At 55.3% G+C, this 135,489-nt stretch overlaps 8 protein-coding genes, 2 long non-coding RNA genes and 1 pseudogene across 30 annotated transcripts in view; 5 read left to right on the forward strand and 6 right to left on the reverse strand.

Moving 5' to 3' along the window:
* Positions 1-10,885: 10,885 nt before the first annotated feature.
* On the forward strand, positions 10,886-75,340 carry GAPDHS (glyceraldehyde-3-phosphate dehydrogenase, spermatogenic). 3 transcript variants are annotated; one of them, XM_008249497.4, is made up of 11 exons: positions 10,886-11,066; positions 67,882-68,050; positions 69,337-69,433; positions 69,593-69,699; positions 72,667-72,757; positions 72,836-72,954; positions 73,158-73,239; positions 73,505-73,656; positions 73,773-73,935; positions 74,930-75,027; positions 75,123-75,340. In XM_008249497.4, the coding sequence occupies exons 1-11, from the start codon at positions 10,937-10,939 to the stop codon at positions 75,193-75,195; spliced, it is 1,281 nt and encodes a 426-aa protein (XP_008247719.1). In that variant the 5' UTR covers positions 10,886-10,936; the 3' UTR covers positions 75,196-75,340. The 3 variants fall into 3 exon arrangements, with proteins under 3 accessions (XP_008247719.1, XP_002722284.1, XP_051692077.1); XM_002722238.4 differs by lacking the exon at positions 10,886-11,066 and adding an exon at positions 66,163-66,325; XM_051836117.2 differs by lacking the exon at positions 10,886-11,066 and adding an exon at positions 66,706-66,728.
* Positions 15,544-26,273, forward strand: LOC138846730 (E2F-associated phosphoprotein pseudogene; annotated as a pseudogene).
* Positions 27,581-30,516, reverse strand: KRTDAP (keratinocyte differentiation associated protein). Of its 2 annotated transcripts, XM_008249521.4 has the most exons (6): positions 30,361-30,516; positions 29,062-29,100; positions 28,924-28,965; positions 28,724-28,768; positions 28,027-28,074; positions 27,581-27,746 (listed from the first exon to the last, which is right to left on the reverse strand). In XM_008249521.4, the coding sequence occupies exons 1-6, from the start codon at positions 30,445-30,447 to the stop codon at positions 27,708-27,710; spliced, it is 300 nt and encodes a 99-aa protein (XP_008247743.1). In that variant the 5' UTR covers positions 30,448-30,516; the 3' UTR covers positions 27,581-27,707. The 2 variants fall into 2 exon arrangements, with proteins under 2 accessions (XP_008247743.1, XP_008247744.1); XM_008249522.4 differs by lacking the exon at positions 28,924-28,965.
* DMKN (dermokine) lies at positions 36,069-50,082 on the reverse strand. 3 transcript variants are annotated; one of them, XM_051836113.2, is made up of 20 exons: positions 49,494-50,082; positions 48,782-48,961; positions 48,578-48,634; positions 48,295-48,345; positions 47,832-48,173; positions 47,487-47,540; positions 47,042-47,104; positions 46,796-46,846; positions 45,201-45,251; positions 44,012-44,074; positions 43,817-43,864; positions 43,318-43,365; positions 41,305-41,361; positions 40,944-40,991; positions 38,976-39,023; positions 38,798-38,848; positions 38,417-38,488; positions 36,946-36,969; positions 36,814-36,861; positions 36,069-36,362 (listed from the first exon to the last, which is right to left on the reverse strand). In XM_051836113.2, the coding sequence occupies exons 1-19, from the start codon at positions 49,878-49,880 to the stop codon at positions 36,814-36,816; spliced, it is 1,743 nt and encodes a 580-aa protein (XP_051692073.2). In that variant the 5' UTR covers positions 49,881-50,082; the 3' UTR covers positions 36,069-36,362. The 3 variants fall into 3 exon arrangements, with proteins under 3 accessions (XP_051692073.2, XP_051692076.1, XP_051692075.2); XM_051836115.2 differs by lacking the exons at positions 36,069-36,362; positions 36,814-36,861; positions 36,946-36,969; ... (3 more) ...; positions 40,944-40,991; positions 41,305-41,361 and adding an exon at positions 41,742-41,877; XM_051836116.2 differs by lacking the exons at positions 40,944-40,991; positions 41,305-41,361; positions 43,318-43,365; ... (9 more) ...; positions 48,782-48,961; positions 49,494-50,082 and adding an exon at positions 40,628-40,786.
* SBSN (suprabasin) lies at positions 47,045-62,044 on the reverse strand. Of its 9 annotated transcripts, none has more exons than XM_070062448.1 (5): positions 61,416-62,044; positions 59,683-61,361; positions 58,429-58,491; positions 58,286-58,330; positions 47,045-47,270 (listed from the first exon to the last, which is right to left on the reverse strand). In XM_070062448.1, exons 1-5 carry the CDS (start codon positions 61,957-61,959, stop codon positions 47,202-47,204), a joined length of 2,400 nt encoding a protein of 799 aa, XP_069918549.1. In that variant the 5' UTR covers positions 61,960-62,044; the 3' UTR covers positions 47,045-47,201. The 9 variants fall into 9 exon arrangements, with proteins under 9 accessions (XP_069918549.1, XP_069918551.1, XP_069918550.1 ...); XM_070062450.1 differs by having other exon boundaries at positions 59,683-59,928; positions 61,681-62,024; XM_070062449.1 differs by having other exon boundaries at positions 59,683-59,928; positions 61,594-62,022.
* Positions 69,880-73,616, reverse strand: LOC127488178 (uncharacterized). Its single transcript, XR_007915629.2, has 2 exons — positions 73,483-73,616; positions 69,880-70,268 (listed from the first exon to the last, which is right to left on the reverse strand). It is a non-coding gene; the product is annotated as an uncharacterized lncRNA (long non-coding RNA).
* A 199-nt stretch (positions 75,341-75,539) lies between the features above and the next one.
* On the forward strand, positions 75,540-77,333 carry TMEM147 (transmembrane protein 147). Of its 2 annotated transcripts, XM_002722220.5 has the most exons (7): positions 75,540-75,764; positions 75,835-75,904; positions 76,354-76,413; positions 76,499-76,635; positions 76,739-76,823; positions 76,907-77,028; positions 77,117-77,333. In XM_002722220.5, exons 1-7 carry the CDS (start codon positions 75,688-75,690, stop codon positions 77,238-77,240), a joined length of 675 nt encoding a protein of 224 aa, XP_002722266.1. In that variant the 5' UTR covers positions 75,540-75,687; the 3' UTR covers positions 77,241-77,333. The 2 variants fall into 2 exon arrangements, with proteins under 2 accessions (XP_002722266.1, XP_008247745.1); XM_008249523.4 differs by lacking the exon at positions 75,835-75,904 and having other exon boundaries at positions 75,560-75,764.
* Positions 77,334-79,878: 2,545 nt separating this feature from the next.
* ATP4A (ATPase H+/K+ transporting subunit alpha) lies at positions 79,879-90,551 on the reverse strand (the record flags this gene model as incomplete). Its single annotated transcript, NM_001101701.1, is given in 22 exon segments — positions 79,879-80,174; positions 80,355-80,446; positions 80,536-80,637; positions 80,939-81,072; positions 82,376-82,521; positions 82,694-82,817; positions 83,688-83,842; positions 83,930-84,098; positions 84,175-84,325; positions 84,418-84,554; positions 85,547-85,722; positions 86,225-86,417; positions 86,618-86,752; positions 86,837-86,946; positions 87,107-87,305; positions 87,515-87,783; positions 87,997-88,249; positions 88,439-88,552; positions 89,510-89,713; positions 89,975-90,034; positions 90,271-90,414; positions 90,507-90,551. Coding segments are annotated over 22 exon segments (3,108 nt in total). The 3' UTR covers positions 79,879-80,145.
* Positions 90,552-101,925: 11,374 nt separating this feature from the next.
* The window catches only part of LOC138846491 (transmembrane protein PMIS2-like), a 48,639-nt gene continuing 15,075 nt past the window's right edge, over positions 101,926-135,489 (reverse strand). The window contains exons 2-6 of one of the 4 annotated variants that reach the window (XR_011384010.1): positions 132,765-132,828; positions 113,873-119,120; positions 113,037-113,176; positions 102,524-102,731; positions 101,926-102,161 (exon numbers count right to left, since the gene is read on the reverse strand). Coding sequence is in view for 2 of the 4 variants with exons in the window: in XM_070062455.1 (XP_069918556.1) it covers positions 102,015-102,161; positions 102,524-102,673 (297 nt within the window). In the remaining 2 variants the exon portion in view is untranslated. The other 3 variants (XR_011384011.1, XM_070062455.1, XM_070062454.1) reach the window with 3 other exon arrangements.
* PMIS2 (PMIS2 transmembrane protein) lies at positions 113,996-115,025 on the forward strand. The gene is made up of 2 exons (XM_008249524.4): positions 113,996-114,401; positions 114,566-115,025. Exons 1-2 carry the CDS (start codon positions 114,102-114,104, stop codon positions 114,692-114,694), a joined length of 429 nt encoding a protein of 142 aa, XP_008247746.1. The 5' UTR covers positions 113,996-114,101; the 3' UTR covers positions 114,695-115,025.
* On the forward strand, positions 131,267-132,763 carry LOC103345426 (uncharacterized). 4 transcript variants are annotated; one of them, XR_515329.3, is made up of 3 exons: positions 131,267-131,417; positions 132,258-132,377; positions 132,567-132,763. It is a non-coding gene; the product is annotated as an uncharacterized lncRNA (long non-coding RNA). The 4 variants fall into 4 exon arrangements; XR_007915630.2 differs by lacking the exon at positions 131,267-131,417 and adding an exon at positions 131,505-131,655; XR_515330.3 differs by lacking the exon at positions 131,267-131,417 and adding an exon at positions 131,661-131,754.

Here is a 135,489-nt window from a genome sequence, read left to right on the forward strand (position 1 = left end):
CCCGTGGGCGGCGGGAACCCAGCTGCTTGAGCCATCGCTGCTGCCTCCCAGGCCCTGCCGGGACAGGAAGCCGGAGTCAGGAGCCAGAGCCAAGCCTCTAACCCAGGCACTCGGGTGTCCTCACCAGCATCTTCACCAAGAGGCCAAATGTCCCAACCCCAAAGTGGCCGCTTCTCAATGAGTGGCCCGCGATGGCCGGTCTAGGGTGGTGTTTGCACTGTGAGTAGAATGACAAGAAGGGCTCACGAGAGCCAGGAACTGGGGGAAGAACGCTCCAAACAAAGGGCTCAAGGCCCAGGCCCCAATGTGCTGAACTTGTGCCAGAAAAAGGAAGGCCAGGGCGGCTGGCACTTGGTGCCGGCCGGAAGAGCTGACAAGTGTCAGATCGGAGAGGGTGCCTAAGGCAATGCAAGACATGTCTTCTCCCCACTTCACAGCAAGAATGGCTGGGGCGCCAAGGTGCGAAAGTGGCACGCCCAGGTCCCCATCAGACCATCCTCTGGCCCCTGGCTCAGGACCCTTCTCTCTCCAAACGAGATGCAGGCAGGCTTCCTTTCTGTCTGCAATCGGCTGCCTCATTGAGGAAGAGGAAGGAGGGCCAGTGGTGCAGTGCAGGCAGCTGCAGCAGCCAGAAAGCTGGGGAGGGAAGTGGAGCCTGAAAACAGAGGAAACCCCCGGCTCCAGGAGGAACCGTGGCTGGGAGAGGCAGGGCTGCCTGGGTCCTGAGAGAAGGCCAGGAGGCTGAGGGGCAGCCACGAGCCACCCCATGCCTCCTAGGGACCCCCCGGCCCCCACAGAAATGGAGGTGTGCAGACAGAAGCGTGGGGCTTGGGGAGAGGTGAGAAAATCTCCGGTCCAGGGTGTCTCAACCCCGGCTGCATTTCAGAGTCACCTGGGACACACACTGGGCTGTTTGCTTTTTCTAACGCTCTCCGGGTGCCTGCGGAGCAAGGCGAGCTTGGGGAACCAGCCCGTCTCCTCCTGCTCCTCCACTGCAGGAGCCCGGGGGGGGGTCTCCAGGGAGGCAGCAGTGTGTCCTGGGCTCCCGTCCTGGATTCTTTGGGCTTTCGAGTCTCATTAAAAAGTGGGGGGTGGGGCGAAGGGAAGTTGTAGCACCCACATCCTCACGGTGTTATGAGGAGTACACGGGCTTAATGGTGTACCCACCGAGACTTCAGACAGCATCTGGCCCCCTGGAGATGCGAGTCAACTTTATACACGGCAGTCTCCTAAAAACTAACTCCATTCTTGTGCTTAAAGGCCTCCAGACACTCCTAATAGCCTAGGCACACACAGCAAGCCCTCCCCAGAGCTGGCAAGGCCCTGCGTGACCGGGCACTGGTCCCTTGGCCCCAGCTCATCTCCTACGGCTTCCACACTCTACTCCTCCTCAGTGCGTTCTACCCTTTGGCTACTGATGGCTCGCTGGGCTGCTTCCTGCCTCAGAGCCTTCCCACCTGCCATTCCCTAGTTCCAGTTCCCTCCTTCCGCAGATCCTCCCACGGCTGCCTCTGGCCACCCAAATTTCATTTGCTCCAAGGACTTTCCCCTCAACTGACTTTGCTGCATTTATCACCGGCTGACGTCATCTATTTTTTGCTCACTTACTGTTTTTATCAAAGTTACAGGAGTCCGGAGTTTCATGAGCGAGATGGTGTGCTGTGAAAATGAGCACCCATCTCTTCTCCACTACATGCTTTTCCTATGACTTTAAGGAATCTGCTAATTTTGCTAGACTTCTTTCTTGGCCCGTATCAGCTTTGATCTACTAACTCTGCCTAGGGCAGAAGAAGATGCTGAACTTGGTTGGAGCTCTCTTTCCTTTCCCGATACACGTACATGCACCTGTCCCACCTTGCATCTTCCTGGTTTGCTTACCCTGTAATTATGTTAGAACAATATTCAATGCCAACATTATCATGACTACATAAATGCTATTCATTCCAAGGTTGTTTTGGGAAAAACCCAGGTGCATAAGAGCCAGTCATCAAAGGCGGAAAATGCAGAGAGACCAGAAAAGAAAAGAAAGCCAAGATTAGTCAGATCGCAATTTATTAGGGGGACTTACAGACAGATGAGAGGTCTCCAGCAGCCGCCAGACGCGCTGTCTCAGGCTGTGAGGCAGGAGAAAGCCGATTTTGTAGCCCTAGGTGGCCAGGAACTCATCAGAATGCACCTGGCCTTTCTCAGGAACTATGCATTCAGAAGAGAGTTCCCGATATCAGATAAGAGACATCTGGGCATCAGATAAGCGCAGAGCAAGCAGGTTATCTCAGCACCTTTGTTTACCCGGTCACAGGGCTTGGGATGACCTCAGGGTCAGCTACAAGGCTGGATGGCAGCTGGGTCCAAAATGGCTGAGCTCATGACAAGCCGAATCCCTGTGACGACAAACCAGGAAGACTTTTTCTGCCTTGCACAACTTTCTCCCTCATCCCCTGGAGTTCATAACTGCCTTATTTTCTTCGTTGGCTGAGTTTTCTACTCACACACCTTTCATTCAATCCCAGACGCTCCTCTAGCAGCTTCCAGAGAAAGCCAATAGTTTGAACCCACCTGTGCATCCGAAAATGTCTATATCCTTTTGTTAGGTAGGAAGTCAGGAATTAGCCTATGTGTGTGACAAGGGCCTAAAGAAATTGACGTCTACAGCAGCCCAGCATCCGCATCTCAAAGTCACCCCATAACCTTCCAGGTACAGCCCAGTATCTGCACTTCAAAGTCCTGCCCGGACCCTGATGACCTTCCAGGGGGTCCTGCCCCTTCTACCTGGCCCGCTAAACATCCTTCCTCTAAGGCGGGTACCCTAGAGGGAAGCCCCTCGGTGGACTACGCCAGCCAAGCTTCCCCTGTCTGGCAACTTCAACGGGAAACTCGGAATTTTTCCTACTTACACCCAACAAGTCCTTTGTTCAGGAGGCAAAGAAAGAGAGGGGGAGAGAAAAGTCGGGAAGGCAAGACCCATCCCCTTAAGAACCCCAGCCTAAATGTGAACTGGGCGCTCTCGCTCAGGTTCTGTCTGGAGAGGCGCCTGTCTGTTCTTACAGATGTTCCTACCCTAGAAAACTTTGCTACTTTCTTTCCACTGCTCTCTGTCTCACACCTGAATTCTTTCCTGTGGGAAGACAAGGACCTTTAGCTTCTTCTCCAGTGACTCTTCCAACGACGAACGTCAACATCGGACCAAGTGCAGAAGCCTAGAATGACATTCATTGCCCGTCAAAATGAACCTAGGAGTTACAACACCAGCTGAGATGCCCGTATGCTGTATCACAATGCCTAGGGTTGATACCTGGCTCCAGTTCCTGCAGCCAGCTTCCTGCTCCTGCAGGCTCTGTGAGGCAGCCATGATGGTTCCCTAGCTGAGTCCCTGCCACCCACAGAGGAGAATCCGTGTAAGAATCGAGTTCCCAGCTCCTGGCTTTGGCTTCAGCCCAGCCCTGCCCACTGCAGGCATTTGAGGGAGTGAACCAGCAGATGGGAATTCTCTTTCTGTTTCTCTCTCTCTCTCTCTCTCTCTCTCTCACTCCTCCTCCCTCTCGACCTATCATATAAACAAATAAAAAGTTTTTTGAAAGTTCTATTTAGAGTTTTACATTTAGAAAGTTTTGCTGTGAAAATGAGCACTCTTCCTCCTCCCCCTCCCCCAGGGTCTCCCTGGAGACAAGAGCTAGAATTCGTGTGCCGCTCCAGTCCAGGGGAACACTCCTAAGACATTCTGCTGCCCATTTTTTGCACGTGACCTTTCTCTGTCTGGAAGCCTTTCTAAGATCCTAAGATGTCACCCGCTGTGCGAGGCACTTGGCGGACTCTGTCAGTGGGCAGAACAACGCCCTTTAGTTCGGGGGTTTCCCCTGAAGCTCTTTGTGATGGTTGTCTGCCTTTATTTTCTCTCCTCTCTGTGTCTGGAGCTCCCATTATTTGGGGAATATTGGACCTAACACACTGGAAAGAAAAAAAAAAGAATGGAAGAGGCAAACATGGCAAAGTAAGCGTTGAATTTGGGTGATGGTCAGACTAGGTTCTATGGTGCTAGGAGTCTCCCCACTTTTGATCATGTTTAGAATTGTCACATGAAACTGTAGGTATTGGCAGGACTCAAGTGCTCAAGTGCTCCAGGGCTGTTGGATTGAGGCCCTCAGTTCCTTGCTGGCAGTGACCCAAAGATCTCCTTCTGTTCCTGGCCACGTGGGCCTTTCTGTAGGGCACTTTACAACTTAGCAGGTGGCTGCCAAGAAAAACAGCAAGAGAGGGCAGGACGGAAGGCAGGCTTTTTTTTTTTTTTTTTTTTTTTTTTTTTTACAGGCAGAGCGGACAGTGAGAGAGAGAGACAGAAAGAAAGGTCTTGCTTTGCCGTTGGTTCACCCTCCAATGGCCACTGTGGCCAGCGCACTGCAGCCGGTGCACCGTACTTTTCCAAAGCCAGGAGCCAGGTGTTTCTCCTGGTCTCCCATGCGGGTGCAGAGCCCAAGGACGTGGGCCATCCTCCACTGCACTCCCGGGCCACAGCAGAGACCTGGCCTGGAAGAGGGGCAACCGGGACAGAATCCGGTGCCCTGACCAGGACTAGAACCCGGTGTGCCGGCGCCGCAGGCGGAGGATTAGCCTATTGAGCTGTGGCGCCGGCCTAGGCAGGCTTTTCATAAACTGAACCTTCCATCATTTTGGCTCGGCCCATTCTCGAAGGTAGCAAGGATCTCATAAGGGCGTGTGTACCAGGAGGCAGGGTTGTGGGGCCGTCTCGGAGGCGGCCTTCCATGGGTATACACCGTGAGCAGAAGCTGGGGGCACCTGAGCAAGGCCTCACGGCATGGAGATTCAGCCAGACCCTTTAGCCGGGGAAACCTCCAGTGTCCGTATTTAGGGTTTTTCTTCTCGGGGTGATCAGATTTCCCGGAAAAGAAGCTTCCAGTGTCCTGCCTGCAGGGTGAACATTGGACTGCCAAATGGAGAAGCCGCTCAGCGGCCAGACGTCCGGCGTGCCCGCGGCCCCCGGCTTACATCACGCCGCTCTTCCTGCCAAGTGTGTCTGGTGTCCCACAGCCCACAGAGCTCTGTGTTCTTCTCTCCAGAGAATATAGCCGCGGTGTTTTTCTGGGTGAGGAGCAGTTGCCCAGCACCAGGGGACTGGGGAAGAGATCTGGGGACTCTTTTTAAATAAACTTGCAGCCCATCTTCCTTGTGCAAACTCGCCCTTCGCCCCCGTTTCCGGAAGTACCTGCCGCCACCCGTTCCCGAGCCTTAGGTGGATCCTGCAGCAGAAACGCGGCTGATTCTTGGCTTTTCCCATTACCAGCTTGGGGTTCGCCTCTTAGAGGTCTGCAGTTCCCAGTTACACCCCCCCCCCCCCGTCCACCTGCTTTCCGGCGTCCGAGAGCTTTTGCATCCTCTTACGCTCTCCCTGTTTCATGGGCGCCCCTGCGTAAACTAGCTCATCACTGTCATTACCGGGCCATTTCAGGAGGCAGTCAAAGCAAATCTGTGTGTTCAATCCACTGTTCTTAGCCTCAAGCGTGGCCTCTATTGCTATTATTTATTCGCTTATCTTCTTGTTGTCCGTCGTCCCTCCGAATGCAAGTTCCAAGATCACTTCTGTGTTTTGTTCCCCTTTGCATCCCCTGCCGCCAGAACCATGCCTGACACGGGATAGGCATTCTACAAATGAACACAACAATTCGCTGGAGAAGGAAACTTGCTACTCACTCCCAACAAGCTGGGGGCAGGCCCAGGTCTCCCGGCTTTGCCTGCAGTGCCTTCCCCACCACGGCATGGGTGGGGTGAGGGTGTGCTGCGCCCACTAATGCTACCTAACAGGTTGTAAAGTCTTCTCTGTGTTACAAGGTGGCTTTAGAACTCTTATCTCAGTTGATCCTGACAACAGCCCTTGGGACACACAGGAAAAGGATGATTATGGCCCTAATAAAGTGATGGCCCTTGCCAAGAAGGCTCCTGTGTCAAAGAAGTCCCCACACTCATTCCTGACCTTTCACCCCCCACCTGCTGTCACGCAGCCAGGCCCTCCCATCACTTGCTCTGCTGAGGATTCCTTTAAAGGTTTTCAGCACACAAGGAAGTCGACTTCAAGAACCCAGGATCAGGGCTGATACTGTGGTGTAGCGGGTAAAGCTGCTGCCTGTGGCCATGGCATCACACATAGGTGCCAGTTCAAGACCCAGCTTGCTTCATTTCTGATCCAGCTCCCTGCTAATGCACCTGGAAGAGCAGTGGAGGATGACCAAAGTGATTGGGCGCCTGCACCCACATCGGAGACCGGGAAGAAGCTCCTGGCTCCTGGCTTCAGATCAGCCCAGCTCCGGTCATTGCAGCCATTTGGGGAGTGAACCAACAGATGGAAGATTCTCTCTCTCTCTCTCTCACTTTGATTTCAAATAAAATAAAAATATATTTTAAAAAAAGGATTAATTCTCACATAAGGAGAGAAACAGGTACAAACAGGAGCAAGCCATTCAAAGACCTTTGAGAAAAGAAGACCTCTGAGCTCTGTGACACAGTTGAGCAGAAAGAGTGGAAGTGGGACTCCGCAGATCAGCAGAGTGTGCAGAAGAGATTGGTCCTTGGCCGGTGCCGTGGCTCACTAGGCTAATCCTCCGCCTGCGGCGCTGGCACCCCAGGTTCTAGTCCCGGTCAGGGCGCCAGATTCTGTCCCAGTTGCTCCTCTTCCAGTCCAGCTCTCTGCTGTGGCCCGGGAGGACAGTGGAGGATGGCCAAGTGCTTGGGCCCTGCACTCTATGGGAGACCAGGAGAAACACCTGGCTCCTGGCTTCGGATCAGCGCGGTGTGCCGGCGGCAGCGGCCATTGGAGGGTGAACCAATGGCAAAAAGGAAGACCTTTCTCTCTGTCTCTCTCTCACTGTCTAACTCTGCCTGTCAAAAAAAAAAAAAAAAAAACCAGAAGAAGAAGAAGAAGAGATTGGTCCTGGGAGTAGGAGGAAGGGATTTAACTTAGACCCTGGGAAGAGAGGGGATAAGGGCCCAGAACCAAGGAACAGTATGTGTATGGTGGGGAAAGAGGAAGAATGAAAATAACCATTCACCATAGCCTGCAGACTCCCTTAAAAATCAGCTCTATGATAAGTCATAAAGCTAGTGATACAATATTTGAGACAGCAGGTTCTGTAAAACAATGACATCAATTCGGAATCTCTGCCTTAGGTCTCCCCACGAAAAGTAGGTTACATGGACACCCCCCCCCCAAGGAAACCAAGATGCAACCTCAGAAACCACACTGGGTCCCAAGGGCCGGAGTCCCACAGGTAGGAGGCTGCAAACAACCCCCACGTTATCCTGTGTACTGGCTTGGGTTCTGTCTGCCACCTCCTGGGCAGATAAAGCTATTACCTATCTCTAAAGCCAGGGAGGTCCAGGCACCACACAGGCTGTGGCCTCTGTTACAGCCAGCCCCAGGGAACCACTCGGAAGCAGAAATTTAGATGAGGAGCGGGTGGAGGGTCCACTTCTTCAACACCGCGTCTAAGCAAGGTGAGTTTTAGTATGGAAAGAGATCCCAGACATCTCACTAAGCCACAAAAGTACTTGCATAGCAGCATAAAGAAGACAGTATTTTACATCACAGTCAAAGGCTTAATGCTCCACTAATTAAACCGTTCGACAGGGGCTGGCACTGTGGCATAATGGATAAAGCCACCACCCGCAGTCTGGTATCCCACATAGGCACCTGTTGGAGTCCCAGCTGCTCCTCTTACGATCTAGCTCTCTGCTATGGCCTGGGAAAGCAGCAGAAGGTGGTCCAAGTCCTTGGGCCCCTGCACCCATGTAGGAGACCCAGAAGAAGCTCCTGGGCCATTTGGGGAGTGAACCAGAGGATGGAAGACCTCTCTCTCCCTCTGCCCCTCTGTACCTCTTTGAAAGAGAGAGAGAGAGAGAGAGAGAGAGAGAGAGAGAGAGAAGAAAAGGAAATTGAGGGAGTATTTGATGATCACTTAGGGTGTTGGGTAATTTGCCCAGTACTCGTATTAGCAGGAGTAGGACTAGAACCTGGATCCATAGGGCTCTGGAGTCAGAATTCTCAGCCTTCTCAAGGACAGCAGGAATGTGAGCACACACATACACACACACACACACACACGTGGGCTGTGTGGGCTATGCAAGTGTCAACCATGGTTACTTAGGGAATTAAGAGGAGGGAAGGCAGGTTAACTGTCCTTTGCCACTTTATGTCATTGTATATGGCTTACATTTTTCCAGTGAACATATATGATATCATACTGTAATATATAAAGGCATGTTATAAGTTGATTTTGCTCCGCTAAACATATATATAGAAGAAAAACAGAAATTACTCTAGCATTCAGAGTCCTGTGCTTGCGGAGCAAATACCGTGTCCACACCGATTGCTAGGTACTTCACACCCAAGACTGTACCGAATCCTCACCACTGTGTGAAGACAGCTGGTGGCATTATGAACTCCCTCTACAGAGGTGGAATCAGAGACTCAGAGATGTGAATTGACCTCTCCAAGATCATAAAATTCAAGTGACTCCACTCAGATTTGACTAGGTTCCGAGCCCATGCTTTTACCGACAGTGGGCAGAATTGATTATGGTAACAGTAGCAGCCCAAGCACTGCCCATGTGTCAGACCTGTGATTTTTGTGCTTATTATCATCAAATCTCCATGGTAATCCCCATTTTACAGATCAAAAAACTGAGGTTCAGCTGAAAGAGGAAGCCATTTGTTTGCCGTGGTCACCCAGCCGGACCGGGACTAGAACCCAAGTCACCATGCACAGCACTTGTATCCAGCCAGTTGCTCAGACCAAAAACTCAGTAGTCCTTGACTCATTCCTCTCTTTGACTAAGTCTAATCCTTTGGCTTCAGTCGGCTAAGGTTTCCAAAATACGTGTTGGCTTTTTGCTATCTGGCTACTGAAGTCCCAGCGGATGCCACTGTCATCGCCCTACTGGGCCCCTATGAAGGACCCTTCCTTGATCTCCCACCCCCATCCCTGCTTTTGTCCCTACCCCATCCACGTATTACACTGCAGAGTGATCGCTTTCAAATCTCTCTCTTTTTAAAAAATATTCATTTATTCATTTGAAAGGCAGAGTTACAGAGAGGCAGAGGTAGAAAGAGAGAGAGAGGTCTTCCACCTGCTGGTTCACTCCCCAAATGGCTGCAATGGCCAGAGCTGCACTGATCCGAAGCCAAGAGCCAGGAGCTTCTTCCGGGTCTCCCACGTGGGTGCAGCGGCCCAAGCACTTGGGCCATCTTCTACTGTTTTCCCAGGCCATAGCAGAGAGCTGGATCAGAAGTGGAGCAGCCAGGACTTGAACCAGTGCCATATGGGATGCCAGCACTGCAGGCGGAGGTTTTACCAGCTACACCACAGCACCAGCCCTAAATCTCTTGCTAAATATTCTCTTATGCAGCTTCTCTCAAGGTCTTGAGAGAGAATTAAGCCTTGCAGACTATGGTTTGAATGAGTATTTTTTCACTTTTCCAAAAGATAATACTAGCTAATACCATTCATTATTTAATACAATAAGTGATAACCTAATTTCTTTCATGCAATGCATGTTTTAGGGTCTTGGGTGGAGACAGCTTCAAAACCAGTGACCCTGGCCTATGGAGCCTCCTGGGACTGCTGTTCACACCTCCAGCTCAGGGGCTCATTTCTTAAGCATGTCTCCTTTTCTGCAAGGATAGACGCCTATTCCTGCCTCGGGGCTCTTGTGGCCTGTGTTCCCTTGGCTTGGAACCTCTGCTGCAGGCTGTCGGGCGCCAGCTCCTTTCGTAGGTGATTCCCTGACACCTTCACTAAAGAGGCGCTGCCAATCCCTGATTGCACTGCCTGTTTCGTTTCTCCTACAGCGTCTACTTATCGTCACCTGAAAACGCCTTCTTTCCATGTTCACTGACCTGCTGTGTGCTCCCCACTTACAGCCGAATTCCAAAGGGCAGAAAGATTTTTTTAAAATATTTATTTATTATTTGAAAGGCACAGCTACAAAGAAGAGAGAGAAAGACAATCTTTCATCTGCTGGCTCACTCCACACTGGGCAGCAACGGCTAGAGTTGGGCTGATGATCTGGAGCCACGAGCGTCTTCCGGGTCTCCCACGTGAGTACGGGGGCGTAAGTACTTGGGCCATCCTCTGCTGCTTTCCCAGGCACAGTAGCAGGGAGATGGATGGGAAGTGGAGCAGCCAGGACTCAAACCAGGGCCCATAGAGGATGTCGGCGCCACATGTGGCAGCTTTACCCTCTACACCACAGCACCAGCCCCAGGTGGAAGGACTTTTATAGGGAAGCACTCTGTTAGATATGTTTAAAGAACTCAGACATTTCTTATGTGCCAGTCATGGGGGAAAGAGCTTTGCAATGTACCCTTTTATCAACCCCAGTGCTATCTGACGGAAATGTAACGTAAGCCATTTTTAGTTGTTAGTTCTCCGATAGCCACGTTAAAAGAGGTGAAAAAGAGATGAAAAAATAGGAATAATTTATTTAGCACAATCTGTTCCAAGTATTATCTCAACACGTAATTGTCTGGTCAAGAGCTATTTTACATCGTGTGTGTGTGTGTGTGTGTGTGCGCGCGCGCGCACGCGTGTGCATGTCTGGGTTCTGAGTTTAGGTGCCGCCTCATGTCTGGGGATTTGCACATTTGCACACTTTGTGTCTCAACTCTCCCGCCTTTTCTGAACCCGTTTCGGTGTGCATGCGCCCCTCAGGGGCCTGTGAGAAAGGGCTGAGGCCCTCAAGAGAGGCCTCCAGCCACCTTCCAGTGCAGGTGCTCAACAAAACAGGTGTCACAAAGACCCGGGTGTGACAAACAACCCGCGGTCCAGAGGGAAGCCCCAGGCCAACCCAGGGCGCATGCGCAAGGCGACCCCTAACGGAAAGACCGGAAGTCCCGGAGCCGCCGCTGGGAGCCGCTGCGACCCGGTGAGGAAATGGCGATGGTCCAAGATGATGAAGCCCAGGGTCCCGCCCAGGCCGTGGAGCCAGGGGAGCTGGAGCAGTTAGTGTTGGAGGTGGAGGCCATGCTGGAGCTGAAAATTGACTTTCCCACGGACGAGCATGGTAAGAAATGTGTTTGGGGCTGGGTCTTTGGCGGGCGTGGGTTGGACTGTGCTGCTCTGAGAGGCCATGAGCTCTTGGGAGGCGCCCTCCGTGAGCGCCGAGAGATGCATGGATGCCCACGCAGAATGTGGTGCCGAACACCGAGCCGTGTTGCCAGTGTTCACATCGAATCAGCTACTCAGAAACGTGCCCAGGCCGATCGGTGGTGCGGGCGATTTGATCCTGAAGACATACTGAGACGGGTTTTCAGCTCTGAGACTCCCTGAGGCGCGCAAAGTGAGCCCTCCTCGGCCACCCCTGGGGAGGGGGAGCCCCGGATGTCCTGTTGCGGGGTGTAAGGAGGTCTGTGCTGGGGAGGGTCCTCCATCACTGGTCACCCGTGCTGGAGGGACGGCCACGCCCTGGCCCTGCCGCTGCCTGGGACTTGGCTCTGGGGAGGAGGCCTGGCCCAGCGAGGGAGGGGTTCGGGCTCTGGGGAAAGGTAAAGCAGTGTGAGGTGGGAAGGGCGTTAGGGTGGGTAGTCAGGTGGGGGAGGTCAGGCTGAGGAGGTGTCTCGCACCCCAGGCTGGAAGGAAGTGACGGAGCGAGCCAAGGAAGCCCTGAGCTGAGGGCTCTCAGGGAGGCTGGGGGAGGGCAGCGACGTGGGCAGGCAGACGTGAGGTCCCTGGCCAAGTCCATGAGTTTGACTCTGGAAGTCCTGGGGCATCATGGGAGGGCTGATTTAACCTGAATGGGACTTTCAGAGATCCTGGAAAGTGACTGCGAGTCCCAAGGGGGAAGGGGAGTCTGACAGGAGGACAGACGTGGAAGCAGCCACTTGTCATAGGGGTGCTGAGGGACCTTATCTCAGGCCACCAGCCTTGGAGGGGAGCTCAGGTTCACCGTGGGGAGCGCGCGGGGTCTGTTGGTGGGGGAGGCTTGAGGGCGTTTTGTTTGTTTGGATTCGTTGTGGGGTTAGGTGTGGAGCACCCAGGAATGTTGGTGTAGGTTTATCTGTTGGGTGTCAGGACATGCAGTGGGAGGCCTTAATGGGAGACTAGTCATCAAGAGTGACGGGCTGTGATCACTTCTCAGAAGCGACCAAGGACCCTCCCAGTAACCAGGCTCTCCGGGGTCTGGGTTGAGGCAGCGTGATGAGCACGTGTCAGCCACCAGAATTCCAGGCTTGGCCTTGGCAGTTGAATGGCTTTGGGCAATTTGAATTTAAGGGGTTTTTATTGTCATTGCTTTAAAATATTATATATATATAATACATGTATATTATATATATAATGTTTCAGATAAAAATATAAGAAACCATATTAGCAAAAGTCTTCCGCACACACTGGCCTGCTTTAATCCAGCTGGATGTTTTGGTCTGTTTGCGTCTGATTTGTTTTAAGAAATCAAATATGGCAGACGGGGCTGCAACCCTGCTTGTGTCTTTCTTGATCCTGTTTTCTCCCCTCCTCCGAAGTGGCATAATCCTCAGGAGAGCAGAGATCTTTCCCATCCGTGGTTTTATGTTTTCCCCACGAACACACAGTATCACTTTGCATGTTTTTAAGCTTTGTGACCGTCGATTTGCAACTGGGTGTTTTTCACTTAGCGTTATGTTTTTGGGACGCCGCCAAAGAACACATATAGTGCTCTCATTTTTACTACGGGGTACCCTGCATCCCAAAGTACGGATAGTCCCTATTTTATTTACCCATCCTTTTATTGATGGATGTTTAGGTGGTTTCCAACTTGCAGCTACTGCGAGCATTGTTTCTTTGGAAATCCTTACACCTGCCTGTTCGCATCTGCACAGTGTAGACGCTCAGTACCTGGGAGTTCTGTATGTCCTGTGGGGACAGGAAGTTAAAATGTGTACCTAAAAATTCTGTGGCATTGAAGGCCAACAGAACCTGGCCCTGCCCCTTCCTCTCTGGGTGCCCTTGGGAAAGTCACCGCGCCTTTCTAGCCCTGTTAAAGAAAAGGAACTGAGTGCAGTTGTGAATGTTAGTTCTCGAAGCATGACTCTCCCTGGGTTGTGATTGGACTGGACTGAGCCGAGAACATGACACCTGCTGTGTGCTAGTGTGAATAAAACCAGGCTAGCGCTTATTAAGGGTTTCGGAAATATTGGTCTAATTCCCATCTAAGGAGGGATGAAACCAAGCCCCTAACAGAGTGGCCGCCCAAAGATCACTTAGCTAGCGAAGTGGTAGGGACAGAGTTTGAAACCAGTTCTATCTGGTTGTAAAACTGTGTCCTAATAATTAAGTTAGCTGCCTTTAATGCCTTCGGCAGTTGCACACCATCCCCAGCAGTGGTTTCCAGACTTTTCTAAGGAACGGAAGCATTTTTTTCAAACAAAGTCTTAAATGAAATGCTAGACCACAAGGCAAATGGAAGCAGACCTAGTCCGGTTGCAGAGCAGGCAACGTCACAGGCGCAGTGTTCACCCTGGCTCTGCTAGGTACTCGCTGTGGGAGCTTGGGCAGATTACGTCATCTCTCTGGATTTGAGTTTCTTCATTTGTACGATGGGGGTAGTGCTGCCAGCCCAACAGGGTGGTTATTTGGATCAACTGAGATAATGTACGTGCAGTACTTGGCATAAAGCCTGCCATGTGGTAAGAGCGGCGTTTGCGGCAATTTGGCTGGGATTGTTACCACCTTCAGGACTCTTCACTGACCGCAGGATTGAGTGACAATTTCTCAGCCTCACATTCACGGCCTGCCATCATCTCGCCCAACCTGCGTTTCCAGCCTTCACCACCTACGCCGTGGCCACGTTGAATTACAGCATTCCCAATCCAGTAGCACCCTGCACTGCCAGTTCTGTTCGTGCTCTCCCTCCCACCTCTCCCTGCTACAAAAGTCTGCTTTAAATGTTTTTAAAGATGTATTTATTTTATCTGAAAGGCAGAGTTAGAGAGAGAGGCAGAGACAGAGTGACAGAGAGATTGTCCATCCACTGGTTCACTCCCCAAATGGCCACAACGGCCGGAGCTGGGCCAGTCGGAAGCCAGGAGCCAGGAGCTTCTTCTGAGTCTCCCACGTGGGTGCAGGGGCCCAAGCACGTGGGCCATCTTCTACTGCTTTCCCAGGCGCATCAGCAAGGAGCTGGATCAGAAGTGGAGCAGCCAGGACTCAAACTGGAGCCCATATGGGATGCTGACACCATAGGCAGAGGCTTTACCTTCTGTGCCACAGTGCTGGCCTCAATTCTGCTTTAAATTTATTTTAAAAATCTTTTAAAAAACCTTTATTAGAGAAACCTTTAAAATATACAAAAGTAAAAAGCTAGTATAATGAACCCTCATGTCTCAATTAGCTTTAGTAACTACCCAACTCACCTCCTATCCTGCTCATTCTACTAGGTTATTTTGAAGCAAAATCCAGTTTACATTTCATCTGTAAATTCATCAGTGTGCATCTCTAAGGTAGACTCTTATTTATTTTAATTTTGATGTAGTTATTTGAGAGACAGAGAGAACTCCCATCCATTGCTTCACTCTCCAAATGCCCACAACATCTGGGGCTGAAGCCAGGAGCTAACAGGAGCAGGTGCTACAATCCCTCTTTTCCCCAAGGGTGGCAGGAATCCAGCCATCACTGCTGCCTCCCAGGGTCTGCTTGGCGAGAAGCTGGAGTCGGGAGCCAGAGCCGGGATCAAACCCAGGTACTCTGATGTGGCATGCATGCATCTTAATCACTCAAAACAACCTTTCCGAGAAATTTTATTTTATTTTATTTTCCAAGAAATTTTTGAAATATAACCACAACAACAACTAAAAGACTTTAATAATTTCTTAATATCTGTCAGTGTTCAAATTTCCTTCATCATCCCACAAATCTTTTTCTTTCCCAGTTGCTTTGTTCAAATAAACATGCAGACAGGCTAGATATAGATACAGATATAGCTACACGCAGACACAGATGGCATTTAAGTGATATGCCCCTTCAATTGGTTTTTATCTGTAAGTTTCTTGTCCATTTCTCTTTTTCTCTTCCTGAGAATCTTTCTGATGAAGAAACGTGGTTGTCAGATCTCGATCTCTAGAATTTCTCACAGGAAACGCTGAGCGGGTTTCGTCGCGGCTTCCCTATGGAGTCTTGCAGTACCCTTTGTGCCTTTTTGTCCTGCAGATTGGTAGTTCCATCGAGGTTCCGAAGGCATCCTCAGCCTCTGCTTTGACTCTGGGCAGGTGGTACTCTGCTTTCTGTGCGTCCCATCTGCAGAGGTGTGGCTCCTCTTCTCTCTCCCAGTGTCGCACAGGCCACCCGTGGGTTTGTGAGTTGTCAGCCATGAAGCAGAGATCTTGGCATTCAAATTAAGCAGAGGGTGGCCTTTGGACACTTCTTGGCCCACCTGCAGAGCCATGACTCTTACGGCAGCGTTTGGACCGGATCCTGCAGCTGATGACTCCATCTCTCCCTGGAACCCAAATTAAATACAACTTTTAACGACGTTGGTGCTTTAGACATTTTAGAACTTTGAGGTGGACATGACTCAAGGTAAATACTTTTGAGCTGCTTGGGGCGTTAGCCAGTGAGACTTTTTTTTTTTTTTTTTTTTTTTTTTGACAGGCAGAGTGGACAGTGAGAGAGAGAGACAGAGAGAAAGGTCTTCCTTTGCCGTTGGTTCACCCTCCAATGGCCGCCGCGGCCAGCGCGCTGCAGCCGGCACACAGCACTGATCCGATGGCAGGAGCCAGGAGCCAGGTGCTTTTCCTGGTCTCCCGTGGGGTACAGGGCCCAAGCACTTGGTCCATCCTCCACTGCACTCCCTGGCCACAGCAGAGAGCTGGCCTGGAAGAGGGGCAACCGGGACAGAATCCAGCCCCCCGACCGGGACTAGAACCTGGTGTGCCGGCGCCGCTAGGTGGAGGATTAGCCTAGTGAGCCACGGCGCCGGCAGCCAGTGAGACTTTTCTATCTAAAAGCAGGGCCTGAGTTCCTCCTGTGAAGTTGCCCCCACCATCACCGGTTATACCAAGGAAAAGAGACAGCTTGTCACTGGAGGCTCAAGCCTGCATGGAAGACATCTTACTAACGGACCTTTAGCTCCTATTAGCGATCCTTAAGAATGTTCATTTTCTCTGTATCTTTACCTTCCCTAGGAGTCTCAACCCCTTTTCCTTTGTCTTGTCACTTTTCTCTAATTAATTTGCCCTTTTAATTAATTCCCCCAATTACTTGCTCCAGCTCACTTGCTTCTTTGGGTTTTCACCTGTTTTCTGTGAAGCCCTTGTGTGTGTGTGTGTGTGTGTGTGTGTGTGTGTGAAACCTTTCTTCCTGTTCATCTGTCTTTTGTCAGTTTAATTTGCTACAGGCACTGAACCTGTTAGAAGTGAACCAATGGTATATTTTCATAAGAACTTAGCTTAGCCTAAGTACAGCCATGATGCCGGGGCCCAGTCCCCAGCTGCAAAGGGGGCTAAGTAAAAAAAAAAAAAAAAAAAAAAAAAAAGAGAGAGAGAGAGAGAGAGAAGAGAGAGAGAGAGAACTGATGAGCTTGCTTAGCAGAAATGAGTGGAATAGGTTCTTGCCTTCTCACAAGAAAGAATTCGGACATGAGACAGGAGTAGCAGGGTTTGATGGGGTAGGCTAGGGCATCCATCAGAACAGACGGGCACTTCTCTGGACAGGATCTGAGAGTGAGTGCCTAGTTTACTTTTAGACTGGGGTTTCTAAGGATAAGGGGTCCAATTCTGCCTGCCATTTCTCCTTCCCTCTCCTCTCTCTTTCTGGACAAAGGATTTTGCTGAGTGTGGATTAGGTACAATTCCTCCTGAGGTTTTACTACCTTGTGTTATCAGACTGAGCAGCCCATCCGGCTCTGTGCAGAAGCGGTCCCTTGGAGGAAGGCTGGGCGCACCTGCAGAGCTATTGGAGCAAGGCCAGGACTTTGCAGTGTAAACTGCTGGGCTGCTCACAAGGTGCCCATCCAAGGCCGCTGTTTCCCTCAGGCCCTCACCCACCCTAACTTGTATAAAAAAAGCCATTTCTTTACACTGAAGTAAAATTCATACAGGAAAGATAGGATAAATGCTTAATTCCCTTTAGCAGTTTCCAAAATTAGTTGCTTACCAGCTGTCTCCAAAGAAAATCAGTGAATTTTTATTTTTCAGTCCCTTTATGGATGCCCAGCTCAGAAGTTACTTCTACTACCCAGATTCAAAAATAATTCTCTTCTGTTGGATTTAAATAAATCTCTTTTTTTTTCTAATAATACATTTTAAAGATTTATTTATTTATTTGAAAGATAGAGTTACAGAGAGGCAGAGGCAGAAAGAGTGAGAAATCTTCCATCTGCTGGTTCACTTCCCAGATGGCCACAACAGCTAGAGCTGGGCTGATCTGAAGCTAGGAGCCTCTTCCAGGTCCCCCATGGGTGTTCAGGGGCCTAAGGACACGAGCCATCCTCTACTACTCTCCCAGGCTGTAACAGAGAGCTGGATCGGAATTGGAGCAGCTGGGACTCGAACCAGCGCCCATATGGGAGGCTGGCACCACAGGCAGTGACTTTACCCACTATTCCACAGTGCTGGCCCCATCTCTTTTTTCTAAATTTGAGAGGCAGAGAGACAGGCAAAGAGAGCTCCCATCTGCTGGTTCACTCCCCAAATGCCTACAATAGCTAACACCAAGGCTGCAGCCAGGAGCCAGGAACTCAATCCAGGTCTCCCAACATCATTGGCAGAAACCAACTACTTAAGCCATCACCTGCTTCTTCCCAGGGTGCACATTAGCAGGAAGCTGGAATCGGAAGTAGACTTAGAACTCAAACCCAGGGGCCAGTGCTGTGGCGTCGAAGGTTAAGCGTCTGCCTGCAGTGCCAGCATCCCTTATAGACACCTATTCAAGTCCCAGCTGCTGTTCCACTTCCAATCCAGCTCCCTACTAATGTGCCTGGGAAAGCCCTAAGCGTTTGGGCCCCTGCACCCCTGTGGGAGACCTGCCTGGCTTCGGCCTGGCCCAGCCCTTGCCATTGAGGCCTTCTGGGGAATGAACTAGCAGATGGAATCTCTCTCTCTCTCTCTCTCTCTCTGTGTGTGTGTGTGTGTGTCCTTTCTATATTTCTCTGCCTTTCAAATAAATCTTAAAAACAAAAACAAAAACAAAACCTCAAGCCCAGGCACTCCAGCATGGAAACAGGTGTCCCAGTCAGTGGCTGGCTGTTAGGGCAAATGCTGCCCTTATACACGTCTTCTTCATGCCTTCTCCTCATGTGCCTCCTCTATCTTCAGCTGCATCATGCGCTCCTAGAAGGCATTCTGCTAAGCACTCAACATAACACCTAAGGCAGTGCTCCTCAAACTGCAGTGTGCCTAAGAATCATCTGGAAGGTCTTGTTGTAATATGCGTTCTGGCTCATTATCTGCGAGATGGGCTGAGACTTTTCTTTCTTTATTTCTCTCTCTTTCTCTTTCTTTCTGATTTGTTGGTTCACTTCCCAAAGTCCCGTGGATAGCCAGGGCTGGGCCAGGCCAAAGCTGGGACCTGGGAATTCAGTCCAGGTCTCCCCTGTGAGTGGCAGGGACCCAGCCACTTGAACCATCACCTGCTGCCAGCCAGGGTGCACGTGAGCAGGAAGCTGGAGTTGTGAGCGCAGCTGGCACCCAAATCCAAGTATTTGGATGTAGAGTCGTAGGTTTCCAAGCAATGTCCTAACCCCTAGGCCAGACACTGGGCCGCAGTCTGCATTTCTGACAAGCCCAAGTGATGCTAGTGGTCCCAGCCTATGAATGAGTCTTTGAATAGCAAGAGGGTATGGTAAATCCAAGAAAACTACTTCATTCATTCAGTAAGGAATACCACCTCCTTTAAAATGCAAAGAATCTTTTGGGTGTGTTTGCTCTCTCTCTCTCTCTCTCTGATTTCAAATAAAATAAATATATATTTTAAAAAAAGGATTAATTCTCACATAAGGAGAGAAACAGGTACAAACAGGAGCAAGCCATCCAAAGACCTTTGAGAAAAGAAGACCTCTGAGCTCTCTGACACAGTTGGAGCAGAAAGGTGGAAGTGGGACTCCGCAGATCAGCAGAGCATGCAGAAGAGATTGGTCCTTGGCCGGCGCCGCGGCTCACTAGGCTAATCCTCTGCCTGCAGCGCTGGCACCCCCGGTTCTAGTCCCAGTCGGGGCGCCAGATTCTGTCCCGGTTGCTCCTCTTCCAGGCCAGCTCTCTGCTGTGGCCCAGGAGTGCAGTGGAGGATGGCCCAAGTGCTTGGGCCCTGCACCCCATGGGAGACCAGGAGAAGCACCTGGCTCCTGCCTTCGGATCAGCGTGGTGTGTCAGCCGTGGTGGCCATTGGAGGGTGAACCAACGGCAAAGGAAGACCTTTCTCTCTGTCTCTCTCTCTCACTGTCCACTCTGCCTGTCCAAAAAAAAAAAAAAAAATCAAAAACAAACAAACAAAAATCTTTCAGCCACATTCAAGCAAAAGAAAAAGCTTTTAGAAGTGGGGGGGGGGGGGGGGCAGCACTGTGGCGTGGCGGATAAAGCCACTTCCTGCAGTGCCAGCATCGCATATGGGCACTAGTTAAGAGTCCCAGCTGCTCCACTTCCGATCCAGCTCTCTGCTATTGCCTGGGAAAGCAGTAGAAGATGGCCCACATCCCTGGGCCCCTGCACCTACATGGGAGACCTGGAAGAATCTCCTGGCTCCTGGCTTTGGATCAGCGCAGCTCCGGCCTTTGAGGACAATTGGGGAGTGAACCAGCAGATGGAAGACCTCTCTCTCTCTCTCTCTCTCTCTCTGCCTCTCCTTCTCTCTCTGTATAACTCTGACTTTCAAATAAATCTTAAAAAAGAAAAAAAGGAGTAGTTCAGGCAAGAGGCTGCTTGGTGTGTGGCCTCTGTGGGCCCATCCAGGCCACCCTGAACCGGCTGTCGGATGGCTACAGCCCTCACGCCGTGGACGAGCACAGCAACAAGGAGCCGGCTCTGCACACTTCTGAAGGTGGAGTGGATGTGCTTTTACAGAACTCCAGACCAAAACCGAACATTCGTCGGGCTGCCTTACTGGGGAAAGTGAGTCATCTAGTGGAGATGATTTGAAAAAGAAATGGAAACTGAATTACATTCTACCATAAAAACAAGGGAGGACAGGTTATCTTCTCTGGGACAGGATCTGCCTCGGGAAATGGGAACGTTGGAATGGTTCTAACAAAGTATTATTATGACATCTCTTTTGATTCTGATCCTGAGGATGAAGACAAAGCAGCACAGGTGACGAGGAAGAAAAACAAGAAACGACACAGGATTCCAACAAATGATGAATTACTGTGTGATCCTGAAAAAGATAAGAGAGACCAGGCCTGGGCTGATGCACAGAGAAGGGGTGATCGCGGGTTTGGACTCCAGAGACCAGGCCAACAGCAACAGCCGGTTGCAAATAGTGGTGCTGTTCTGAGTTGCCCTGCCTGCATGACTGTGCTGTACCTTGATTGCCAGAGGCGTGACTCTTACAAAACTCAGTGCAGAGCAATGTTTGTGATGAGCTGTTCTGTCAACAAAGAGGAGGTTCTAAAATACAAAGCCCCAGAGAACAGGAAGACCAAGCGGGGCGTGAGAGGATGAGGTCTAACCATGCAGATGCTGGGAGAAGGCTGTGACCCAGTCATATGCGCCAAGTGTTCCGCTGAAGCGGCAGTCTACGACAAGGACAGTCTCATTTTTCCAACGTCCTAGCAAGCCCTTCCTAAATGGCGCAACTGGCATTTAACTGCCCGATGCTGTAGATGAGGCAAATGTGGACAATTCTTTTCCTCCTGCCTGTTCCTTATTGTAACAGTAACCCTGAGTTGTTCCTTGAGGAAGCAGTGTTTTATCTTCATGGCTGAGGGTAGTTAGCAACCTTCGTCTCTCCTCCCTCTCCTTTGTTGTCCTTTAACTCCCCCCAGTTCCAATGGGACTGAACATTTGGAAGCCACGAAGCTTTTTACTTAGGAAAGCTCTTTAGCATTTAAAAAGAAGAAGGAGCGGTTCTTCAGCCAGCTTCACCTGGATCCCTGTCCTGTAGCTGTAAGTCTTCATCTCAAAGTGCCCGGCAAGAGTTATTTGCAGCGAACTGTACTTCCGTAGAATTCTGACAGACACTAGGCAGAAAACTCAAAAAGCAAGTGTCCATCAAAACCAACAGCAGAGAACATCAAATCCAGCAAGCCTGAAAACCACCAACAGTTACACTGAAAGCAGGTGTATGTTAGTTTCTTGATTGATTGTTTACGTGAAGTACGGTAACAAAACTTCCTTTACTTCTTAATAATCTCAAGTTCAGAAAACTCTCAAAGTGAAAATGCCAATCCAAGGCAGACTTAGGTGTTTTTCCCGCTCAGAGTTCTGGAAGTTCTGGTCTGTCCACTACTCCTTAAACTGTCAGAAACCTGTATTCAAGAACATTCGTTGGGGTCTTCTCCGTGAATCTGACTGCAGATGTTTTTAGAGAGGAATCAAAACTATGGGTGACAAGACTTCAGACAGCCATGGTTCACAAGGACAGCAGAGAACACAAGAGATTACTTAGCAAAGACTGACGGGAGAGATGAAGCTGAAAGTACCGTAGCTACGAGTTCCATTCAACAGCCAGGCCTCCTGTTCTGGAAGTTTATACTGGAAACAGACGACATTACAGAGGGAAACTAGATGCTGCTGCTTTTTCAGGATCTGAGGACCAAACCGATCCTGGTTCTTTAGGCTGCATCCCAGGGATGAATCGTGTCAGATGGAAAGCAGCTGCCCCGTTCAGGGGCGGTACAGCCGGACAAGAGGGTGAAAAGCAGGTGCCTGCTTCAGTGCAGGGGCGAGGGCTGGGGTAGGGGTGAGGGTCAACAGCACTTCTTTGGCTAGAAGAATGTCCATTGCTTCCTGCTCAGGAAGGAGGGCCTCTGACGGGAGGGTAGCCAATCCAGGCCCAAAAGGTAAGAGCAAAAAGTTTCACTCACCCTTGAGGCATCGAGTCCTCCAGCCCAGGATTGTTCCAAATGGGGAACAAATAGGGGCAGAGAGCAGTAAGCTTTTTTTTTTTTTTAATTTATTTATTTATTTGAAAGGTTAGAGGCAGAGAGAGAGAGAGAGAGAGAGAGAGAGGTCTTCCATCCACTGCTTCACTCCCCAGATGGCCACAACAGCCGGAGCTGCGCCAATCCAAAGCCAGGAGCCAGGAGCTTTTTCTAGGTCTCCCACATGAGTGCAGGGGCCCAAGGGCTTGGGCCATCTTCTACTGCTTTCCCAGGCCATAGCAGAGAGCTGTATTGGAAGTGGAGCAGCCAGGACTCGAACTGGGGCCCATATGGGATACCGGTGTTGCAGGCGGCAGCCTTACCCGCTACACCACAGTGCTGGCCCCAGTAAGCTTTCAACCCTTGTGAAAGACAAAGGGAGGGCCGGCGCCGAGGCTCAGTAGGCTAATCCTCCACCTGCAGCGCCGGCACACCAGGTTCTAGTCCCGGTCGGGGCGCCGGATTCTGTCCCGGTTGCTCCTCTTCCAGGCCAGCTCTCTGCTGTGGCCAGGGAGTGTAGTGGAGGATGGCCCAAGTCCTTGTGCCCTGCACCCCATGGGAGACCAGGATAAGTACCTGGCTCCTGCTATCAGATTAGTGCGGTGTGCCAGCCACAGCGCGCCGGCCATTGGAGGGTGAACCAACGGCAAAGGAAGACCTTTCTCTCTGTCTCTCTCTCTCACTGTCCACTCTGCCTGTCAAAAAAAAAAAAAAAAAAAGACAAAGGGAGCCCATTAAGATGGACCAGAGAGAAGGTACTGGGCAGAGAGGGCAGTGGGTACTGAGCATCTGCCAACAAGGGCCTTCAAATCCCCTGGCCAGGCACTACCAGGTGCCCTTGCGTAGGCAGCCTGTTCCCGAGGACCAGAGATCAGGGAGGAAGAAGAGCTGAGAGTGACCAGAGGGCCCACAGCCTGTGTGGATTCACCCCATGGCCTGTTACACCACACATGGGAGCTTGGCTGCCAGGGATCAGAGGAGAAGTCAGCGTGTGGACCACCACAGTGTCACAGGAGGTGACCAACTGGAGCTAGCGTTCTTGGTGGTGAGAGAATTCACCAGAGCAGTCAGGTAGAGTGAGCAGAGTTAGATTTACTGCGCACGTGCACGGGAGCTAGCGGAGAGCCAGAGGCTGAGTGCTGCCGCACACTGCACTCCCAACGACAGCTTCTTTTTTTTTTTTTTTAAAGCTTTTATTTAATGAATGCAGATTTCATAGGTACAACTTTAGGAATATAGTAGTTCTTCTCCCATACCCACCCTCCCTCCCCGACTCCCATCCCACTTCCTACTCCCTCTCCCATCCCATTCTAAAGATTGATTTTTAATTAACTTTTGCACTTAGACTGAGCTTTCCTATGGCCAGCAGGTTTTCCCAATTAGATAACTTGCCTTTCTGGACAGAGGTAGGGAGTTTGCACCGTTGTTAGAGACCTTCTCGGCCTGCCAAGTGCCCAGAGTGGCCCTCCACAATGTGTACCATGTCTTTTGTCAACCACTTGGTAACATCATTCTCTGCCACTTTCTTTTCTTTTATTATATTTCAGAGATTGTCCCACATAGCTCCTGATCCTGTGCAGAGAGGTGTAGTACAACACTGGCCACGTTTATTGTTGATGCAGGAAGCACCCACTAAAGTGTGACTCTGGCTTGGGTCCTTTCTCACCCTACATAGCGCACTCCCAGGACAACAGCTTTTCCTGCCTGGCATGTCTGTGAATCCTCTGAATGGCCTGACCCAGACTGGTGCGTTTTGTCCATTTTGCTTGTTCTGGCGTGCGTCTGGCACTCACTCACATACCGCGTTTATTTCAGATTCCAATTCCCTTAGACTCTGTTTCCTCACTGTATTCTGTCAGCACTAAAACTTAGACTTTCTCTTGTTTTGATAGTGCATTGTTGTGAAATACGTCACACAGCAGTGTGTGTAAATTGGATAGTTGACCCTCAATATCCATGGAGGCTTGGTTTCCAGGCCCTGCCACTGCCCCACGGCTACCAAAATCTGCAGCTGTTCAAGTCCCTTATATACAAGGGCAGAGTGCTTTCCTGTAATTTATGCACATCCTCTCGTACTCGTTAACTCATCCCTAGATTGCCTATAATGCTTAATACAGTGTAAATGATACGTAAATTCTTGATGTTTAGGAAAAATATCTGTTCAGTACAGACCCAATTTTGTTTCCAAATATTTTTTAAAGATTTATGTATTTATTTTAAAGTCAGAGTTACACAGAGAGAGGAGAGGCAGAAAGAGAGAGAGAGAGTGGTCTTCCATCCACTGGTTTACTCCCCAATTGGCTGCAATGGCCGGAGCTGCTCCAATTCGGAGCCAGGAGCTTCTTCCAGGTCTTCTATCCAGGTGCAGGGGCCCAAGGGCTTGGGCCATCTTCTACTGCTTTCCCAGGCCATAGCAGAGAACTGGATCGGAAGTGGAGCAGCTGGGTCTCGAACTGGCGCCCATATGGGATGCTAGCGCTTCAGGCCAGGGCATTAATCACTATACCACAGCGCCGGCCCCTCCAAATATTTTTGAGCTGTGGTGCATTTAATCCATGGGTGCAGAGCCCACATATAGAAGACCAACTGTATTAAGGACATGGAACATTCCATGTAGATGCCTCTGTCACTCCCCTCACCCCTCATGCACCCCTCTCCCATCACAGGGGCTCTCTCCCCCTAAGAGGTATCTACTGGCCTGGATTTTGGATTACCCGTTTTCTAGTTTTTCCTTCTTTCAGTTATTCTCAAGCTCTAGTGCATCACACTCACCTAGGGGGCTTGTTGAAACACAGATTGCTTGGGTAGGCATTTAGTCCAGCAATTAAGACAGCCACTTCCAGTATCGCTGGGCCTGGATTTGAGTCCGTATTCCAGCTTCATGCTAATGCAGACCCTGGGAGGCAGAAGGGGATGGCCCAAGTAGTTGGGAGACCTGGATTGAGTTCTTGGCTCCTGGCTTTGTACTAGCCTAATCCTAGCCATTTGCAGCCATTTCGAACATTTAAGGAGTGAATCAGCAGATGTGAGCACCCTCTTTCTCGCTCTATCTGCCCCCCTGCCTCTCTAATTAGACAACAAACAAACAAAAACCACAGATTGCTGGGTCCCAACCCCAGTTTCTGATTTAGTATATCTGGGATAGGGCCTAAGAATTTGCATTTCTTGTGAGTTCCAGGTGGTCCTTGCAGGACACACTTGGGGATGATTGCTGTATCTCACTCTTCAGTCTTCCCCTAAGCCCACTCAGTCAGGAAACACCTTCAGGACCTCACCCCCTTCTTCATCTCCTCCATTTACTCTCACCCAGTTTGTGAGTGCTCTGCCCTCGATGGATATTTTAATTGATCGTGGCATCATTTTTTTCTTCTCTGTTGATAATCCCATTCAGAATTTCTCTCTCCATGTGTGCTTCATTGTTAGTTAACCAGAAGGAAGAGTGTAAACAACATTAATATGGCTTATTCATCCAGTCTGTAAGCTCCTTAAAAGCAGGGGCCAATTTCACCTCCCTTGTAATGCACTTCCTCAGTTAAGCTTCAGGCCACAGTTTGCAAACTCAGTTGCTTATAATGGCCAAAAGGTAACACAGGGGTCAGTGTTGTGGTGCAGCAGGCTAAGCTGCCACTTGGGACACCAGCATCCCTCATCAGAGTACCTGGGATCTAGTCTTGCCTCTGCTTCCTGTTCAGCTTCCTGCTGATGTGCCTGGGAGGCAGAAGATGATGGACCAAGTCTTTGGGCCCCTGACACCCGTGTGGGAGACCAGGATGGAGCTCTGGGCTTTTGGATTTGGCCTGGCCCAGCCCCAACTATGGTGGTCATCTGGGGAGTGAACCAGAAGATTTCTCTGTGTGTGTGTGTGTGTCTCAACCTTTGAAGAAATAAAACTTTTCTTTAAAAAAAAAAAAAGAAAAGAAAGATTTAGGGGCCAGAGTTGTGGCATGGCGGGTTAAGCCACTGCCTGCAGTTCCAGCATCCTATTGGGCGCCGGTTCAAAACCTGGCTGCCCCACTTCCTATCCAGTTCTCTGCTATGGCCTAGGAAAGCAGTAGAAGATGGGCCAAGTCCTTGGACCCCTGCACTCGCGTGGGAGACCCAGAGGAAGCTCCTGGCTCCTGGCTTCGGTTCAGCGCAGCTCTGACCATTGTGGCCATCTGGGAGTGAACCAGTGGATGGAAGACCTCTCTCTCTCTCTCTCTCTCTCTGCCTCTCCTTCTACCTCTGTCTAACTCTGACTTTCAAATAAATGAATAAATCTTTAAAAAATTTTAAAGAATTTAAAAAAAAAAGATTTATTTATTTGAAAGGCAGAGGCAGAAGAGAGAGGTCTTCCATCTGCTGGTTCACTCCCCAAATGGCCACAAAGGCCAGAGCTGGGCCTATCTGGAACAGAAGCCAGGAGCCAGGAGGTTCGTCTCGGTCTCCACTTGGGTACAGGGGCCCAAGAACTTGGGCCTTCTTCTACTACTTTCCCAGGCCACAGCAGAGAGCTGGACCGGAAGTGGAGCAGCCGGGACACGAACTGGTGTCTATATGGGATGCTGGCACTGCAGGCGGCAGCCCCCAGAAGTAAAACTTTCCAAAAAGCAATATAAATTCGTGACACTGTTTATACTTAGTTACATTAGAAGCCATGACCTGTGTAAAGAGCACAGCTGCTGCTTGTCTTTAAGCCAATCAAGGATTCATTGTTCTTAAATTTTCTCGTTTTTTAAGAGAAATCAGAAATAATCATAACTAATCAGTACTTCAAGTAGACAACAGGCCACACAGAATCCATCTGCAGGAATCAGAACTGGATTCATTCCGTGTTTGAGCATCTTTGCAGTTAAAGGACGGGTAGATGGATGGATGACCAGTGTGTGCGTGAGTGAATGAATGAGTGGACCTGGGTCGCCGTGGCAGCGCTGTGGTCAGAACTGGGGTAGTGGAAAGAACAAGCAATTGTTGAGTGGCTTCTGTGTGCCTGGCCCTGTGCAAGTGGCTTTTCCTAATTACCTCATTTGATCTTCATAACAACACCACAAGGTAGTTATTATCATTCTCGTTTATTTCCACACTCAATTCACAGATAAAGAAGCAGAGGCTTAGGAAGGTCAAGGGTCACACTACCAAGTTTCTTTATTATAACCTACCTAATTAAAAGTAAAAGCAAGCATTTCCGATGGACTCACATGATTCAATCTGTATTTGAACCTGGACAGCTCTTTTGTATGAAATTGTCACCAAAAAGGAATCAAGCTTGCAAAAGTCAAGTTGGGGGGGGGTTCCAGTAGGTCAGTGAGAGGGTGAGCTTTCTTGGGCATCTTGCTAAGCAATGTATAGCTTTGCTCTCTGCAAGAAGTCAGCCAACACTGAAGAGCCAAGACACAGGGCTCTCTCACCACCGTGGTGTGCCCTTGCTATGTCTCCCCATCCCCCTGCTTACTCCCCTCCCGGAATTCAAGACTTCTACCTGTCAGCTTGAGAGCTCCCGCCATCGTAATTCCTCTGTACAGACCAGTGGGATAAGGACAGACAGATACAGGAGCTATTTGGATGGAACACATTTTATTGGAGTTGCTGAGCCAGGCGAGAGTTTTCATCGGGTGGGAATCAGATCCCGTGAGCGCCCCCCTTCCAGTGGGGTTCAACAGTCCTAGGTCTTGGAGGGAATGGTTACTGAGCGTCAGGAGTTGCGCTCCTCAGTCCTTTCAGCTGGAGGGAGAGGGGGTGTGGTCAGGTTGGGGACCTCCGGGGCTGGAAGCCCAGTGTAGGGGTGGGGCACTGACAGAAAGGAGTTGCTGCTAGTCCGGGTTCCTGTTCTCTAAACACAGTAGTGAGATTTCCCTTGGCGGTGGAGAGAGCCACGAGGTCACATAGGAAGTAAATGTGGCCTCCTCCCATCCCCCTCCACCGTCCCCACTCTTCCTCCCAGGTCCTTAGCTTCTGCCCTCATGCCCGGCCCCTTACGCTGGTAATGCCCACCCCTTCTTACCTTAGGGAAGGCATCCCAGTTGAGGAATGGAAGTTTCTTTTTGATAGACTAAGAGGAAAAGAGAGATGGGAGAGTGCTGCGCGGCTGGTCGGGTGAGCACTGGGGGCTGAGCACCTGCTGACCCAGCTCCGTGCCAGCGGCCCGTGTTCGAGCCAATGTTCCCTGGGGCCTCCGTCTGCGTCTGCCTTGCCCTTGCTGCTCTGTGGGTGGGGCTTCACCTGGTCTTTACAGGTCCCCTTTGAGGAAGGTACTGTCATCCCCACATCACAGAGGAGGAAACTGTCCGCGGGGCCCCGGGCCATTTGGCTGAGGTCCCGTAGAAAGTGCAGGTGCGGAGTCTGAGGTGTAAGCTCCAGCTGCAGCTCTGCCGCTGCCTTGGGCTTCTAAGTCTGGGTGGGCCTCAGTGCTTTCGTAGGATGAGGGCATTCCAATAAAATCTTGTCCAAGTTCTTTCTGGGAAGGTCTTTTGGCCTTGCTTCCCTGCTAACAACTAAAGAAAACAGTGTAGCCAGGATAGCCTGGGAGGGCGGGGGACGCTTTCTCTCTTTTCTCTGGTTGATGACACACGGAGCAGCGTCCAGGCGGGGCGGTACTCCCTCCTGGAGCACAAGGACAGCCGCAAAGTGTCAAGGCTGGCACCTGCTACCACCCGCCTTGAGGGACCACAGACCCCGAAGAGAAGGCGCCCAGCTCCTACCTCGAAGAGGGCATGCCAGTTCAGGAATTCCTCAGGCTTTAAAGCCTGTGGGGAAAGAGAAACCGGAAGCCAGTCAGTGGGGGAAGGCCCTGGCGCAGCCCCCGCCCCCTGGGAAAGGTGGAGGCCCGTGGCGTGGCAGCTCCGCAAGCGCTCTCCCCAGGTGCCTGTCCGAGGGGCCAGCACCGAAGAAGTGTACTTACAGATTTCAACTTGTCGATGTTCAGGAACTGATTGTTAAAGGCCTAGGCACAAAAGCAGGGTGTTAAGACAGTTGCGGAGGAGCAGAGAGAGCGCGACCAAACTCAGGGCTAGAACAAGTGAGAAAGCCGAGTGCTTACCTCAGATCCCGCCGCATAATTCTCAATGCTGGTTTCTTCCTGCCAGGAGAGGGAGAAAAGGAGGCCAGTGATCCCACGGTGGCAAGTCCCTCTACTCCATCCCTCTGCCGGCTCTGCCTTCCTCTGCCAGCCACTCCCCCGGGATACAACCCACTGTGCACGCGGGGCCTCCGTGGCAGCCCCCTCTCTTCTAGTAATGCACACGGTTGGCAGGTGCATAGAGTCAGGAGGGGGGCTGGAGGGTGGCCATCCAGTCCCACGTGTGAGGTGGAGAAGTTTGACCCCCAGCCGGCATCCATGTAGGCGGAAGGTGGAAAGGGTGGACAAGAGAGGACCCCCCCCCACCAAGAGCATCTAGCTGTCTCGTTCTGCAGTTGACTTCATTCTAAGAGTGATTGACTTAGAGTAGTCAAAGATACCCGTGCTTAGCCCTTCAGGCTGGGCGGGGAGATCAGGCCGCCCGGGTGGCCGCCTGCCTTTCACTGAGTGAGGCTGGTCTGCTCTGGAAGTTCAGCCACCAACTGTAGCGGCGCCCTGTCAGCTACCTTGTTCCTCCCTGCCACAGCCCCGGCGAGGTCCAGATGTTTAGCCCTCAGAGTGCTTTGGCTTATTTGTTGTTTAATTTAAGGTAAACGTGTTTAATTAGGAAGAAGTCATAAAGAAATCCAGATTTCCAGTTTCTCCTGGAAAAAGGTAACACTTTGGCCGCAGCCACATTGGGCACATTGTCCCACTGACTCTAGCAGCAGTGGGGTGGGGTAAAGACGGCCCCTTCAGCTAAGCAGGTGTGCCCTCCTCACCTGAAGCCCTGGCGGCAGCGCCCGCCCCCGCCCGTCCCTGACACTGCTTGCTTGGGTCCTCAGCAGTTGAGTCTGTGACCCTCATCTTAGCCACACAGAGTAGGCACCCTGCCCCTACTCTGGGACAAGACGGTTTCCTCTCTGGCTAGGGACTAGATGGTAAACATTCTTGCTGTGCCCCAGGCTCCTGGAAGCTGTTCACAGGGATGCAGAAGGAGCCAGGGTTAGGCTGACCCCAGATGACCCCCCCCCAGCCCCTGCGTGCTGGCAGGAGGCAGTAAGGCAGCCGCTACCCCCACGCTTCACCGTCACTTCCAGAAAAGCGTCTCTGCCCCTAGTGTCTGCCCAGGGCTGCCCTGTCCCCTCCCCCACTCCTGTCTTCTCAGAGCCCCAGCTTCTCATTCAGTCCCTGCCACGTCCACAGATAAAAGCCGCTGATCCAGTAACGGAGAGAAGGGAAAGAAACCGGGAGGGAGCTGGACACCAGAGATGTGCTCACCTCAGAACTCCCCAGGGAAGCCCCCTGGGCAGAGTGGAGCGCCAGGAGGGAGAGAAGAGCCACAGCAGGAAGAACTGGGATCTTCATGGTGTCAAGTTTGGGGTGCTCTGAGGCGGGGCCTTACCACTCGCCCTTTATAGTCCCAAGCAGAAATGGGGTCCCCACCCCACTGACTCACCCCCAGATCCTGTCGCCCACCCCTGGGGCTCTAGAAGGGAGAGGCATGGACTGTTCCCCATCTACCTCGGATTTCTCAACCCACATTCTGCCCCAGGCACTTGGAGGGCACGACTGCCGTGCGTTTGTTCATGCAAATGGGTGGGGGATGGAGACAGGTTGGACCTGTCCCTCCCGGGGTGGCAGTGGCACCCAAGCAACCTCTCCTTTTGTCTTTGCCTCTTTTCCTCTTATGCCTCATTCCTGCCTTCAGGAGTCAGACCCCTCCCCGCATCCTAACAAACTGTCTAAACTCTTTAGACTGGCATCGATGGCCTTCCCTGCTGCGGACTGACCCTGCCTTTCCAACTTTGCCGCTTTCTGCTTGCTTTGTCCGTACTTCACCTTCGGGCCTACATGGACCCTTTACCAAATATAACCTTTTTTTCTTCCTCCAGGCATCTGGCCATGCTGCTGCTTATTCCTAAAACACCCTTCTCTCATCTCCAGTTCCCAGAACCCAACATCTGTCTTGGGATTGCCCCCACCATCTCCCATCCTCACCTATCCCACCCCCAGCTGCACCACACACACACCCATCTATCCTTTCTCAGAATTGTCATGTCAAGTCATTTGTATCTGGCATTGTGCCTGAATTAATTTGTTTCTCACTTGGAATATCGAATGTCTTGAGCTCAAGTGCTGTGTCTTAATCAGAATACAGGTGGAGTTGGCATGTGTTAGGTGGGATGTGCTAGAATTGGTACGTTGGCCTCCTTCTACCAAGTGGGGCCCTTCCTCCTGCGGGGGCTGGCCCCTCCTATTAGCTGTGTCCCCATCTTTAACTCATGGGTCTTCTTCCAAGAGATGACTATCTTGAGTTAAGAGAAGGAAAAGAGAAAAAAGCAAAAACAAAAAAAGCAGGGCAGGACCAGGGCTTAGAGCTAGCCACCGGGAGGAGATGGCGTGCCCACTCCACTTCACTGAGCCTGTCCCACTTCTCTTCCCACCCCTAGCTTGGGAGTTGGAGCGCCTCAGAGTGACAGAATGTCCTGGTGAAGCAACCTTCCCACAGTGAGGTGCGGGTGGCCCGACCAGTTCCTGGTGTAATAGGGAGATGCTGGCTCATAGCAGGTTCTGCCAGGGCAAAGCATGACCTTATCTAAAGGTGGGCCTCTCTACCCCCACCTGAGGCAGTGCACCTGGACAGCAGGCCGGGGTGGGAGCACTGGATGAGCAGTCTAAGAGGAACCCCAGAAACTGGGCACTTCAGTTCAGTCCCTGCTGTCCCCACCCCCACCCCAGGCCACACTTCCTGCCCCTCTTTAGCCTCAGGAATCCTCCCTGTCTGTAATGGCGTCTGCCCCTTTGCAGAGCTACTGAGGGGACGGTGCTCCAGGAACACAAAGCACGGTTGGCCGACCATATGTCGGTTGGTGCCTCCGCAGGGGGCTGGAGCGCCTCCCAGAAGGCTTTCTGGAGCACACAAATCTGTGTGTGATGCATTTTCACTAATGAATGAGCAGTGACTGAAGCTCATTACCCGTGATTCTGTCAGGGTTGACCGAGGAGTGGAGGGAGTGAAGGACGAGACAAAGGAGAACTGTTGTGTGACCAGTTCCATCCAGACACGCAGAGGGAGGGACCCGCTTTCCATTTCTGGTTTGGATAATCTGAGCATCAGATGTCCCAAACCCCAGCATCTCTTTGGCTCCAAAGCCTGCTCTGTGATGGGTCTTTTACAACATCTTGGCCTCCGTATTTTTCTTTCCAGCCGGTGGTGCTGACAATAATGGTAATCAATTTATTGAAGGCTTACCATGCAGCATACCTTGAGCCAAGTGTCCTAAATGCATAATCTCACTGAAATAGCACGGTGATTCCGTGAGTGGGTACTATAATTATCCACATACTACAGGCAGGGGGCTGTGGCATAAAGAGGGTAAATCACTTACCCAAGGTCCCTCAGCCAGTGGGTGGCAGGGACAACAGTAGAACCCCAGGATTCCAGACCTTGAACCTGTTTTGTCCCTTGTCTGCGCTGTGGAGCAATAGCCTACACAGGGCCTTTGCCAGCCCATGCAGCGCCTTGTGGGAATTATGCCGTGACCTGACAGCAGGGGCAGACTCCCCCCACCCCAGCCTCCGTGTCAGGTGTCCTATTGCAGTGTGCAGCCTACCCGCGCATAGAGGGCAGCTGCGGGTGTACGTGCACTAATTTAAATGAATTAAACTCTACCCTCTTGGCGAAACAAAAACAGAGAACACAGAGCTGCATGGCCCTGGATGAATGTGTGCCCTAGAATGAGCCCACAGTTGCCTCAGTTTCCAGATGCCTCTTAGACTCGTCATGCCAAGCGTGTGGCTAATGTGTGTGCTGAAGCATTCTAGTTCTGGTTCTGGTGTCACAGTTCTAGGGGTTAAAGGTGGGTGCTTTTTGTTTGATCCCTCTAAATACAAGCCAGCCGCTTCATGGACACAAGCAGAGAAATTCTGATGCTGTGCAGGGGAGGGAACTGACTGTGTCGCACTTGTCATTCAGTTCCATTCGGCGCCGTCCCAATAGGTTCTCAGGGATCGTTTCGTCTTTCCGTGACTTTTGCTGTCAGTGCCAACTGTAGAAGCTGATGTGTGTCTCCACACTCCTCCCCATCCGCAGACCGCCTTGGAGGCTTGTGCTTCCTGATCGTCCAGAGTCCCCTGTCGGGGCAGGTGGGAAAAGGAAGAGGTGGAGGGGCTCTCACGGGAGACAGCGTCAGGCTCTCAGTGGCAGCAGGGGAGTCCACCCAGAATTCAGCTTTGCTTTGCCGACATCACACAGGGTCAGTGGAGGCAGGTGGAGGCAGAGACTGGCTGCATGATACCCAAGTCCAGGAAGTTGAGTTCTAGCTCCCGCACTGAGATTACAGGGAACTCCTGTTTTCCCACAGGCCTGCCCCCACGCCACCCCAAATCTGCCAGAACTTGAGCGTGGGTAAGGCCCAACCCTGATTGCTACATTGCAGTCACACCTAGGGGCTGGGCGCCAGCCTCATGGGTTATGAGAAGGAATGAGGGCTTGAAAGGAAGAACAGTGGGTCCTCAGGGCCTTGGTGAACCCCTAGGTGAGAATCCCAGGATACTGGAGAGAAAAGGGGCTGCGGCGTGTGGTGCTAGGGGGAAGTACTCAGGGTATCCCTGTCCCATCCCTTCCTCCCTCTGCCAATGTCATTGTCACACCCAAGAAAGCCACATCGCCCAGCAGGTCTGGTTTCTTGGCTGCCCACCTGGTGGTCACTTTGCTTAAACTTCTCCCAGGAAGACGTCCTCAGTGAATTCCAGCCGTCCTGCCACTCACTAATGTGTAAATATTTATGGAGCAGTCACTTTGGCCCCTGGTGCTGGGAACTCAAGACAGACGAAGTGTCTGCCCTATGGAGCTTAGGTTCCAGTGGGAGAGGCCGATCCTGATCTAATGAGACGTAAATAAGCAAACAAGGTAGCTTCAGAGAATGACAGGCACTGTGATGGTGATTAGACAGGTTCCTTGGTCAAGGAGACCAGGATGGACAGGAGAATTTGGATCTGAAAGGACTTGAAGCTCCGGCCTCCTGAAGACCCCGGCGTCCAGGACCAGGACGGTGTCACCTGAGTGCCTTCCCAGCAGGTCCTCGATGACGTTGGCAAGGGCGGTCAGGGTCAGATCACACAGAACCACAGGGCCGAGCTGGCATTATATTCGAGGGCCAGTGAGAAGCTCGTGGACGGATCTGAGCAGAGACCCGGCCCTGGCCGTCATAGGGGAATTGATTGATTATAAGGACACAAAATGGAAGTTGGGACTCTAAGAGGCTACTGAAGAAGCCGACAGGGGAAAGAGGTGACCTGCCCTTTAGCCTTTGTCTTTAACCTGCTTCAGGTGCTCCTTAGCAGTCAGAGAGCTGCCTCAGCCGTTTGGAGCAGGGGCGCCCAGAGTCCGCGTGTTAGCCACCTCTGCTGCTCCCTGCCTGCCCCCAGGCCTGGCTTGGGAAAACCTGTTTTCCCAGCTGCTTCCACACACACACACACACCACATACACACACACATCACATACACCACACACACATACACACACCCTGGCACTCCTCCTCACTGTCAGTCAGCACACACACACACACACATACACACACCCTGGCACTCCTCCTCACTGTCAGTCAGCACACACACACACACACACACCCCGGCCCTCCTCCTCACTGTCAGTCAGCACACACACACACACACACACACACACCCCGGCCCTCCTCCTCACTGTCAGTCAGCACACACACACACACACACACACACACACCCCGGCCCTCCTCCTCACTGTCAGCACACACACACACACACACACACATACACACACCCCGGCCCTCCTCCTCACTGTCAGTCAGCACACACACACACACACACACACACCCCGGCCCTCCTCCTCGCTGTCAGTCAGCACACACACACACACACACACCCCGGCCCTCCTCGGGAGCTCACTGTCAGTCAGCAGCAAGCATCCTCATCCCCGGGACAGCCCCACGCTCTCCTCCCTGTGGATGCAAGGAGCTACTGCAAGGCCCTCTCCAGCTGAACCCCAGATGGATACAAACCAGGAGCCACAACTCGAAGGCTAAAGTGAGAGGGGAGGCAGAGCAAAGGGGTGCCCTGAGCTTCCTGCCAGTGTTGTGGGTGTGGTCCGTTTGGTTTCCAGGACTTCTGGCTGGCTTCTTTAATTGATCTGTCAGCCTGGGGATAAATCAGGGACTGAGGCAGACAGGGGCCAGGCCCTCAGGGAGCCTGCGTTCTGGGAAGGCGTTGGCAGGCTGTCCAGGTGCTTCCTGTCCTCGTTCTTCCCCAGCCCGGGAGGGGGCCAGCAAGGGCAGTGGTGGGGCGCGTTGTACCATCTAGAAGGGACTAACTGCAAACCCTGGGGCCCGTCCCCAGGGCTCCTCAGCTGTGACAGGCCTGGGCTCGGCCTGCCCCTGCGTCTTTCGTGGCTATATCGTAACGCAGATGCTCCCTGCTTCGCTCCCTCTGCATCCAGGAAACACGGAGCCGCTGCGAATGGTGCAGGACTGGGTTCAGTCCAGCCACCTCCCAGCCCCACGTGCTGCACACATCGGCCCAGCCACACTCCTCACCCAACTTTAGTGGATTCACAGGGCGGGGGCACCCTCTCTGCCAGCCCCTTGCTCCTGTTCCTGCCCTCTCCCTGACCCCCTGGGGCCAGTCCCCTCGCTGTAACAACCTCTTCACTCTCTTTACTCTTCCTGGTGTGAAAAATTCTGTTGTTTCTGCAGGCTACCAAAGCACCTATGATTGCTTAGAGTGCACGAAGCCAAGATAGGCTCCGCAAAGAGTATAGTTCACAGTGGGGAAACCGAGGCACGGCGTGGTCAGCTCTTGCTTGTTGTCAGGACTGAAGACCTCTCTCAGCGCCCCTTGTTTGACACCCACTCTGGGGAGGAGGCGAGCTGTCTGCTTCTAAATCCTTCTCCCAGCCTCCCTGATCCAGGCCAGCAGACGCAGTATGAAAGAACACACTTTGAGGAAGCCGTAGGGAGGCAGGAATTGTGTTTTTATTTCTACAGAGAACTCAAAAGTGGGAAATTCCTCCTGCAAATTGTCACAGTGACTTCAGGTGAAGTCGGTGAAGAAAGCGCTTGGTTTATCGGAGGCTGTGGGCGTGGGGACACCACAGTGGAGCGGGAATACTGAGGAGCAGTGAACCAGGTCCCCAACCCAGAGCCCAGAGCAGGGCCGGCGTGGGCCGCAGAGCTGCTGGGAGGAGCTCGGCAGGCTCCTCGCTGGCGATGTTTGCCAGGGCCTCCGCGTGGACTGGAGGAATCCTCTAGAAGAAGGAGACAGTTGGTAGAAGGTGGCCACTCGCGAGTCTGCTGAGCCCGGACACCCTCACATCCAGCTCCAGGCTCCGGCAGCCCCTTTGCTTTCCTACCTGTCCCACTGCGCTCCCTCACTTTTGTCCTACCTAAAACAGACTCTGGAGTTCTGCCAAGTTCTGTTCCGTCTTCGGCTCACGCCTTCCTGCCTCTGAACCCTTTCCCGTGAACGAGCGCCTCTCTGCCTCTGCCTGGACCTGAGCTCCTCCCCCCACGCCCACTGCTCAGCCCCTTGCCCGTAGGTGCTTCCCAAGTGTCGTTCTCTGAGTCGTCCCACAATGGGGTCTCCTCCTTCTCAGTCCCTTTGGGCCTCCACTCCGAGCAAACCGGACTTTGCGTGGCTGAGGGCTGAGGAAATGCCAGGATCCAGCTCTGCCCCCAACAGGTGACTCTGACACTCACCTACCAAAACTTCACCCACTGCAGCAGGCCAGGTTGCACCCGGGAGGCCTGCAGGATGAGGACAAGGTCAGGAGGGCATCACATTATCCCCCTCCGGCCTCTCCACCACAGTCTCTCAGCCCTTGTACTCACTGAGGAAGAAGGTGTGACTCCTCCCTGGAAAGAGAAGATCAGAGGTCATGATGTGCGCTTTGCTGAGGCCCCGGGGCTCTCACAGGGCCTGGGGGCAGGGGCACTCAGACCGGATTCCCCCCCGCGGTCCTTCAGCCTGCCTGTGGACAGTCGGCCAGGGGAACTGCTTTCCAGCAGATGAGTCACCCTAAGTCCATTCTACCCCGATGACTTGGAGCATGGTCCCTGCACACACTGGCCAGGGCGGCTGGGAAGACAGAGATCCCGTCTGCCTGCCTGGCCAGAAGCTGGCCACAGATGCTTGGCAAGGCGGCCACCACGGGGAGGATCCACGGCATCTCCCCTCCTTTCCGTCAGCAGGTGGCTCTTGATCTCTTTCTAGAAGGACCTCTCCCTCAGGAACTTTATCGTTCTGGGAGACGGAAGGAAATACCTGGCTGGTTTGTCTTTGCCAATCTAATTAGTATTTAGCATACTCACTTGCTATTATTATAAGATTGCTTTAAGATTTGTTTATTTGAAAGGCAGAGTTCGAGAGAGATGGGGGGGAGAGAGAGAGCAGCTTCATATGCTGCTTCACTTCCCAAATGGCCACAACGGCTGGGGCTGGGCCAAGCCAAAGCCCAGAGCCTGGAGCTCCATCCAGGTCTCCCTTGTGGGTAGCAGAGGCCCAAGCACTTAAGCCAGGCACATTAGTGGGGAGCTGGATTGGAAGCAGAGCAGCTGGGACTTGAACCAGTGCTCCTGTGGGATGCCAGCATCTCAGGCAGGGGTTTAACACGCTGTGCCACAGTGCCGGCCCCTGGGCTAGCTGCTTCTAAGAGCGAATCTGCTTGCCTCTCCCCCCAGTACAATTGGCCGAGAACAAGCACCTCCCAGTAAAGCTGTCTTTTCCACGCATCACATGATTTCCTCATTGAGAGGACTCTGGTTTCCAGTTCTCTCCATTGCATTTGACAAAGCTGCCGCTGACTTTGAACTTTCTGCAGGTGGGTGGGTGTGAGGAGCGTCAAACTCTTCCGCCCTCCACTTGCGGACTGCCCTCCATCTCCCTGATGGAGGGCGAGGGTGGGGGGCATGGTCATTGGTGAGGACACCATTGGAGGTGCCGCATCCCATATCAGATGCCTGGGTTTCAATCCTGCCTCTACTTCCAGCTTCAGCTTCCTGCCAGCACACCCTGGAAGCTCTCAGGACTTGTATCCCTGCTACCCATGTGGGAGACCGAGTTCCTGGTTCCTGGCTCCTGGCTTCAGCTTGGCCCAGCCTCAGACATTGTAGGCATTTGGGAGAGTGAACCAGTGGATAGGACATCTCTGTCTCTCTGTCTCTGTCTCTCTCCATTTCTGTCTGATTTTTACATTTTTTTTTATTTAAAAAGCATCGGAGGCCTGGGTTTCCAAGGAAACAGGACGCAGGCCTAGCTAATCAATGAGACCCCAGGGGAAACCAGGGCAGGTGCCAGTCTCACCTTCCCAGGAGTCTTGACTGTGTACTGTATGCCATAGGCGGTAGGATGTGCCTGCTGGTTGTAACTGTAGTTCTGAGAGACAAAGAGGGAAGAGAGGGATGAAGGCGTATTGCTCCGGGATAAACACCCCACGCCTATGCCCTGCGCGACGTCTTAAAGCTTGCCCCCCCCTCCCCGCCCGTCACATGATTTCCTTGACCAACTCTCCTCCAGCCAGCCGGAGCCCACCCGCTCACCTCCCTCAACTGTGCAGCCCAAATGGCCTGCCTCCTGCTCCCCCCAGGACCTCCCCTAACTCAAGTGTTAACTCAGGAGGTGACGATAGGAGACCCAGGAAAGTCGGGAAGTCTCAACCCCGTGGTCGGGTGCTGGATCTCTTGCCTTGGAAGTTACAGCCGGCCGCTCTTGCCGTCCTGCGCCAGGCTGAGGAAACTGTGGAATGGGAGCGTGAAAGAGGATTTCAGCCGGGCCAGCCCCAGGCAGTGGAGGCTCCTCCCCCGTCCCCCCACCCCCACACCCACTGCCTCGGCCCCGGGGCTGGGAGGGCGCCGAGACTCACCTGGTCAGCACCGCCTGCCCGCTTTTGCAGTGATGAGGCATCCGCACCCTGAGTGGCAGAGAGGAGCCATGGCCAGTGTTGCTGTGGTGCTTCAGGCCAGGCCAGATTCCCCCTCCCCCAAGCTCCAGCTCCCACTGCCCAGGCTCTGCCCTCCTCTGGGAGCCCCAGGGTCACCCTCCCCACCCCGCCCTTCTCGGCGGTACGTGATGAGTGCTGTGAGCCTGCAGGAGGGTGATGGCCCAGATAGATGGAGGACACCCATTTCCACACTCAGCGTCGGCAGAGAACCGGATTTGGCAACAGTCCCCCCCTACCCCACCCCCCCGCCACTGTGCACCTACAGCACTGGCCTGAGAGCACTCTGGAACAGCACGGGTTCAACCCACACTGGCCCCCTGGGGCCGAGCCGGGCACCTGCTGTGCCTACACTAAAGCCCACTGCTCCGTGCAGAGGCCCTTCCATGCCTGTGCACAGAGAGGCTACTTTCTACAGACGCTGAGCCGTCAGCATAGCTCTGGGCGGGAGCAGGGAAAGAAAGCAGACTCGCCATGAGGGCACTCCACAGATGCCCTTGGCGGCAAGGGGGAAATCCCAAGGATTAGGAAAGCAGTCCGGTTCCTGCCATTGTCGCTCCTCTGTCGGGACGGCCTACACACATGCACACACACACGCACATACGCACACACACAGGATGGCCTACATACACACACACACACACAGTCTGAAAGGTAAGCCCTACCTCTGACTTAACTCTGCTTGATCCACACTCCACCTGAGCCTTAATCTCACCTGTACCTTAATCTCCCTAACACTGAGGTCACAGACCGTCTGTCCACAGGCCTCCACACATTTTTCACTTGTGCTGCCTTTTTTTTTTTTTTTTTTTTTTTTTTTTTGACAGGCAGAGTTAGTGAGAGAGACAGAGAAAAAGGTCTTCCTTTGCCGTTGGTTCACCCCCAAATGGTCGCTATGGCCGGTGCGCTGCACCAACCTGAAGCCAGGAGCAGGTGTTTCTCCTGGTCTCCCATGGGGTGCAGGGCCCAAGCACTTGGGCCATCCTCCACTGCACTCCCGGGCCATAGCAGAGAGCTGGACTGGAAGAGGGGCAACCGGGACAGATTCCGGCGCCCCGACCGGGACTAGAACCCGGGGTGCCGGCGCCGCAGGCGGAGGATTAGCCTAGTGAGCTGCGGTGCCGGCCATTGCGCTGCATTTTTAAATTAGATTAATTGTGAGTAGTTCAAAATCAGTCTCCCAGCTTTCCGTGAAAGCTCACATAGCAGCGCAGGTCAGGTCCTACAGGTGTGCGTGGACATCAGCTGGATGGAGGGCCTTGACACCTCCCCTTGCGTGGCACCCCCTGTTCAGCCTCAGGTTCTTCAGCTAGTGCCCAAGGATTCTGTTGCCCAAAGGCCACTCCAGTCCAGGCGTGGTCTCGTACAGGACCCAGAGGCCCTGCCTTTCCTTCCCGGGCCCCAGACAGTCAAACCCCCAGCACCTGCTTGCGCTCGCCCGTGACCCAGCCCCTCCCGTGTCACGTCAGCTTTCCTCCCCACTGCCCCTTCCCAGCGCCTGAGAGCCGACCTTAGCCCCACGTCCCCTCCCCCTCCGCGCCTCTTGGCCCCCCACCTGCTCATCCTGCAGTACCCACCCAGCTGTGGCTCCCCCAGAGCCAGGCCAAACCCAGCAGGAACAGCAGCAGAGCGGAGACCGTGGCCGGCTTCATGCTTCAGGGACTGGGGAGGCCCCGAGCCTCGGGACCTGGGCTTTTATCCCAGGGTGGACCTCCCACCCTACTCTCAGTGACTCACAGCCTCTCGCTGCCACCCCACCCCCACTCAGGGTTGCATAAAGATGGGAAGGCACCTCCCTCCGCAGGGAGGGGAAGAAACTGGGGCAAAATCAGCAAGCCACGAGCCCAGGGCCTTGAACCCCAACTTCCCAGAGCTGAGCTGCCTCGCCCTTACCTCAATAATTTCTTTCCAGTTGAGGAAAGGGGTGTTGCGTTTGAAATCCTGAAGGGAGAGGGAAACAGGAGTGGGCCCGGGAAGACACAACCCGCAGGGTGCCAAGTGGCGGGGTGCTGGGAAGGTTTCCAGATCCCGGGTCCCGTGGAGGGCTGGCGCTGGGACTGGGTGTGGTTTGGGGTTCAGTGAAGATAAGCACATGGGAGGTTGAGGGCAGCAGAATTTGCGATGGAATTGGTGATAAGATCTGGGGGAGATTACCCAGCGCAAAAATGCAAAGAGGGAGTTTGTGATGGGGAGGCTGGAGCCCAGCATGGCTGCCCTGAGGGAGGCCCGGACCAGGAAGCAAGGATTTGCCTACCTCCCAGAGTCGTCGGAAGTAGAGGAGGGCTCGGGTGCTGGGGGCCGGGAGTTGGCCCTGTGGATGAAAGGTGGGGAGCAGTTAGCAGGGAGCCAGCCTCTGGCTCCTGCTACTGTCTCTCAGCCTGCAGGATCCCGTGGTGACTCAGGGTGGGGAGGAAGGGGGTGCTGAGAGTCTTTAGGGAACTGCAGAGAGAGGCTGGGTCTCCGAGCCTCTACCCAGCTGCCCTGCCCCCAGCAGTGCGAGCACGGAGTTTTCTCTCCCGGCTCCCCCTGCCTCTGTAGCGAAATCTCACCACCAGGACCTGGCCCCAGAGCGCCCCACCTTTTCCACCTGCTGGGCCACCTCCAGCCTGTCTCCCAAGCTATGGGACCGAAGCCACCCCGCCCCAGCCCCCAGAACAACAGTGAGACGTAAGAAAGGAGCAGAGACGGGAGTCGGGGGCAGCTGCGGTTTATTTCAAGGGCAAGGGTGGAGGTTAATGATGAGAGGCGCTCAAAGAGGGGCTGAGGGCCTCCCTCCGTCTGGTGGTTCCTTGTCTGGAGGTCATGGGATGCGAAAGCTCCTCTGGTCCTGGGCAAAGGAACAGGTTCAAAGAGGGAGCTGGAGGAATAGCAATTCAGGGAAGCGGCGGGCCAAGACCAGGGCAGCGTGGATCCCTGCTCCAGAAAGCAGCAGGAGCCTTCTCTCCCCCACTGTCATCCAGGCAGATCCTGATGTCCCAGCCTCGGCATGAGCGCCCCTGTGTCACTCGGAGCGCTAAGTGGCGTCCCCTCCCCGCTCCTCACTCACCGGGAGTCTTCAGCTCTTGCCCCCACGGCGAGGGGAAACCTGCCCTCCAGGGAGCTGGCCCTGTGACTCCTGCCTGCCTCCCTCCCTTTACTGTCCCTCTGGTGAGCAAGAACGCTCTGGGACCCCAGGGGCCACAGGAGGGAGGCATGCCCCCACAGAAACTGTCCTGGGTAAAACAGTCCTGTCCCTGCTCAAACCGGGAAGCCGCGGCCGCCGGGGCCTTCTGCACTCCTCTCTCTCCCGAGAGGTCAGCCTGGTTCTCCTCCAGGTTGGGCCTCCTGCCCTGTGGAGCACAGGATTTCCCAGGGCAGGGCTCCAGTCTTCATTGCCCTACAGGAAGGCTCGGGCCCTCACCTGCTCACGGGGGCCAGTCGGTGGCTAAACCGCCTGTGACGGGCAGGGGTGGCTTGGCCACTGTAGGGCACGCGCCCATGGCCAGAGCAGCTGCCACTGGGCTTGGGCCTGTCACGCCCCGTGGAAAGGGGGGCCTGCGGTTGCCAGATTTCTCAAGAGAAGTCGGAAATCCGGGTTATTGTGTGAAGTCTCTCAAGTTTTTAACTTTGGCAACTAATTAATACTCTTTTAAAAAGATAGAGAAAAGCTCAGACAGCACAGGGTGGGCCCCCAGGGAGAACTTCTGGCGTGGGCCGCTGGGCCGCTCCCCTGCCCTCTCCGTGCCGTGCAGCCCAGCCCCTGCCCTGCAGATGCAGCCTCACTCTGGTGTCAGTCAGCCTGGCCAGGGCTCCCCTGCAGAGGAGGGCGGGGTTCTGGCCTCTGTCTTCTAAGATCACCAGTGCCCACTAGCACCAGGCACCTGGCAAATGTGTGCTTCCTTCTCCTGTCTCTGGGCCCCTCTGTCTTGGTGTCGCCTTTAACCCCCCAATTCATGCGGTCTTACCCAGGGGCTTAGGCCTACGTACTGTCCCCTCAACATTCCAAGTCAGGGGGAACAGAAGTCTAGAACCCATCAGGTCCCCATGTTGAGACATCAGAGACCCATCCCCTCCCTCCATGCACCCCCACTCCCAACCGTTTCCAGTGTTTCTGCTGTCACCCACCTCCCTCCACCTCTGTTTTCTGTTTTGTTTTGTTTTTAGCGCTGCCCTAAGCACTGTCTCGGGGCCCTCGTCATGGGTTCCTCGGTTCCACAAGCAGAGGTCAGCTTCCTTCCCCCACAGCCCGTTCCCACAAAGCTCTGCTTGCACGGCCTTCCAGCCTTACCTTGTTTATGGCGTCCCAGTTAATGAAGCCCAGCTTGGATTTAAAATTCTGCAGAGGCATAACAAAAGGAAAAGAAAGTGGGTCATAATGTAGTCGGCCCAGGTCTTGGGCCAGGAGCAGTCCAGGGCTGCTGCTGACCGCTGGTGCAGAGAGAACTTCCCGGGGAGCAGGCGTTTGGCCTGGCACATACCACACCTGCCTCCCGGGTGTGCGTGCCAGCCCCAGCGTCCTGCCAGTGCACACTGTGGATGCTTCAAGTTCATTGATTCCTGTCACTCAGGAGACCTGAGCTGCAGTTTGTAGCTTTGGCCCTGGTTGTTGCAGGCATTGAGGGAATAAAGTAGTGGCCTCTCTCTCTCTCTCTCTGCCTTTAATGCCTCTCAAATAAATAAATTTTTAAACTAAAAATAACTTGAAGAAAGAGGACTCTAGCCTGGGGCCATGGGGCAGGGGTTGGTTTTCCAAAGAGGATTGAGCCGCGCCGTCTCCCGGAACTCACCTTCCAGAACGTGTCAAAGTTGAAGAGCTCAGGCGCCGTCTGCGAGTTCTGAGGACCCAGTGAGACAGGGAGTGAGACTGTGACCTCACTCCGTGAGCCAGCGGCAGGCGCAGGAGGCACAGGGTCGGGAGAGGAGGTGAGGGGGGTCCCACCCCAGGGTCCCAGCCCAAGGTGGAATCACACCGCACCACTCACCACGCCACTGAGTCCGTTGACAACGTCACCTTTGCCGCTGCTGTCCCCATCAGAGCCTTGCCCCTGGGGGAGGCAGAGGGGGGCAGATGTTCAAGGCTTCCGCATCCCATCAGCCTGCCCCGGCCCGCGCACCTCCGCCTTTGCTCCTGTACTCTGAAAGGCCACCTGCCCGTCTGCTCACCGCACTGAGACTCCAACCTCTGAGAGCCTTCCTAGGAGGGAACTTGCTGCAGGTGGCCCTACCCAACCCCTGAATCATATTCCTCTTCTCTCCTCCATCTTCTCCTGTCCCCCCAAACGTCCCTGGTAGTGAGAGTACTGCCAGGCACTGCGCTGTGCCCTGCCTCAGAGTGGAACTGGGTGGTAGCCAGCGGCTGGCCTCAGGGCCTGTCTCCAGTGTCTGACCCTGCGCCTCCTCGGTCTGGCTGTGACACACAAAGCTCTAGGGCAGCTGTGGGAGGTGAGCAAGTCACAGCACACTCCTGCTTTCCCTGGGAAGCCAGGCGCAGGGAGGGCCACTGTCTTGCCCAAGACGCACAGCCGACAAGTCACTCAGAGTCGCCTCACTCAGTCCAGCGACTTCCCGCCTCTCAACACTGCCTTCCTGTAAACACGATTTCAGGGTCCGGCATTGTGGTGCGGCGGGTTAAGCCACTGTTTGCAATGCCGGCAGCCCATACTGGAGCATTTGTTCAAATGCCAGCAGTTTCACTTCTAATGCTTCTGCGGAAGACGGGACGAGTGCTTGGGCCCTGCCACCCACGTGGGCGACCCAGCTGGAGTTCCAGGCTCCTGGCTTCGGCCAGGCCCAGCCCCAGCTGTTGCAGACATTTGAGGAGTGAGCCAGCAGATGGTAGCTCTCTGTCTCTCCCTCTCTCTCTGTAACTCTGCCTTTCACATAAATAAAATCTTTTTTAAAAATACAGGTTTTTAAAACATCCCCTAACCCATTGTTGTGTGATTTTTGTCTGGTTTTCCCCTCACAGCGGAAGGGAGGGAATGAATGAATGAATGAATGAATGAATTGAGGAGGCGTGGAGGTCCCGGATCCCCATCTGGTTCCCAGCGATCCCAGGGCAGACTCAGAGCGCCTGGGAAGAAGCCGCGTTTTTTGCTGCTTTTCAAGGCCCTGAGCTTTCTGTGCCCGCACTGCAGACTCGTGATGCCAGCCCTGCCTCCGCCAGCTCACCTGATGGCTGCTCTGGGAGCCCCCAAGGAGGTGACTGCTCTCTCTGCTTTCCTGGGGAGACAGGGGTGAGGAAGAGTCAGCAGGGAGGAGAGGGCGGGATAGCAGGGTGCAGGTGCGGGGCTCGGAACGAGGAGACGGAGCCCCAGGCAGCACCGAGGGTGTCCCGGGACCTCAGCACGAGGTCCTGTCCGGCAGGGCTTGTCTCGGCCTCCTGGGGACCAGGCACTGCTCACCAACGGCGTCTGTGGACGGCAGCGCCGTCTGCCCATCTGCTGCCCAAACTCCAACAGGACAGGAGGGCCTCTGTCGTCAGAGCACCTGAATCGTCCCTGATTTGGAAACCCCAGCAGGCCTGGCTGTCGGATGACTTGACCTCAGCCGCCTGGTGTTTCACGTGGGCAGAAAAGCGCTGCCGGCTGGACAGAGCCTGGGGACCTTCGTGCGGGTGTGGCCCAGTCTCCTGCCAAGTCAGCCCCTGGTTCTCTTGGTTTCCTCACTGCCAGGGCTCACACGGGACTCACTGGGATCTGGGACTGGTCTCTGCTGGTGCTGTTACCGGACTGCCAACCACCATCACGTGTTCTGCTGCGCAAGGCCTGCGGTCCCCTCTGACGCCGCGAGGGATGAGACAGTGAAGCCCAGCTCCCTGTTTCAGATTCTGGGGCCAGCCCCCAAGATGAACGTGTGCTTTTGCTAGGATTCCCCTCAAACTCCTAATGCAGTTCTCTCCTGGAATTGGTCAGAGTGGATGGGACTGGACCATGTCCAGCAAAATGAAGTCCAGATAGGGCACAAGTCAAATTGAAAACCAGAAACCCTCAGTATTCTAATGCTAGAAAAAACTGGACTTGTAAAGCAACACGCCAGGAACAGGAACCATAGAGAAAAAGACTGATTTTTTTTTTTACTACCTGCGTATTCAAGACTTTGGTGCATCAAGACTAGAAATAGAATTACAAACCGGGAGAACGTGTCTTAAAACCTGTGTTCTCACGCATGCAAGGCTAGTATCCCTACTGGAAGAGGAGTGTTTCAGAGAGCAGACTCAGCAGAGCCCCAAGGCCAGCGCCAGCTTTTCCCATGGGGCCTTGCTCCTCACCATGTGGGCCTGCCCCCAGAGCTGGCCCCGCCCCACAGCTGCTCAATCCCAGCCTGCACCTTCACAAAGCCCGCAGGTGGTTGGTGTGGATACGAGTGTCACGCCTGCTGTGGCGGAGCCTCAGGTGCAGGCAGAAAGCCCAGATTTCCAGAATAACTGGAGGGAAATGAGCTTTCCAAAACACTTGTGCCAGGAATTCACCAAATTCCGCTCGCTGGCCAGGGCTAGGGCATTTGCAGTGATGGTGTTTCTAGCTGGACTCCCTGAGCTGCACAGGATCCCTCGCAGCCCTGTCTGTGCTGCAGAGTCAGGAACAGGTCGCAGGCTTTGCTGTGAATTATTACTTGGAGACTGTTAGTCCTTACAGGAGTAAGCACTTGGGTTTTTTCTGCCTGAATTGTCAGTTTCCCCCACGGGTTGGATGGGAGAGTGACAGGTAAGGGGCTGAGACAGGAGGGGTGGACACAGTGGCAGTGAGGAGCAGCGCGTCTCTCACCTGGCTCCCAGATCCTCCGCTCACTCGGGCATCGTTCCCAGGGTTGTCACACTGTGGGACAGAGAAGAAGGCTTTGTTCCCCTCTACCCCAGTGCAGCGCGTCCCCCCTCCCGGGGTGGGGCACCTTCGTCCCCCCCCCCCCCCCCCCCGCAGCCTTCTCCCGCGGGAGGCATGATTCCGCTTGGCTTGTGCCTCTTGCCGCAGCTTGAGGGCTGTTGGGGCTGCGTGCGCCCACTGGCCGCTCACCTCGGGTCTGTGTCCACCTCCGCTGCCGCCGCTGCTGCTTGAGGAAGGGCCGGAATTGGTTCCCTGCAAAGGAAGGCACAGGCTGTCCTAAAAGGACGCGCGAAGGGACCACTCGGCTCCCCGCTGTGGTCTGGATTATTTGCAACACTCAGTCTCTTGATCAGATTCCCACGCCTCTCCAACCTCCGCACCTTCCCCTTCTTTGGCCAGTGAGCCCCTGGGCGACGCTACTCTGAGCACAGATAAGGCCAGCTGGGGCCTGGCGTTTGTGCAGATGCGTGATGATCAGGTTATCTGAGTCCCGGACCTCCATCCACACGACTCCTGCGGCGGGCTAGAGCGCAGCTTGGATCTCGCCACCAGGGGGCAAGCCGGGGCCGGCCCCATTCGGCCTCACCTGTCTCTCCTGCAAGGTGGAAGCTCCAGGGCCTCCTGGCACCCTTACCTTGGAGACTGAGAAACTTTGGTCCACGTCCCTGGAAGTTTCTAAAGGCCGTCCCTAGATGGGAGAAAAGACGGTGGGATACAGAGCAGTGCGTTAAAGCAGCTTGTCGTGGACCTAATGCCTTGCCGGCACCCTCCCGCCTCCCAGGAAGCCGGATGTGGCTCCCAGCCCCTCTCCTGAGCTCTCCCATGTGCATGGGCAGGAGGCGCTGCTGGCCTGGGACTAAAGGACCCCCCAGCATGACCACCACCAATGACGCCATCCCCCCACCCGAGCTATGGCAGCCTTCAGGGACCACCAGGGTCCTCACCCCAGCTCTGCCTTCAATAAAGGAGCAAAACTCACCCCGCCGGGCCCAGAACTGCTACTGCCACTGCTACCATGGCTGCTGCTGCTGCCGCTGCCACCACTGCCGCCGCCGTGGCTGCTGCTTCCGCCGCCGCCGCCGTGGCTGCTGCTTCCGCCGCTGCCGCCGCCGTGGCTGCTGCTGCCACCGCTGCCACCGCTGCCGCCGCCGTGGCTGCTGCTGCCACCGCTGCCACCGCTGCCGCCGCCGTGGCTGCTGCTTCCGCCGCTGCCACCACTGCTGCCATCGTGGCTGCTGCTGCCACCACTGCCACCACTGCCGCCGCCGTGGCTGCTGCTGCCGCCACTGCCACCACTGCCACCACCGTGGCTGCTGCCGCCCTGAGGGGCAGGAAGAGGGAGTGTGCAGATTAAGGTCAAGAACACGGAACAGCTCCTGCTCGCCTCCCTCCCCGGTGATCCCGTCGAAGGGGAGCAGAGTTGGCGCCTTGGCTGCTCTTACCCCAGGGTTGCTGGAGCTTCCACCCGAGCCGGAGGGCGGGGCGTTGGTGCACTGTGGAGGGAGTGGACGAGGAGTTTAGAGATGTCCTGCAAAGCGTCTCCACAAGCAGGAGGCTCCTGGTCCGTGTGGCCTGGCTTCCCTTCCCCTCCATGGCCCTCCCTCCCGCCAGCCTCCTCCCCGTGCCCCTGTCGTCCCAGCCCAGGGGCCCAGGCTTCTCTCCCTGCCACTCTTTCTTCCCCCTTCGCCACGCCCTGTTTTCTGTCACACACACTCCTCCTCTTACCCCTGTGTTGGGGTTGCTGCCTCTCACTGAACCGTAACCAGGCTGGGCCACTGCTCCCTGCAGGGAGAGAGAGAGAAAGACGAGTGTGGTCTCTGGAAGGCCGAGGAAGGGAGGGGGCGCGGAGAGTGGGGCTTGAAGGGAGGCGGGGGGGGGGCGGGGGCAGGGGGCAGGGGGCAGGTAGCCGGGCTGGGCTGGCTCCCTCACCTGAGCATCCGTCCCAGAGCCGAATGGTGCGCCGTTACCTCCTTGGCCCGAGGAGCCTCCGGGAGAGTAGGTTCCAAAGCTGCCTTCCGAGGCTCCCGGGTACCGCTGGCCCCAGGGGGTCCCTGGACCTCCAGGATTGCTCCCCTGAGAGTCCAGGATGCCATGGCCCCCCGACGAACCCTGCCAGGAGAGCACACCTGCGCTCAGTGTGCCCATCTCTGGTGCACGGCGGGCGGGCCAGCCAGAGCCGGGCAGGGACACAGTACAGAGACTGCACGGCAGCAGAGGGAGGGAGGCTGTGTAGCACGGGAGGGAGGTGCCCCCGACAGCTTCAGAGACCCCAACATCCCTGCAGCTGCTTCCCAAGTCTCAGCCCAGCCGCAGCCCTCCAATTTTGTGGGGCTTTGTTAAGATTTATTCTATTTATTTTGAAAGGCAGAGTTACAGAGAGAGACAGAGATCTTCGATCTGCTGATTCACTCCCCATATGGCCCCAATGGCCAGCACTGGGCCAGGCTGAAACCAGGAGCCAGGAGCTTCTTCTGAGTCTCCCACATGGGTGGCTGGGGCCATCTTCCACTGCTTTCCCATGTGCATTAGCAGGGAGCTGGATCACAAGTGGAGTAGCCAGGACAGGAAGCAGCACCCATATGGAATGCTACCCGCTATGCTGCAGCCCCCAGTTTCCACACCTGGCCCCCCAGGGACTCACCCAAGAACCGGAGCTGTGCACAGCGTCTATTCCTTGGCGGACGATGGTCTCAGCCTGTCTGCCGGCCTCCCCCCCAGAGTTTCCAAGGTCATGGACGGCTTCCCCCAGCCTGTAGTTGACAGTGTCCCCTGCCTCCCTGGTTCCAGAGCCGGCTGCCTCTCCACCCCCTTGGCCAAGGACCTCCCTGGTTCCAGAGCCGGCTGCCTCTCCAGCCCCTCGGCCCACGGCCTCCCCAATTCCATGGCTGACGGCATCCCCCAGCCGCTGTCCGATGGCCTCAGCAGCACTTGCTCCGGTGTTCTCCCCTCCATTCAGCAGTGGGCCAGCCTCGCCGCTGCCCAGGCACAGGGCCAGCAAGAGGCAGGCCAGGGACCCCTGCAACTTCATGTCTGCCTAGCTCCCTCCGCTCTCCCGAGTGTCCGCTCCCCACTCCAGCGTCTGTCTTGCTGCCCTTTCCCTTCCTGTGCGTGCCCGCCTCGGTTCTCGTCTTCCTTCCGACTACTTGTCCTTCCCTGCCTCTAGGTCTGCAGCCTTCTCTCTCCTTTCCCAGAGTCCCCGGCCTTCCCAGAGCCCTCCTCCTGGCCACTACTCCTTATACTGTGCTTGGGAGACGGTGGCAGGGCTGGGCAGCCCGGGGTCCCTCCCCTGGTGACTCAGGCCAGCCACCGATAGGATAATGAACTGTAATTGTGAGCCTTCCACTCTGTGTCGAAACAGAGAGGGAGCCCATGCACCAGGGAGGGAGGGAGACTGGGATGTGCAACCCCAGGAATTTGGGGCGCAGGGTGGGGATGGGGCATCTGAGGAGACAAGTTGTTGGTGTCTTCTAGAGGAGGGGGGGCGCTCAGGAGACAGGAGTCACGGGAACCCCCAGGGGTGAGTCGATAGGGCTGCCCAGGGTCCCAGGAGCCCGCTGGGCATGGGGCAGCCGCCCCGTCTCAGCCTTTCCTAGTTTCAGTCAGCCTTCAGCTCTCTCCCCTCCCATACTGCCACCTACAGGTGACCGCCCTCCTGCTCTTCAGCACCTGCCAGTCCGCGGAGAGGGAGCCGGGGCTCTGAGCTTCTGGGGCAAGCCCTCATGAGGACCCCCAGGCGCCAGGCAAGGAAGCGGCCCCCACCCCGAGACTGGCACAGGTAGCAGCATCCGGGCTGCTCTGATGGGAAGGGTGGGTGGGGGCGGGGAGCTGGGCGAGCCAGCCGCCCCCGGGGAAACAAGTGGGAGGCAAAGGCCAAGGGAGGGAGCAGCTGACCCAGGCTTCCATCCTGTTTACCAGGCCCTGGAGGGGGACTGTGCCCTGCGTGAGCTCATGGCCCCTGAGGGGTGGGACTGCAGCCGCTCCCCACCCCTCAGCCTCTCCCAGGGCCAGGGCAGCCCCGGCAAGAGAGGCAGGATGGACACGAGGCCGAGAGTCATCCGTGGCCGCCGTGGCCCTCTCCCCAAGTGCCTGCACAGGACACAGGCCTCTCCCTGCTCTGCAAGTGTGGCTGTTTCTGATGGCTGGGGCCCGGCCCCGCCCACTTGGCACGGTCCTGTATCACTGGGATTCATCGCCCAGCTGGGAGGGGCAGTTTCCGTCTGTCTTTCTCAACGTCTCGGTCAGTCTCTGCCTTGCTCTCCACCCTGACACCCGCACCCCAGCTTGTAACATCCAAGCCTTCCTACCTGTAAACACCAGCCCCGCCGTGCTCCTCGGCCCTGTTTCTCCATTGCTGACTCCTTAATGAGCGTCATGGCAGAAAATGGGAATAGCAATAATGGTAGCTCCCGTGGATCCGAGGCTGTGTGCCCAGTACCGGACTCAACACTGCAGGGACTGGCTAGGCCTGTGGCTACCCCGTTTAGAGACAGAGACATGGGGGCTCGAGAGGTCGGCGTGAGCACGCAGAGGAGCCCAGAGCCAAGGCCTGGCCTGCAACCCTCTGCGGCCCTGGCCCCCACGCCTTTCAGCCTCCTGGTCCTCCTCCTGGTTGTCAGACGCCCCTGCTGGTTCTCTGGGTAGATCTGAGTTTGGTTTTTCTCTGGGACTGTGTGTGAAGAGAGGGGCTGCAGGAGTGAGTCTGGGGCTCCCCGGATTGGTGATAGAGACCCCAGCCCGAGCTTGCTTCCGTAGGGCAGGGTCATGGGCAGGAGGAGGGGCCCTGGCGGAGCACTCCCCGACTCAGGGCTCCTTCCCCAGCTCGACTTCACCTCCAGTGTCCCTTCTCTGTCGCTAATATTTCTCTTCAGACCAGCTCGCTTACTTCCTGTATCACGCGTGTAAGTGGAAAGCCAGGATCACTTGCCCACAGATAGAAAGTACCAGAAAAACATGGTGAGACGCAACAGTGGCATTCCATCATAGCTGGCTGCAGCTCTCCTAGCCTGTCTGTTGAAAAGGAAGAGGGCTGGTGTCTGGCACAGGGCCCGCACGCCACGTGAAGTGCTGGGCTTGAGTCTCAGCTCTGCCCCCAATTCCTCATTAACGTCCTGCCGGCCTCTCATACACATTATCCAAGGCCGTGTTCCATTTCCCTGGCTGCCAGCAGTCCCACATTCTGCCCCCGGGGCTGTATTCCTCAGACGCCTCCTGTGAGCGGGATAGAATGTTAGATGCTCTTACACCACCTCATTTAATTCTCGCTGTACCCTTGGGAGGTCCGTACTATCCCCACTTCCCAGATGGGGTGACCCTGGTGGGTCTGACACCAAACAACTCTTTCTCTAACATCACCTGCCTCCCTTGCTCCCGAAGCTAGTCTTGCCCGCACCTCAGGCATGCCCACATCACATCCAAAGCCCTCTGGTTTCAGCTTTTCTCCCTAAGCACTACTTCGCTCCCCACTCAGCGTTCCACTGTGCTGTGTCTGTTCTCGGCACTGGGACAGAGTGTGGAATAGGGCCACACCATCTCCTGGGGCGCCCACACTGGGAGAGTCGAGCACGTGGGAAGGAAAACACAAGGGGGAGAGAAGGCACAGGAAGTGTTTCATGTACGGTGGTCAGAGTGAGGCCAGGACTTCCCTGTAGTCAGTTGGAGCAGATCTGTCTGCCCAGAGGCACATTGGGAATCCTGAGTTTTGGGCCAAAAAGACCCCGAGAACCAAGGAGTCTGCCTGTGCCATCAAGACTGGACACTAGCACTTAAGAGTTAATCACAAGACATCAAGCAGCGGGGGCACTGTGGCACTGTGGCATAGTGGGTGACACCAGCAGCCCATATGAACCTACATTCTACCCAGCTGCTCCACTTCCCACCCAGCTCCCTGCTAGTGTGCCTGGGGAAGCAGCAGAGGATGGCGCAAGTCCCTGGGCCTCTGCCACTCACGTGGAAAACCCAGGTGAAACGCAGGGTGTTGCAGGTATTGGGAGTGAGCCAGCGGATGGAAGAGCTTTCCATCTCTGTTTTTCTCTACAACTCTGCCTTTCAAATGCATAATTAAAAAAAAAAAAAAAAGATCAAGAATTGTGTGGCATCTCCTGTCTTCACCCGGTCACCTTCTGCTTAGTTCTTCAGAAACAGTGAGCTCCCTGCAGGTGCCTGAGTGGGTCTTCGCAGGTTGCAGCGCTGCCAGGCTGTGGTGGGAGTGGACTCCGCCCCTGGGGAAGGCCCTGGGTCCTGGGGTTCAGGCCTGCGGCACTGCAGGCTGCTCAGGGCACTCTCCAAACCACAGGGCTCTCCCTCACCGGACCCGCATCCTCTTCCTCCCTGCGTTAGCCCGGCACGTCCATCTCGGCCCAACTGGCTGCAGACGCCTTTAGCTTTCCCCACACAGTGGTGTGCAGCCTTACTCCCTGCTGTGTGAAACCCGCTTCCTTTGTTAACGTCTACACAATCTACTCCCGGCTGTGTGAAATCCACTTCCTTTCCTTAGCATCTACACAATCTAGTCATTTCCCTTTTTCTCCCTGCGTCTCTACTTTCCGTCAACGTCTGCTGACAGCCTTGATCTTAAGGACTCCCACTGATTACAGACCAAGGACTCTCCATTTTTGATGGTACTGAATTCCATTTTTTAAGTCAAAGGGAGAAATGTGTGTTGAAGGCAGAAAGCCCGAAGCACAGCGAGGACTTACCCCGGTTACTGAAGGGGCTCTGCACTTTCTGCTCCATCTGAGCCCAAGACCACACTGGCTGGAGGGGCAGGGGCAGTGGCATCATGGCACAGCAGGTTAAGCTGCCGCTTGTGACACTTGCATCCCATAGGAGAGTGCTGGTTCGAGTCCCAGCTGCTCCACTTCCTCAGCTGGAACCACCTCCATTTGGGAAGTGAACCAGGGAATGGAAGAGCTCTCTGTCTCTTCCTCTCTCTGCCTTTCAAATAAATAAAATAAAATTTGGGGCAATCTTTATTTTTAAATTTTTTTCCTTTTTTTAATTTATTTTTCCCAGAAGCCTTTTATTTAAGGAATGCAAACTTCATGCATTTCATAAATACAACTTTAGAAAATAAATCTTTAAAAAAACTTCATCCTGGAAGAGGGAAAATTTTTAGGAAAAAGTTGCAGAGCCGTCTCTTAACAACTGGAGTTTGCGCCTTATAAATCTTACCCACTTTAGATGACTGCTGCTTTTCTCACTGGCTCAGTGAGAGTAATTACTAAAGTACGGGGAGCCGATGGGAAAATCTTGATGACCCAGCCACTCTGATTGGTCGGTCTTTGCGCAGCAGGATTGATACAGTAGAGTTCTTTCTCTTGATCCTGATTATAATTCTTTTTTTTTTTTTTTTTGACAGGCAGAGTGGACAGTGAGAGAGAGAGACAGAGAGAGAGAGGTCTTCCTTTTGCCGTTGGTTCACCCTCCAATGGCCGCCGCTGCAGCCGGCGCACCGCGCTGATCCGATGGCAGGAGCCAGGATCCAGGTGCTTTTCCTGGTCTCCCATGGGGTGCAGGGCCCAAGCACCTGGGCCATCCTCCACTGCACTCCCTGGCCATAGCAGAGAGCTGGCCTGGAAGAGGGGCAACCGGGACAGAATCCGGCGCCCCGACCGGGACTAGAACCCGGTGTGCCGGCGCCGCAAGGTGGAGGATTAGCCTATTGAGCCACGGCGCCGGCCAATCCTGATTATAATTCTTTATTATGTCTCTTTTATTGCAACTTAAGTAGTCAGCAACGCAGAAGCTAAATACTGTCTTAGACATTAGGCTGCCTGATTCCTGAACCAGTATAGGTCATAGAGCTCGCACATGACAGTACACAGTGTACACTACAGTATGTAGCTCTTACTGCGTGTAGTACCTAACACATGCTGTGTGTAGAAATCAAGCAGGTATGCAAAAGTTCAGACCAAATTGGCTCCTTGCAAGGATTTTTAAGATAGACTTTCATGGTATGATTTATTCAGCGAATTCCGTGAGTGTTCCCTGTGCTGAGCAATGGAAGGGATAGAGAGTGTGTGTGCCTGTGTGTGTGGCCTTGGGCTCACCATCTACCTAGGGAGATAAGACAGCAACGAGACATTCCTGGCAGAGCTGGGCATGGGTACATTTGGGTTGCTTTCCTGGCAGTTGTTTCATTCACACACATGCACACACACACATACGCACACACGCATGCACACATGTGCACACACACACACATCCTAACACTTCTTAAGAGGACCTGTTAGCGAGGGACACCTGCCACCTCCCCAGCCGAATTGGAGCCATGCCCATGGCCACTTGCTACTGGGTGGCCTGGAGCAGTTCGCTCCTTCGAGGAGCTTCATCCCCCCTCCCCTGTGCTGGGGATGTCCCGTGCCCCCCCGGGTGGGGGGCTGAGAGGCTGGAATGAATCATGTCTGTGAGCGCCCAGCCCAGACCCAGTCAAAGACGGCTGTGAGCATCCCTCCCAAACTCCTCTCCCTGGTCCCCACCGCTGGCCCTTCCCCCGCACTGTGCCCGTCCCCGCCCTGCCTGAGCCCACACCGCTGCAGAGGCCCTGCCTTCGTGGGTCCACTGCACGCCAGGGGCCTCCCCACTGCTGCTTCATGCCTGGTCTCCACCTCGCGCAGAGATCCTCACAGTCCCAGGGGGGAAAGTGGGTACTAAGCATGTATTATTTATAATGCAGTTCCGAATTGTCACAAGCAGTGTGAAGGAGGGCAAGGGTGGGGGGTGGTCAGGTGGGTGACGTCTGGGGACGGGGCAGACAGGACACAGTCCTAGCGGAGTGTCAGCAGAGGCGGCCTCCCGCCAGCACAGGGCTGTGCCTCGTGCACCCTCCAAAGCCAGCTGGAAGCGCTGCTTTCCCAGAAGCATCCAGGAGGGACCCTCAGTGCACAGAGCGCGGACCCCGTACCCCTCTGGTATTTCCAGGATCCTTATGTGCATACAGTGAAGTCTGTGAAAGAATGATGTCCTTCACTGTTGCCTTTGCAAAACAAGGGCTGCTTCAGCACAGACTAGGCCCTGCCCAGACGAATGGGCAGCAAACAGGTGCCTCCGGCTTACTCTGAAATGCACCAAAGATGTCCCACTACGTGGCTGGACGCGTGCGTATGTGAGCCTAGGAATTCAGTCGGCTGTGCCTGGCGGGGTCTCCGTGGTGGGCGCACATCACTCGCTCTCAGGTTCTTTCGGGAAAAGGCAGGGAATGCGAGGCGTCGGCGTCAGCGTCAGCGTCAGCATTGGCGTCGGGCGCGTGTGGCCTCTCCTCTCCCTGCTGCTGTCACAAGTTCTCCTCATGCCCTGCCCCGGACTTGGTGTTCCTGTCCATTTAGGGCCTAGTCCCTGGAAGATTAAACTCCCCAGGGCAGGAGCTGCCTTAATTTTGGCCCTGATGCCTGGTTCTAGTCCTGGTTGCTCCTCCAGCTCTCTGCTGTGGCCCGGGAAGGCAGTGGAGGATGGCCCAAGTGCTTGGGCCCTGCACCTGCATGGGAGACCAGGAGGAAGCACCTGGCTCCTGGCTTCGGATCAGTGCAGCACCGGCCGTTGCGGCCATTCGAGGGGTGAAGCAATGGAAGGAAGATCTTTCTGTCTTTCTCATTGTCTAACTCTATCTGTCAAATTAAAAAAAAAAAAAATTTGGCCCTGAGATGGATGCCATTTGGGAGCTGGAAGCAGTGACTGCAGGGGGCGCTTGGCGGCCCCTGGGCGGGAAGTGAGGCCCCCTGGGGCACCTGTCCTGATGGGAGAGCCCCAGGAGGGCTGTGGAGGCACCGCCAGCTGTGAGAGGTCCCCCAGTAGAGAGAGGTGCAGACCTGCTGCATTCTCCTTGGGCTGGCCCCGCGGAGCCTCAGCCTCCTCAGCCCTACCTTGAGGGTGCTGAGGGGCTGCGGGAGGCCTAAGTGCAGGTGTGATGGGTGCCACCACTAGTGCTCTGCGGCGGGCGCACTGGGCCTGCGCTCTCCGTGCTCCTCCCTCCTCTGCAGTGTCTTCCTCCGCGGCCTCCTCCCCCCCCCACCCCCAGGAGGTCTCCCCCAGTGGGCATCTCCCTCCTCTCTCCCTGTTCACCGATTCCCCTCCTGCCCATGCCAGACAGGAAAATCCATTTGTAACCTTGGCCGCGGTCCCTACCCTGGGCAAGCCTCCACGTGCTCCCGCTCCCGGGTGAACTGGGAGCGATAACAGTGCCCCTGCCCTAATGGACGGCTGGGTGGATGCCATGATGTCACGCCTGGGAAGCCCCGAGCTGGGAGCCCGGCAGGTCTGCATTGCACAATCAACACAAGTGGCTATTGTTATTCTTCTGTGCCACACCCTGGGAGAGGATGACACCTCAGCGGGCTCCACCCCGGCTCCTGCCACTCCCTCCCGCTGCTTTGTCCCCACCGGCAGCCTGCAGGGTGCTCTTCTGAGGGCCAGGCGCCAGCTTTGCAGGCAGACAGGGTCTGGCTTGTCCCAGTCAGCTGCCCTCCGAGAGCTGATGGACCCGAAACCTCCCACGCAGCCCAGCCGGCGCATCAGACCCCCAGCTCCCTCCGCAGAGCGGAGACAGCCGGCGGGCGAGCACAGTGGACCAGGACCAGGAGTACAGGGCACCATATTTATTCACAAATCTCACAGTGGCCCCTTTAAGGGGCTCCAGAAATCCCCCCACGCCACCCCCCACAACCCTCAGCTCCTTCAGGTCATTCTAGCGTCTGCTCAGCAAGGTCAGGGCATCAGTTCAGGGCATGATGTTGGCGACGTTCTGGAAGAGAGGAGGAGTGAATGTGGGGTGCACAGTCGCGAGGGGGTGGGGACCCGCACCCCGTCCCTTCCTTGAGAAGTGAGGAGACTGGCTCTTCTGGGGAGCATCTTAAGGAAGGTGGCACTGGGTTTAGGAAGAACGGGGAGCCAGCTCTCCCAGGCAGAGCTCGGGGTCTCTGCAGCAACCAGGAAGCCTCATCTGTTTGGCTTCAGAAGACCCCTCTGCCACCCCCATACCTCCCGGCCCCAGGTGCCAACTACAGGGCTGTTGAGTGAAGGGCCAGGACTTGGCTTTGACTTTGGGATCCACAGGAGGGATAGACAGAGCCACAGGTGCCCCGTCCCCAGCACACTGACATGAGGCGACAGGGCCAGAGATAGACACAGTAGGGTGGTTGGGAGGAGGTCAGAGATGACAAGGACAGAAGCTGGGCACGTTGGGGGCACGGTTTTGGCAGCTGCTCCCCTGTGGCTCCCAGGCGCACAGGGGCCCTGGAGGTCATGTCTGCCAGCTGTGTTGGCCTCCGTGGGCCTGGGAGGCACCCTGATATGGACAGCAAGGCATGGAGGGCAAAGAGCAGGTGGCGAGGGAGAAGAGCAGAGCTGGGCAAACAGGTTGGAGGGTGTGTGCCGCTGTGGATCTGCCGGCAGGGAAGCTGCCTGGAAACAGGCCGGGGCGGGGGCGGGGCTGCCACTCACCCTCCACAGAGCGGGAAAGTTGATGAAGGGCTTGTTGACCGAGGCCTGGAATTTCAAGGACAAGGAGGTCAGTCCCCAGCATCCGTCCCACCGCCATCCTCAGGGACCCCCAAGTGGCCTTCAGCCCCACCCCCCTGACTTACTCCAGATGCTACTGAAGTGGTTGCGGCCCCTCCGTGCTGGCCGGTAGACCCGCCTTGACCACCCTGTGGACAGAAGCCCAGAGAGTCATCGCCACCGCTCAGCCCTTGTGCCCCAGCAGCCTGTTCCCCTCGGGGGCCACCGGACCTGGCGTGGGAGGCACGGGCTTAGCCCCCTGCCCCCTCACGGTCCAGAAAGAAAACCCCTGGCCGTGGCACCAGGGCAGTCCTGTGGGAGACAGGGAGAGACGCCAGGAAGGATGCCTGCCTTCCGTGGTAGTGAGGGGAGTGCACGAGAAGGAGCCTGCCTGGACAGCGAACCCAGGAGCTGCACGAATGCTGGGACCGAGGTCCAGCTTCCGCCCTGACCTCACAGTCTAACCCTAGCCCTGACCAAGCTGACCTCTGTCCTGGGCACTGCCAGCCCTTGGGCTGCAATCCCCAAACCTGCCCCCTCTCCCGGCCTCTGCCCAGTGACTCCTGCCCTGGGCGCCATGGCCCTCTCCAGTAGGGGGCGCTCTCCCCCACAGCCCCTTCCTCCCTTCCCACCCCTCGTTGGCTCCCTGCCTTGCTGCAGATGTGGCTCTGGGCTTGGAAGCCTGGGCCAGCCCTCAAGATCTTGCTGACCCCAATGCCTGCCACGTAGATACTGGGGATTGGACGTAAGAGAGTCAGCCTTCCATTACCCAGGCCCCTCCTCGGTGCCTGTTCTGCTGTGAGTGGCACTGCTTGCCCGGCCTCTGATGTCCGTTCCTGCAGGAGGCCTCCCCGATCGGGCAGTGTAGAAGAAGAGAAAGAACCCTGACCTGCAGCTTGCCAGCGCTGAGCACTGCCCACATGACCTTGACTAATCCCCTTAACCTCTCTGCGCCCCGCTGGCCTTATCTGAGAATCAGGGAGTCAGCATCCTCACTCTGACTCGGGGTTGCCCCACACCCCTCCTGTTTGCACTGCTGCAGATCTGAGGTCATTCACTACTTCCTGCTTCCCAGGAGGCTTTGAGCTCCTCGCCTTAGACCCCCTTAACCAGGACAGCCCCTCAGGGTGAGGCTGGGTCCCCGCCACAGTCTGACACAGGGCTTGGCAAATACAATGGCTTCTCCACCTGGCCAGCTCCTTTGGAGAAGGGAGACCCGGCAGGAGAACTGCCCAACCTCTTCCACCAAACAAAGGCTTCCTGGGCTCCCCAATGTCCCAAGGGTTTCACCTCTCCCTCCCCGGCCCCTTCGTCCCGGTTCCCCGCCCCTGTTCACCTACATTCAGCAGCTGGTTGGCCTCCTTGCCGGCTTGGTTGACCCCATTATGAACATCCTGCTGCCACCTGTCCATTTCCTTCCCGGCCTGGCCAGCAGCATGGTGGACACCTTGGCCAAGTTTCTCCGCCTCCTTCCCGGCCTGGCCAGCAGCATGGTGGACCCCTTGGCCAAGTTTCTCTGCCTCCTTCCCGGCCTGGTTGACCCCATCGTGGACCCCGTGGACCACTTTGTCTGCTTCCTTTCCGGCCTGTTCAACGGCATGGTGAACTCCCTGGCCAAACTGCTCCACCTCCTTCCCAGCCTGCTGAACTCCATGATGCACCCCTTGGGCCACTTTATCTGCCTCCCTCCCAGCCTGCCCTCCAGCATCGTACACCCCCTGGCCGTACCGCTCTGCCTCCTTCCAGGCCTCATTAACCCCATGGTGAACCCCCTGGCCAAGCTGCTCCACCCCCCTCCCAGCCTGGTTGACCCCAGAGTGGACACCTTGAACAGCTTTGTCGACCTCTCTCCCAGGCTGCCCTGCAGAGTAATGAACATCACGGCCAAACTGCTCTGCCTCTGTCCCTGCCTGGCTAACTCCGTGATAGACCCCTTGGACCACTCCATCTCCATGCTTCCCAGCCTGCCCAAAGGCGTGGTGAGCCCCCTGGCCTAACTTCTCTGCCTCCTTCCCAGCCTGCCCCAAAAGATGATGGCCTCCCTGGCCTAACTTCTCTGCCTCCTTTCCAGGCTGCCCCAAAAGATGATGGCCTCCCTGGCCTAGCTTCTCTGCCTCCTTCCCAGCCTGCCCAAAGGCGTGGTGAGCCCCCTGGCCTAACTTCTCTGCCTCCTTCCCAGCCTGCCCCAAAAGATGATGGCCTCCCTGGCCTAACTTCTCTGCCTCCTTCCCAGGCTGCCCAAAGGCGTGGTGAGCCCCCTGGCCTAACTTCTCTGCCTCCTTCCCAGCCTGCCCAAAGGTGTGGTGAGCCCCCTGGCCTAGCTTCTCTGCCTCCTTCCCAGCCTGCCCCAAAAGATGATGGCCTCCCTGGCCTAACTTCTCTGCCTCCTTCCCAGCCTGTCCCAAAAGATGATGGCCTCCCTGACCTAACTTCTCTGCCTCCTTCCCAGCCTGTCCCAAAAGATGATGGCCTCCCTGGCCTAACTTCTCTGCCTCCTTCCCAGGCTGCCCAAAGGCGTGGTGAGCCCCCTGGCCTAGCTTCTCTGCCTCCTTCCCAGCCTGCCCCAAAAGATGATGGCCTCCCTGGCCTAACTTCTCTGCCTCCTTCCCAGGCTGCCCAAAGGCGTGGTGAGCCCCCTGGCCTAACTTCTCTGCCTCCTTCCCAGCCTGCCCCAAAAGATGATGGCCTCCCTGGCCTAACTTCTCTGCCTCCTTCCCAGGCTGCCCAAAGGCGTGGTGAGCCCCCTGGCCTAACTTCTCTGCCTCCTTCCCAGCCTGCCCCAAAAGATGATGGCCTCCCTGGCCTAACTTCTCTGCCTCCTTCCCAGGCTGCCCAAAGGCGTGGTGAGCCCCCTGGCCTAACTTCTCTGCCTCCTTCCCAGCCTGCCCAAAGGTGTGGTGAGCCCCCTGGCCTAGCTTCTCTGCCTCCTTCCCAGCCTGCCCCAAAAGATGATGGCCTCCCTGGCCTAACTTCTCTGCCTCCTTCCCAGGCTGCCCCAAAAGATGATGGCCTCCCTGGCCTAACCTCCCAGCCTCATCCCCAGCCTGCCCAAAGGCATGATGGCCTCCCTGACCTAACTTCTCTGCCTCCTTCCCAGCCTGCCCAAAGGCGTGGTGAGCCCCCTGGCCAAACCTCCCAGCTTCGTCCCCAGCCTGCCCCACAGCATGGTGGGCCCCCTGGCCAAACCTCCCTGCTTCACTTCCCGCCTGGTTGACCCCATGATGGATCACTTTGTCTGCCTCCTTCCCAACCTGTCCAGCAGCGTTGTTGGCCCCGTGGACAAACTTCTCAGCCTCCTTCCCTGCTTGTCCGATGCCATTGTTGATCCCATGGGCTACCTTGTCCAAGCCGCTGTTGAGGCCCTTGTCCACCTCCTTGACGGCCTGGCTCCCCATGCTGCTAAGTCCATTGAAAACTTTCTCCACTTCCCTTCCAGCTTGCGTGATTCCATTGTTGATGCCTTCCAGGGCCTTGCCCACCTCTCTCTCTGCATTGCTCAGCCCTCGGTTGATCCCTTCAATGACCTTCTCGATGGGGTCGTCGCTGGCCGCCCATCCGGGCAAGGCCCCCAGGAGCAGTAGGAGGGAGCAGGAGCCAAGCACAGGGGCGAGACGCATTTTGCTGGGACAGTGGGGAGGATTCGGAGAGCGGCCAGGGAGGGCAGGCGGCTATGTATGCTCTCCTGCCCTCGGCTCCACCCCTCGTGACTCAAGTCACTCCTGGGAGGCAGGCTCGGTCCTGGTCCCGGGCAAGGAGGTGTTTCCCAGGGAGATTTGGGATTGAGCAAGGAAGAGGTGCAGGGTGAGTCAGGACTGGAGAGGAGCCCTGCTCGCTCGCTCCACCCCAGCAGACAGGTCTGCCCTCCCAGCCACCTCCTGTCATTCCTGCCGCCCTCCAGGCCCCCTTCAGTCACCCTCTCAAGCTGGGACCAGGGGACCCTTCAGCTCCGCATCCAGCCTGCCTGGGAGTGAGGGTCCAGGCAGGGGGGAGGGGCAGAGCTCCTGTGGACCACCCGCCACAGGCCACGCCCCTGCTCCCCAGATCCAGCACGCTCCTTGCCTTGCTCTTGTCTTGCTGGTCCCCCCTCATTCCTCACCCCACTCAAATGCCACCTTCTCCAAAACTCCTCCCCCATCCATCCGTGACCGTAGCAAGCTGTGCCCGTGACCGTAGCATGCTGTGGTTGCACTCTGGAACATTGCCCTTTGGTTTCTGCAGCAGTCACCTGATCTGAAATTACCTTCAGCTTTCATTGTCCCATATACCAGATTGTAACGCTCCCCGGGGACAGGGCCTCGGTCTGTGTTGGTCACCGCTGTATCCCCAGCTTCTCAAGCATTGCCCACAGTTCTGCAAATATTTATAGCTGGAACCATGGGTGCACTGGAGGAAGCGATGGGTAGAGCTTCCACGCCTGAGCCCGAGTCCCATGGAGGCTGGAGGGAAGGGTGCCTGGGTTCCCAGAGCAGCAAGGACCCAGCGGGGAGGGTTGCAGGTTTTGGAGTCAGCATCACATTCTCATCGTGGCACGCAAACCTCGTGCCTCCCAGCCCTTGGGCAGGGGCAAGGGGCTGATTGCCAGGAGCTGGGACGGGACGCAGTGTCTCCTGAAAAGCCGGTTGAGGCAGCCACAGGGAGGGGCTGAAGACCCGGGGCAGCAGGAAGCTGTCAGCCAGCACATGGGCCGGGGGCCAGGAGCCCAGGAGCCCAGCCTCCCTGCCCTCCTCCCCCTGGTGCCTCACAGACTCTGGAGGCCCCACGTGGCTGGAGCAGCAGAAGGAAGGGCAGGTGGCAGGTGGTTGGTACGCGGGCAGCGGGCAGCGTGTCTCCCTGGGAGCTAGTTCAGAGGGAGCCCATGGGTGGGTTTGGCCGGGTGCAGGGGTGAGAGGTGTTTGGGTTTTGATACCAAGGGTGAGACTGAGAGGGGGTGGAGGTGGGATGGCTGGTGGGAAGTCCAGGCAGGAAGGAATGTGCAGGGTGTGAGCACCCGGGGGTGGCAGAGTTATGTGTGTGGGTGCCCAGGTGTGGTGAGAACCTGCACGTGTTTTCAGATTTGCTCAAACCAGGGTGCCAACGTCCGCTCCCCTTAGAGGACCCAGGGCTCCACCCCAGATTCTGGACACTTGGCTCCACCCAGAGCCAGGCCTCCCAGGCCAGAGACCAAGCGCTTCTGCCTTCTCTAGGCTCTGCCGACAGAGGGTGCCTGACTGTGGTATCTCTGCAAGCGCTAGCGCATGCGCTCTGTTCTTGGTCCCATGCTCCAGGGACAGAACCAAACCCCTGGGCAAGTTCAGCTGTGGCTTTCCTGCCCGTCCGGTGTCTGAATGTTGGAGGTGCCCATGACAGGAGACGGCTGGGTGGGGAGAGGTGGCTGATGAGCCTTGGAACCCCAGCCCGCCTCGAGGTCACCACGGGGGCTTCTCCGTTGAAACTACTGTGTCTTTTCTTCTCTGCCCCATCCTCCCTTCCCCTGACGGCCTCACCACTCCCCTCAGTCCCTCCATACCCATTCGTGACTGGTTCAGGCCTGGGGTTCGGTCTCCATGGGTGCACTTGGCCCAGAGTTGGCCTGTCTGGTGCCAGCCCCTGCCAGTTGGGGAACAGCATTGTGCTGGCGTCCTAAGGAGTTGAGGAAGTTTTGTGAGTGGGGCCATCATGCCCAGAATCCCTCCAAAGAAGGATGTGGTACCAATATCACACTTGCTCCCTGGTGGATCCAGCCATAAAACCACCCGGATTCACATCCATCTTTGAGAGGCCAGATCTCACCTGTTTCTCCTCTTGTATTGACCCAGTCAGATCTGCTGTTTCTTCTTGCGATACTTTTGATCCTTTATATATTCAAAGAAAAATGTTAATAGCATCTAACTTTTCTCTTTTTTAAAAGATTTATTTATTTATTTGAAAGGCATAGTTATAGAGAGGCAGAGGGAGAAAGAGAGAGGTCTTCTATCCACTGGCCCACTCCCCAAATGGCAGCAATGGCTGGAGCTGCACTGATCCGAAGCCAGGAGCCAGGAGCTTCTTCCAGGTCTCCCAAGTGGGTGCAGGGACCCAAGCACTTGGGCCATCCTCCACTGCCTTCCGGGCCACAGCAGAGAGCTGGATCGGAAGTGGAGCATCCAGGACTCGAACTGGCACCCACATAGGATGCTGGCACTGCAGGCAGTGACTTTACCCGCTACGCCACAACGCCAGCTCTGCATCTAACTTTTCAAATCTTTTATTATGAAGTGGCATAATATCAGTCAACCAGTCTTGATGATGTGTGTGTGCTGGTTTTTTCTCCTTGATTGTATGCGTGAAAAGTTTGTCTCCCTTTGTTTAATTCTTTATCTCCCTCTTCCTCTCCGGTCTCTCTGCCCCTCAAATAACAATGTAAAAAGTGGAGAGCATTTGGCCTAGCAGTTAAGACATCCACATCTCAGATCAGCGTCTGGGCTCATCCTGGCTTCACTCCTGATCCCAGCTTCCTGCTAATGTGCACTCGGGGAGACAGCAAGTGGCTGCAGTGGCTGGGCCCCTGCCACCCGTGTGGGAGGCCTGGGTTGAGGTCCCAGCTCCTGGCTTCAGCCATTGCAGGCCTTTGGGGAGTGAATGAACGGGAGCACTGTTCTCTCTCTCTCTCTCTCTCTCTCTCTCTCTCTCAAATCCTAGAGTAATAATGACGAGGTGCTTCCTGCGTTGTTGCGTCCAGCCTCGCTTTTGGTCTTGGTGACACCCATCTGAATACCCAGTTTATTTCCAGGCCCTCCAAGCAGGCGGGATTCTCCTTAGCCCCAACCCATGGCAGGTGCTTGACAAACTGGATGCCCCTGGAGGTTTCGGGAAGGAAGAGGTTATGTCACTCTGCGTCTTCTTGTTTCCGCCCCTTCCCCCAGGATGGTGACTCCTTCCTGGCACAAACCCCCGACACTGCCTAAGTCTTGGTCACAGCTGTGTGTCAGCCAGTTTGAGTCACTGACGTGCAGGCAAGCCCCCACCCCTGTGCCCTAGTGGGGAGAGCACATCCCAAACATCTAGGGAAAGCCTGCGTGTGCCAGGCGCTGTTCTTGGTGCTGGAGGCACAGTGGGAACAGAGCAGACAAGAATACTTGCCCTGGGGTGCTCAGAGCCCAGTGGGGAAGACACGGAGCAGGTCGAGCAGTAACTAAATGGGAACAAACTACAAGAAAAGCTACAGGGAGGAGAGCAGGTGCTTTAAGATAGGTTAGCAGAAGAGGTGGCATTTATGCATGCATTTGGGTATTGATTGAGCAGCACCTTCTAAGTGCTGAACAGGCTTCTGCTCCATGGCATCCAGAAGTGCAAAGCTAGACAAGGCCCCTGCCCTCCCAGGGCCCATGTTCCACTGCGCAGAGGCAAATGGCAAGAAAACAGGAAAAAAAAAAGGGGGGGGGGGTCTCTAGGGAGACGAGTGCTCCGAGGAAGATGAAGCGGAGTGCAGCCTAGTGCAGTTGCTCGCACTGCAACGTCCGACCTCGGGCTTCCTGGAAGATGGGGAGGGGCTGCGGGGGCGGGATGGTGCCGATCCTGGCTGAGAGAGGAGGGGACTTCGACGGTGAGTCCGCCCTCTGAAAGGCGGCATGGGAGGGGAGCCGAGGGGGCCACAGCGGCGCCCGTGTGCCCTGGGAGGCACGGGCGCAAGGGCTTCGAGGAGTGGTGTGAACAGGTGCATTCCCTCGCAGATGCCGGCTGTGGGGGGAGGGGAGGGGGCTTGGGACCGTGCGGCTCTGCCTGCGGACGTCACCCGCCTCCATAGGCACGTGAGGAGGCCCCTGCGGCTCAAGTCCACGCGCCGCCCCTCTGTGACGTCACAAGGCAAGATGCTGCCGAGCCTCTAGCCCCGGCGCCCCGCGCCTCAGTAACAACACGGCGGGTCCGGGGGCGGCTAGGCCATGACACCTTAGAAGGCCATGTCGAAGCGTGACATCGTCCTCACCAATGTCACCGTTGTCCAGCTGCTGCGACAGCCGTGCCCCGGTGAGGGAGGCGGCTCGGGGCGACCCCCGGGAGGGGAGGAGAGGGCGGTCGCGGCGTGTGTCCCGTGGCCTCCCAGGCCCCCTCCCCCCCGGGACGCGACCGCCCAGAAGCCTGCGTGCGAGCAGGAGGCGCAGGCCCGGGGCCGCCACTCACCTGCCTGCCTGGAGCCACTACTACGCTCCCGCCCTGCAGCCCCACGCTCCTTAGCCACCTGGGGTTTGCGCGCCAAACTGGTTTCTCTGCCGCTGGAGCTGGCGCGGGCGGGGGCGACAGGGACGCTGCGGCCCCGGGGCTGGGTGGGCTCCGCACCGCCGCTAGAACGCGGTGGGAAGGGCAGAAGCAGGACGGAGAGTGGCGGGCTGGGCGGGCCTCCGAGCAGAACCGAGGCGAGCGGGAGTTACAGGTAGAGTGGACGCTGGTGGCGGCCAGCGCCGAGAGGCCCGCTGCTGGTGCTGCACACTGCCAAGGACGCAAGGCTCTTGCCAGGCATGCGCTCACTGAAGCCTGCCGGGCACCGGAGGAGGCCAGTGTGTTCAACAGAGACGAAGAGGCTCTCAACAGAGCTGGACAAATCCCTCCCTGTCATAAGAGCAGACGTCAGGGTCACCAATAACCGCACAGGGTCACTGCCATCAGTAAACCCTAACACCTCTGTGACTGGTCCATCCACGGCCCAGACTCGGGCCCCAAGGTCTGTGGCAGCAGGAGAGGTCGTAGGGGGTGGGGGAAGCAGGCAGCTTCCAGCCTCACCACCTCCCAGATGCCCTTGAATCTGGTGCCGGGAGCAGCTCCCAGGGTTGCCCTGCAGCCCCATGCTCTTAGTCTCAGACTTCTCTCCTTCACTCACACCAGCTGCGCCCGCGCAGTGGCCGCTAGGTGGAGGGTCCCCTGTGACCCCCGGGAAATGGGGCCAGAGTCCATGAGCTAGCCCAGAACCACGCAGCGGCAGATGCCTGAGCCAGGGTTTTAGGAGTGTGTGGAGAGGCAGGAGCTACCCAGTCTCACACAGTGTGATGCACCCTGTTTCCGAAACGTCCCCTTGGGTAAGAAACCCCGCAGTGCTCCTTACAAACAGGATTTCTGCACTTGGGCACGGGCGCGCCGAGCCAGAGCCGCCCTGGCGGAGCTCCGGCGGCACAGCAGCCGACAAGTGCGGTTAGCAGATGGGTGCGGGAAGTGCGGTACGAAAGGCTGGTGTGTGCACGGCGTCTGGGCTCCTTCCTGGAGAAGGCCTCCTTGCTCTCTCAGCAGGAGCCTCGGAGCGGACCTGTCCCAGCTCCAGAAACCGAGGCACCCAGAGCATGGCTCCAAGCAATCGTGAAAAACACGTTCCCACTGGAGGAGTCTCCGGGGAGGTGCTGCTCTGGGCACTGGTGTTTAAAACAAGCCCACCCCTTGTCCATTGTGAGCTTGGAGTATCTGGGAAACACAGGGCTACAGTCCGCAACCGGAGCCAGGCAGGAGCCAGCAGCAGGTTCTGGGTGGCTCATTCTCTTCTTCTGCAGGGGTGGGGGGAGCAGCTCCCTGACCCCCTCCTCCCACCCTGCCCCCCGCAGTGAACCGAGCACCACCTCCACCTGAGCCCAAGGTTGAAGCAGAACCCCAGCCTGAACCTGTGCCAGAACCGGTTAAGGCGGAAGCTCCGCTGCCTCCTCCTCCCCCTCCTCCTCCCCCTCCCCCTAAGAAGACGGAGGCAGTGCGGGAGTTGACCGTTGGAATCAATGGGTGAGTCTGAGCGGGCCCCTGGGCTGTTCCTGAAGCCAGGGCCCAGCATGGCCACGTCTCTCACCATCAGTGCTTACCCGGAGAGCGCCCGCCCGCCCAGGAGAAACAGCAGGGAATAAGGCAGCCAGAGAACGTGGGTGCGGTGATGCTTGTCCCAGGCAGGAGATGGCAGCAGCAGCCAGTGTAGTCAGGAGAGGCCTGGGGAAGTGACAGGGGAGTGAGGCCCTGGCCACAAACGGCAGCCCGCACCAGGGCTCTGGGGAGGAGGAAGGCAGCAAGGGAGCTGCACACCAGCCCGGGGCCTGGGCACAGAGGCCAGGAGCTGGGATCTTGCTCTACTGGTAGAGAATCATGGCGACTGAAATGCCAAGACATTATCTGGTAAATTTCAAAACTGCATCCAGCCACCAGGCTAAGCAGCGGGAGGCGGAAGCAGGGAGAGCGGCTAAAGAGCCAGCCGGTCACCGGCACAGGAGCCGCTACGCCCAGGAAGAAGGGGCGGCCTCCCGCCCGGCCTCCGCTGGGCCTCCTCCCCTGTCTCAGCCCATTTTCTCTCTTTTTTTTTTTTTTAAGATTTATTTATTTATTTATTTATTTGAAAGGCAGAGTTACAGAGAGAGAGAGAGAGAGAGAGAGAGAGGTCTCCATCCACTGGTTCACTCCCCAAATGGCAGCAATGGCTGAAGCCAGGCCAATGCAAAGCCAGGAGCCAGGAGCTTCCTCTGGGTCTCCCATGCGGGTGCAGGGGCCCAAGCACTTGGGCCATCTTCTGCTGCTTTCCCAGGCCATAGCAGAGAGCTGGATCAGAAGTGGAGCAGCCGGGACTTGAACCGGTGCCCATGTGGGATGCCGGCACTGCAGGCGGCAGCTTTACCCGCTGCGCCAAAGTGCCAGCCCCTGAGCCCATTTTCTGTCTCTGTAACTCAACACCACAGCTTGGGTGATTGAGGGAGAGAAGCATCTTAGGTTCTGGAGGCTGGGAAGTCCCAGGTGGAAGCCGCACCTGGTGAGAACCCTCTTGCTGGTGGGGACCTTGCCCACCCACGGTGGTGCACAGAGCACGCTTGCCCCCTCTTAGGAAGCTGCTGATGCTCTCGAGAGCCCCCCTCAACCGGCTTCCTGCAATACTAATTGCTTCCCCAAATCCTAACCCCCCCCAACCCTGGTTGGACTGTTCCCACCCTCATAACACTTCACCGTGGGGATTAAATTTCGGTGGAAACATGGAAACCATGACATCACCGTCGTCTCCTCTCCCGTGCCCTCCTCTGCCGGTCCCGGGACAGATTCGGACGCATCGGCCGCCTGGTGCTGCGCGCATGCATGGAAAAGGGCGTCAAGGTGGTCGCGGTGAATGATCCGTTCATTGACCCAGAATACATGGTGAGGGCAGGAGCGGGACAGACGGACGGGGCGGGCTGGAGTGCAGCCCAGGGGAGCTGGGTGGGGGGCTCCCAGCTGCAGTGAGGTGGGGAGCACTGTCCGGGGCTGCTCGCTTTGCGCCACCCCCACCAAGGCTAGGACCCGTTCCATCTCCTGCAGGTGTACATGTTCAAGTATGACTCCACCCACGGCCGGTACACGGGGAGCGTGGAGTACAAGAACGGACGGCTGGTCGTGGACAACCATGAGATCAGCGTCTACCAGTGGTAAGGACGGCACCTGTCTGGTGCCCGCGTGTGAGCCGTCGGCGCCCTGTCCTCTTGGGAGGGGGGAACTCAAAGCCCTACAGTGTGCATGTGCCTCTAGGCTTGCTGGGAGCAGGTTGTCAGAGGCTCCGGCCCCTAAAATGGTTAAGAAGCACTAACCTGGAAGAAAGTCTCACTGTCTTCAAGAGTACTTTTAAAAAAAAAATCATTTATTTATTTGAAAGGCTGAGTTACAGAGATGTCTTCCATCCGCCGGTTCACTCCCAAAAGGTCACAACAGCCAGGGCTGGGCCAGGCCCAAGTCAGGAGCCTGGAGCTCCACCTGGGTCTCCCACGTGGGTGGCGGGGGCCCAAGTGCCAGGACGTGAACTGTGATGCTGGGCCACCTCAGGAGTACTGTGTGACGCACTCGCGTGCTTCCTCCCAGGCAAATCAACTCAACACGTCCACAGCTCCCCTCGCCAGCTCCTCTCGGGCCCCCAGGCGCCCTGCACTCCACCCTGCAACCTCCAGCCAGTGCCGCCGCCACACCAGGCAATACTGATTCTTCCTTTAAAGACAGTCAGAACCTGCAAGTCAAAAGCAATCACATTACATGTTTCAAATGCTTCAAAGATTCTCAAAATATTTTAAAAGTTACAGTTTGTGAAACAGGAAACATTGAGCCCCCCTCTACCGTTCTCACATAAGCCACCGCCCATCCTGTGGCTGCACACACACGCAGGCACCCTCTCAGCCCTGCAGAGGGCGCCCTCCTTTCACTCGCCGGAGGCAGGCTGTGGTAGTGGGGCAGAGCGATGGGGAGAAGTGACAGTAGAAGCAGCTGCCTGCCCCGAGTTGAAGTCATGATGCCAGAACCAATGGCAGTAAGTCATTGGTCAGCTGCCCTGTGTCGCTCCTGCCACTTGGGGTTGGGGCTGTCTCCCTACCACCCAGCCCCCCCCTCACCGACGGCCTCCTCAGGTCCCCGCTAAGTGGCCCCCCCTCACTGTGGGTGTTCTCCGGGCTCCTAGCACAAGCTGAGTCGTGTCTTTCACCCCTTCCTAGTTGGGTGGCCCTGGGCAAGGGACCAGACCTGGCCGAGCTCATCCTGTGTCTGGTGGCATGATGATCACATGACTGGAGTTCCCCGTGCTGTGGAGCACCGCGAAGGGCGTCCCCACAAGGCCATGGCCCCCTGGGAGCAAGCTCACCCTTGTTTGGCACTGGCAGCTACAGGCCCTGACTCTCGGTCGACCCTCAGTGCTTCCTTGAAGGTGGAGGGAGGGAAGGAGGGAGGGAATCCTCAAAACACCCTGTGGGCAGGAGGGAGGGGCCCTCTGCCCCAGGCCAACTCAGCAGCTGCTGCAGGGATGGGGGCCAGGAGGAGGGCTCCTGGGGCCAGTGGTGAAAAGCGTGGACTGCCGATGCAGAAGGCTGGGCAGGAAGAGAGGCCTGTTGCTGGTTCACTCGTTCAGGCAGTGCAATGCGGACTGCGGGCGCCGCGCCCCAGCCAGCTCTGCCCCCTTCCTCTGCCCCTTCGCCTCGCCTCTGCTTTGATGAGCTTAACGCAGATAAAGCACTGAGAATGGGCACATGGCAGGGAGAAACAGGCACAGCATGGCTCATTTTTTTTTTTTTTTAATTTGACAGAGTTCTAGACAGAGAGAGAGAAAGGTCTTCCTTCCATTGGTTCACCCCCCAAATGGCTGCTACAGCCGGCGCTGTGTCGATCTGAAGCCAGGAGCCAGGTGCTTCTCCTGGTCTCCCATACAGGTGCAGGGCACAAGCACTTGGGCCATCTTCCACTGCCCTCCCGGGAGGGAGGATTAACCAAGTGAACCATGGCACTGGCCCCACAGCATGGCTCAGTTTTTAAGACCCCCCCACACACACTGCTGGAACCCCCGTGGGGTGAGTAGGCGCAGTGTAAAGGAAACAGAGCTGGGTATACTGCTACAGCCTGGCGTGGATGACAGAGGCTCACAACGATCCCAGAGGCCAGGGGCCCCGCTGCCCCCGGCAGGCTCTGTGAGGGGAAGACCGGCGCATCTGTCCACTGCAGGCACCCTTGCCAGATGTGCCCTGTGTTGCAGGTGCAAACGGGGGTCACAACATCAAGTGCAAGGTAGACTCAGAAAACAGCCAACGACAGGCCTCCTTTACTTTTCTAACATCAACCACTGGCCACTGCTGGCCCCAAAGCTGCCTCCCCGGACAGCTGCTCTCTGAAGTTGTGCTGTCTGTAGGAGCTTCCTCGCCTCAGGCCGCAGGCTCCCTGTCACAGGAACTGAGCTGTGATGACAAGAGGGGCTGCCAGAGCTGGAGCAGAAGGCGGCAGACCAGGCCTCACCCTAGCGTCCGCGTCTCAGCGGCCGGGCGGGAGATGGTGCCCTGGAGGGAACCAGGGCCTGAGCTGGGGAGGGGGCAGCCTGTTGCTGTGGATGGTGGGCTGGTGCAGTCCAGAGGGGCTGTGGCACAATGGGGTAAGCCGCTGCTTCTGACGCCAGCATCCCATATCGGCGCCAGGTCATGTCCCAGCTGCTTCACTTTTCCCATCCTGTTCCCTGCCAATGGCCTGGGAAAGCAGTAGAGGATGGCCCAAGTGCTTGGGCCCCTGCACCCACATGGGAGATGCCGATGAAGCCCCTGGCTCCTGGCTTGCTTCGGCCTGGCCCAGCTCTGGCTGTTGTGGCCACTTTGGGGGTGAACCAGCAGATGGAAGATCTCTTTCTCTCCCTGGCTTTCAAATGAATAAAAAAAAAAAAAAAAAAAAGGCGGTGGGAGGGTGGGCCACACGGGGCCAGGGATGAAAGCAAGACCAGCAGGCCGGCTCCAGCTACCGCACCTGGGCGTGTGTGTGTGCGGGGTGTGGGGTTAGGTAGGGGCAGGAAGGCACTGGTTAGCTTTTCAAACGGTGAGGGCCCCGGCTCTGAAGGCAAAGCCCGCACTGGGACACTGGCTCACAGCCCTGCCACCTCTCCACAGCAAGGAGCCCAAAGAAATCCCCTGGAAGGCTGTCGGAAGCCCCTACGTGGTGGAGTCTACAGGGGTGTACCTCTCCCTAGAGGCTGCTTCGGTAAGCGGGGGCGGGCGCCCGAGGCCAGGGTGGGGGCTGCCCTGCTCAGAGTCCCTGACGCCTGAGCCCCCTCCCCAGGCTCACATCACAGCAGGGGCTCAGCGTGTGGTCATCTCTGCGCCCTCACCAGATGCACCCATGTTCGTCATGGGCGTCAACGAGATCAAGTACAACCCCGGCTCCATGAACATTGTCAGGTAGCCGGGCAGCCGCGTGAGGGGGCGGGAGGCGTCCGGAGCCACGCCCACCTGAGGAGGGGAGCTGGCCCCCTTCCCCACCCGCACCTCCCCCGCCCATCCCCCCCACCCCCAGCCTGACCTTTCCCAGAGCACACCCCAGAGGGCGAAGGGTGGCGGGGCGGCTCGCACTCACAGGCCCCTGCACTCCGTGGCTGTTGCAGCAACGCATCCTGCACCACCAACTGCCTGGCCCCCCTCGCCAAGGTCATCCACGAGCGATTTGGCATCGTGGAAGGGCTCATGGTGAGTCTGGGGCAGGAGGGACGGCAGGGGACACAGCCTCTCCCTCCCAGGCCTTGCTCAGTGTACGGTGCTCCCGGGGAGAGACGGGTTTGCGGGGGAGGAGGCAGCGTTACCAGACAACTGTCAGGCAGGAGCTGAGCCTGCCTGGCCTGCCTGTGCCCCTGCTGTGGTCCGTGGTGGCAGTCCCACCAGCTCTGCGCCTGGGGAAAAGAGGCAGGGGCACTTGGGAACAGCGGTCCTCACCTTAGCCCTCTGCTTCCCCGAGACCACCATCCATTCCTACACGGCCACCCAGAAGACGGTGGACGGGCCGTCCAAGAAGGCCTGGCGGGATGGACGAGGCGCCCATCAGAACATCATCCCGGCCTCCACCGGCGCTGCCAGTGCTGTGGGCAAAGTGATCCCAGAGCTCAAAGGGTATGAGGCCAGGGGCCAGAAGGGAGCTGGAGGTGGAGGGCCTGGCCACGCCCCAGGCAAGGGGACAGATGACGTCCCTGGCTTCTGACTTCTCCCTCTGCCGTGGAACGCTCCAGGAAGCTCACAGGAATGGCATTCCGCGTGCCGACCCCAGACGTGTCTGTTGTGGACCTGACTTGCCGCCTGGCCCAGCCTACCCCTTATTCAGCCATCAAGGATGCTGTAAAAGCAGCCGCCAAGGGGCCCATGGCTGGCATCCTTGCCTACACAGAGGATGAGGTAGGTGCTGAGAAGAGGCGGCACTGGGATGGGTCCTCTGGGGAGGGGCTGTGGCTGCCACGCCCACCCGCACGCCCAGAGAACTGCAGGGCCACCAGGTCGCCCTGCCTCAGGGTCTCTGCACCTGCCCCCCAGGGAGCTACAGTCTACCCTCACCTTCCTACAGCAAGCGCTCAACAGTGATGAACAAAAGGCCACCGCTCCCATTGTTCTCCGCTCCTGGCTGGAGCCGGGCCAGGGCCAGATGCCTGCCTCGGGAGGAGCGGCTGTCACCCTCAGCTGTCCCCTCTCCGCCCGTCCCCCTCGGTGCTGTCCTCCCCTTTAGCGCCAGCCACGAGCATCTCCCGTTGTAATGGGACCCAGTGGTTGCTCTGGGGCCGTGTTCAGCCTTGGCTGCTAAGCTGCCAATAAGCACAGCCACGTCCCAGTATCGGGGTGCCTGGGTTGAAAGCCTGCCCCTGCCTCTAGCTTCCGGCTGACACAGCCCTTGGGAGACAGCGGCCACGGCTCAGTGACGGGATTCCTGCCACCCATGGGCTGAGTTTCTGCTCCTGGCTTTGGCTCCCCTGGCTGTTGTGGGCATCAGGGAGCGGGAGTGAACCAACACATGGGCGTGTTCTCTGTCTCTCAAGTGAATAACATCATAAAATCCGCTGCTCAGAACTCTCCTGTGGCCCTCTGCCACACGAGTGACACCCGTAGGGCCCTGTGCCTGCAGCTCCTTCCACCCGACACGGCCGAGGCCCCCTCAGTCCTCCAGGCCCAGGCTCGTGGCCCCCCTCGGAGAGGCAGCCTGGGCCGGTCCATGGCAAATGCCCAGGGAGTGCCATCCCCTGGCCCGGCCCCGGGGCTCTGTGGTCCGCGTGCCCCTCCGGGCAGAGCCCTCCACGGCCCTGGGCGCACGCTGTGTCCCGAGGGCTGAAAGGGTGGGCCGCGTGCCGGAGTCGCGCCTCGGCTGGGCCACGCACGCTGATCTCCGCAATCCCCACACCAGGTCGTCTCCACGGACTTCCTCGGCGACGCCCACTCGTCCATCTTCGATGCCAAGGCAGGCATTTCGCTCAACGACAACTTCGTGAAACTCATCTCCTGGTACGCGCGAGGGGCCGGAGCCTCGTGGGGGGGGGGGGGGGCGGAGGGGCTCGGGGAGCAGCCCCCACCCCGACCCGCCCGCCTTCTCGCCCCAGGTACGACAACGAGTACGGCTACAGTCACCGCGTGGTCGACCTCCTCTGCTACATGTTCAGCCGGGACAGCTGAAGCGGGCGGGCCCCCGTCGGCTTCCCGGCGCTCCGGGACAGGCACTCGCACCTGCCGCTTCCGCGCTCCGCTCCCCGGGGGAGGAGGGCCCGGCGCGGGGCCTCGCACCGCCGCGTCGACGGTGCAATAAACACCACAGTGCTCACGGCTGCGCCTCGTGTCTCTGCGCCGGCCACGGCGGGGTCGGGTCCGGGTTCAAGCGCGCCCCGCCGCTGACTCGATCGGCCCGAGCCCGCGCGCCCTCAGAGGGGAACGCTATCCCACACCCCGCCGGAAGTCGGTCCCCGAAGCGCCGGGAACCGGGGCGTGGCCGCGGCGCTCTGACGTCACCGCGCGCGACGCCGGCGGCCGGGACTACCGCTCCCAGAAGGCCGCGCGCGGGCCGCGGCCAGACAGGTGGGCGTCAGGCCCCAGCGCCGGCGGCGGTAGAAGCCCACGCCTGGAGACGCCGCGTCGCGACCCCCGCGCCGGCGGGAGCGGGCGGCCGGCGTCATGACCTTGTTCCACTTCGGGAACTGCTTCGCTCTCGCCTACTTCCCCTACTTCATCACGTACAAGTGCAGCGGCCTGTGAGTGCGGGGCGGGCGCGGGGCGGAGAGGGCGCGGGGCGAGCCCACCCCTCACCGCCCGCTTCTCCAGGTCCGAGTACAACGCCTTCTGGAAATGCGTGCAGGCGGGGGTCACCTACCTCTTTGTGCAGCTGTGCAAGGTGAGGGCCGCCCGGAGCGCCCACGTGTCCGGCCCCCGGGCACCGCCTGGGCAGCGCGACCCCCGCGGTGGCCCCGCGCACGGGGCACGGCTGCCAGGGTCCCAGGAGGGGGTGGGCGTGAGCGCGGCGCCACCCGAGCACGGGTCTCGGGGGAGCTCAGCTGTGGTCGGCTCACAGGGTCTTAGTAGGTGAAGGGCGAGTTGCGCCCGAGGTGTCCCACGGCGCTGGCTGCCCAGTCCGTCCCGACCTGACCCCGGTCCCCTGTGATGGCCTCAGGGACCAGGGCGGCCACCCGCCGTCTCCCGCAGAGCTGCAGGCCGGCTGAAGGCCCCTCCCCCAGAAGCCCCCCGCCCCGATCTCCGTGTCCTGCCGCCGACTGGACGCTCACTTCCCACAGAGGGGAGGGGCGCACAGTCACCTCGCGGTGACCCCCTGCCTGCCCTTCTCAGATGCTGTTCTTGGCCACTTTCTTCCCCACCTGGGAAGGCGGCATCTACGACTTCATCGGGGTGAGTGGGGCGCGGCGGGGGCAGGGGCTGCAGGAGGGAGGCCCCCGGCCCCCGGAGCTCACCCAGGCCTCAACCGGACCCTCAGGAGTTCATGAAGGCCAGCGTGGACGTGGCAGACCTGATCGGCCTAAACCTCGTCATGTCCCGGAACGCCGGCAAAGGAGAGTACAAGATCATGGTCGCTGCCCTGGGCTGGGCCACCGCCGAGCTCATCATGTCCCGGTGCGTGCAGCGGCCTGGAGCCGGACTGCGGGGCGGGGCGGGGCAGGGCGGGGCGGGGCGGGGGCGCCGCGTGCTGGAGAGCCCCTCCCTTTGCCTCCCTCAGCTGTATCCCGCTCTGGGTCGGAGCGCGAGGCATTGAATTCGACTGGAAGTACATCCAGATGAGCATCGACTCCAACATCAGCCTGGTAGGCCCCCCGACCCTCCCCCCCACAGGCGCCGCCCCGCCGAGGCCCCGCCCCGGCCCCGCCCTAACCCCGCCTCCCCGCAGGTGCACTACATCGTGGCGTCTGCGCAGGTGTGGATGATAACACGCTACGACCTGTACCACACCTTCCGGCCAGCCGTGCTCCTGCTCATGCTGCTCAGCGTCTACAAGGCCTTCGTCATGGAGTGAGCGGCGGGGGAGGGGCCGGCCCCGGCTGCGGCTGCGCGCTCCCCACCACCCTCTCCTGCTCCTCACGGTGCTGTTTGCCCGCAGGACTTTCGTCCACCTCTGCTCGCTCGGCAGCTGGACGGCACTGCTGGCCCGAGCGCTGGTGACAGGGCTGCTGGCCCTCAGCACGCTGGCCCTGTACGTGGCTGTTGTGAACGTGCACTCCTAGGCTCGGCGCCCAGCCGGACGCGCCTCCTGCCTGCCTCCTGCCTGCCTCCTGCCTCGCCCGGTGTGAGTGAAGTAAACAGTGTTGGAAAAGCGGCCTCCGCCTCCGTTCCCTCTCTCAGGAGCGTCACCCAGGGCCCTGCCCACCTGGGTCCCAGGGCTGTCACTCAGGCTTTGGAGACGGCCGAGTGGGAGGCTGGCCAGCCTGCTGATGCGGCCCCTCGCTTGCCCGTGGTAGACAGAGGGTGGGGGATGACGGCAGCACTGGCCGAGCCGGGGCCCTGGAGAACAGGCTAGCGGGGAGCTGGAATCCAGCAGGGGGCCTTTGGGGGCCCTTCCTCCTTAGTTCACAGCCTCACATGGCCCTTTCCTGGCTGCCCCCCACCAGACTCCCAGCCGAGTCTCGCCTCTGAGCCAGGGGTCCCCTGAGACCCGTCTCCTGGTGACCCGTGCCCACTGCTGTTTGTGGCTCCTGAGTGAGCAGCAGACCGGGCAGCCGCTTGACCTCTGGCTTCGCCCCGACCCCCCTGCGATGACTGCCCTGCGTCATGGAAGCCACAAGGCTGCGGGGGGTGGGGCGCAGACTTGGGGTTCTGAGCTCCTTGGGCTCTGACTCAGTTCCGCAGCCCCCACGTTAAGTCCTGGCCCGAGCCTTCTCGGCTGGAGTAGCTGCAGCCAGCCGAGAACAAGCCCTTGAACCTGCCCCACGCACTCCCGGAGCCACCTTCCGGTCCAGTGGCACCTGTCCCCTGCCCCGTTCCCCTCCGTCCCTCCCTCTCCCTGGGGGGGTTGTGCTTCAGCTGCGCCTGGACGCCACTCCTGCCCACTCACAGGGGCACCTGGCTGCAGCGTCCCCAGCAGGCAGCCGTCCCCTCCAGCCTGTCTGTCCCACATCTACCCTTGGGCCCAGCAAAGCACAAGGACAGCCCGGCGCCATTCTGCCATGGAGACTCGTCCTCAGACCACGTGAGCGCCACCAGCCCCTCGCTGCTCACCACCCTAAGCAAAGACGGGGTCCACGCGCGTCTTGGGGGCTGGGACTGATTGTGGTCGTCGGGACCGCGGCGTGGAAAGGAAGTAGCAGGTGTGTGCCCCCGAAAGCCCATCTGGTGGCTACGCGGTGGGGTTATGTTCTCCAGCCACGGCCCACCTGTGTCCCAGTAAGGGACAGGAGAAAGTTGAGTCCCCGCTTCCATGGGGCCCAAGGAGAGACGAGTGGTTAGGGTGAGGTGGTGGGAGTGGGCCACAGAGATCCAGGGCGGCAGGGCCCACATCTGCGACAGGTGACGAGGGCAGCAGTGGCCCTGCAGTGAGCTAGGGATCCGTGTTCCAGGAGGTGATGGGACAGTTTATAGGGACCCAGAGAAGCTGCCCGGCCTGGGGGCAGGTGGGCTGCAGCTGAAGGATCTGAGGCTAGTGTGGCAAGACCGAAGGAAGTGTCAAGGTCCTGAGGTCAGAGCAGAGGCCAACCTCAGGACCAGGGGCTCGTGAGGCTGCGGCAGTTGGCAGGGCCGGATCACAGTCGTGAGGGCTGATGGGTGTTGACCGGGGCGGTGAGATCACGGGGCTCTAGGCAGTCGTGTGGAGGAGGCCAGGGCTGTGCCAGAGCAGAGCTGGAGGAGGCTGGAGAGGAGCGAGGTGGTGGGCGTGGCCAGCCCCACAGGGTGGGGAGAGGAGTCTGGGGTGGCGTGCAGGCACGCGCGGCTTAGAAGCTCCTTGAGAGCTCAGCGTATTTCCCAGGGAGAAGGAGCAGTGCCGATGGGGCAGTGACGCCGAGGCCAGGGTGGGGCCTTGGACGTGTCGGGGAGGCTGGAGACAGATGCGGCCGGGCACCGGGAGCTAAGGTGAGGAGAGGAGAAGCGTGTCTGGGAGGGAGATAGAGGCAGGCCAAGGGGCTGGGCGAGAGTGGCCTGAAGTGTGTGTGTGGGGGGGGTTTCCCAGGTGCGCATGGTGGGAGGAAGGGTGCTTGGGAGGTGGGCAGGTGAGCAAGCAATCGGGGGTGGGGGTGGGGCTCGTTGTGGAAAAGGTTTTCTTTGTTTTTGTTTTTTTAATTTATTTGGAGTCCGTTCCAGAGGGAGAGAGATCCTCCATCTGCTGGCTCACTGCCCACATGGCTGCAACAGCCGCATCAGGCCAGGCCGGAGCCAGGAGCCAGGAGCTTCTTCCTGGTTTCCCGTTTGGGTGCAGGGGCCCAAGGACTCTTGGGCCATAGCAGGGAGCTGGATCAAACAGAGCAGCCGGGACACAAGCTGGAGCCCTTGTAGGATGCTGGCACTGCAGGCAGCAACCACCCTGACCGCTGTGCCACAGTGCCGCCCCCACCCACCCTGAAAAGATTTTGTCCCCTTTGGGTGGAGGAGGTTCCTGGGGGAGAAGTGCTGAGAACGGAGGAAGCGCAGGGGTGCTGGGCAGGGCCCAGGAGCGGTCCAAGGCCCCTGCTCTGAGCGCCCTGTGGGCGCATCCCTGCCGGTTTAATGCCGTAACCTCTGCAAAGACAGGGAAGCCCGTCTCCCCGGGGTGGTTCACTGCGGACCTACTGCCTGCCAGGCCGTGCTGCAGGCCCTGACAGCCTGCACGGGCAGTCCCCGGGGTGTACGAGTGTGAGAGACCAAAGACGCCACCTGGCCGGAATGACAGCGCAGTCAGTGGGAGCTGGTTTATTGCCATCACGCGAACACGAGGGTTTTCCCCAGAGCCCCCCGGCGGCCCTCCTGCCCAGCCTGGATGAAGGGTACACAGGAGGAGCTGCTGCCAGCACCTCTGAGGCCTGCACGCAGGGACTGCTGCTCCAGGGCGTGGCACCGGCACACGGGATTGTCCTCGTGCTGGGAGCGTCCAGAGGGTCCCACGAGCCCGGCCCCCCACCTGGCTGAGGCAGGTGCCAGCATGGCCTGAAGACAGCTGTGCCTTTAATAGTAGAGTTCCTGGTCCCACCAGCCTGGGGGAGAGGGAGAAAGGGGCTCAGTCCTCGGGGTGAGGAGTCAGGGGTCACGGACAGTGGTGGTTGGACATGGAGGGGCAAGGGCTTAGAGGTCAAGTGTTGAGGATTCAAGGTGAGGGCAGCTGCTCTGGGGACATCTCAGCCCCCACCCTCCCGGGGTCCAGCGTCCACACTTACTGCCTGGGCAACAGCGAACGCCAAGCTTCCGGATCTCATCGTAGACAAAGATGAGGAGGCCAAAGGGCATGGGGACCAACCACCACTGGAACCTGGAGGCACAGCGGGGGCAGCACGGTGAGGGCTGTCCCCTGGCCCGTGCCCCCATGCTCATCCCTCCGCACCCCTGCGCAGCCCTCACCGAATGGGCATGAAGTTGAAGATGTTGGGCATGCCGGGGCAGTAGCACAGGAAGCAGCCGATGCACACCTGGAACACGATGGCGATCACCAGGATCCTGTTCCTGCAAGGGCAGGGTGGGGACGGGGCGCAGGCTCAGACCGGAGCTCAGCCGTCAGGAGCTGGGTGGCAGCTGGGGACTTCTAGGGCTCTGACGGGTGGCCTGTGCCTGCCCCACAGTTGACACGGGCCTGCCAGCTGCAGCCTTCCGTTGATGGGACACGGAAGGGCCGCAGGGGAAGTGTTGCTGTATTTCAGCCCTGGCACCTCCGCTTCCCCTGCTGACCTGGGCCGGCTGTCGTGGGCCCCGTTCAGGATGTAGTGGGCACTGGGGGCCAGGGGAGGGAAGGGGCCACCACAGCCACCTGAAGAAGCCCTGCTGGAAGGCAGAGAGGCGCCGCGTCTTGCGGATGAGGACGTCAGCGATCTGGCACATCTCGATGCTGATGAAGAACACGGTGTAGCAGGTGTACTGCTGGTATAGGCGCTGCCCGAACGTCTGTGGGCCCGCGGCCGGCGGGGGGAGAAAAGCAGCCTGAGGCCGGGCAGGGGCCTCTACGGTCAGCGCTCCCCCTCCCACATCAGAGGCCGGGGCGGACAGGGCATGGGAGCAGATGTGTGCAGGAGCGGCCAGGTTTGCAGGACCAGAGCGTGGGGCCCAGAAACAGTGTAGCAGGGCAGGGAGGACAGTCCCGGGCCAACGGTAGGCCTGGGTCAGAGCGCTTTTATCTAAAAGGCCGGATGTCGAATTTCCCAGGCACCCGAAAGAAGGGAGTCCTGAGACAGGACTTGGGAGGTGCAGTGACACTGGGTGCCCGGCAGATGGCAGAAGTGAGGGCAGCAGGCCAGGTGGCCAGCCCATTCCTCCAGCAATGCATGTCCGGAGCTCTCACTCCCAGTAGCCCTAGGGGGTCGAGCAGCAGTGCTGGCTCTGCGCACTCAGAACCCTGGGAGGGGCTGGAAGGGTGCCTGTCACACCAGTCCCCAGATGCCACAGGTGCTGCTGGCAGGGGAGCAAACAGCACCACTGGGGTGGATGCTACTGCCCGTCCCACCTCACAGGTGAGGGAGCTGAGACACAGAGGGGCAAAGCACTCGCTGGGAGCCACAGAACTTGCAAGGGACAGCACCGCCCCCAGGGGATCTGGGGAGCCTGGCTCCACGCATGCTGTCGCCACTCTCCAGGGCAAGCAGCACCTATGCCAGCCACAGCTTTGGTGTGCTGCAAACCTTGCTCAGAGTGGCCACACATACAAGGTGTGGGCAATGCTGCGAAAGTAACAGGATGTGGGGCCAGCACTGTGGCACAGGTTCAAGTCCCGGCTGCTCCACTTCCAATCTAGCTCCCTGCTAATGCACCTGGGAAAGCAGCAGAGAATGGCCCAACTGCTTGGACCCCTGCACCCATGTGGGAGACCCAGATGGATTTCAAGGCTCCTGGATCTAGACTGGCCCAGCTCCAGCCTTTGCAGCCATTTGGGGAGTGAATCAGCAGATGGAAGAGCTCGCTCTCGTCTGTCTCTTTCTCTCTCTAACTCTGCCTTTCAAATACATAAATAGAAAATAACAAGATCGGGCTGGCTCCACCCCGAGCCTGTGTCACCTGCTGCAGCTGTGACCGTCGGAAGCAGCAGTCTGGAGCTAGTGATGGGGTGGGAAGAGCCCCTGCCCCCAGATTTGCAGCCTGGTGTCTGGATTGCTCACACGTGGAGGCGTGAGTTCGAGTCACACTCAAGGACGTGGCACGGGGAGAAGGGTGCTGTGGGGGCAGAGGGTGGATGGCGGAGCAGACAGGGGCTCACCCACTCCTGGCCATAGCTGTCCTGCAGGTCCTGGAGGTGGTGGTCCTCCCACTGTGGCCGCAGCCCCACACACAGCAGCGGGAACCAGCCCTCTTGGGCCATGGCCGTGAAGTAGTCAGTGAAGCCCGCAAAAGACTGGATGGCACCTGGAGGGAGCCAGGGAGACACCGGGAGTGACAGGGACACAGGAGCTGTCACCCAGTGACCCAGAGCCAGACAAGGGCTGGGGACTTGTGGACAGGAGCTCACATGCAGACGCCAAGATGAAGAGCAAGCTAGGACCCCAAGGCACTGAGCCGACCGGCCCGCGGCACTCACCAATCTGGAAGTAGGAGTAGGCAGCCAGGGGCTCGTTGACCAAGCGGTCACGCTTTGGGTTCCGTGGGCGCAGGTGCATGATGTCACTCTCAGCCTTCTCATACGCCAAGGACACGGACGGGAACTGGAAAGAACCAGGGCTCAGTATTGCCAGGGGTCCTCCCCAGCCCCCCAGTGGGGGGCGGGGAGCAGGGCCCCCATGGACAGCCTGGTGCAGTTGGCTCCTGTGGGTGTGCTGGGGTGGCTGTCACATGTGTCCCACTGTCCATCTCAAGAACGTGTGCCTTTACCTCGTGTCGTTGTGTGTGGCTTCCTCCTTGCTCTTCCTGGTCATCTGTTGATCTCTGTATCAATCCGTCTCTCCTCCCATCCTTCTCCTTCCCACCCCATCTCTGTCTCCCTGACTCTCCTCCTCCTCCATGGTCCCTGTATTTTGATACTCCAGTCTCTCGGATATGATGGTCTTGGCCTCTCTTCCTGTCCCTCACCCTGTTTCCTTGTCCCTTTCTCTGGGACTGTATCTGATTTTATGTCTCTTTGTGTCGCTCCCCACCTCTGTGTCCGTGCCCCACTGTGGCTGCTCCCCACCCCCGAGCTGTCTGAGCCCACAGAGTGACAGCCGTGCGCTAAGCAAGCGCCTAGACGCTGGGCTCCCATCCCAGCTGTGCCCAGCTGGATGTCCTGCGGCGAGACACTCAGCCTGTCTGTGCCTCAGTGAGCTCATCCACAAAATGGGGGTGGATAATAACGAGAACAGAATTAAGTATGGAAGTGCGGCCGTGTCTCTGGCTGCATCCGGGGCTCCTCTCCCTCCGTCCTCCGTGAGTCCCTCCGAGGAGGAACGTCTGTGGGTGACCCAAGCTTGGCCAGGTGTCACTCCCTGCGTCTGTCCTGCCCTCCCACCTGTGTGTTGGCTCTGGCTGGCTGCTGTCCTATGTGCCTGTGTGGCCCTGGGTGTGGTCTGAGGTGCTCCCTGGGGGCCCTGGGGGCTCACAATGTCGGTGCAGAGTTCTATGAAGAGGATGGTGATGCAGCCCAGGGGCAGGGGCACGCTGACGGTGATGTAGATGAGGTAGGGCGTCAGCTCGGGGATGTTCTTGGTCAGCGTGTACGCGATGGACTTCTTCAGGTTGTCAAAGATCAGTCGCCCTGCGGGGAGGGGGCACAGCCGGCGCCTCAGCCCCCCGCGCAGCCCAGGCCCGCCCCCTGCGCCCCCTGCCGGCCGCGGCCCCTCACCCTGCTCCACCCCGGTCACGATGGAGGCGAAGTTGTCGTCCAGCAGGATCATGTCGGCCGCGTTTTTGGCAGCGTCCGAGCCGGCGATGCCCATGGCTACACCAATGTCTGCCTTCTTCAGGGCCGGGGAGTCGTTCACGCCGTCCCCGGTCACGGCCACGATCGCGCCCTGCAGGCGGCGGCTGAGTGGTCAGCGAGAGGCCCGGCCCAGGCCCCCGGGGCAGGCCCGCCGGCGGGGGTCTCACCAGCCGCTGACAGCTCTCCACAATCACCAGCTTCTGCTGGGGGCTGGTGCGGGCGAACACCATCTCGGGGTGGGTGCGCAGCGCCTCCACCAGCTCCGAGGGGTCCATGTCCTTGAGCTGCATGCCGTTGATCACGCAGGCGCGGGCGTCCCTGGCAGAGGGGGGAGGGACGAGGGCCTCACTGGGGCCTCCGCCTGCCTGGGGTGCGGGCCGGGCCCGGCGGGAGGGCGGAGGGGCGCTTACTTCCGGTTGACCTGGTCCACGGGCACACGGAGACGGGCAGCAATGTCCTCCACCGTCTCACTGCCTTCCGAGATGATGCCCACGCTGGCCGCGATGGCCTTGGCCGTGATGGGGTGGTCGCCTGTCACCATGATCACCTGTGAGGGGACCAGCAGCCCTGTGACCCCCTCGGGTCAGCGCAGTCACCCAGGGCACCCTGGCTCGTTTCTTCAGCCTGGTCTGATCCTCTGCTACGTGCCCAGGGATAAAGCAGAGACAAAACAGACAAAAACCCAGGTCCTGCAGGAGCCCATATTCGGCGAGGGAGACAGGAAGTAGACAATGAGGAAAGGAGGTACCAAGTGCGTTGGGAGGAGGGGAGGGGGTTCAGCGTGGCAGAGCAAGCTGTGTGGGCAGGGGAGGGCGCGTCGGGAAGGGGGTGCTCCATCAGAGGCCTCAGCCAGGGGGGCGAGTTGGCCTCATGGAAACACGAGGAGTGTGTCCAGCACAAGGACAGCCAGTGCCAAGGCCCTGGCGTGGGACAGAGCCTCAACTATGGGAGAAACAGACAAGGGGGAGAGGGCAAAGGCTTGGACCCCGGAGACCACAGGAAGGGCGTGGGCACTGCCTGCTCAGCCTTGCCTCCTCCTGGTTTGTCACTGGGGAGCCGCCACTCTCCCGCAGGCTGTTGCTTAAGTGAGGTCCCTGGCCAAGACCGGACGGGTAAGGCCAGACCCAGCCAAAGACATCCATCCCATCCCCCAGCCATCAGGGATGAACATGTGACCCAATCTGGCGGGAAAGGCGGGAGCTATAAGCTAGAGCTGGGGGCAGGGGCTGGGGAATGTCGTCTTTGTCCATCCAATAGAGGAACCACTTGGGAATAAAGCGAACAGAGAGAAAAGGCAAATTCCTAACGGCACTGAGCTCCTGGATCCAGCTGTGCCTGAAGCTGTGTTCCCCAGAACTTTTCCATATCACGGCCTGGTTTGTTTTGGTTCAGGCAAGTTGTTTTGGGTGGGTTCGTGTCATAGAGTTCCTTATCCTCTAGCATGGCCATGCGCCATCCTCACCCACATCTGGATGCCTCCCAGGGCATACCCGGATGCCGGCCGTCCTCCCCCACGCCTGGACGCCTCCAGGGGCATACCCGGATGCCAGCTGTGCGGCACTTGAGCACAGCATCAGGGACAGTGGCCCGTGGCGGGTCAATCATGGACACGAGCCCCGCGAAGCAGAGGCCGCTGCTTGGGAAGTTCATGGCCTCCACGTCGAAGGCGTAGCCGGGCGGGTAGTCCTTCTCGCTGAGGTAGAGGTGGCAAAAGCCTGGCCAGAGGGGGGCGGGCGGGGGCGGGCAGAGGGGAGGGCTGGAGATGAGTGGTATAACCACGCCCCTGGCCCCAGCACCCACGGATGCCCAGCCCAGCGCGGGAGGCATCTCACAACCACCGCCGAGTTGCAGATGTGCAAACCGGGGCAGGTTGGACGGTGCCTCCCGGGTTCAAGGCCAGGGTGCAGGACGCTTAAGAGGTCAGGACAAAAACTGGGGGCGAACAGAGGTCAGGGCAAGGACTCGGGGTCAAGAGGGAGACGCAAGGGCTGGGGAACCGAGCGGGTGTCCACTGAGGACGGGGCGGGTGCCCGTGAGCACAGAGGGTAGGAGCTGGGGCTGGCCACGGCTCAGGACCGAGGGGCAGCACCCCAGGTGAACGCGCAGGCCGGGGCAGGCCAGCTGTGGGCGGCGGGGAGGCGCAAAGCCAGGGCCGGCAGGGCCTGGCGGGGTCCGAGCGCCACCCTCCCACGGGGGGCCCGCCGAGAGGAGCCTCACCGAGCACGCGTTCGCCCAGGCCCCCCAGGCTGAGGTAGGCCGTCTGGAAGGCCTCCCGCCACTGCTCGTCCAGCGGCAGCTCCTGGCCCTTGATGAGGATGGAGCTGCAGCGCTCCAGCACGCGCTCGGGGGCGCCCTTCATCACCAGCAGGTGCCGCGGGTCCCGCGGGTCCTCCAGGGTGTGGATGGACAGCTGCGGGCGGGTAGGGGGCGCGACTGTGGGCGGAGCTCTGCGGTGGGCGTGGCCTGGGCGCCGGCGAGCGGGGACCGAGCGCCGGACGCGAGAGGGGGGGTGGGTTTGGCTATGGAGGGGTAGGGGGCTGAGAGCGGGGCGGGGGCCCCGCCGCAGGCCCACCCCGGATTGGGCGGGGCTGGCGTGGCCGGGCCGCGCACCTGGAACTTGTTGGTGGAGTTGAAGGGGATCTCGCAGACTTTGGGGAAGCGGTCGCGGTAGCCCATAGCGTTGCCCAGCGTCAGCTCCGAGAACTTGAGCAGCGCCGTCTCGGACGCGTCTCCGATCACGATGCGCTGGGAGGGGCGTGGGGAGCGCAGTCAGGGCCGAGTGCGGCTGCCCCGCGCTCTCGCGGTGCCCCGGCGTCCCCAGGCGCTCACCTTGGGCACGGGCACCGCGTCCTGGCCGGACTTGAAAGCCGCGCGGTTGCACAGCGTGAGCACGCGGCACAGCGCCCGCCACGTCTCGGAGGACTGGTCAAACGTCTGCCCTGGAGACAGAGCCAGGGGCTGGCCGGGGCCAGAACCGGACGGACCGACCCCTCCCCACTCGCCGGGACGCAGCGTTCTCCTGGGAGCCCGGGGACCGACCCCGGCCCCCTTCAGGCCTCCCGCGCCGGCCGCTCCTGCCCAGCCCCGGCCCGCCCCCACCTGACTGGTCTTCCGTGGTGTCTGCCGTGTGGATGTGGTTGTCAAACCACAGGTGCGACACAGTCATGCGGTTCTGCGTGAGGGTCCCCGTCTTGTCGGAGCAGATCACCGACGTGGAGCCCAGAGTCTCCACTGCCTCCAGGTTCTTGACCACGCAGTTCTTACTGGCCAGCCGCTTGGCTGTCAGGGACAGGCAGACCTGGGGGAGGGGCGGGAGAGGCAGCCTAGGGCCCACCCTCGCTTCCCACCTCCGCCAGCAGCGGGAATCCCTCAACCCCAGAACTGTGTGTGTAGCATGAATTCCTGCACCCACGGTCCCTGCCTGTGCCCCAGCGCGTGCTGAACAGGTGGATGGCAGGAGGGTGGACGGGTAGGTTCCTGCACCGCCCCCCCAACACCCACACTCACTGTGACGGTGGCCAGCAGCCCCTCGGGCACATAGGCCACCACAATGGCCATGAAGAAGACCATGGCCCGCAGGAAGGTGTAGCCAATGCACATGGCCACTACAAAAAAGGTGGCGCCGAAGAGGATGGCCAGGCCGGCGATGATGTCCACAAAGTGTTCTATCTCAATGGCGATGGGCGTCTTCTCGTTCTCCACTCCCGACGCCAGGGAGGCGATGCGCCCGATGATGGTGCGATCCCCCGTGTTGACCACCAGGCCCTGCGCTGTGCCTGCCGCGGGGCCGAGAGGGTGCGTCAGGGCCGTGGCCAGCGGCAGGCGCATGCGTGTGGATCTTCCGGAAGGCAGCGGGGGCAGGGTAACCTGGGGTGAGGGTAGTGACAGCGAGGGGGAGAGAGAGAGAGGCGGGGTGGGGAGGTGGAGTCCCAGAACGCAGCAGAAGAGGGCGGGGTGGGGGTGGGGGGCTGGGCGGGGGCCACACAGACCCTCCAGGCACATGGTGGAGAAGAAGGCGATGTTGCGGGTCTCCAGCGGGCTCTCGTGAGTGCACTCGGGCGAGCGCGTCTGCGGCTCCGACTCCCCGGTCAGCGACGAGTTGTCCACTTTGCAGCCCTGGGCCGCCAAGATGCGGATGTCGGCAGGCACGCGGTCGCCGCCCTTCATCTCCACCAGGTCGCCCACCACCAGCTGATCCGCGTTGATCTGGAACTTGTCCCCATCTCGGATCACCGTGGCTTGCTGTGCAGAGGGGGCAGGGGCTGAAGCCGCTGAGGGTTATGGGCATTTGGGAAGGCGAGGGACAAGGGAGCGTTAAGGACCCATAGGGGAGAGGTGCAGGCCCCCCAAGGTGGGGCCACCAAGAGAACCCAGGAGCCTGCCAGGGTTTGGGGTCTCAAGAGCACCCCCCCGGGGGGGCAGAGACCCCACCTGAGGCACAAGGTTCTTGAAGCTGGCGATGATGTTGGTGCTCTTGAACTCCTGATAGTAGCCGAAACAGCCGGTGACCACCACCACGGCGATGAGGGCCAGGGCCAGGTACAGCTGCAGGCAGGGGGGGGGGCGTGCCGGGGGCTGAGGCTCCTCGCCTGCTCCCTGGTCCCCTGGCGCTTCTGGGGTCTCCGCCGTGGTTTTCCCCCACTCCACGAGGGAGCCGCAGGCACCAGTCCCCGTGGCCCGTGGGCATTGTCCCGCGTTCTTCATGGCCCATACTTCCCTGCCCTGCATCTGCGCCCCTGCACATCAATCCCATAATGGTCTCTGGCTCCTGTACACTAAGCCCCCACGTCCCCGTAACCTGTGACTTGAGCCCCGCCCCTCGTCTCCGTGTCGGCCGTGTTCCTGTGACCCCTGGCGCACTGCCTGGGTCTGCTCCTGTCGCCACGCCTGTCGTCCCTGTGGCTCAGTTCCACACTTAGTGGCTCCCTCGTGTCTCCTGTGCCCACCTGTCCTTGTCCCTAGTGCCACGTGTTTTTGTTCTTCATAGTCTCTGTCCCCCACGGTTGGTGTCCCCATGTTGCACGTTCCCTATGTCCATGTACTTCTCTGATGTCACCTGTAACTTTTCAAGCCCAAGTCCTGTGTCACACGTCCCAGGTCCCCAAGTCCCTTGCTCTGGTCCCTTCATGTATCCAATGTCCCCTTGTCCACATCTCCATTTCTTCTCTGTCTTATGTTCTCCATGTACATGTCCTGGGTCTTGTATCCCTTGTGTCCCTCGCCGTGGAGTCCCATGGCTGAGTCCCATGTCCTTGGTGGGTCCTAGATCCTCATGGTCCCCAAGTCCCTTATCTTACACACTGCACTTCCACGTCTTTGTATCCCCACACCCAAGACCCAGACTCACTGTCCCTGGGTCCCGTGTCCTTAGGTCTGTCCTGTTTCCCAGGGCCCGCCCTCCTCCAGGATCCATGCCTTGCATTTCTGTGTCTGTTTCCCCCATGCTCTGGTGTCCCACGCTCAGCGTCCTCTGGCCACCAGCCCCCTGCACCCACCACTCACATTGTCGTCGGTGGTGAGGTCGCCCTCACTGGCCTGGATGGCAAAGGCGATGAGGCAGATGGCAGCCGCCACCCACATGAGACACTGCAGCCCTCCGGCCAGCTGCCGCGCAAACTTCACGTACTCCGGGGTGCCTCGTGGCGGCCTCAGGGCATTGGGCCCATCCCGCAGCAGCAGCTCGGCCGCCAGGCGTGCAGACAGACCCTGGCAGAGAGGGCAGGGGCGGGGCAGGGACTGGAGGGCTCTCCTCTCCCCATTCGGCCTGCAGCAGGGGATAGCCCCTGTCTCTGTGCCCCCCCCAACCCCTGCCCCGGCTGTCTCGCTCCTCCTCATCCCCGCCCCACGCTCCCTCCCCCCATTGCCCCTCTTCTCTGCCATCTCTCTCTCTGGCCCTGGCTCTCTGCAGGTGCCCCTTCCTCACTCACGGGTCCCCTCTTCCCCCCCACCCTCCTCACCCCAGCTCACCTTGGTGGCGCTGGTCTGGTATTTCTGCTCCAGCTCTGCCACTGACAGCTGGTGGTCGTTCTGTGTGGTGGGGGGCAGGGCACTTGCTCTTGGCTCTCTCGGGCCCCTGCCCCTACCCCCTGCCTGGTGCCCAGCCTGGACCCCAGCCCAGCCCAGTCCCTGTCCCCTGCCTGGTGCCCAGCCCCGGCCCCTGCCCAGCCCCTGCCCGGCCCCTGCCCAGCCCCCATCCCAGCCCAGCCCCGGCCCCAGCCTAGCCCCGGCCCCCAGCCCCACCTGGTGCCCAGCCCCACACTCACAATCTCCATTTCCTTCTTCATGTTCTCCAGTTTCTCTTTCCTCTTGCCTCCTCCACCCCCCGCCTTCTTCTTCTTGCTCATCTTGGCTGCCATGTCCCCACCAGGGCCAGGCCCCAGCTCCACTGAGTACAGCTCATAGTTGTCCTGGGGACGGGGCGGTGTTGGGGAGGCATCAGAGGCCGCTGGAGCAGCCCCCGCCTCCACCCTGTAGCCCCTGCCCCCCGGGGCCCACTCACAGCTTTGCCCATGGCTGCTGCTCGCCGCGCTGCCCTCCTTGGCCTGGCCGGCGCTGGGGTCTGGAGCAGCCCTGATATAGGGAGAGCAGGGGTGGAGCAGGGCCGGCCTGATCTCGGCTGATTGCGGGGCTCCTTGGGGTGACCTCCAGGTCTGGGCGGCTCAGGTTTTCCCCACCCCCCACACCCCAGGCTGCCCCAACCTGCCTGGGGCCCCTCTCAAGCTGCCACTCAGATCAGGGAGCCTCTGGGATTGTCTGCGTAACCAGAAGAGCAAACATACGGGGCTCGTGGTGCGCCAGGTGCGATGCTAAGGGCTTTCATGTATTAACTTCTGTAACCTTACAACAGCCCTTGGAGGTGGGGAAACTGAGGCACAGAGGGGCCCTAAGCGAGGCCAGCACAGAGTCAGGAAGCCGGCTGCCCCGTGTGTGCTTCCAGGCCCCCTAGCAGGTGTCTGGCCCAGACCCCGAGGGTCCCCCCGCGGAGGCTCTGACAGTTTGTGAGTCCTTGCAGGGGCCCCGTCAGCTCCGTGGGCCACACTCGAGAGACTTCTTTCACCCCTCACGTGGCTCTGCGTAAAGTCGAGCCTCGTTAGTCCCACCTTACAGATGAGGGCACAGAGGCACCAACAGGGTGAGGTTGTGATGCCAGAACATCAGGGACAGGTCTGGGGCCCTGGCTCTGATATGGTTACCCCCCACCCCCATGAAAACACCTGGACTTCACAGTGAAAGCCTACAGCAGAGATGGGCCAGGGTCTGCATGGATATGGCCTCACAGCCCCGGCAGCAAACCCCCGTGAAGGCAACATGGGCATCTCTGCGGTGCAGAGGGGAAACTGAGGCTGAAAGACTCCGGGAGGGTCCCAGGGGTCGTCTGTGCATCCAGCTACAGCCAGCCTGGCCCCAGCCCGGCCTGGCCAGCGTGGAAAGCAAGTGCTCAAGTGCCCAGGAGGACTGGGGTTCCCCCCAGTTCCCGCTGGTGGAGTCCTGGGCTCCTCGGCCAGGCCTCTTGGCACCCCAGTTCCCACAGGTGGGCGGGCTGGTGGGGTCCTGGCTCCTTGTGCCGGGCCTCACAGGCTGGGTGTGTCTCCAGGGGCAGGTGTGAGTGGATCTGATAAGATAGTTGCCTCCCGACGTCCTTCTGCTGTGGGGCAGGTCACCTGGCAAAGTCAAAGCTGGGCAGGCAGCCCGAGCTGCTCCCCACACCCAGGTCTGCGCACTAGGAGCCTGCCGTGGGAGTGCAGACAGGTGCTCCTCCTGAGTGACCCGCACGGCGCCTTCGGGTCCCCTGCAGGTCTCAGCACAGACGTCATCTCCCTTTCCTTTAAGATTTATTTATTCACTTGAATGGCAGAGTTAGAGAGCAAGAGGGAGAGAAAGAGAGAGGTCGTCGATCCGTTGGTTCACTCCCCAAATGGCCACAACGGCCCCCTGGCCAAAGGCAGGAGCCAGGAGTGTCCTCCAGGTCTCCCACGTGGGTGCAGGGGCCCAAGCACTTGGGCCATCTTCTGCTGCTTTCGCAGGCTCATTAGCATGGAGCTGGATCAGAAGTGGAGCAGCCGGGACTTGAACCGGTGCCCATAGGGGACGCCATTTCCACATTTGTGCTAAATTGGAAAATAATTGGAGATAGATAGATAGATAGATATTAGGTACAGAAATGCTAGATGATTGATAGAGGAAGTCCATGGATGGCTGGGTGGGTAACGAGTAGATATAGAGACGGACCGTGGCTGGAAGTCCTCCCGACCCTGGCATTCTTGGAGGGGACTAATCGGTTATCTTGTCAAGTTTCCCTGAGCCAGGGTTTGCTGGGGGTTCTCCGTGATCAGATCCAGGTCGCACACCTCCGGCAGGAACATGGAGGCGACGCGCGCCCTTCTCAGAGCGTCGAATCGGGATGCGCCTCACTGTCGAGCCCTCAAACAACGTGGAACAGGGCGGACTCTGGGACGTCCCCTGCCTGTGCCCAGGTCCTCACACAGCCACTGCCTGAGCTCCCAGAACTCCCCCGGAGGCCCGACATGCAACCCCTGACAGGTGACACCCGGCTCACCCCATCCCTGCTCCAGTGCCGTGACCTTGTCCTTTCTGACTGCTCAATGTCTCCGCCCACTTTGGTGGTTAAACACTTTCACCTGCTCCCTGGGTTACCTATTTTCAAGTGATACCCACGTTCCTCGTCTTTGAGGGCAGGGGCAGGGGTCTTCACCTGTGCAATTTATCCTTCCTGCAGCGCGAAGGGGTGGGAGAGGATCTTCCATCTGCTGGTTCATTACCCAGATACCCACGATGGCCCCGGGCTGGGCTGAAGCCAGGAGCCAGGAACTCCATCCGGGTCTCCCAGGTGGGTGGCAGGGGGGCCATCTTCTGCCTTCCCAGGTGCATTAGCAGGGAGCTGGGTTGGAAGTGGAGCAGCCGGGACCGGAACTGGCACTCCCATATGAGATGCCGGCGGCACAGGTGCAGCTTAACGGCTGTGCCAACACCAGACCTGCAATTGGTTCTCCGGTCGTGTGTCTAAGCCGCGCTGATTCCGTCTCCGGGAGGGGACGCAGGATCTGAGTAAAGCGGCAAGTGTCCCATCATCCTTGGAGCCCTGGGGTCAGCCCGGGTGGACAGTGTGATGCCCCTTCACCCTGACAGGCCACTCCTGGCGTAGGCTGGTGACAAAGCCTTCTCGCAAGTGTGACACAGCCTGATTTCTACAGCAGAGCAAGATTTCCCTGAGCAGGGACACACAGATCCTTAGAGACATTCTTGAGGACACGGAACAGTCAGAATTCAGAAAAAGATGTTTGTTTTCCCTGAGAGAGGGGGTGGAGGGCAGACTAGGAAATAGACGGTGAGGAGCTGGTGCTGTGGCAGAGCAGGTGAAGCCGACCCAGACGCCGGCATCCCCCAGGAGCGCTAGTGCTCCACTTCCGACCCGGCTCCCTGCTGCTGCACCTGGGAAAGCATCAGAAGATGGCCTGGGGCCTTGGGCCCTACTTCCATGGGGGAGACCCGGATGGAGTTCCTGGCTTCTGGCTTCGGTCCAGCCCGGCCCAGCTCAGGCCACTGTAGGCATCTGAGAAGTGAACCAGTGGATGAAAGACCTCTTTCTCTCTCTCTCTCTCTCTCCCTCTCCCTCTCTAACTCTGCCTTTCAAATAAATCTGAGAGAGAGAGAGAGAGAGAGAGAGAGAGAGAGCAAGCTTGTCCCCTCCCCTGTCCTGCTGTGCCTGTTAGCCCCAGGGAGCACCCTCCAGGCCAGGGAGCACCCTCTGGGCCAGGTCCTCTGCCTCCCTGGGCCTCCCCCTCCAGGGGGAGTGGGGCAGGAGACCACAGAGGAGGCAGCTGGGGCTGTCCAGGGTGGGGAGGACAGAGGCTGGGCCAAGGTGGGGCAGTGGAGGGAGAGGGGGAGATCCCAGGACAAGCAGAGCCTCTGCCTGTGCCCCCCATGCCGGTCCCGGCCACGCGACCCCTGGATTCTGTCTCTCTGCACCCGGGACCTCCCTTCCGGATGCCATGAGGGCAGAGTCCAGGCGGCCTGAGGCACTGCCGTGTGCCCCGCACGGCCCAGCCCGAGCGGCCCCACGAGTGTTTGCGCAGTGCAGTGCGAGAGCTCCGGCTCCTCCTGACCTTGCCTGTTCCTATGTGTTTGCGTCTCTCTGATAAGATAGTGGCCGGGTGACCTTCACCTCCTCCACTCTCTCCCGACCCTGGGAGGGTTGCGCTGGGGGCTGGGTACGTGGGGAGCTTTCTTTTCTGCCTCCCCTTTGGGCCAGGCCCAGGAGCAGCAGTGGGCCAAGGAGTGGGGGACAGGAAAGGCCCCCGGCCTGGCAGAACCGCAGCCGGGGCTCCTGGGTCTCGTCCGGGTGTGGGCGGCTCAGCCGAGCTGGGCCTGGGGGCAGAGCGCTCCCACCCTTGAAATTGCTGGGCTCTGCTTGTTCTGGAAACTTGGGGCCCAACCCCTCTCCCTCCACTGCCCCACCTTGGCCCAGCCTCTGTCCTCCCCACTCCAGTCAGCCCCAGCAGCCTCCTCTGGGCTCTCCTGCTCCCCTCCCTGCACCCAGAGTCTGCTCTCGCCTGCAGCCAGCGGGAGCCCGTGCACCTGGGAGTCAGGCCTGACCTGGCGCCCGTCACTCCAACACAAAGCAAGGTCAGCATTCGGCGCCCAAGGCCCAAGTGACCTGGCCCTGTTGCCACCCCCTGGTTCATTGCATTCCAGCCACACTGGCCTCCCTGCTGCTCCTCAGACAGAGTGAACAGGCTGCTGCCTCAGGGCCTTTGCACCTGTCGCTCCCTCTGCCTCCTGGCAGCTGCATGGCTCCTTCTTGCACTTCGTAAGTTCTTGGCTCAAAAGCTGTGTGGTTTTCTGGACCAGCCTCATTACAACCCTTTGTTCCTATTTTACTGTGAGGAACAGAGGGGTTAACTGAGTTGTTCAAAGTCCCACAGCTCAGTGAGAGGCAGAACTGGGATTCAAACCCAGGCAGCCTGGCTGGAGAGCCCCTTGCAGACCTGTGGATACAGAGACTCGGCCAGACACCGTTTGACAAAGAGTACGCACATCCATCCTCAACTGTTTCCTGGGAGTTTCCGGAGCACCTGATGGGCCCAGCTTTTTGCTAAGCGCTGGGATTAGCAGTGAGCAAAGTGGACCAGGTCCCCCCCACGGAGCCTGCACAGCAGGAGAGGGAGCAGGGGCAGGCGCCATCCCGTCGGAGAATTGCACGTAGGACACTAAGGAACGGAACAGGAGAGAGGCAAAGAGGAGGAGCCCAGGTTAGAGCAGGCAGCGGAGAAAGAGCCCCAAGGCTGCAACATTTGAGCGGAGGCCTGGGGGGGGGGGGGGCGCCGCCAGGCAGGACCCGGTGCGGGAGGACTGGAGGACGAGCCAGAGGGGAGGCCGGGGGCGGGCTGCATGGCTCTAATCGCCTTCACTGCTTCCCGCAGCCCCCACGGAGGAGCCCCGCCTGGCCAGGCCTGGCTTAGCTCTTCAGCCCCCTCCTCCCTTGGTAGCCAGCAGCTGATGTCCTCCATCTCTGAGAACCTGCTGGTGAGGTTTCTGTAGCGACCCTGCCAGCCCAGCCCCGCTGGCTTCCTGGTGGCCCTGTTCCTTCTGGGATCGCCTCCTCATGGTCTCCGCTGTTTCCTGCTCCTTGCCTTTCTTGTTCTATTTCCTAGGAGGCACCTGCGATGTGACTTTTCCAAAACTTTCTCTCACAGTTCCAGCTTGCAGCTGGCATGTTGTTCATCCCGGTGAGGTCTTGGTTGCTTGCTGAGTGCTCCATTTTCACCGTCTGCTGTTCCTCATTCCTGAATACGGGACTCCCTCTTCCTCTTTGAGAATGCGACATAGTCCTTGTATAAAAAAAAAAAAAAAAATTCCACGAGGCCGGCACTATAGTGTAGTAGGTTGAACCGCCACCGGTGGCGCTGCCATCCCATATGGGCGCCGGTTCAAGTCCCGGCTGCTCCACTTCCGATCCAGCTCCCTGTTAATGCACTTGGGAAAGTAGCAGAGGTTGCCCAAGGTGCTTGGGCCCCTGTCACCCATGTGGGAGACACAGACGGAGTTTCTGGCTCCTGGCTTCCACCTGGCCCAGCTCCAGCTGTTTCAGCCCTTTGGGGAGTGAACCAGCAGATGCAAGATCAATCTCTCTCTCTCTCTCTCTCTCTCTCTCTCTCTCTCCCCCTCTGTCTCTCTCTCTGTGGGGGACGCTGAATCCGGAGAGGCCTAGAGGAACTTCCTGAGTCTGCCTCGAATTTGAAAACCTGTCTTTAAGTTTCAAATCCCTGGTAGCAAACACCCCAGCCCCAGGGTGCTTCTGCCTAAGGATCCTTAAGGTGGTATAACAGGAGTGGCTAAGGCCCTTTTGCATCACATCACCCCACCCCTTGCCCGCATCAGCTCATCCGCTCTGTACCTCAGCTATATACACACCTCCCTTTTACAATAAAGTGAGACCCTGCTTTGACTGGGCTCCACACCGCGCTTGACTGTCCCCCGGGTTTGGGGAAGGCTGAGTGGCGGGTGGCGCACTTCCCCTCCTCGGTCAAGGCAAGCTGCGGGCAGCCTGCCTAATTCTCCGGCGGTGGCGAGGAACAGTCATCGCATCTCTCAACTCTACTTTTCAAGTAAATAGATCAAACTTTTAAAAGCAAAGCAAGAAAAAAAAAATCTTTGCCCTCTTTCCTGAGCAGCGACTTCACCGCCAGCGCCACAGCCCGGGTTTGACACACATTCCTTGTCCTTTTTGGTTCTCTCGGTCCCTGAGCATTTGTACCTTTTTTTTTTTTTTTTTTTTTTTTACAGGCAGAGTGGACAGTGAGAGAGAGAGACAGAGAGAAAGGTCTTCCTTTGCCGTTGGTTCACCCTCCAATGGCCGCTGCGGCCAGCGCATCACACTGATCCGAAGCCAGGAGCCAGGTACTTCTCCTGGTCTCCCATGGGGTGCAGGGCCCAAGCACTTGGACCATCCTCCACTGCACTCCCAGGCCACAGCAGAGTGCTGGCCTGGAAGAGGGGCAATCGGGACAGAATCCGGCACCCTGACCGGGACTAGAACTGTTAGGCAAGAAGTTAGGTATGAGCTTATATGTGTGTGACAAAGGCCTCCAGAGAAGACTTCTATGTCCAGCATATGCATGTACATCTCAAAGTTATCCCAATAATACTTCAGCCCGGTATTCGCATCCTGCCCTGCCCCCTTCTACCTGATAACCTGCCAGATGGAGATCCCCGCCCCTTCTGCCTGACAAATCTTCCACAATCTCCCAGATGCAGCCCAGTATCTGCATTTCAAACACCCTGCTCCGGATCCCCATTCTCTAGGGGGTCCTGCTCACTCTTCCTCTGAACCCAGGATGGCGCCAGCTAGGCTTCCTCCTGTCTGATACCTTCAAGGGAAAACTCAGATAGGAGCTTCTTAGTATTTACAGCCATAAAATCCTTTGTTTCAGGAGGAGATGTGTGAAGACAAAGACCCATCTCCTTAAAAACCCCAGCCTCAACTAGACTTCGCGCTCAGCCCTCTGCCTCTCTGCTGAGCCGCCTTCCTGGCCTGCTCAGGTGTACTCTCTCTACTCAATCATGTAACCTCGCTCCTTCCTCCCCTCCCAGTCTCTCAGGCTCTGTCTGGAGAGGTGCCCATCCATCCTTACGGATGTCCCTTCCCTAATAAACCTTGTTATTTTACCTCCCACTACTCTGTCTCACACCTGAATTCTTTCTTGCGTGAAGAACCCTGCAATTTCTCCAGTAACAGAACCCGGTGTGCCAGCACCGCAAGGCGGAGGATTAGCCTAGTGAGCCACGGCGCTGGCGCGTTTGTGCTTTTTCAAAAAGTCCTTTACTGTTATTTTAACGGGGTTTGGAAGAGGACAGGCTGTAACCATGTCCAACACGCTGCGTTCAGCCAGAAGTTATTCTTGTGCCTTGTTCCACAAGGGTTGCTGCTGTCCCCGCGCGCTGCGTGCCCGGCCGCTCGGAGCCGCTGCTGTGGCCGGGAGGCGCCACAGCCCCCTCACTGCCGGCAATGCTCACAGTCTTTCGCTCCCTGCAATTCACGCAGGGATCTCCGGTTTTTTCGACCTATTTTGACTGCAGGATAACTAACAACACATGGAGGGAAGTGCATAAAGAGACTCATCTCAAGTGTACAGCTCAGGTCATTGACATGCATTCTGCAATGTAAGCACGACCCTATCCATGTATATTTCCTAGCATCCCATATGGGTGCTGGTTCGAGTCCCGGCTGCTCCACTTACCATCCGGCTCCCTTGCTAATGCGCCTGGGAAAGCAGTGGAAGATAGCCCAAGTGCTTGGATCCCTGCCACCGGCATTAAGAGACCCGGATGGAGCTCCAGGCTCCTGGTTGCAATCTGGCCCAGCCCCAGCCATTGTGGCTATCTGGGGAGTGAACCAGCAGGTGGAGGACCTCTCTCCCAACCTGCATCACTCTGCCTTTCAAATAAATAAACAAGAATGATAATAAAAAGGGATCTATTTCCTGCACCCTGCAAGTTTCCCAACCCACCCTCCCAGTCCACACTGCCATGCTGCTTGCTGTAAACACCAGCTGGCTTTGTTCATTCCTCAAATGGAGATAATGGAATCACACAGCAGGTACTGTCTTGTGTCTGGCTTCTTTCATTATGTTGTCCATGAGACGCATTCCTGTTGTTGCCTGTCGCCAGCAGTTCATTTTTTTTCATTGCTAGGCAATGTTCCACTGAATGAATGTATCCAAATTTGTTTAGCCATGCATCTGGTGATGGACATTTGGGTTGTCTACAGTTTGGGGGTTGTTCACAGTCTGCAGTGTTTGGTTATTATGAATTAAACTGCTGTGAACATTCTTCCATGAGTCTTTGTGTTGACATGGACAATCGCTTCTCTCAGTTATATATCTGGAATATGACTTCTGTGTCAGAGGATAAACCTGCATCCCTTACTAGAATTTATCAGTTTTCCCAAATGAATCTACTATTGTACATCCCTGCCATGTGTCTGCTCAAGCATTTCGCTCATTTTTTAAGAAGACTTACCTATTTGAAAGGCAGTTACAGAGACATAGAGAGTCTTCCATCCCCCAGCCCACTGCCCACATGGCTGCAACCACAGGGCCTGGGCCAGGCTGAAGCCAGAAGCCTGGAACTCCATCCAGGCCTCCCACATTGGGCCCAAGCACTTGGGCCATCTTCTGCTGCTTTCTCAGTGCATCAGCTGGAAGCTGGATCAGAAGCAGAGCAGCTGGGACTCAAACCAGCACCTGTGTGGGATGCTGGCATCACACAGGGCCACTTTGTCTGCTGCAAACAACACAAGCCCCTATTTTGTTCATTTTTACCTGAGTTGTGTTAAATGTTTATTATTGATTTGTAAAGATTTTTTTTTTGACAGGCAGAGTGGACAGTGAGAGAGAGACAGAGAGAAAGGTCTTCTTTTGCCGTTGGTTCACCCCCAAATGGCCGCTGCGGCCGGCGCACCGCGCTGATCCGAAGCCAGGAGCCAGGCGCTTCTCCTGGTCTCCCATGGGGTGCAGGGCCCAAGCACTTGGGCCATCCTCCACTGCACTCCCGGGCCACAGCAGAGAGCTGGCCTGGAAGAGGGGCAACCGGGACAGAATCCGGTGCCCCAACCGGGACTAGAACCCGGTGTGCCGGCGCCACTAAGCGGAGGATTAGCCTGTTGAGCCGCGGCGCCGGCTGATTTGTGAAGGTTTTTAAACATGCATTTTGGATATGGTTATTTGTTAGATATCTGTGTTGGGAGTATTTCCTTCTGGTCTATGGTCTGTTTACCTTTTAATTTTTTAAAGATTTTTATTTTATTTTATTTTATTTTATTTGAGAAGCAAAGTTACAGAGAGAGGGAGAGACTGAGAGAGAGGTCTTCCATCTGCTGTTTCACTCCCCAAATGGCTACAATGATTGGAGCTGGGCTGTTCCCAAGCCAGGAGCCAGGAGCTTCATCCAGTTCTCCCAAGCACTTGGGCCATCTTCTACTGTTTTCCTAGGCTATTAGCAGGGAGCTGGATTGGAAGTGGAGCTGCCAGGGACTTGAACCAGCACCCATATGGAATGCTGGCACTGCAAGTGAAGGTTTAACCTACGACACTACAGCGCCAGCCCCTGCCTTTTAATTTTTTAAAAATTTATTTATAGGGGCCGGAGCAGACAAAGCTATTGCCTACAGTGCCAGCATCCCACATGGGCACCTGTTAAGTCCCAGCTGCTTCATTTCTTGTCCAGCTCTCTGCTGTGGCCTGGGAAAGCAGTAGATGGCCCAAGTCCTTGGGCCCCTGCACCCATGTAGGAGACCCAGAAGAAGCTCCTGGCTCCTGGCTTCGGATCGGTCCAGCTCCACCCGTTGTGGCCATTTGAGCAGTGAACCAGCAGATGGAAGACCTCTCTCTCTCTCTCGCTCTCTCTCTCTCTCGCTCTCTCTCTTCTGCCTCTCTGTAACTCTGCCTTTCAAATAAATAAACAAACCTTCAAAAAATGTAATTATTTGAAAGATAGACAGAGACAGCTCCCATCTTCTGAGTCATGCCCCAAATGCATAAAATAGCTGGGGCTAATTCTCAAAATAAACAAACACAAGAGTGAGACCTCAGCCACACTCGCCACCGTTCAGTAGGCGGCTGCCATGTCGGGGTGGACCGCGGGACACTCCCGTCACTGAGGGGAGTTCCAGTGACATAACCACCCGCCACATTTCACTCTTCTCTCTGTCGTCTCAGCATATAGGGGTTCTTCCAAAAGCTCATGGAAAATAGAATTAAAAGACACATTTATTTTGGTGCAAAAAATTTTTGAAATGCATGCAAAGGGTCTTCAAAATTTCATGAAAATGTGCATTATGAAAAAAAAGCACTACACATGGAGTTCAAATGTTTTTGTGCCACACAAACTTATCTTTTAATTTTATTTTCTACAAACTTTTTGAAGTACCCTTGTAAAAGTTTTATAGAGGGGCCGGTGCTGTGGCATAGTGAATAAAGCCACGGCCTGCAGTGCCGGCATCCCATATGGGTGCCAGTTCAAGTCCCAGCTGCTCCACTTCCAATCCAGCTCTCTGCTATGGCCTGGGAAAGCAGTAGAAAATGGCCCAAGTCCTTGGGCCCCTGTATCCGCGTGGGAGACCTGGATGAAGCTCCCGGCTCCTGGCTTCGGATCAGTGCAGCTCCAGCCATTGCAGCCATCTGGGGAGTGAACCAGTGAATGGAAGACCTCTCTCTCTCTTTCTCTGCCTCTCCAATAAATAAATAAACCTTTTTTTAAAAAAAGTTTTATAGAGGGCTGGCGCTGTGACGGAGTGGGTAAAAGCCACCACCTGCAATGCTGGTACCCCTTATTGTTGCTGGTTCAAGTCCCGGATGCTCCTCTTCCAATCCAGCTCCATGCTAATGCCCCTGGGAAAGCAGTGGAGGATGGCCCAAGTGCTTGGGCCCATGCACCCATATGGGAGACCAGGAGAAGCTCCTGGCTTCAGATGGGCCCAGCTCTGGCTGTTGTGGTCAACTGGAGAGTGAAGCAGCAGATGGAAAATAGATCTCTCTTTTCTTCTCTCTCTCTCTCTCGCTGTAGCTCTGTCTTTCAAATAAAACAAAATAAATCTTTTTTAAAAATTTATTAAAAAATTATTTGTGGATTTTTTTAAAGTTCTATAGAGGCAAATAGTGCTTCCATTTGAATTGGCACTGAACCCCCTAAGTGCATGGCGTAAGTGAAGAAGCCCCGCGGCGCCAAGCAGAGCGCCACACAGGGTCAGGTGAACGTGGGGGCACGCACACGCGCACACACACACGCGCACACGCACGCACACACATGCATGTACACGCACACATGCACCATGCGCACATGCACGCATGCGCGCACACACAAACATACACACACACGGCAGAGGAATCAGCAAGCAAAAGTCTCCTCTTAAAGTTTATTGCTCTTAAAAACGTGGATGTAGGGAAGACTTCCTCCAGCTCAGGCAGCTGCCGACGCCTCCAGGGCGAGCTCAGATGTTCTGCTTCAAGGCTCTGAGGACGAAGTAGAAAGTGACCAGAGCACAGCCTATCAGCATGCTGAAGATGCTGAAGCAGAAGGCCAGTCGCGAGTTCTTCAGCGCTCGCTCCCGATTGTCCAAGAAGTTGGCTTCCCGGGTCTGTGGGGTGGAGGCAAGCTGGTGGGAGGGCCTCCAAGGGGAGGGCGGCGAGGAGGGGGGAGTGCAAGGTCAGGAATGCTGGCTGGAGGGAGTAAGGGCAGAGTTCAGTCGCCCCCCTGCCCCGCCCCCTGGAGGAGGAGGGGCGGTGCCTGGACAGAACACTGGAGGAGGAGGAGGAGGAGGAGGAGGAGGAGGAGGAGGAGGAGGAGGAGGAGGAGGAGCTGAGAGGGAGTCCCACAGGGGCCGAGGCGGTGGAGAGGGAGGCAGGAAGTCCCTGAGGGGCAGAGGAGGTCTCTGGGCTGGAGCCGGGAGGTGGGAGCCCACTGGGGATGGAGGGCGTCGGCTCAGGCAGGTGCTCCTACCTTGAGGGAGAACACCAGGGCCAGGATCGCCAAGGGGGAGAAGAAGAAGATAGACATGATGGAGAGAAACAAATAATCCTTTGGTTTGGGACGCAAAGGCACCAGGGTGACTGGCTGCTCCGGGGTAGACAACGGGGTGGCCTGCTGCATGGGGGTGGCCTGCAAGCCTGGCTCCCTGGGGGCAGTCACAGCAGCCTTGGGCTCTGGCCTGAGGAGGAGATGCCAATTAACAGACTCTGCAGACAGGGGACAGGATAGAGCTGAGTTGCCGGGAGCCAATCGAATCACTCTCTACAGCTAGAGAGGCACTGAAAACTGACACTGCCCAAGCTAGGGGCCAGGATCCCAAGCCTGCACCCACCACGTTGTGTTCCTGTGTCATGGCCTCGCTGGACTCCGCACAGCTGCACTTCCTCCGCCGAGTCCTCCCCACCACGCTCTACACGATTCCTCTCTCTTCTACTAGCCCCTGGCAAACCTGCCCCCAGGGACTTCCCTTGCCTAGGTCTGTGCGGCAGCCTCCGCAATTTGAGTTACAAGTTCAGCCTCTCTCTTGGCCACCACTTCAATATGATTGGCTATTCCATTATAGGCGTGCCACCAGTGCTTAAATCTGATTGGTCCAGCTTACTGCGAGGGGTGTTACCCAACCACACCTCTCCCCCCCCCCCCCCCACTCCTTTAATTGATTCCCTGAGAGACGGGCCCGGGGTTAGCAGTTCCTAGCACTTTCCGTCGCAGCTGTTCCCAGTTTGAATTCTTGATTGACTCAAAGACCTTCCACGCCCAGCTGAAATAAGGTGCAAAACCTGAAAACAGCCCTTGTAATACAATAAAAGAGAAGGCGCATGTAAAACCTACCTCTTCAAGAGGCAATGGCCTCAACTGGTCTTATAGCTCAGTTTGAGGTCACATCTCCATGCAACTAACAATTCTCAAGATCTTTATTTTTTTTTAAAGATTTATTTTATTTATTTGAAAGACAGAGTTACAGAAAGAGGTAGAGACAGAGAGAGCTCTTCCATCCACTGGTTCATTCCCCAGATGGCTGCAATGGGCTGGGCTGCGCATATCCAAAGCCAGGAGCCTGGAGCTTCCTCCAGGCCTCCCACACGGTGCAGGGGCCCAAGGACTTGGGCCATCTTCTACTGCTTTCCCAGGCCATAGCAGAGAGCTGGATCGGAAGAGGAGCAGCCGGGATTAGAACCGGTGTCCACATGGGATGCCAGCAGCGCTTCAGGCCAGAGCTTTAACCTGCTGCGCCACAGCACCAGCCACACTCAATATCTTTAAATATTTCTACACCATTGAGAATGACAGACATCTACCCAATTTATTTTATTTAGATGGTTTAAATTTAACATGAAAATTAGGGCCGGCGCCGCGGCTCACTAGGATAATCCTCTGCCTTATGGCGCCGGCACACCGGGTTCTAGTCCTGGTCGGGGCGCCGGATTCTGTCTCGGTTGCCCCTCTTCCAGGCCAGCTCTCTGCTGTGGCCCGGGAGTGCAGTGGAGGATGGCCCAGGTGCTTGGGCCCTGCACCCCATGGGAGACCAGGAGAAGCACCTGGCTCCTGCCATCGGATCTGCGTGGTGCGCCGGCCGCAGTGCACTGGCCGCAGCGGCCATTGGAGGGTGAACCAACAGCAAAGGAAGACCTTTCTCTCTGTCTCTCTCTCTCTCACTGTCCACTCTGCCTGTCAAAAAATAAAAAAAGAAAAAGAAAATTAGGGGAGTGGAAATAAATAAATGAACCGATGTCATTTAATACTATAGACCCAAAATTCATAATTGGCAAGCAGGGGTTACCACTGTGCATACAGAAAAATACATGGCCAAATGGATTTAGTAAATTTATTAAGGTGCACGAATATCAAATAGTGCACTCACAAACTAGAAATCCTGTGCTATGCTAGTGAGAAATGGAAGTGCAAAAAAATCCTTTTGCCACAGAAATATTTTAAATAAGATTTAAATATCTTATTTTAAAATATTTATTACAAAAAGTATGGGATCTGAAACAAATTATATAACTTATTGAATGATCTGAAAAAAAGAAATATAAAAAAAGAGATAAAGTTACTGAGATCTAACTAAAATTCTAATGAAAGCATTTTTTGAAATAAAGAAATTGTTAAATTCACAAAAATATATATTAAAGAATGACTGCAAAATTATGAATAATGAAGAAGAGCAAGGGAATGCTTTGCTTTCCAACTTGCTTTAAATTTCAGTATAAAACTAGCGTGCTCACATACGAATAATGTGTGTACCAAAAATATTCATGCATTATAATATGCTGTCTACAAGAGACACACTTAGGATTCAGAAATAAGGGCCAGTGTTAGGGCACCTGTGGTGTTGGCACCCCATATCAGCATAAGTTCTAGTCCCGGCTGCCTCACTTCCGATCCAGCTCTCCTCTATGGCCTGGGAAAGTGGCGGAAGATGGCCCAGGTCCTTGGGCCCCTGCACCCACGTGGGAGACCTGAATGGAGCTCCAGGCTCCTGGCTTCGGTCCGGCCCAGCCCAGCCTGGCTGCTGTGGCCATTTGGGAAGTGAACTAACAATTGAAACATCTCTCTCTCTCTAACTCTGCCTGTCAGATAAGTAAAAAAAGATTCATAAATAAAAGTAGGTTGAAAATAAAAAAGACAGAAAAAGATATGCCACACGAACAGCAAGTCTAAAAGCTGGGGTGTCTATACTAATATCAGAAAAAGTAAACTTTAAGACAAAAGGTGTAACGTGAGATAATCAGCAAAATTTATAATACTAAAGGGTCACTTCATCAGAAATATATCACAATTATAAATGTATGTTTCTATCAAGAGTCCAAAAATATATTAAGCAAAAACTGACAGAATTTAAGAAAACTCAACAACAGCCAGAGACTTCCACACTCTGCTCTCAGTAATAGAACAGCTGGGGCCAGCACTGCGGTGTGGTGGGTGAAGCTAGCCTGTGATGCTAGCATCCCATACGGGTGCCGGTTTCAGTCCTGGCTTCTCCACTTCTTCTTCTTCTTCTTCTTCTTCTTCTTCTTCTTCTTCTTCTTCTTCTTCTTCTTCTTCTTCTTCTTCTTCTTCTTCTTTTTTTTGTTTGTAAGATTTATTTATTTATTTGAAAGTCAGAGTTACACAGAGAAGGAGAGGCAGAGAGAAAGAGGGAGGACTTCCATCTGCTGGTTCGCTCCCCAAATGGCTGTAATGACCAGGGCCAGGCCAAACTGAAGCCAGGAGCCAGGAGCTTCCTCTGGGTCTCCCACGTGGATGCAGGGGCCCAAGCACTTGGGCTATCTTCTGCTTTCCCAGGCCATAGCAGAGCTGGATCAGAGGTGGAGTAGCCGGGACTTGAACTGGCGTCCATATGGGATGCTGGCACTGCAGGCGGTGGCTTTACCCAATACTCCACAGCACCAGCCCCTGCTCCACTTCTGATCCAGCTCCCTGTTAATGCAGTGGAACTCCCTGGGAAAGCAGTAGAAGATGGCCCACGTCCCTGGGCCCCTGCACCCATGTGGGAGACCCAGAGGAAGCTCCTGGCTCCAGCCTTTGGCCAGGTCCAGTCCTGGCCACTGTGGCCATTTTGGGAGTGAACTAGTGGATGGAAGGTCTTGCTCTCTCGCTCTCTCTCTCTAACACTCTGTCTCTCTCTCTCTCTCTCTAACTATGACTCCCAAATAAATAAAAATAAATATTTTTTAAAAAAATAAGAACTACATTGAAAACCTATAGGGATACAGAAGACTTGAACAATACCATAGACCAATTAAAGCTAACTCATATCTATAGCATGCTCCCCACCAGTAGAATCCACATTGTTCACAAGTCCACATGGACCATTCTCCAAGACAGGCCATATGCTAGACCATAAAACAAACTGCATTCATTTTCAAAGATTTAAATAATACAAAGTATGATCTCCAAGCACAATGAAATTAAATTAGAACCTACAGCATAAGGAGATTTGAGAAGTTTACTAATATATGGAAATTTGGGGCCAGCACACTAGGCTAATCCTCCGCCTGCGGCACCAGCATCCTACATGGGCGCCAGGTTCCAGTCCTGGTTGCTCCTCTTCCAGTCCAGCTCTCTGCTGTGGCCCAGGAGGGCAGTGGAAGATGACTCAGGTGCCTGGGCCCCTGCACCCGCATGGGAAACCAGGAAGAGGCACCTGGCTCCTGGCTTCGGATCGGCACAACGGCAGCCGTTGCGGCTATTTGGGGAGTGAACCAACGGAAGGAAGTCTTTTCTCTCTGCCTCTCTCACAGTCTATAATTCTACCTGTCAAATAAATAAAAAATCTTAAAAAAAAACCAAATATATGGAAATTTAACAATATATTCCTAAGTTACCAAGAAATCACAAGGAAAATTGGAAAATTAGAGGAGATGGGTGAAAATGAAAGCATGCTATACCTAAATGCATGACACATAGCTAAAGCAGTACTTAGAGGAAAATTAATAGCCACCAGCACCTATATTAGAAAATAGAGGGGCTGGCACTGTGGCATAGCTGTTAAGCTGCCACCTGCAGTGCCAGCATCCCATGCAGGCACCAGTTCGAGTCCAGGCTGCTCCTCTTCTGATCCAGCTCTCTGCTATGGCCTGGGAAAGCAGTAGAAGATGGCCCAAGTCCTTGGGCCCTTGCACTTGTGTGTGGGAGACCTGGAAGAAGCTCCTGGCTCCTGACTTCAGATTGGCACAGCTCCAACAGTTACGGCCATTTAAGGAGTGATCCAGAGGATGGAAGATCTCTCTCTCTCTCTCTCTCTCTCTCTCTCTCTGTCTCTCCCCTCTCTCCCTCCCTGTAACTCTGCCTTTCAAAAATAAACAAATCTTTTAAAAAATAATAATAATAGAGCAACTGGGGCCGGCACCGTGGCTCACTTGGTTAATCCTCTGCCTCTGGCACTGGCATCCCATATGGGCGCCAGTTCTAGTCCCGGTTGCTCCTTTTGCAGTCCAGCTCTCTGCTGTGGCCCGGGAGGGCAGTGAAGGATGGCCCAAGTGCTTGGGCCCCTGCACCTGCATGGGAGACCAGGAAGAGGCACCTGGCTTTTGGCTTCGGATCGGCGCAGCGCCGGCCATGGTGGCCATTTGGGGAGTGAACCAATGGCAGGAAGATCTTTCTGTCTCTCTCTCTCACTGTCTATAACTTTACCTGTCAAATAAATTAAAAAAAAAAAAGATCAAGCAACTTCAGATCAAAAACCAAGTTACCACCCTGATAATACAGAAAAAGATGAGCAATTAAATCCAAAGTAAATAGATGGAATTAATAAAGATTACAGTGGAAATAAATGAAATGGAAAAGAAATGATAGAGAAAATTATGAAAGCAAAATATTGGTTCCTTGAAAAGATCCACCAAATTGATGAACTTTAAGCTAGACAAGAAGAAAGAAAGAAGACACAAAATATCCAAGTCAGTAATGAAGAGGCAGCCATTTGGTGTCACAGTGGAGACACTGTTAGCAACTCCCACATCCCATATCAAAGTGCCTGGTTTCGAATCCCAGCTCCACTTCCAGTTTCAACTTCCTGTTAATGTGCACCCGGGGAGGCAGCTGTGATGGCTCAAGTATCTGAGTCCCTGCCACCCATGTGAAGATCCAGAATGAGCTACTGGCTTCTAACTTCAGCCTGGTCCAGCCCCATTGTTGCAAACATCTGGGGAGCGATCCAGCAGATAAAAGACTGATCTCTTTCTCTCTCTCTCTCTTTTTTTTTTTTTCTGTCTCTGTCCCTTCCAAATAAAGTGAAAAAAAATCTATTAATTTTTAAAAAGGATTATCAATAATGAAAAGGGGTATACCACAGCCAAGTGGGGTTTACTCCAGAAATGCAAGATTGGTTCAACATCTGAAAATCAAGCAATGTAAACACACCATGTTAGATGCACAAGGGTCCCTCAAGGTTTACGGAAATGTGGAATTAGAAGGTAACTTTATTTTGGTGCAAAATACTTTTGGAATCTTTGTACAGTATTTTTCATAATACACATTTTTGGTGAATTTTTTGAAGACTCTTTGTGTATTCCAGTATTTACAAGGACATCCAAAGATTTATGCAGATCAATGTAATGTACAAATAAATATAAATTTGCTCACATATAGGCATATATATTTACTTTTTGCTTTGAAATAATTATCAGTAGTGAGAGGCCCCCATGTCCATCAGCCCTCCTCCCCAGAGGTCCCACCTCCGTAACTCCAGTCCGTTATCTCAGCCAGGACGCGCCCATCTGCATGACCTCATAGCTACTTTATAGCCTCTGGTTAAATTTCACTAGTTTTTACATGTACTCATTGGTTCTTCTTGAAAGATTTTAGTGCTTTCCACATCTCTTGTGTCCCCCCAAGTACTGTGAAATAAGACTTCCGTCTTAACTAGCTTGGAGAACGGTGAGTGTGAGAGATGTAAAGACTGGCTTGAATGATCTGCTGTCTCCAGAGCGAGCCTGGGAGTCCCAGCAGAAAGAATCGGGCAGTCCTCCGGTGGGTCCGGCAGCTGATTCAGCCCTGGCTGCTAAATTATGCAGAATTATGCCTTCTTCTCTGCGAATATAAGAGCACTGCAAAAAGCCAGTGGAAACTGGAATTGAAAAAAATTGGCACACACAAAAAACTGAAATCCACGCACACAATGGGTCTTTGAAAAGCTTATGGAAACCGCGTATTATGAAAAAACAGTGCATGCATTTCAAAAGTTTTTTGCCCCAAAATAAATTTCTCTTTTAACTCCAGTTTCCACAAACTATGAAATACACTCATACAATAAATAGAAATTTCCTACAAAAATTTTTTTAAAAAAAGATTAAGGCCCAGATGACTTTACTGGTGAATTCCACCAAACATTAAAAAATAAATAATATTGATTTTTTTTCCAAACTTTTCCAAAAAATAAAAGAGGAGAGGACATTCACCAAATGAGGCCAGTGACAGACCACTGCATCTCGAGAAAACTAGAGACCAATTGCTTTCATGAAGATAGATGTAAAAATCCTTAGTAAAGCATTAGCAAACCTAATACAACAACATATAAAAGGGATTGTAGGGGCCGGCGCTGTGGCCTAGCTGGTAAAGCTACTACCTGCAGAGCTGGCATCCCATATGGGCGCCAGTTCAAGTCCCAGCTGCTCCACTTCCGATCCATCTCTCTGCTGTGGCCTGGGAAAGCAGTAGAAGATGGCCCAAGTCCTTGGGTTTGTACACCAGTGTGGGAGACCCAGAAGAAGCTTCTGGATCCTGGCTTCAGATCAGCACAGCTCCAAACACCAGTGAATGGAAGACCTCTCTCTCTCTCTCTCTGCCATTCCTTCTCTCTCTGTGTAACTCTTTCAAATAAATACAAGTTTTAAAAGATGTATTTATTTGTTTATTTATTTATTTGAAAGAATTATAGAGAGAGGTAGAGAGAGAGAAAGAGAGGTCTTCCATCCACTGGTTTATTCCCCAAATGGCCACAATGGCTGGAGCTGAGCCGATCTGAAGTCAGGAACCAGGAGCTTCTTCCAGGTCTCCCATGTGGGTACAGAGGCCCAAGGACTTGGGCCATCTTCTACTGCTTTCCCAGGCCACAGTAGAGAGCTGGATCATAAGTGGAGTAGCCGGGACTAGAACTGGCACCCATATGGGATGCCAGCACTTCAGACCAGGGCTTTAACCCGCTGTGCCACAGCACCAGCCCCAATAAATAATTCTCTTTTTTTCAACTTTTATTTAATAAATATAAATTTCCAAAGTAAAACTTTATACTTATAGCGTCTTTTCCCCCCATAACCTCCCTCCCACCCACAACATCCCATCTCCCACTCCCTCTCCCATCCCATTCTTCATTAAGATTCTTTTTCAATTATCTTTATATACAGAAGATCAGCTTAGTATATACTAAGTAAAGATTTCAACAGGCTGCACTCACACAGACATAGAAAGTATAGAGTACTATTTGAGTGGTAGTTTTACCATTAATTTGCATAATACAACACATTAAAGACAGAGGTCCTACAGGGGGAGCAGGTGCACAGTGACTCCCGTTGTTGATTTAACAGTTGACACTCTTATTTATGACGTCAGTAATCACCCAGGAGGGGGAGAGGGAAAGGGAGGGGGAGAGAGAGGGAGAGAGAGGGAGAGGGGGGGGAGGGAGAGAGAGAGAGAGAGAGAGAGAGAGAGAGAGAGAGAGAGAGAGAAGCTCAGGCTAAACTTGAGCACTTGAGCTAAAAAAATAATCGCCCCTTCTCACAAGAACCATTCTTCAAGGGCATGCCGCAAAAACCTGAAGATCTACCACCTGCCCCACTCTCCAGCCGCCACAATTTGATCAAGTCTCTACCCTTAATCCATCCACAGCAGAATTTAAATATCTGCATGAGTTCTGAGAGCCAAGTCCTGCTGTACCCATAGCAGCCATTGACCCCCAAATCAATCTATAGATTCAATGCAATTCAAATCCAAATCTCAGCAGTCTGTTTTGCTAGTCATTGGCTAGTTAATTCTAACACTTCATATGGAAATGCAAAGACCTAGAAGAGCCAAAACAAAGTTCAAATTCTAACAACGATTTCAAAAAGCACTGTAGTGTAGCAGGTAAAGCCGCTGCCTATAGTGCCGGCATCCCATATGGGTGCCAGTTCGAGTCCTGGCCACCCCACTTCTGATCCAGCTCTCTGCTGTGGCCTGGGGAGCAGTGGAGGATGGCCCAAGTCCTTGGGCCCCTGCACCTATGTGGGAGACCTGAAAGAAGCCCCTGGCTCCTGGCTTTGGATCTGCACAGCTCCGACCATTGCAGCCATCTGGGGAATGAACCAGTGGATGGAAGATGATCTCTCTCTCCACCCCACCCCACCCCACCTGCCTCTGCTCTCTGTAACTCTGCCTTTCAAATAAAAGAAAAAAAAAAAAGCTTGTATATAGATATAGGGGCCAGTGCTGTGGCATAGTAGGGTATAAGCCTCTGCCTACAGCATTGGCATCCTATATGGGTGCCAGTTCGTGTCCCAGCTATTCCTCTTCCCATCCAGCTCCCTGCTTATGGCCTGGGAAAGCAGTAGAAGATGGCCCATGTGCCCCCTGCACCTCTGTGGGAGACTTGGAAGAAGCTCCTGGCTCCTGGCTTTGGACTGGCTCAGCTCTGGTCATTGCGTCTTGGGGAGTGAACAGAGGATGGAAGAACTTTCTCTCTGCCCCTCCCTTTCTGTGTCTGTGACTCTACCTCTCAAAAATAAATTCTTTTTTAAAAAGCTACAGGGGCCAGCACTATGGCACAATGGGTTAACGCCCTGGCCTGAAGCGCCAGCATCCCATATGGGTGCCAGTTCTAGTCCTGGCTGCTCCACTTCTGATCCAGCTCTCTGCTATGGCCTGGGTAGGCAGTAGAGTATGGCCCAAGTCCTTGGGCCCCTGCACCTGCTGAGAGACCGGGAGGAAGCTCTTCACTCCTGGCTTCAGACTGGCACAGCTCCAGCCATTGCATCCATCTGGGGAGTGAGCCAGCGGATGGAAGACCCCCCCCCCATACCTCAGCCTCCCCCGCTGTAACTCTGCCTTCAAATAAATAAATAAACCTAAAAAAAATAGCCCAGGGACACAAAGTCAGACAAGTAACCACCCCAAAGTCACCAGACAAGGGCCGTGCAGTCAGATCATCGTGTCCCACACTCCCACTCCAAGGTCCCCACTAGCCAGGTGACCTGCCAGTAGCACAGATGCACCGTTCATCCCACCAGCCTTGAGTTCTGGTCTCCACCACCCCAGGGCCCCAGACTTGTGTTCGGGATATTTACTTGACCCCTTGAAAGGTTCTGAACCAGTGCATTGCATTAAGAATGTCTTGATTTCTAGGCCGGTGCCGCAGCTCAGTAGGCTAATCCTCCGCCTTGCGGCGCCGGCACACCGGGTTCTAGTCCCGGTCGGGGCGCCGGATTCTGTCCCGGTTGCCCCTCTTCCAGGCCAGCTCTCTGCTGTGGCCAGGGAATGCAGTGGATGATGGCCCAAGTGCTTGGGCCCTGCACCCCATGGGAGACCAGGAGAAGCACCTGGCTCCTGCCATCGGATCAGCGCGGTGCACCGGCTGCAGCGGCCATTGGAGGGTGAACCAATGGCAAAAGGAAGACCTTTCTCTCTGTCTCTCTCTCTCACTGTCTACTCTGCCTGTCAAAAAAAAAAAAAAAAAAAAAAAAAAAGTCTTGATTTCTGCATTATGTGTGTTGCCATTGTTCTTGTTACTATTTCTAGGTCCTTGATCGTGTCTTTGACAACTCACGTTGGTGTCTACATTTGTGGACTTCAGTTTGTCACCTCTTACCCATTTTCAGCTCCCCAAAAGCTGGCTCCTTACACCCTCCACTCACCTAAAACCACCAGCTAAGGGAACCACGGCCTAAAACCTGGTGGTGCTATCTTACATCTGCTAATGATTCTTCCTGCGTCAGTAATTACTACAGTGTTTGAAAGCGTCAGCCTCCTAAAGACACATAGCAGATTCCCACAAACTTGGCCATTAACTCACAGTTTTGTATGCCACAAAGGCGTGTTCTCTGCTCAGAATCCCACGAGGCTAAAATTAGGGTGTCAGCCGGGCTGGGTTCTTATTTGGAGCCCAAGGTCCTCTTCCAAACCAACGTGGTTATGGCAGGATTCAGATCCTTGCTATCATATTATTGATTGTATTATTTGCTATTGTATTACCATGCTATTAGGAAGGTCCCTGTCTCCTTGCTGGCTCTCAGCTGGAGCCGCTCTGCTGGAGGCGGCCTGCACGCCTCACACGAGCGACCCCTCCAGCTGGAAGCCAGCCATGGAGACTCCCTTGCCTGCGATCCTCGCCCAGCTTAAGCCCTTTTGGCCAGAAAACCCCAGTGCTTTGTAAGATCTCAGCTGAGGTTATCATTCCTACTAGAAGTTTGCTTGGGGATCTTAATTACATCTGCAAAGCCCCTTTCCAGTGGCAGGCAGATTAGCATTTGATGGACCAACAGTGAGTAGGAATCTTGAGGCCATGGCCGACTTGTGCCACCTCGGTGGCAGCTCCCCATTCCATTGCCCATCTGCGTTGAGTAGTGGTATTCTACTTTGAGAAAGGCCTTCCCTGTTTTCCCCCTTTCTTTCCTTCTTTCTGTCAGTATGGACTAAATCTTTTCTTAACTTAATGCTTTATCTCATCCATTACTGGCATGATTCATTTTCCTTTCTTCTGCTAGCTCTCACTGGCCTCATCTATTTCCTCTGCCCCACAGCTCTTGGGCGGCCCTCCTGCCACTGCCCACGTTCTTGTCTACAGATTGGGGTGTCCAGGAAGGAGGAAGAGCCAAGGTTCAACACTTGCCACTTCCAGCCAATCCCTACCAGGGTGGGTGACGTCAACGTCCTGGGCAGAGGGGCCTCCGAGGCCTGGAGTAGCTGAGAACAATGGGGCCACGCCCTTTTATGAGGGCAGCCAATCAGGACTTGAGGTGCTGGTTTCTCCATTGTGAAGGATCACCCTTTGCCAGTCTAGGGCTTGGGATTCCAGGGCTGGCGTGGAGGTCTGGGGCTCTGTTTCCAACACACTCCAAGGTCTATCTTTGGAAAGGTCATGCCTCCCAAGCCATCAACAGCTGCCCCGCCAGGTGACCCAGCTGCGCCAGCTGCCCCAGCTGACCAGCCTGCGCCAGGTGCCCAACCTGCCCCAGCTGACCAGCCTGCGCCAGGTGCCCCACCTGCTCCAGGTGACCAGCCTGCGCCAGGTGCCCCACCTGCTGCAGCTGAGAAAAAACAACCTAGCCAGACAAAAGAAGAACTGGCATTTTATGCTCCAAATTACCTATGCATGTCTATCTTTGCTGTACTTCTTTTTTTCCCTTTGGGACTGGCAGCTTGCTACTTCAGCCATAAGGTAAAACAATGCCCGTTACCGCCCAGCCTGACCTCTCTTGCCCCTTGCACCCTTGCCTACCCTGGGACTTGGGGAGGGGTTTTTCCCCGGTGATTACAGTCTTCCAACCCTTTCCCAATGGTGTCTGCACTCACAACCCCACAACTGCGCTTCCATCCCTACAGACCACACAGGCCAACAGGGAGAGCAAATGGGAAGAGGCTTACTTAAACTCAGGTCGAACCGGCTGGCTGAGTGTTTTTGGCATACTCATTGGTTTAGGCATAATTTATGGATGTGTCCTATATATGTGAAGACCAGGCCTACCATCCCAGGGATCAACTCCCCCAAAGATCCACCCATCAAAACACGGACCAGACAAGTCAGCTGCACGCAAAAAACTCAACAGCTCTAAGATATTCCCTAATCAAGAAACCTACCAACCGAGGAACTTAACATCCAAGTGACCCACAGCCCAGGAACACCAGATCACCTGCCTGTACTCACTACTTCCGCTCGCTCGCCCTCCAGAGCTGTTTTCATTCACCTGAGGGATCTGTACACCATGTACTAGATCCCCTTACTTGCTTAACACTGGGCTGATCTTTCAAATGTTTATTTAAATGAATAAAACTGGAGGAAGTATTCTGGTTTCCTGTGTGTGCGCGCCTGTGTGTTCTGGATGGACACCTGTGTGTCACTGAGGCTATGTGTTTTCTAGGCCATGTGATTACAGAATATCCTAATTGTGACCCCTATAGACATGGAAATCAGGCTGAAGTGGGTTTACTTCTCACCTCTGACACTTAAAAAACTGTCCATCCTTGAACAAGATACTTCTCTAGAGCCTAAATTCTTTGTAGAGCAGGCACGATCCTTTCCAACATGGGATGACATTTAGAAATCTGAATCATTGTTCATTCTCCAAGGGTTTTCCCATTCAACATAGGATGCTATGCTTCTTATGTCTCCAAGCAGGATAAGAAAACAAAACCCTCTTCCAGTTGCTAAGATCCAAAAGCCAGGGCTGGCATTGTGGTACAGCGGGTTAAGCAACTGCCTGTGACCCTGACATCCCATACGGGGGCTGGTTTGAGTCCCAGCTGCTTGGCTTCCTATCCAGCTCCCTGCTAATGTACCTGGGAGAGCATCAGAAGATGGCCCGAGTCCTTGGACCTCTGTACCCATGTGGGAGTTCCAGGCTCCTGGCTTTGGTCTGACCCAGCCCCAGTCTTTGCAGCCATCTGGTAAGTGAACCAGCAGATGGAAGATCTGTCTCTCCCTATGTCTCAGAAACTCTGCCTTTCAAATAAACAATCTTTAATTAAAAATACTTTTAAAGAGCTGCCATATTTCCCTCTTTAAAAAAAAAACTCAAAAGCTAAAATTTTAGGGGCAGAATGGAAAGAGCTTAAGAAATGAAAAGCGGTTTGGCAGAACAGCTGATGAGAACCACCTGTTTGGCAATCACAACCAGTACATTGTCTCCTGTTCATGAAAGCGGATGTAGGGAGAGACCAGATGCCAGTATATCAGGCCCCTGCAACCTTTATCTCGGGAAGTTTGTTGTCAGCGACCCAAGGTGTTCCCTCCATTCCATAGATACAGCCTGGAGAGGACATGAGATTTCAAAGAAGATATACTATACAGTGCGGAAGTCTAGGGGGATATGGCTACGGCCAGCCAAGCAGGATTTCCCATGTCCCAGCTTTGGAGAGGGGCAAGCAGAGTCCTCAGATGCCAGGTGGCAGGGCAAGAGATAACTATCAGAGGCGGACTAGTGGTTAACACTGGAGGTGTCCAGGATGACTACAACAGGAATGCCCATTGACACCGTGAACAAAGGGGGCTGCTTTTGGTGCCCTAGCTTCTTGGCCAACCCCAAATTCAGACCCAGAAGCCCTCGAGTTAGCAAAACTAAGTTTTCCCCACTACAGAAAAATGGGGATTAAAAATTGCAATTAAGTCGGTTGCTATGAAACAGGCTATCAATTCTTCCCTCCAAAAACCTTTCCTCGCTGGGAGCACTGCGAAGTCGCGCTTGCTATGTTCCCCCATGTGGCCAAAGTGTTGTCTTTAGTCTTACGGATCGTGAGCGGAAGTGACGTCGACCACAAACCAATCTGTCCTGTAAACATCCCCCGTGGGCATTCTTCCAAACTCTTCCTCCTCTGGCCAATGCACACATGTACCCCTGGGTGATTTTAAAGGCCATGGTGTCCCCATCAGTCAGTCTGGGTTCCTCCATCAGTCTAGGAACAACCCCTCTTCCACCCAGAACATACACTGTGATGTTGACTCATGGCATGTTTGGCCCTTCTGTTTCCGCAGCCCAAGCCACCCTACCCAGTGCAGGTGTGGCACAACAGAGTTACATTTCTTGTTGGGATTACAGCTTAAATTTCATAACCAACAGAGACACTCGTCTTGCTGGGAGGGTTACAGGAAATAATAATAGAAGGAAACACCAAAGGCTCTAGCCCACCTTTGTGGCAGCTGCTACTCTGCTGTTGTCTCCAGGCTGTGTGTATCTGCACCTAGTACACCTGTTTGCAGGACAATGCTCCATGTTAGGGGGTTTCTGGGGTGTGGATGATGCCTGGTTGTGTGCTGCGTTGGTGGGTCTAGAGCAGGGTGAAGAACACCTGGCCCTTGAAATCATTTGGTTTGGCCCTGCCAAGGCAACCAGAGGTGAGACTCAAAATGTAGTAACTCTAGGAGCTTTTATCATAACAACCTAAAATTTATATTGTCACTCATAATAACACAGTACATTTTGAGAGGTAAGCAAGGAACAGCTCTTACAGGACTAACAGGACACATAAGAAAATATGGTAAGACAGACACATAACGCTTCTCACTGGCTGCCTGCGGCCCATCACCTGTTTTGTGGTGACTCAGAACACATGACGCCAGGAGTGAGTGTACACATTGCAAAGTGTTAGTGCACCATGGCGAGACTATGGCGATCCGGTGAGGATGAGATGAGACGGTGTAGGTGCCCTGGGTATATGCAGCTCTGCTCAGAACAGCCTACTGCTGTGAGCAGGTCTCGTCCAAACTTTCCACGGCAAACAGTGCCCTGTGCTCCTGACTGATGATACAAACCGGAGGCACAGTTGTGTGTCCCAACATCATCCATGCCGGCTAACAGTCACATTCCTCACCCGAGAGGAGCAGTTCCAGCCACCACAGGACGAGTTAATGAAATGTCTGGCCAAGCACAGCAGGCCAAGTTTTAAGTCGGTAATGTTGTTTGACCCACAACTGATGTTATAAATAGCCAAATGGCCCTGGGCAGAAAAGTGATTCCCCACCGCTGGTCTAGAGTTGTCAACTATCCCTGTTCGTCCCCAAACCAGTCCAAGCTGGGCCTGTCACATCTAGTTGCAAGGTCACTTTAGTCAGGACGGCCCATGTCAAGATGAATAGCCAGTTTCCCAAAAAATCACACTGTGCTCTAAGACTTGAAAAGCCAGCCAAGTCGGGGCCGGCGCTGTGGGTTAATGCCCTGGCCTGTAGCACCGGCATCCCATATGGGGGCCAGTTCAAGACCTGGCTGCTCCACTTCCAATCCAGCTCTCTGCTATGGCCTGGGAAAGCAGTAGAAGATGGCCCAGGTCCTTGGGTCCCTGCATCCACATGGGAGACCTGGAAGAAGCTCCTAGCTCCTGGCTTCGAATTGGCACAGCTCCGGCCATTGCAACCAATTGGGGAATAAACCATCGGATGGAAGACCTCTCTCTCTATGTAACTCAGACTTTCAAATAAATAAATAAATCTGTAAAAAAGAAAAAAAGAGAAGCCAGCCAAGTCTTCCCTCTTCAGCTCCCTGAATGCCCAATCTGCATGCCACTGCCAGGGATTTGTCTGCTATGTGCCACGGCGTGTATTTAAAACAGAATCAACATTGGTATCCTTGTCTCTCGAGACATCACTGACTGAATCACTGCAATGAAACCCACAGGGTGAACACTCTTGGGTTCCTTTCCATCTCCCCTCCTGCTTCCCACGGAATGGGATCAGACTTTCAAACTCGATTTTCAGGGTTTACATTCCCTCATCCTCCTTTCTTGGGCCCAGTCATTCATAAAGATCACATACCAGCTCTGAACTGATGTTTGAATCCCAGGCGAGCCCTTGTCCACCCTCCTCCTCCCTCTCTCCTTTACCTCCTGTCTCTCCTTGCACTTGCCCTCCTGTTGTTCCTCTCCTGTCTGCTCAGTTCTCTGTGTCCCCAGAGCTTCAGAAGAACTCCACCACCGCTCTACAAAATTCCCCAACAGGTCAGGTAATGTTTCACTCTCTCTTTCCCTTGGACTTCTAAGTTGGTCTATGTATTTACTTCCTAATGGGCTTGTACAATTTTACACAATCACGGTCTCATAAAGACCCGTGCAACACAGGGTAGGTGCCACTCCCTTCCCAGAGGGAACTGCTGTTGACATCTTGTGGTCTCTTACTCATCGCCTTTTCTTCGCATTTCCTGTGTATCTCTGTCTTAAACACTGATGTTGCACTTTCTGCTTCCCAAGAGGCCTTGACGATCTTTGCCCGTTAGTACTGGAGTTCTCCCAACGTCCCTTGTTCCATTTGCGAATGAATAATCCCCCTCTGTCCTTTTTTTGAGCCATAGAGTAGATCCCAGTAGACCTGCCTTTTCTCCCTCCATGATTACTCAGGCAATCCCAGCACCTGGCACTGAATCTGTGGACCCTTCATCCTGGTGGAGAAAGAAATCTGAAAGAGAAAAGGACAAAAATCCAGCTGGCACCGCAGCTCACTAGGCTAAATCCTCTACCTGCGGCACCGGCACCCCGGGTTCTAGTCCCGGTCGGGGTGCCAGATTCTGTCCCGGTTGCTCCTCTTCCAGGCCAGCTCTCTGCTGTGGCCCGGGAGTGCAGTGGAGGATGGCCCAGGTGCTTGGGCCCTGTACCCGCATGGGAGACCAGGAGAAGTACCTGGCTCCTGGCTTCGGATCAGCGCAGCGCCGGCCTTAGCGGCCATTTGGGAGGTGAACCAAAGGAAAAAGGAAGACCTTTCTCTCTCTCTCTCTCTCTCTCTCTCTCTCTCGCACTGTCTAACTCTGCCTGTAAAAAAAAAAAAAAAAAAAAAAAAAAAAGGCACGAAATCCAGACAGGATAGGCAGCTGCAAAAACAGTAGATTCTGTACCACACCATGAAGGACTCTGGTGGATTTTATTTCTAGCCCCAGAAAACTGAGCAAACTTCAAGACACTCATGGTTCACAAGGCCTGTGATAACGACCCTTGACCCCTTACATGTCTTTAAATCTGATGCCTTGTCTTATGAAGGTGTCACCCTCTAACAGCACTTAAATTGACAGCCTTATTCTCCAAAGGGTCATTTTCTTTCTCTTTTTTTAAAAAAAGATTTATTTTATTTATTTGAAAGACAGTTACAGAGAGAGGTAGAGAGAGAGAGAGAGAGGTCTTCCATCCACTGGCTCACTCCCCAGATTGCTGCAACAGCCGGTGTTAAGGTCAAAACGCATCCGTTGCCCAAGGAACGACTCCAAGAGACTTTCTCATGCAATTAGCAAAGGGTTTATTATTTTTCCAGCATGCTGGGGCTCTCTGAACATATGAGAACAGAGCAGCCCCGAGGAGTTGAGGGTCAGGGTTTTTATAGGGTTTTCGAAAATATTTTACACATCATGGTACCATTTAGCAAATCATTTCATCCCGCAGGAAATTCAAAGGACATCTCCTAGAATTGATTAGTGCATCCAGTGGCGGGAACGGACCTACTAAAGGTGGTTGGATGGCTTTGGGGTTGATGTCTTTTGAATTGACTGGCCAATGCATAGGGTCCGAGCTGCTGGGGTGTACGTGGGTGCAGAACTGTAGGGTCTCAGGTAGCTATCAATCACCTTATCTGCCCTGAGAAGACACCAGAAACTAGGCATTTCTCTGTTACCTGCTAATTGGCTGTTGCTAGGAGAGTTTATCACAGGGGGGTTTATCTTGCTGCTGCAATGCCTGAACAAGCAGAGGAAGGTCACAAAGTCTTGTGGCTCCTCTGGGAATAAAGGGGCCTTAAGCAAGGGCCCTAAGCAAACTGTCCTTAAGCAAACGGTAAGGGTCACAAGGTCTCAGGAACATAGCACCTAGGAGGCAGCAATTATCTAGCTTGGCCCCATTTACATCATTATAGCCACAAGAGTAGGGAAACGAAACTATTGTGACTTCTGTCTTATTTTCACAGCTGCACCAGGAAGGTTTAAACCTTAAGCTAACTTTTTACACCCACACATATACAATTTTCACTCTTCACCGGAACTGTGCCGATCTGAAGCCAAGAGCCAGGAGTTTCTTCCAGGTCTCCCACGTGGGTGCAGGGGCCCAAGGACTTGGGCCATCTTCTACTGCTTTCCCAGGCCATAGCAGAGAGCTGGATTGGAAGAGGAGCAGCTGGGTCTCGAACTGGCACCCATATGGGATGCTGGTGCTGCAGGCCAGGGCTTTAACCCACTGTGCCACAGCGCTGGCCCCATCATTTTCTTTCCTAGTTCAGGAAATTGTTGGTATTCTCCCTCTTTTCCCACAGGTGTGGAGGTTAAAAAGAGGAAACCCAACCCCAAGAAACACTTTCCAAGAACCCGTGAGAGGGCTCCGTTTCTGACTGAAGTGAAGAGTTTGAGTCTCATCTAAATCAGCACTACACGGGGTCTCCCTATTAAACGTTCTCACCGAAGTGCACAGAAACGCACACGTCATACGTGTACACCGATAACATCTCACTCACATAACCAGCACCCGGAACAAGGCAGAGACCACGCCCGGCACCCCTCCTCCCTTCTACCCGGGTTCTCTCTCTCTCTCTCTCTCTCTCTCTCTCTGATAGCTGCCTGGTGGTCACCCCAAGAACTGGGAGATTTGCTGCAACAAGCTGCCCAGAACACACCCCGCAGCACACGTTTCAGTGCACGCATGCGCATAACACTCCGCGAGGACTGCAGGGTGGAAGGGTTAAGAGCTCTGCGGTTTTGACGGCTAATCCCAGGGTGACTTCCGCAGAGGCGTCACGGAGACACACTTCCAACATTCCTTGAGTCATTCCTTGCATTCTCACCAGAACACAACAGCCTCAACCCTAGGGACTTTTTGTCAATTTTGATGGCAGAAAACAAAAGTTGGGAGAGAGAGAGAGAGTGTGTGTATGCTCCCATTTGGTTCACACCCCAGACGCCTGCAGTGATCTGGAGCTGGGCCAAAGCCAGAAGCCAGGAACTCAATCCAGGTTTCCTACAGGAGCAGCAGGACCCGAGACGCACATCAGCAGGAAGCCAGTGCTGGACTCAAACCCAGCAACCAGCATCGGAACCTCCCAGCCAAACTCCTGCCCTCCTGACTGATCCAATCTGCATTTCTCTTTGCGCTGTGAACCTCATCTTCTCTACGGACTGAATTGCGCTCCTCCTCTCTTAAATATATATATAGAAGCCCCAGTCCCCAGTTTGACTGTGTTTGCGGGGGGGGGGGGCTTTTATGAGGGCTGCAGGAGGTGGTAGGAGGTGGTGGGAGGGGGCCCTCATGACAGCATTAGTGCCCTTGTGAGAAAAGGCACCCAAGATTGGCCGGCGCCGTGGCTCAATAGGCTAATCCTCCACCTTGCGGCGCCGGCACACCGGGTTCTAGTCCCGGTCGGGGCGCCGGATTCTGTCCCGGTTGCCCCTCTTCCAGGCCAGCTCTCTGCTATGGCCAGGGAGTGCAGTGGAGGATGGCCCAGGTGCTTGGGCCCTGCACCCGCATGGGAGACCAGGAAAAGCACCTGGCTCCTGGCTCCTGCCATCGGATCAGCGCGGTGCGCCGGCTGCAGCGGCGGCCATTGGAGGGTGATCCAACGGCAAAGGAAGACCTTTCTCTCTCTGTCTCTCTCTCTCTCACTGTCCACTCTGCCTGTCAAAAAAAAAAAAAAAAAAAAAAAAAAAGAAAAGGCACCCAAGAGCTAGTAGGTTTCTCCCTCTCCGTCTGCCCCTGGCCCTGGCCCTGGCCCTGGCCCAGCTCCAGCCCCAGGTGAGGATCTGGGGAGAAGACCAGCAGGAAAGCCCCCACCCCACCCCTGGAACCTGGCTGGCCTCGACCCTGAGGGATTTCCAGCCTCCAGAACCGTGAGAAAAGAGACTTCTGTTGTCCCAGCAGCAGTCTATGGCATTTAGCTATGACAGCCCAAGAGACTACGTCAGGTGTCTTTTATGAATCTTACTGACCTGTGGTGTTTCTTTTAGAAATCACTTGTGATATTTTTATGCTAATTTTCCGTGGTCAGTTGTCTATTTCTCATGGATTTGTAGGGGTTGTCTCCTATTTCATGGAAATTATAGATGTTTCCTCATGTGTCTGCACGTTGTTGTGCTGCTCTTTCACAAATATATTTTTGATTATTATAAAGTCAAATTTATCAAAATACCTTTAAGGACCAGAGTTGTGGTAGAGTGAGCTAACCCACCACCTGCGATCCCATATCACACCACCAGTTTGAGTCCCGGCTGCTCTCCTGCCCATCCTGCTCCCTGCTAATGTGTCTGGGAAGACAGGAAAGGCTGGGCCAAGTACTTGGGTCCCTGCCACCGTGTGGGAATCCAGCATGGAGTGCCTGACTCCTGGCTTGGGCCTGACTCAGTCTGGTTGATGCGGCCACTTGGGGAGTGAACCAGTGGATGGAAAATTGATCTCTCTCTCTCTCTCTCTCAGTCACTTTCAAATAAATAAATATTGTAAAATGAATATAAAGCTTTTTTTCCACGATATAATCTAAATTGTTATCAGGGAATCTAACTCATTGTTAGGATAGTTTTCTTTTCTATTTCTTTATTTTATTTGTTTGAAAGGTAGAGAGAGAGATACAGACAGAGAGCTCTCCCACCTGCTGATTCCTCAAACACCCACAACAGCCAGGCCGAATCCAGGAGTCTGGAAATCAACCCAGGTTTCCCAGTGGGAACCCTCATCGCTTGCTGCTTCCCCAGAGCAGCACCAGCAGGAAGCTGGAGTCAGGAGCCAGCACCAGGACTCAAACCTATGCACTTGAATATGGAATCAGACATCCCAGATGGTGTCTTAACCACTAGGCCAAACGCCCAAGGGATAATTTTCTAATGTTAATATTTTGTTCATTCATCTTACTTAAAAATCTATTGTTTTACATGCATGGATTGTCTATGTGAAATTTGAACTATTTTTTTTTTTTTGACAGGCAGAGTGGACAGTGAGAGAGAGAGAGACAACGGTCTTCCTTTTCCGTTGGTTAACCTCCCAAATGGCCGCTGCGGCCAGCACACTGCAGCCAGCGTACCGCGCTGATCCGAAGCCAGGAGCCAGGTGCCTCTCCTGGTCTCCCATGGGGTGCAGGGCCCAAGCACTTGGGCCATCCTCCACTGCATTCCCGGGCCACAGCAAAGAGCTGGACTGGATGAGGGGCAACCGGAGCATAATCTGGTGCCCCGACTGGGACTAGAACCCAGGGTGCCGGCGCCACAGGCGGAGGATTAGCCTATTGAGTGGCGCCGGCCATGAACTACTTCCTAATAATTTTAACACTTCATATTTTTCTTTTAGTTTTTTCGCTAAACATTTTGGTAAAATATGAATTAGTAATAGCAGGCATTCTAATATTGTTTCTACTTTTGTATGGAATAATTCTAAGATTTTACTATTAAGTCACACAATTGATATAGATTTCTGGCAAAACTACAGCTATTTGATTATGTTTTCTTCTAATTTTGGTTTGCCAAGACATTTTTAATTAGAAATTCGGGTTGATGTATATCAAATATTTTTCAGTCTCTATTAAGGTAATCATGTAGGATTTTAATTTAGCCAAATGTAGTTTAATCGAATTTTTCTATGAATCATCCTTCGTACTCCTGGGAATACCCTACTGGGTCATAATCTATTGCACTTTAATATGTGATGAATATTGTTTTCTTATTATCTTGTTCTCTCCTATACTTATAAGCCAACCTGGTGCATCGTTTTCACTTGGAGGCAGTTACTATCTAGTGAGCAAAGAGGCAGTGCTGGCAATACAGAATGGACAGGTGGGGCCGGTGTTGTGATGCAGCGGGCTAAGCTGCCACTGCAACGCTGGCATCCCATACCAGTGCCTAGGGTTTGAGCCTTTGCTTCTCCACTTCCGATCCAGCTCTCTTTCAATGTGCTTGGGAAGGCAGCGGAAGATGGCCCAGGTACTTGGGCCCCTCACCCACGTGGAGACCCGTATGGAGATCCAGGCTCCTGGCTTTGGCCTGGCCCAGCCCTGGCTGTTGCAGTCATTTGGGGAGTAAACCAGAGCATGGAAGATCTCTCTCTCTCTCTCTCTCTCATCTCTGAAACTCTGCCTTTCAAATGAATATTTAAGGGGCCCAGGCGCTGTGGCCTAACGGGTGAGGCTGCCACCCGCAGTTCCGGATCCTGTATGGACGCCAGTTCAAGTCCCAGCTGCTCCACTTCCGATCCAGCTCTCTGCTATGGCCTGGGAAAGCAGTAGAAGATGGCCCAGGTCCTTGGGTCTCTGTATCCACGTGGCAGACCCAGAAGAAGCACCTGGCTCCTGGCTGCAGATTGGCGCACCTCCGGCCACTGCGGTCATCTGGGAAGTGAACCCTAAGATGGAAGACCTTTCTCTCTGCCTCTCTGTAACTCTGCTTTTCAAGTAAATAAATAAATCTTTTAAAAATGAATATTTAATTAAAATATATAAAATTGTTTTAAATGCGTGGAAAAAGCATCCTATAAGTTTCTGTTTTCTGGAACCATTTTTATGACATGGTAATGCTTCTTGAAAGTTGGCATGAACATGCCTGCAAAATCCCCTGGGCATTTGGCCTTTTTACAGTAAATTTTTAAAAATTAATTTACTTATTTGAGAGACAGACAGATGGAGAGAGTTACCACCTGTTGTGCAGAAGTAGGCGTTGTGGCACTGTGAGGTTCAGCTGCCTCTTGTGAGCCAGCTCCTGTACTGGAGAACTGGTTCTCATCCCAGCCGCTCTGCTTCCAGTCCAGCTCCCTGCTCACACAGCAGCAGGGGAAAGCAGCAAGGGGTGCCCCAGGAGCTTGGGCCAGGAGCCTGCACTCCATCTGGGTCTCTCACATGGGTGGCAGGGGTCCAAGTACTTGGGCCATCTTTTTCTGCTTTCCCAGGCACATTAGCAGGAAGCTGGACTGGAAGCCACACAGCTGGGATTCGAACCAGTGCTGTGATATAAGACGCCAGCGTCACATGCAGCAGCTTAACCTGCTGAGTCACGATGCTGGCCCGCTCAACAATTTATATTACATAACATTTATATTATTTATAGTATATAATTTATATTATATTTATATTTATACAATTCATATTATATATTTATATTATGTAACATTTATATTATGTAAATGATATAATTTAGACAATTTGTATTATATTTATATTTACACAATTTATATTATATAATATTTACAATAAAGATATTGGGGCTGGCACTGTAGTGTAGTTAAGCCGCCATCTGCAATGCCGGCATCCCATATGGACACTGGTTTGTGTCCCTGCTGCTCCACTTCCAATCCAGCTCCCTGCTAATGACTTGGGAAAAGCAGCGGAACATGACCCATGTAGGAGCCTTGGGAGAAGTTCCTAGCTCCTGGCCTCAGCCTGGCCCAGTGTAGCTACTGTGGCCACTGGCGAGTGGAGACATTCTCTCTCTCTCTCGCTCTCACTCTCTCTCGCTCTCTCTCTCTCTCATCTTCTCTCTTCTCTCTCTGTAATTCTGCTTTTCAAATAACATAAATAAATCTTTAAAAAAAAACTTCTGAAAAACCTCTGATAAATTATACCAAAAGAATAACACTATTTCCCTACAATCTCTTCCAGAAAGTAGAAAAGGAAAGACTATCTTCCAACTCCTGAGGTCTGCTTTATACCGAAGGCAAAACCAGAGACAGACTAACAACAGAACACTACAGACTGATATCTCTCACTAATAAAGAAAATTGCTCACTAAAATATTAGCAAATCAAGACAAGACGAATATAAATAGAATATACCAGCTGGAGTTTATCCCAAGAACACCAAGCTCATTCAGTATCAGCAAACCAGACGACACACTGATCAACCAGTCACTACGTTAGCCACCTAGAGAAGGAAAAGTACGCGATCATATCGACTGACACAGAAAAAGGACTCACAGCAAAAACAAGCCAGGAATAAGAATGTCCCTGTTCGGATAAAGGACATACACAGAGATATTTACAGCCAGTATCACTGGTTTCAGTGAAAGAGTGATCCAAAGGTGCACCGGTGATCATCGGGCAGACATGACTTCCTGGAGGCAGGACAGCATGGCAGGGGAGGTAAGGTTCCAGCTGGACAGACCATGGGGGGTGGGCAGTCATCTCTTTAAACTCCTCGTCCAGAGGGGAGTCTCGCGAATGTGCAGACACATCCACCACGATGAGGTAGGGACGAGCAGGCAGAGACCCTTCTGACAGCTGATTCTCCATGCCGTTGATTTACAATGTATGTTTTATCAGTTCAGTAAGTCCCCGGAGAGGCACTTATAAAAGTTGGTGCCAGAATGCTGGATTAGCAGGCAATAAAATTCTCCCATGTCATTTTGAGGCTATCTCTTGGCGCCCAATGCTAAAAGGTTTGAAATTCACTATTTGTGTCCCAACAGCCTAGCAAGTTCTAACTGTCCAATCTCATCATTTCTATTCAACATCAAACTGGAAGTATATATCAACACAATAAGTCAGAAAAAGAAAGAAAACGCATATTGATTATGACAAGAATTAAAATGACCCTTAATTGCAGATGACATGATTGTCTTCAAGTAGGAATGAGTTCAGCATCATTGTCAGTTGCAGTATTTCCATATGCTAGTCATGAATAATGAGAAACCAAATCTTTTTTTTTAAAGATTTATTATTTTATTTGAAAGTCAGAGTTACACAGAGAGAGAAAGAGAGGCAGAGAGAGAGAGAGAGAGGTCTTCCATCCGCTGGTTCACTCCCCAATTGGCAGCAACGGCTGCAGCTGCACAGATCCAAAGCCAGGAGCCCGGAGCGATTTCCAGATCTCCCACACGGCACAGGGACCCAAGGACTTGGGCCATCTTCTACTGCTTTCCTAGGCCATAGCAGAGAGCTGGATCGGAAGTGGAGCAGCGGGATCCAAACCGGTGCCTATATGGATGCCAGCACTGAAGACAGCGGTTTTACCTGCTATGCCACAGTACCCCAGAAACCAAATCTTAAAAAATAACACCATTTAGGGGCTGGTGTCATGGTGTAGCAGGTAAAGCCACCACTTGGGGCACCAGCATCTCCTATGGACATCGATGAAGTTCCTGGCTCCTGTCCTTGGCCTGGCTCAGCCATGGCTGTTGCAGCTACTTGGGAAGTGAATCAGCAGATAGAAGATCTCCCCCGCCCCTTCTAACTCTTTGAAATAAATATTTTTAAAGATTTTTAAAAATAATAAAAATAACATCACTTCCAATAGCTCCAAAAAATCAAGTTAATTTGGTCTAAATATAAAAAATTATGGATACAAAATGTGTTTTTAAAACCATAATTGCAGGCCAGCGCCACGGCTCACTAGGCTAATCCTCCACCTGTGGCGCTGGCACACCAGGTTCTAGTCCCGGTCGGGGCACCGGATTCTGTCCCGGTTGCCCCTCTTCCAGGCCAGCTCTCTGCTGTGGCCAAGGAGTGCAGTGGAGGATGGCCCAAGTGCTTGGGCCCTGCACCCCATGGGAGACCAGGAGAAGCACCTGGCTCCTGCCATCAGATCAGTGCGGTGCACCGGCCGCAGCGCGCCGGCCGCAGCAGCCATTGGAGGGTGAACCAACGGCAAAGGAAGACCTTTCTCTCTGTCTCTCTCTCTCACTGTCCACTCTGCCTGTCAAAAAAATAAAATAAAATAAACACTATAATTGCTGGGGTCGGTGTTGTGGTGTAGCAGGTAAAGCCTCCGCCTGCATTGCCAGCGTCCCATTTACCCATTTAGACGCTGGTTCAGGTCCCAGCTGTTCCACTTCTGATCCAGATCCAGCTCCCTGCTAATGGCCTGGGAAAGCAATGGCAAAGGGCCAGGAACTTGGGCCCCACACCCACATGGGAGACCCAGACGAAGCTCCTGGCTCCTAGCTTCTGGCTTTGGCCTGGCCCAGTGTTGGTCTTGTAGTCATCTGGGATGTGAACCAGCAGATGGAAGAGATCTCTCTCTCTCCCCGTCTCTCTGTAACTACAACTTTCAAATAAATAAATCTTTAAAAATTATATAAATTAATAAAATAATAAAACTATAATTGCTGATGAAATAAATAAAAGCAGACCTAAATAAATGGAGAAGATGATGGGAAGACTCAACGTTGGCCCCAGATTGGTACAAAGTTCTAATCCAGTGCCTATTAAAATCCCAACAAGATTCTCTGATCTAAACACAGCACTGTCAAAGCCATTCTGAAAAAGAACAAAATTGGAATACTCTACCTAATTTTAAGAATTACTGGCCGGCACCGTGGCTCACTTGGCTAATCCTCTGCCTCTGGCACCCGCACCCTGGGTTCTAGTCCCAGTTGGGGTGCCAGGTACTAGTCCTGGTTGCTCCTCTTTCAGTCCAGCTCTCTGCTGTGGCCTGGGAGGGCAGCAGAGGATGGCCCAAGTGCTTGGGTCCCTACACCTGCATGGGAGACCGGGAGGAAGCTCCTGGCTCCTGGCTCCTGGCTCCTGGCTCCTGGCTTCGGATCGGCGCAGCAGTGGCCGTGGCAGACATTAGCAGAGTGAACCAATGGAAGGAAGACCTCTCTCTCTGTCTCTCTCTCACTGTCTATAACTCTACCTGTCAAAAAAAAAGAATTACTATGGGGCCAGCACTGTGGCATAGTGGATAAAGCCACCGCCAGCATCCCGTATGGGCACCAGTTCAATATTGGCTGCTCCATTTCTGATCTAGCTCTCTGTTCTGGCCTGGGAAAGGAGTAGAAGATAGTCCAAGTCCTTGGGCCCCTGCACCCACATGGGAGACCTGGAGGAAGGTCCTGGCTCCTGGCTTTGGATCAGCCCAGCTCTGGCCACTGCAGCCATTTGGGGAGTGAACCGGCAGATGGAAGGTATCTCTCTCTTTCTCTCTCTGCCTCTCTAATTCTGCCTTTCAAATACATAAATAAATCTTTTTAAAAAATTACTACAAAGCTATTTTGACATTGAGATATTGATAAGCATGTAAACACACAGATTAACAGAACAACATAAGGAATGTATAAATAGACTTCCATAAACATGGTAAATTTAGTTCAAAAGAAGGGAAAAGGCAACTTATTGGGGAACAAATAGTGAGTTTTTTTTTAAGTTGGTTTTAGAATAACAACATATGCAAAAAATAATGTCTCATCATAAACCTCACACCTTATATTAACTCAGATTGGATCACAAATCTAAATGTAAAATTATTGCTGGGGCCGGCGCTGTGGCGTAGCAAGTAAAACCGCTGCCTGCAGTGCCGGCATCCCATATGGACGCCAGTTCAAGTCCTGGCTGCTCCACTTCTGATCCAGCTCTCTGCTATGGCCTGGGAAAGCAGTGGAAGATGGTCCAAGTGCTTGGGCCCCTGCACCCACGTGGGAGACCTGGAAGAGGCTCCTGGCTCCTGGCTTCAGATCAGCACAGCTCCAGCCGTTGCGGCTAACTGGGGACTGAACCAGCAGATGGAAGACCACTCTCTTTCTCTGTCTCTCCTCACTCTGTGTGACTCTTTCAAATGAATAAATAAATCTTTAAAAAAAAATTATAGGGCCACCATTGTGGCACAGAGGGTTAAAGCACCGCTGTGCCGCCAGCATCCCGTATGAGCCCAGGGTTCCAGTTCCAGCTGCTCTACTATCCGTCCAGCTCCCTGCTAATGTACGGAAAAGCAGCAGAAAACAGCTCAAGTGTTTGGGCCCCTGACACTCCATGGGAGACCTGGATGGAGTTCCAGGTTCCCGGCGTCCACCTGGCCCAGGCTTGGACACTGCAGCCATTTGGGGAGTGAACCAACAGACTGAAGATTCTCTCCCTCCCTCTCTCTCTCTCTCTCTCTCTCTTCTTTGTAACTCTGCCTTTCAAATAAATAAATATTTTTAAAATAAGTAAAAATACGTGTAAAATTATAAAACTTTGAGTAGAAAACCTTTCTGAGCCCAGGTGATGCAGAATTCTTAGACATGCTACCAAAAGCACATCCATACAATAATAATTTAGACTTTACTAAAATGAAAATCTTTTGTTCTTCCAATTACAGTTATAAAAAGACCATGAGAATATATGTGCAAACCATGTATATAAAAGACTCTCAAAACAACCCAATTTTTTAAAAAATTGCTTTATTTGAAAGGCGGAGAGAGAGAGATCTTCCTTCTGCTGGTTCGCGCCCCAGATACCTGCAGCAGCCAGTGAAGGGCCAGGCCGCAGCCGGGTGCCGGGGGCTCCGTCTGGGTCTCCCGTGTGGCAGCGACCCCAACATTTGAGCCATCCTCTGCGGCCTCCCAGCGCACCTGTTAGCAGGAAGCCGAGCCGGGCCTCGAACCAGGCACTCGGGATGGGATGCAGGCGGGCAAACGTCCACCCCAACTCCATTTTTTCAGGCACGCAAGACTTGCGCGCACACGTGCCCACCAACGAGGACGTGCGGGCAGCAGCTCCGCCGCCTGCACTGAGGGGCATCACTGCACTCCAGGGTGCGACCCAAGGCCCCGGCTCAGCTCCGCGAGGGGCCATTACGCCCGCAAGGCCCTCAGAAGCAGGCAAGTCGAGGAAACAACGCCTCTTTCCGTTTTGAGGGCGGAACCTGGCCCAAACTGACCAATCACCCGAGAGAACAGAAAGGCCCGCCCTCAACCGCACCAGTTCGCAGCCGGGGATTGGCTTTCGCCAGCCCATTATCCCCCTAGCCAGCCAATCGCCAGGGCCTGCCTGATTGCCACGGTAATACCTGGTGGGTTGTGACTGCTACGAGTTTCTTTTGCGGCTCTGGTAGTGCCAGATCCAGGTACCTCCCGGGGACGTTTGAGGGGGCGCGAGGGGCATCCTGAGCGGGTGGGGAGGGTGTGACTGTGAACAGTTTCTAGGGGCACCGGGCCTGGGAGAACAGGGAGGCTGGGAGGCGGAATGGCGGAGCTGAAGGGCCAGGGAGGTGTGAGAGGAAGGCGGGGCCGGGGCCGTGGGCCGCACGGAGCGGGTTACGGTTGACAGTGGTCACAGGAGGCCGTGGAGCAGCCACGTGAGAGGTCAGGGGAGGGGCGGTTCCGGGGGAGCAGTTAGTGGTCACAGGGCCTTGTGGCAGGGACAGGGGAGAGAGCTGCGCTAGACGTCAGAGGCGCTGGAGGGTGAGACTTCCATGAAGAAAGCCATGAGTCTTGTCATGGATGCTTCCCGGATGAGAAGGGGAGGTGTTCGAGTGTGCAGGAAAGCTCATCTTAGGGAAGAGAGAAGGCTGGAGCGGGACAAGGGTGGGGACAAGGAACGACGTGCTATGGGGGGGAGGGGGGTCGGCTGAGGTTTCAGGGAGGCCAACGGAGTATCCTCAGAGTCGGGGACTCTGGGGGACAGTAGAGGGGACCAAGTGAGAAATACTGGGGGTTGTAGAATGTGGGGAAGAGGTTACAGGACACCCCACAGGGGCTCACGGGGAAAGCCGGAAGACTACGGCGTAGGAAGCTGTTAGAAGGGATAGAGGTTAGAGGGGGCGTGGCGGGAGGCAGAGGGAGTGGGCGAGGATTCTGGACGGGGTCAGTGAAGGTTTTCCAGGAGCCAGGGTAGAAGGGGATGGAGTAGGAAGGGAAGTAGGACCCGGAAGTCCCACTCAGGCCTAACTGCTCTCTACCCCCAGGAGTTTGAACTTATGACTGATGAGGCGGAGACCGAGGCTAACGACCACTTTTGCCTGTCCCTTACGGCCTTCCTTTGGTGTCTTCCCTTAGGCCTCGCAGCCTTGATCTTATCTCACAAGGTGGGACTCCATCACACCAGCCCTCAGCCTCCCTCCCACCCTGGCCCTGACCCTGACTTGGCTTCCTCCTTGTTTTCCCTCCTGTGATAGGAGCCTAGTGGTAGCCTGTCCTGTGGGTCCCTAGTGTCCCACGTCCATTAGCCCGTCTAAGCTCATCCTGTCCTGTTTCCCCTCTCCCCTGAAACTCAGACAATGCGCTACAATCAATCGAATGACTATGACCAGGCAGCCAGGACCTCCAAACAAGCCTACTACTTGGCTATCTCAGGCATTGTTGCGGGAATCTTCACTGTCCCCCTCTTGTTTTTTGCATTGTACTTACTTAAGAAATAATCCCCTTCCCAGCTCATGAACAAACCACCAAATATATACAACAGTGTAACTTACCTTGGCTGTAAATAGTTATTTGGGCTGACGGGAACAGTTGCTCCTCAGTGTTTGGAGTGCCACGCTATTTGAGATCAGAAAAGAAAGGAAAAATAATAAGAAGTGTTCTTTCTGCTCTTAACACTGAACACAACACTTCTAACACCAAATGCTGGCAGGTGGTGGGCTGGGGGAGTGGCGGAGGTGCCACACACACAACAATTATCAATTTGCCACCAGGATCTCCAGCAGACACCTGTAATTTAATTCAATTCTGGCAGTTTACCTGGAGATCCCACAGTGGTGGATTCAGTCCCACGAGAATGCCCCTACTTCAGATACTCATGATAGCTGGTTGACACTTCTAACAGATTCCATTACTTTCTTTAAGCAGCCAGCAGAACTCAAGCAAATGCCGTGCTTGTGTTTCCCCCACTTCCTATGAAGGATATTACAAAAGAAACAGGTGATACACGGGGCAAGGGAGGAGAAAGAGGGCACAGAGCTCCCATGCCCTGTTTGGGTACCACCATCCAGAAACCTCCATGTATTCAGCTCTCTGGGAGCACGCTGAACTCAGGCCTTGGGGGTTTTACAGAAGTTTCATTATGCAGGCATGATTAAATCGCTGGCCACCGATGATCAGCGTAGCCTTCAGCTCCTCTCCACTCCCCAGAAGTTGAGTGTGGAGTGGCCAGTTCCAGTTCTCTAACCGTGCGGTCACGGTTTGCTTGTGGTCTGTCTCCCCAGTGGTTCGTGTGTCGGAGGCTTGCTCCTCAGTGTGGTTGGTGGTGGGAGGTGATGGACTTTGGAGAGGTGAAGCCTCAAGACCAGTGTTGTGGCCCAGTGGGTTAAGCCAACGCTTGTGATACCAGCATCCCATGTTGGAGCCACAGTTCCAGTCTCAGCTGCTCCACTTTTTTTTAAGATTTATTTTATTTATTTGAAAGACAGTTACAGAGAGAGACAGAGACAGAAAGAGAAGTCTTCCATCCGCTGGTTTACTCCCTAGATGGCTGCAACGGCCAGAGCTACGCCAATCCAAAGTCAGGAGCCAGGAGTTCTTCCAGGTCTCCCATGTGGGTGCAGGGGCCCAAGGACCTGGGCCATCCTCTATTGCTTTCCCAGGCCATAGCAGAGAGCTGGATGGGAAGTGGAGCAGCCGGAACTAGCACCAGCAACCACACGGGATGCTGGCGCTTCAGGCCAGGGCTTTAACCCATTGCGCCACAGCGCCAGCCCCAGCTGCTCCACTTCTGATCCAGCTGCCTGCTAATGCACCTGGAAGAGCAGTAGAAGATGGCCCAAGTGCTTGGGCTCCTGCTATCAAAAAGTAGGAGATCCAGATGGAGTTCTGGACTCCCAGGTTCAGCCTGGCCTGGCTTAGCTTAGCCCTGGCTGTTGTCACCATTTGGGAAGTGAACCAACAGATGGAAGATGTGTGTGTGTGTGTGTGTGTGTGTGTGTGTGTCTGTGTTTCTCTCTGTTACTCTTTCAAATAAATACATATATTTAAAAATAGGTGAGCCCTCTTGGAAGATCATTGGGTCATTGAGGGCACTGCCTTGGAAGGGAATACTGGTATTCTGGAGTATAAAAAAAAAATCCTGAACCTGACCGCTGAATCTGTCTCAGCCTTCATTTTTCAAGATGTAATCCTCTGGGGCTGGCACTGAGCCGCAGTGGGTAAAGCTGCTGCCTGCAGTGCCGGCATCCCATATGGGCACTGGTTCGAGTCCTGGCAGCTCCACTTCTATCCAGCTCTCTGCTATGGCCTGGGAAAGCAGTAGAAGATGGCCCAAGTCCTTGGGCTCCTGTACCCGCGCGGGAGACCTGGAAGAAGCTCCTGGCTCCTGGATTCAGATCAGCACAGCTCCAGCTGTTGTGGCCATCTGGGGAGTGAACCAGTGAATGGAAGACCTCTCTCTCTCTCTCTCTCTCTGCCTCTCCTTTTCTCTCTGTGTAACTCTGACTTTCAAATAAATAAATAATTTTTTTAAAAAAAGATGTAATCCTTTGTCACAGGGTCTCCAACCATCGCAGCCAAGGGGGTGGGGGTGCCCTTGACAGAGCCTCGGCTGTGTTGTATGGGCTTTCAGCCTCCAAAACCATGAGCTGCTTCTCAAGTAGACCGCCTCAGGTATTTCATTCCATCAACAGGAAGCTGACTCATGCCTGGGTCTTTCTGGTGACCATCCCCCATCCCAAAGCCAACTACAGGTCACTGCCACCAGCAATCTCATCAGCAGACAAAAGAAACTCATCACTCTAGAGATGCCAAGGGTTTTAGGAACCGCGGGTTGAAGACCAAATGTGTATTTCACAGTATCACACAAGCGTTGTGGTCTGAGTCAGCAACTTAAGCGGAAGGAAATGATAACTCGGATAGCCCATTGGACCAGAACTCAACACCAGCTCTGGACTACTCTCCCAAGGCAGAGGAGGGAGAGCTGTCTCTGGCAAGGGTTCACAGCACATAGCTATTTATGTCTAGCAAAGACCTTGACTTGAGCTGCCTGACCCTGGGGGCACAGCAGGGACCACTTCAGATCCAGCTCCCCCTCCTCAGGACTGATAAACCCGGCCAAGAGATAGATATGCACCGTACAGAATCCAGGGCAACCCGATCTGTGACTGCGGAAAAGCAGGGAGGGGATGTTACCGGATAAACTAATCAGTGACGCTTGATGGGGCACAGTATGGCAGACTTCGTTCAGGACCACTGAGGGGAGTACCGGGACCACTG

The sequence above is a fragment of the Oryctolagus cuniculus genome, chromosome 18, assembly GCF_964237555.1.
Source record: "Oryctolagus cuniculus chromosome 18, mOryCun1.1, whole genome shotgun sequence".
Classification (NCBI taxonomy): domain Eukaryota; kingdom Metazoa; phylum Chordata; class Mammalia; order Lagomorpha; family Leporidae; genus Oryctolagus; species Oryctolagus cuniculus.

What these genes read in the sequence shown, in the direction of transcription:
- KRTDAP (XM_008249521.4), bottom strand. Translation starts at nt 30,447, where the DNA reads ATGAAGATCCCAGTTCTTCCTGCTGTGGCTCTTCTCTCCCTCCTGGCG. An exon ending in ATTATGCGGCGGGATCTGAG is followed by an intron (nt 28,966 to 29,061) that starts GTAAGCACTCGG and finishes TTTTGTGCCTAG; the next exon opens with GCCTTTAACAATCAGTTCCT. An exon ending in ACTGGCATGCCCTCTTCGAG is followed by an intron (nt 28,075 to 28,723) that starts GTAGGAGCTGGG and finishes TTTTCCTCTTAG; the next exon opens with TCTATCAAAAAGAAACTTCC.
- PMIS2 (XM_008249524.4), top strand. Translation starts at nt 114,102, where the DNA reads ATGCCTCCCAAGCCATCAACAGCTGCCCCGCCAGGTGACCCAGCTGCG. An exon ending in CTTGCTACTTCAGCCATAAG is followed by an intron (nt 114,402 to 114,565) that starts GTAAAACAATGC and finishes CCATCCCTACAG; the next exon opens with ACCACACAGGCCAACAGGGA.
- GAPDHS (XM_008249497.4), top strand. Translation starts at nt 10,937, where the DNA reads ATGGCGATGGTCCAAGATGATGAAGCCCAGGGTCCCGCCCAGGCCGTG. An exon ending in GTGATCCCAGAGCTCAAAGG is followed by an intron (nt 73,657 to 73,772) that starts GTATGAGGCCAG and finishes GGAACGCTCCAG; the next exon opens with GAAGCTCACAGGAATGGCAT. An exon ending in TTGCCTACACAGAGGATGAG is followed by an intron (nt 73,936 to 74,929) that starts GTAGGTGCTGAG and finishes TCCCCACACCAG; the next exon opens with GTCGTCTCCACGGACTTCCT.
- TMEM147 (XM_002722220.5), top strand. Translation starts at nt 75,688, where the DNA reads ATGACCTTGTTCCACTTCGGGAACTGCTTCGCTCTCGCCTACTTCCCC. An exon ending in ACGTACAAGTGCAGCGGCCT is followed by an intron (nt 75,765 to 75,834) that starts GTGAGTGCGGGG and finishes CCGCTTCTCCAG; the next exon opens with GTCCGAGTACAACGCCTTCT. An exon ending in TACAAGGCCTTCGTCATGGA is followed by an intron (nt 77,029 to 77,116) that starts GTGAGCGGCGGG and finishes GTTTGCCCGCAG; the next exon opens with GACTTTCGTCCACCTCTGCT.
- SBSN (XM_070062446.1), bottom strand. Translation starts at nt 61,959, where the DNA reads ATGCGTCTCGCCCCTGTGCTTGGCTCCTGCTCCCTCCTACTGCTCCTG. An exon ending in CCACTTCAGTAGCATCTGGA is followed by an intron (nt 58,331 to 58,428) that starts GTAAGTCAGGGG and finishes TTGAAATTCCAG; the next exon opens with GCCTCGGTCAACAAGCCCTT. An exon ending in ACTTTCCCGCTCTGTGGAGG is followed by an intron (nt 47,271 to 58,285) that starts GTGAGTGGCAGC and finishes TGTGCTCAGAGT; the next exon opens with AGCGTCGCCCAGGGGCTCAC.
- DMKN (XM_051836113.2), bottom strand. Translation starts at nt 49,880, where the DNA reads ATGAAGTTGCAGGGGTCCCTGGCCTGCCTCTTGCTGGCCCTGTGCCTG. An exon ending in GAAGCTCCAGCAACCCTGGG is followed by an intron (nt 48,174 to 48,294) that starts GTAAGAGCAGCC and finishes CCTGCCCCTCAG; the next exon opens with GGCGGCAGCAGCCACGGTGG. An exon ending in GAGTCACACCTTCTTCCTCA is followed by an intron (nt 36,862 to 36,945) that starts GTGAGTACAAGG and finishes CTCATCCTGCAG; the next exon opens with GCCTCCCGGGTGCAACCTGG.